Source organism: Bombina bombina, chromosome 5 (assembly GCF_027579735.1).
Source record: "Bombina bombina isolate aBomBom1 chromosome 5, aBomBom1.pri, whole genome shotgun sequence".
Classification (NCBI taxonomy): domain Eukaryota; kingdom Metazoa; phylum Chordata; class Amphibia; order Anura; family Bombinatoridae; genus Bombina; species Bombina bombina.
Genome location: NC_069503.1, coordinates 715474591 through 715618769, shown reverse-complemented (window position 1 = coordinate 715618769; position 144179 = coordinate 715474591). Strand labels below are relative to the sequence as shown.

Sequence of the window (144179 nt, the reverse complement as noted above, 5' to 3'; positions counted from 1 at the left end):
AGCAGACTGATGTTTCACAGTCCAAAAAGTTTTTTTTTTTTTTAAATGTACACTTACACTACTATTAAACAAGATATGAGTGGTGGCACTGGGCAAGTGGGCACAGTATACGCTGTGGGCCTGACACAAAAAAGCAGACTGATGTTTCACAGTCCAAAAATTATTATTTTTTTTAAATGTACAATTACACTACTATTAAACAAGATATGAGTGGTGGCACTGGGCAAGTGGGCACAGTATACGCTTTGAGCCTGACACAAAAAAGCAGACTGATGTTTCACAGTCCAAAAACTTTTTTTTTTTTTTCAATGTACACTTACACTACTATTAAAAAAGATATGAGTGGTGGCACTGGGCAAGTGGGCACAGTATACGCTGTGAGCCTGACACAAAAAAGCAGACTGATATTTCACAGTCCAAAAACTTTTTTTTTTTTAAATGTACACTTACACTACTATTAAACAAGATATGAGTGGTGGCACTGGGCAAGTGGGCACAGTATACGCTGTGAGCCTGACACAAAAAAGCAGACTGATATTTCACAGTCCAAAAACTTTTTTTTTTTAAATATACACTTACACTACTATTAAACAAGATATGAGTGGTGGCACTGGGCAAGTGGGCACAGTATACGCTGTGAGCCTGACACAAAAAAGCAGACTGATGTTTCACATTCCAAAAAGTTTTTATTTTTTTGAAATGTACACTTACACTACAATTAAACAAGATATGAGTGGGGGCACTGGGCAAGTGGGCACAGTATACGCTGTGAGCCTGACACAAAAAAGCAGACTGATGTTTCACAGTCCAAAAAGGTTTTTTTTTTTTAAATGTACACTTACACTACTATTAAACAAGATATGAGTGGTGGCACTGGGCAAGTGGGCACAGTATACACTGTAAACCTGACACAAAAAAGCAGACTGATGTTTCACAGTCCAAAAAGTTTTTATTTTTTTGAAATGTACACTTACACTACTATTAAACAAGATATGAGTGGTGGCACTGGGCAAGTGGGCACAGTATACGCTGTGAGCCTGACACAAAAAAGCAGACTGATGTTTCACAGTCCAAAAACTTTTTTTTTTTAAATGTACACTTACACTACTATTAAACAAGATATGAGTGGTGGCACTGGGCAAGTGGGCACAGTATACGCTGCGAGCCTGACACAAAAAAGCAGACTGATGTTTCACAGTCCAAAAACTTTTTTTTTTTTTTTAAATGTACACTTACACTACTATTAAACAAGATATGAGTGGTGGCACTGGGCAAGTGGGCACAGTATACGCTGTGAGCCTGACACAAAAAAGCAGACTGATATTTCACAGTCCAAAAACTTTTTTTTTTAAATGTACACTTACACTACTATTAAACAAGATATGAGTGGTGGCACTGGGCAAGTGGGCACAGTATACGCTGTGAGCCTGACACAAAAAAGCAGACTGATGTTTCACATTCCAAAAAGTTTTTATTTTTTTGAAATGTACACTTACACTACTATTAAACAAGATATGAGTGGTGGCACTGGGCAAGTGGGCACAGTATACGCTGTGAGTCTGACACAAAAAAGCAGACTGATGTTTCACAGTCCAAAAAGTTTTTTTTTTTTTTTAAATGTACACTTACACTACTATTAAACAAGATATGAGTGGTGGCAATGGGCAAGTGGGCACAGTATACACTGTGAGCCTGACACAAAAAAGCAGACTGATGTTTCACAGTCCAAAAAGTTTTTATTTTTTTTATGTACACTTACACTACTATTAAACAAGATATGAGTGGTGGCACTGTGCAAGTGGGCACAGTATACATTGTGAGCCTGACACAAAAAAGCAGACTGATGTTTCACAGTCCAAAATTATTTTTTTTTTTAAATGTACACTTACACTACTATTAAACAAGATATGAGTGGTGGCACTGGGCAAGTGGGCACAGTATACGCTGTGAGCCTGACACAAAAAAGCAGACTGATGTTTCACAGTCCAAAAAGTTTTTATTTTTTTGAAATGTACACTTACACTACTATTAAAAAAGATATGAGTGGTGGCACTGGGCAAGTGGGCACAGTATACGCTGTGAGTCTGACACAAAAAAGCAGACTGATGTTTCACAGTCCAAAAAGTTTTTTTTTTTTTACATGTACACTTACACTACTATTAAACAAGATATGAGTGGTGGCACTGGGCAAGTGGGCACAGTATACACTGTGAGCCTGACACAAAAAAGCAGACTGATGTTTCACAGTCCAAAATTTTTTTTTTTTTTAAATGTTCACTTACACTACTATTAAACAAGATATGAGTGGTACAACTGGGCAAGTGGGCACAGTATACACTGTGAGCCTGACACAAAAAAGCAGACTGATGTTTCACAGTCCAAAAAGTTATTTTTTTGTAAATGTACCCTTACACTACTATTAAACAAGATATGAGTGGTGGCACTGGGCAAGTGGGCACAGTATACTCTGTGAGCCTGACACAAAAAAGCAGACTGATGTTTCACAGTCCAAAAAGTTTTGTTTTTTTTAAATGTACACTTACACTACAATTAAACAAGATATGAGTGGTGGCACTGGGCAAGTGGGCACAGTATACGCTGTGAGCCTGACACAAAAAAGCAGACTGATGTTTCACAGTCCAAAAAGTTTTTTTTTTTTTAAATGTACACTTACACTACTATTAAACAAGATATGAGTGGTGGCACTGGGCAAGTGGGCACAGTATACGCTGTGAGCCTGACACAAAAAAGCAGACTGATGTTTCACAGTCCAAAAAGTTTTTTTTTTTTTAAATGTACACTTACACTACTATTAAACAAGATATGAGTGGTGGCACTGGGCAAGTGGGCACAGTATACGCTGTGAGTCTGACACAAAAAAGCAGACTGATGTTTCACAGTCCAAAAACTTTTTTTTTTTTAAATGTACACTTACACTACTATTAAACAAGATATGAGTGGAGGCACTGGGCAAGTGGGCACAGTATACGCTGTGAGCCTGACACAAAAAAGCAGACTGATGTTTCACAGTCCAAAAACTTTTTTTTTTTTTAAATGTACACTTACACTACTATTAAACAAGATATGAGTGGTGGCACTGGGCAAGTGGGCACAGTATACGCTGTGAGCCTGACACAAAAAAGCAGACTGATGTTTCACATTTCAAAAAGTTTTTATTTTTTTGAAATGTACACTTACACTACTATTAAACAAGATATGAGTGGTGGCACTGGGCAAGTGGGCACAGTATACGCTGTGAGTCTGACACAAAAAAGCAGACTGATGTTTCACAGTCCAAAAAGTTTTTTTTTTTTATTAAATGTACACTTACACTACTATTAAACAAGATATGAGTGGTGGCACTGGGCAAGTGGGCACAGTATACACTGTGAGCCTGACACAAAAAAGCAGACTGATGTTTCACAGTCCAAAAAGTTTTTATTTTTTTTATGTACACTTACACTACTATTAAACAAGATATGAGTGGTGGCACTGGGCAAGTGGGCACAGTATACATTGTGAGCCTGACACAAAAAAGCAGACTGATGTTTCACAGTCCAAACATTTTTTTTTTTTTAAATGTACACTTACACTACTATTAAACACGATATGAGTGGTGGCACTGGGCAAGTGGGCACAGTATACGCTGTGAGCCTGACACAAAAAAGCAGACTGATGTTTCACAGTCCAAAAAGTTTTTATTTTTTTGAAATGTACACTTACACTACTATTAAACAAGATATGAGTGGTGGCACTGGGCAAGTGGGCACAGTATACGCTGTGAGCCTGACACAAAAAAGCAGACTGATGTTTCACAGTCCAAAAAGTTTTTATTTTTTTGAAATGTACACTTACACTACTATTAAACAAGATATGAGTGGTGGCACTGGGCAAGTGGACACAGTATACGCTGTGAGTCTGACACAAAAAAGCAGACTGATGTTTCACAGTCCAAAAAGTTTTTTTTTTTTAAATGTACACTTACACTACTATTAAACAAGATATGAGTGGTACTGGGCAAGTGGACACAGTATACGCTGTGAGCCTGACACAAAAAAGCAGACTGATGTTTCACAGTCCAAAAAGTTTTTTTTTTTTTTAAATGTACACTTACACTACTATTAAACAAGATATGAGTGGTGGCACTGGGCAAGTGGGCACAGTATACGCTGTGGGCCTGACACAAAAAAGCAGACTGATGTTTCACAGTCCAAAAATTATTATTTTTTTTAAATGTACAATTACACTACTATTAAACAAGATATGAGTGGTGGCACTGGGCAAGTGGGCACAGTATACGCTTTGAGCCTGACACAAAAAAGCAGACTGATGTTTCACAGTCCAAAAACTTTTTTTTTTTTTTCAATGTACACTTACACTACTATTAAAAAAGATATGAGTGGTGGCACTGGGCAAGTGGGCACAGTATACGCTGTGAGCCTGACACAAAAAAGCAGACTGATATTTCACAGTCCAAAAACTTTTTTTTTTTTAAATGTACACTTACACTACTATTAAACAAGATATGAGTGGTGGCACTGGGCAAGTGGGCACAGTATACGCTGTGAGTCTCACACAAAAAAGCAGACTGATGTTTCACAGTCCAAAAACTTTTTTTTTTTTAAATGTACACTTACACTACTATTAAACAAGATATGAGTGGAGGCACTGGGCAAGTGGGCACAGAATACGCTGTGAGCCTGACACAAAAAAGCAGACTGATGTTTCACAGTCCAAAAACTTTTTTTTTTTTTTAAATGTACACTTACACTACTATTAAACAAGATATGAGTGGTGGCACTGGGCAAGTGGGCACAGTATACGCTGTGAGCCTGACACAAAAAAGCAGACTGATGTTTCACATTCCAAAAAGTTTTTATTTTTTTGAAATGTACACTTACACTACTATTAAACAAGATATGAGTGGTGGCACTGGGCAAGTGGGCACAGTATACGCTGTGAGTCTGACACAAAAAAGCAGACTGATGTTTCACAGTCCAAACAGTTTTTTTTTTTTTTAAATGTACACTTACACTACTATTAAACAAGATATGAGTGGTGGCACTGGGCAAGTGGGCACAGTATACACTGTGAGCCTGACACAAAAAAGCAGACTGATGTTTCACAGTCCAAAATTTTTTTTTTTTTTAAATGTACACTTACACTACTATTAAACAAGATATGAGTGGTGGCACTGGGCAAGTGGGCACAGTATACACTGTGAGCCTGACACAAAAAAGCAGACTGATGTTTCACAGTCCAAAAAGTTATTTTTTTGTAAATGTACCCTTACACTACTATTAAACAAGATATGAGTGGTGGCACTGGGCAAGTGGGCACAGTATACTCTGTGAGCCTGACACAAAAAAGCAGACTGATGTTTCACAGTCCAAAAAGTTTTTTTTTTTTTAAATGTACACTTACACTACAATTAAACAAGATATGAGTGGTGGCACTGGGCAAGTGGGCACAGTATACGCTGTGAGCCTGACACAAAAAAGCAGACTGATGTTTCACAGTCCAAAAAGTTTTTTTTTTTTTAAATGTACACTTACACTACTATTAAACAAGATATGAGTGGTGGCACTGGGCAAGTGGGCACAGTATACGCTGTGAGCCTGACACAAAAAAGCAGACTGATGTTTCACAGTCCAAAAAGTTTTTATTTTTTTAAATGTACACTTACACTACTATTAAACAAGATATGAGTGGTGGCACTGGGCAAGTGGGCACAGTATACGCTGTGAGTCTGACACAAAAAAGCAGACTGATGTTTCACAGTCCAAAAACTTTTTTTTTTTTAAATGTACACTTACACTACTATTAAACAAGATATGAGTGGAGGCACTGGGCAAGTGGGCACAGTATACGCTGTGAGCCTGACACAAAAAAGCAGACTGATGTTTCACAGTCCAAAAACTTTTTTTTTTTTTTAAATGTACACTTACACTACTATTAAACAAGATATGAGTGGTGGCACTGGGCAAGTGGGCACAGTATACGCTGTGAGCCTGACACAAAAAAGCAGACTGATGTTTCACAGTCCAAAAAGTTTTTATTTTTTTGAAATGTACACTTACACTACTATTAAACAAGATATGAGTGGTGGCACTGGGCAAGTGGGCACAGTATACGCTGTGAGTCTGACACAAAAAAGCAGACTGATGTTTCACAGTCCAAAAAGTTTTTTTTTTTTTTTAAATGTACACTTACACTACTATTAAACAAGATATGAGTGGTGGCACTGGGCAAGTGGGCACAGTATACACTGTGAGCCTGACACAAAAAAGCAGACTGATGTTTCACAGTCCAAAAAGTTTTTATTTTTTTTATGTACACTTACACTACTATTAAACAAGATATGAGTGGTGGCACTGGGCAAGTGGGCACAGTATACATTGTGAGCCTGACACAAAAAAGCAGACTGATGTTTCACAGTCCAAACATTTTTTTTTTTTAAATGTACACTTACACTACTATTAAACAAGATATGAGTGGTGGCACTGGGCAAGTGGGCACAGTATACGCTGTGAGCCTGACACAAAAAAGCAGACTGATGTTTCACAGTCCAAAAAGTTTTTATTTTTTTGAAATGTACACTTACACTACTATTAAACAAGATATGAGTGGTGGCACTGGGCAAGTGGGCACAGTATACGCTGTGAGCCTGACACAAAAAAGCAGACTGATGTTTCACAGTCCAAAAAGTTTTTATTTTTTTGAAATGTACACTTACACTACTATTAAACAAGATATGAGTGGTGGCACTGGGCAAGTGGACACAGTATACGCTGTGAGTCTGACACAAAAAAGCAGACTGATGTTTCACAGTCCAAAAAGTTTTTTTTTTTTAAATGTACACTTACACTACTATTAAACAAGATATGAGTGGTACTGGGCAAGTGGACACAGTATACGCTGTGAGCCTGACACAAAAAAGCAGACTGATGTTTCACAGTCCAAAAAGTTTTTTTTTTTTTTAAATGTACACTTACACTACTATTAAACAAGATATGAGTGGTGGCACTGGGCAAGTGGGCACAGTATACGCTGTGGGCCTGACACAAAAAAGCAGACTGATGTTTCACAGTCCAAAAATTATTATTTTTTTTAAATGTACAATTACACTACTATTAAACAAGATATGAGTGGTGGCACTGGGCAAGTGGGCACAGTATACGCTTTGAGCCTGACACAAAAAAGCAGACTGATGTTTCACAGTCCAAAAACTTTTTTTTTTTTTTCAATGTACACTTACACTACTATTAAAAAAGATATGAGTGGTGGCACTGGGCAAGTGGGCACAGTATACGCTGTGAGCCTGACACAAAAAAGCAGACTGATATTTCACAGTCCAAAAACTTTTTTTTTTTTTAAATGTACACTTACACTACTATTAAACAAGATATGAGTGGTGGCACTGGGCAAGTGGGCACAGTATACGCTGTGAGCCTGACACAAAAAAGCAGACTGATGTTTCACAGTCCAAAAAGTTTTTATTTTTTTGAAATGTACACTTACACTACTATTAAACAAGATATGAGTGGTGGCACTGGGCAAGTGGGCACAGTATACGCTGTGAGTCTCACACAAAAAAGCAGACTGATGTTTCACAGTCCAAAAACTTTTTTTTTTTTAAATGTACACTTACACTACTATTAAACAAGATATGAGTGGAGGCACTGGGCAAGTGGGCACAGTATACGCTGTGAGCCTGACACAAAAAAGCAGACTGATGTTTCACAGTCCAAAAACTTTTTTTTTTTTTTAAATGTACACTTACACTACTATTAAACAAGATATGAGTGGTGGCACTGGGCAAGTGGGCACAGTATACGCTGTGAGCCTGACACAAAAAAGCAGACTGATGTTTCACATTCCAAAAAGTTTTTATTTTTTTGAAATGTACACTTACACTACTATTAAACAAGATATGAGTGGTGGCACTGGGCAAGTGGGCACAGTATACGCTGTGAGTCTGACACAAAAAAGCAGACTGATGTTTCACAGTCCAAACAGTTTTTTTTTTTTTTAAATGTACACTTACACTACTATTAAACAAGATATGAGTGGTGGCACTGGGCAAGTGGGCACAGTATACACTGTGAGCCTGACACAAAAAAGCAGACTGATGTTTCACAGTCCAAAATTTTTTTTTTTTTTAAATGTACACTTACACTACTATTAAACAAGATATGAGTGGTGGCACTGGGCAAGTGGGCACAGTATACACTGTGAGCCTGACACAAAAAAGCAGACTGATGTTTCACAGTCCAAAAAGTTATTTTTTTGTAAATGTACCCTTACACTACTATTAAACAAGATATGAGTGGTGGCACTGGGCAAGTGGGCACAGTATACTCTGTGAGCCTGACACAAAAAAGCAGACTGATGTTTCACAGTCCAAAAAGTTTTTTTTTTTTTAAATGTACACTTACACTACTATTAAACAAGATATGAGTGGTGGCACTGGGCAAGTGGGCACAGTATACGCTGTGAGCCTGACACAAAAAAGCAGACTGATGTTTCACAGTCCAAAAAGTTTTTTTTTTTTTAAATGTACACTTACACTACTATTAAACAAGATATGAGTGGAGGCACTGGGCAAGTGGGCACAGTATACGCTGTAAGCCTGACACAAAAAAGCAGACTGATGTTTCACAGTCCAAAAACTTTTTTTTTTTTTTAAATGTACACTTACACTACTATTAAACAAGATATGAGTGGTGGCACTGGGCAAGTGGGCACAGTATACGCTGTGAGCCTGACACAAAAAAGCAGACTGATATTTCACAGTCCAAAAACTTTTTTTTTTTAAATATACACTTACACTACTATTAAACAAGATATGAGTGGTGGCACTGGGCAATTGGGCACAGTATACGCTGTGAGCCTGACACAAAAAAGCAGACTGATGTTTCACATTCCAAAAAGTTTTTATTTTTTTGAAATGTACACTTACACTACTATTAAACAAGATATGAGTGGTGGCACTGGGCAAGTGGGCACAGTATACGCTGTGAGCCTGACACAAAAAAGCAGACTGATGTTTCACAGTCCAAAAAGTTTTTTTTTTTTTTTAAATGTACACTTACACTACTATTAAACAAGATATGAGTGGTGGCACTGGGCAAGTGGGCACAGTATACACTGTGAGCCTGACACAAAAAAGCAGACTGATGTTTCACAGTCCAAAAAGTTTTTATTTTTTTTATGTACACTTACACTACTATTAAACAAGATATGAGTGGTGGCACTGGGCAAGTGGGCACAGTATACATTGTGAGCCTGACACAAAAAAGCAGACTGATGTTTCACAGTCCAAACATTTTTTTTTTTTAAATGTACACTTACACTACTATTAAACACGATATGAGTGGTGGCACTGGGCAAGTGGGCACAGTATACGCTGTGAGCCTGACACAAAAAAGCAGACTGATGTTTCACAGTCCAAAAAGTTTTTATTTTTTTGAAATGTACACTTACACTACTATTAAACAAGATATGAGTGGTGGCACTGGGCAAGTGGGCACAGTATACGCTGTGAGCCTGACACAAACAAGCAGACTGATGTTTCACAGTCCAAAAAGTTTTTATTTTTTTGAAATGTACACTTACACTACTATTAAACAAGATATGAGTGGTGGCACTGGGCAAGTGGACACAGTATACGCTGTGAGTCTGACACAAAAAAGCAGACTGATGTTTCACAGTCCAAAAAGTTTTTTTTTTTTAAATGTACACTTACACTACTATTAAACAAGATATGAGTGGTACTGGGCAAGTGGACACAGTATACGCTGTGAGCCTGACACAAAAAAAGCAGACTGATGTTTCACAGTCCAAAAAGTTTTTTTTTTTTTAAATGTACACTTACACTACTATTAAACAAGATATGAGGGGTGGCACTGGGCAAGTGGGCACAGTATACGCTGTGGGCCTGACACAAAAAAGCAGACTGATGTTTCACAGTCCAAAAATTATTTTTTTTTTTAAATGTACAATTACACTACTATTAAACAAGATATGAGTGGTGGCACTGGGCAAGTGGGCACAGTATACGCTTTGAGCCTGACACAAAAAAGCAGACTGATGTTTCACAGTCCAAAAACTTTTTTTTTTTTTTCAATGTACACTTACACTACTATTAAAAAAGATATGAGTGGTGGCACTGGGCAAGTGGGCACAGTATACGCTGTGAGCCTGACACAAAAAAGCAGACTGATATTTCACAGTCCAAAAACTTTTTTTTTTTTAAATGTACACTTACACTACTATTAAACAAGATATGAGTGGTGGCACTGGGCAAGTGGGCACAGTATACGCTGTGAGCCTGACACAAAAAAGCAGACTGATGTTTCACAGTCCAAAAAGTTTTTATTTTTTTGAAATGTACACTTACACTACTATTAAACAAGATATGAGTGGTGGCACTGGGCAAGTGGGCACAGTATACGCTGTGAGTCTGACACAAAAAAGCAGACTGATGTTTCACAGTCCAAAAACTTTTTTTTTTTTAAATGTACACTTACACTACTATTAAACAAGATATGAGTGGAGGCACTGGGCAAGTGGGCACAGTATACGCTGTGAGCCTGACACAAAAAAGCAGACTGATGTTTCACAGTCCAAAAACTTTTTTTTTAAATGTACACTTACACTACTATTAAACAAGATATGAGTGGTGGCACTGGGCAAGTGGGCACAGTATACGCTGTGAGCCTGACACAAAAAAGCAGACTGATATTTCACAGTCCAAAAACTTTTTTTTTTTAAATGTACACTTACACTACTATTAAACAAGATATGAGTGGTGGCACTGGGCAAGTGGGCACAGTATACGCTGTGAGCCTGACACAAAAAAGCAGACTGATGTTTCACATTCCAAAAAGTTTTTATTTTTTTGAAATGTACACTTACACTACTATTAAACAAGATATGAGTGGTGGCACTGGGCAAGTGGGCACAGTATACGCTGTGAGTCTGACACAAAAAAGCAGACTGATGTTTCACAGTCCAAACAGTTTTTTTTTTTTTTAAATGTACACTTACACTACTATTAAACAAGATATGAGTGGTGGCACTGGGCAAGTGGGCACAGTATACACTGTGAGCCTGACACAAAAAAGCAGACTGATGTTTCACAGTCCAAAAAGTTTTTATTTTTTTTATGTACACTTACACTACTATTAAACAAGATATGAGTGGTGGCACTGGGCAAGTGGGCACAGTATACGCTGTGAGCCTGACACAAAAAAGCAGACTGATGTTTCACAGTCCAAAAAGTTTTTATTTTTTTGAAATGTACACTTACACTACTATTAAACAAGATATGAGTGGTGGCACTGGGCAAGTGGGCACAGTATACGCTGTGAGTCTGACACAAAAAAGCAGACTGATGTTTCACAGTCCAAAAAGTTTTTTTTTTTTACATGTACACTTACACTACTATTAAACAAGATATGAGTGGTGGCACTGGGCAAGTGGGCACAGTATACACTGTGAGCCTGACACAAAAAAGCAGACTGATGTTTCACATTCCAAAAATTATTATTTTTTTTAAATGTACACTTACACTACTATTAAACAAGATATGAGTGGTACTGGGCAAGTGGACACAGTATACGCTGTGAGCCTGACACAAAAAAGCAGACTGATGTTTCACAGTCCAAAAAGTTTTTTTTTTTTTTAAATGTACACTTACACTACTATTAAACAAGATATGAGTGGTGGCACTGGGCAAGTGGGCACAGTATACGCTGTGGGCCTGACACAAAAAAGCAGACTGATGTTTCACAGTCCAAATATTATTATTTTTTTTAAATGTACAATTACACTACTATTAAACAAGATATGAGTGGTGGCACTGGGCAAGTGGGCACAGTATACGCTTTGAGCCTGACACAAAAAAGCAGACTGATGTTTCACAGTCCAAAAACTTTTTTTTTTTTTTTCAATGTACACTTACACTACTATTAAAAAAGATATGAGTGGTGGCAGTGGGCAAGTGGGCACAGTATACGCTGTGAGCCTGACACAAAAAAGCAGACTGATATTTCACAGTCTAAAAACTTTTTTTTTTTTAAATGTACACTTACACTACTATTAAACAAGATATGAGTGGTGGCACTGGGCAAGTGGGCACAGTATACGCTGTGAGCCTGACACAAAAAAGCAGACTGATGTTTCACAGTCCAAAAAGTTTTTTTTTTGTCAATGTACCCTTACACTACTATTAAACAAGATATGAGTGGTGGCACTGGGCAAGTGGGCACAGTATACTCTGTGAGCCTGACACAAAAAAGCAGACTGATGTTTCACAGTCCAAACAGTTTTTTTTTTTTAAATGTACACTTACACTACAATTAAACAAGATATGAGTGGTGGCACTGGGCAAGTGGGCACAGTATACGCTGTGAGCCTGACACAAAAAAGCAGACTGATGTTTCACAGTCCAAAAAGTTTTTTTTTTTTTTAAATGTACACTTACACTACTATTAAACAAGATATGAGTGGTGGCACTGGGCAAGTGGGCACAGTATACGCTGTGAGTCTGACACAAAAAAGCAGACTGATGTTTCACAGTCCAAAAAGTTTTTTTTTTTTACATGTACACTTACACTACTATTAAACAAGGTATGAGTGGTGGCACTGGGCAAGTGGGCACAGTATACACTGTGAGCCTGACACAAAAAAGCAGACTGATGTTTCACAGTCCAAAAATTATTTTTTTTTTTAAATGTACACTTACACTACTATTAAACAAGATATGAGTGGTACTGGGCAAGTGGACACAGTATACGCTGTGAGCCTGACACAAAAAAGCAGACTGATGTTTCACAGTCCAAAAAGTTTTTTTTTTTTTTTTAAATGTACACTTACACTACTATTAAACAAGATATGAGTGGTGGCACTGGGCAAGTGGGCACAGTATACGCTGTGGGCCTGACACAAAAAAGCAGACTGATGTTTCACAGTCCAAAAATTATTTTTTTTTTTAAATGTACAATTACACTACTATTAAACAAGATATGAGTGGTGGCACTGGGCAAGTGGGCACAGTATACGCTTTGAGCCTGACACAAAAAAGCAGACTGATGTTTCACAGTCCAAAAACTTTTTTTTTTTTTTCAATGTACACTTACACTACTATTAAAAAAGATATGAGTGGTGGCACTGGGCAAGTGGGCACAGTATACGCTGTGAGCCTGACACAAAAAAGCAGACTGATATTTCACAGTCCAAAAACTTTTTTTTTTTAAATGTACACTTACACTACTATTAAACAAGATATGAGTGGTGGCACTGGGCAAGTGGGCACAGTATACGCTGTGAGCCTGACACAAAAAAGCAGACTGATGTTTCACAGTCCAAAAAGTTTTTTTTTTGTCAATGTACCCTTACACTACAATTAAACAAGATATGAGTGGTGGCACTGGGCAAGTGGGCACAGTATACGCTGTGAGCCTGACACAAAAAAGCAGACTGATGTTTCACAGTCCAAAAAGTTTTTTTTTTTTAAATGTACACTTACACTACTATTAAACAAGTTATGAGTGGTGCCACTGGGCAAGTAGACACAGTATACGCTGTGAGCCTGGCACACACGCTGGCAGGCAGGCAACTGCAATTAGATTACACAAGCAGACTGATGTTTCACAGTCAAAAAAGTTTTTTTTTTAAATTTACACTACTGTTACACCAGATATGAGTGGTGGCACTGGGCAAGTGGGCACAGTATACGCTGTGAGCCTGGCACACACGCTGGCAGGCAGGCAACTGCAATTAGATTACACTAGCAGACTGATGTTTCACAGTCAAAAAAGGTTGTTTTTTTTAAATTTACACTACTGTTACACCAGATATGAGTGGTGGCACTGGGCAAGTGGGCACAGTATACGCTGTGAGTCTGGCACACATGCTGGCAGGCAGGCAACTGCAATTAGATTACACTAGCAGGCTGATGTTTCACAGTCCAAAAAGTTTATATTTTTTTGAAATGTACACTTACACTACTATTAAACAAGATATGAGTGGTGGCACTGGGCAAGTGGGCACAGTATACGCTGTGAGTCTGACACAAAAAAGCAGACTGATGTTTCACAGTCCAAAAAGTTTTTTTTTTTTTTTAAATGTACACTTACACTACTATTAAACAAGATATGAGTGGTGGCACTGGGCAAGTGGGCACAGTATACGCTGTGAGCCTGACACAAAAAAGCAGACTGATGTATTACAGTGCCAAAACCTCTTTTTTTTTTAAATGTACACTTACACTACTATTAAACAAGATATGAGTGGTGGCACTGGGCAAGTGGGCACAGTATACGCTGTGAGCCTGACACAAAAAAGCAGACTGATGTTTCACAGTCCAAAAATTATTATTTTTTTTAAATGTACACTTACACTACTATTAAACAAGATATGAGTGGTGGCACTGGGCAAGTGGGCACAGTATACGCTGTGAACCTGACACAAAAAAGCAGACTGATGTTTCACAGTCCAAAAACTTTTTTTTTTTAAATGTACACTTACACTACTATTAAACAAGATATGAGTGGTGGCACTGGGCAAGTGGGCACAGTATACGCTGTGAGCCTGACACAAAAAAGCAGACTGATGTTTCACAGTCCAAAAACTTGCTGTGAGCCTGACACAAAAAAGCAGACTGATGTTTCACAGTCCAAAAACTTTTTTTTTTTTTAAATGTACACTTACACTACTATTAAACAAGATATGAGTGGTGGCACTGGGCAAGTGGGCACAGTATACGCTGTGAGCCTGACACAAAAAAGTAGACTGATATTTCACAGTCCAAAAACTTTTTTTTTTTTTAAATGTACACTTACACTACTATTAAACAAGATATGAGTGGTGGCACTGGACAAGTGGGCACAGTATACGCTGTGAGCCTGACACAAAAAAGCAGACTGATGTTTCACAGTCCAAAAAGTTATTTTTTTGTAAATGTACCCTTACACTACTATTAAACAAGATATGAGTGGTGGCACTGGGCAAGTGGGCACAGTATACTCTGTGAGCCTGACACAAAAAAGCAGACTGATGTTTCACAGTCCAAAAAGTTTTTTTTTTTTTAAATGTACACTTAGACTACAATTAAACAAGATATGAGTGGTGGCACTGGGCAAGTGGGCACAGTATACGCTGTGAGCCTGACACAAAAAAGCAGACTGATGTTTCACAGTCCAAAAAGTTTTTTTTTTTTTTTAAATGTACACTTACACTACTATTAAACAAGATATGAGTGGTGGCACTGGGCAAGTGGGCACAGTATACACTGTAAACCTGACACAAAAAAGCAGACTGATGTTTCACAGTCCAAAAAGTTTTTGTTTTTTTAAATGTACACTTACACTACTATTAAACAAGATATGAGTGGTGGCACTGGGCAAGTGGGCACAGTATACGCTGTGAGCCTGACACAAAAAAGCAGACTGATGTTTCACAGTCCAAAAACTTTTTTTTTTTAAATGTACACTTACACTACTATTAAACAAGATATGAGTGGTGGCACTGGGCAAGTGGGCACAGTATACGCTGTGAGCCTGACACAAAAAAGCAGACTGATGTTTCACAGTCCAAAAACTTTTTTTTTTTTTTTTTTAAATTTACACTTACACTACTATTAAACAAGATATGAGTGGTGGCACTGGGCAAGTGGGCACAGTATACGCTGTGAGTCTGACACAAAAAAGCAGACTGATGTTTCACAGTCCAAAAAGTTTTTTTTTTTTAAAATGTACACTTACACTACTATTAAACAAGATATGAGTGGTGGCAATGGGCAAGTGGGCACAGTATACACTGTGAGCCTGACACAAAAAAGCAGACTGATGTTTCACAGTCCAAAAAGTTTTTATTTTTTTTATGTACACTTACACTACTATTAAACAAGATATGAGTGGTGGCACTGGGCAAGTGGGCACAGTATACGCTGTGAGCCTGACACAAAAAAGCAGACTGATGTTTCACAGTCCAAAAAGTTTTTATTTTTTTGAAATGTACACTTACACTACTATTAAACAAGATATGAGTGGTGGCACTGGGCAAGTGGGCACAGTATACGCTGTGAGTCTGACACAAAAAAGCAGACTGATGTTTCACAGTCCAAAAAGTTTTATTTTTTTTACATGTACACTTACACTACTATTAAACAAGATATGAGTGGTGGCACTGGGCAAGTGGGCACAGTATACACTGTGAGCCTGACACAAAAAAGCAGACTGATGTTTCATAGTCCAAAAATTATTATTTTTTTTAAATGTACACTTACACTACTATTAAACAAGATATGAGTGGTACTGGCAGTGGCGTAGCGTGGGGGGGGCAACAGGGGCGGTTGCCCCGGGCGCATAATTCTGAGGGGCGCTTCCAGCCTCAACTTAGCAAAGGGAAGAAGGGAGGCTAAAAATTCTGACAGGCCCCCAGCTCTGTTCTGCGACCCGTCAGGAATGTGGTGATGACGTGACTAAGGTAAGGTATCAGGACCAGACTTACTTATAGCCCTGTTTTTGCCTGATACTAGCAACACGCAAAATGCAGCTTAATTACGGTTCTATTATTACCCAACAAGTAAGTTCCCTTCCAACAAAGGACCCAGAGCCAGAATGCCATGCATTGCCTGGGGCACTTTTTAAGGATCTCTAAGCAGAGGTGGGGGGAGGAATCCTTAAAAAGTGCAATAAATCTCTTTCAAACCCGTGGCACTGGTGGCAGCATGGCTGGGCTCTGCCTTTCTGTTAACCCCAGTTACCTAGTTAGTGGGATGGTGGGGTGATCAGAGACCATACTTTCATGTTTGACCGGATTCTGATTACAACTTACGCCATCTTGTCCTTGCACAAAAAAAGTATATTTGTGACAGTTGACAAAAATTAGACCTTGTTTCCTGTATTTGATTTTTCCCCTCCATTATCTTCCCAGGGCAGAAGTAGATTTAGGGATTTGTGTGCTGTCTGGCACCAGGATTGTGCTGCTCACCAGGCATTTCACTGTGTTTGTCTATTATCAAAGAAGTCCTATGAATTCACTATCTTGAATCTATTTCTTGCTGGACTCCTGAGGTGTGGACTTTTACCGATTTTTAGGGTTTGGGTGCTCATTGCCTTTTTTATTTACATTAAACCCACCCTTACTGCATTTAAAGTAAAAAAAAAATAACTATAATTTGTGTTAGTAAATAAATTTAACAGCACCCCCCTAAATACCATACACCCTCCCCCCATATATGTATGTAATGCTGGGTTGTCTGTCCCATGCCCCTTTTATATTGATTACTTACAATTGTTATATTTATTAAGGTAGAATATATACCCCACTTTTATATGCCATTGGCACCCAAAAGACAGTCTGCCCAGCAGGGACAACCTTATGTAACAGCTGCCAACCTGTGTGTCCCCTTTTCCTCTTTTTAACGACTTACCAAAAACCTATTGCACGGTGCACCACATATACAATATGGGTTGCTGCAATGTGGGGGTGGGTGCACCCTGTGGTCTATAGTATTTGTACCATGAAGTTTTACAGATCAGGACATGTCAACACCAGATGGGGGTTAAGGGGGCCTTTCCCCATGTGTAAAATGAGAATAAATCTTAAAATTTAATATTGTATATATTTGCCCAGCTCTAGAGAGCTGCAGACAGGGTTTGATCACAGGGGGATAGCACATAATGCTTGCAGGCTTCACCCACTGCCTCTTGTATTGCCAATATATTATTTTCATGGCTTTGTTTGTAAGGCGCTACTGATTAGCAGCTGCTTATGACAAGGGACATATTTTGGGGATATGGGTATCATCAGCAATAACTGTTAGTTATCCAGTAAAGATGGTTAAGGGAGCATTTTGTGGGAGAGGAGACAGTGTCCCTTGCTTTATGTGATCTACCAGGCTTGGGTCTTTGCTTGGTTTCTCCCAAATGTAAGAAGAAGCAGAATATCTAAAATGGGGTTGGGGGGCGCAATACTTGCCTTGCCCTGGGCACTGACAACCCACGCTACGCCACTGGGTACTGGGCAAGTGGACACAGTATACGCTGTGAGCCTGACACAAAAAAGCAGACTGATGTTTCACAGTCCAAAAAGTTTTTTTTTTTGTAAATGTACACTTACACTACTATTAAACAAGATATGAGTGGTGGCACTGGGCAAGTGGGCACAGTATACGCTGTGAGTCTGACACAAAAAAGCAGACTGATGTTTCACAGTCCAAAAAGTTTTTTTTTTTTTTAAATGTACACTTACACTACTATTAAACAAGATATGAGTGGTGGCACTGGGCAAGTGGGCACAGTATACACTGTGAGCCTGACACAAAAAAGCAGACTGATGTTTCACAGTCCAAAAATTATTATTTTTTTTAAATGTACACTTACACTACTATTAAACAAGATATAAGTGGTACTGGGCAAGTGGAAACAGTATACGCTGTGAGCCTGACACAAAAAAGCAGACTGATGTTTCACAGTCCAAAAAGTTTTTTTTTTTTTTAAATGTACACTTACACTACTATTAAACAAGATATGAGTGGTGGCACTGGGCAAGTGGGCACAGTATACGCTGTGAGCCTGACACAAAAAAGCAGACTGATGTTTCACAGTCCAAAAATTATTATTTTTTTTAAATGTTCAATTACACTACTATTAAACAAGATATGAGTGGTGGCACTGGGCAAGTGGGCACAGTATACGCTGTGAGCCTGACACAAAAAAGCAGACTGATGTTTCACAGTCCAAAAACTTTTTTTTTTTTTTAAATGTACACTTACACTACTATTAAAAAAGATATGAGTGGTGGCACTGGGCAAGTGGGCACAGTATATGCTGTGAGCCTGACACAAAAAAGCAGACTGATGTTTCACAGTCCAAAAATTATTATTTTTTTTAAATGTACACTTACACTACTATTAAAAAAGATATGAGTGGTGGCACTGGGCAAGTGGGCACAGTATACGCTGTGAGCCTGACACAAAAAAGCAGACTGATATTTCACAGTCCAAAAACTTTTTTTTTTTAAATGTACACTTACACTACTATTAAACAAGATATGAGTGGTGGCACAGGGCAAGTGGGCACAGTATACGCTGTGAGCCTGACACAAAAAAGCAGACTGATGTTTCACAGTCCAAAAAGTTTTTTTTTTGTAAATGTACCCTTACACTACTATTAAACAAGATATGAGTGGTGGCACTGGGCAAGTGGGCACAGTATACTCTGTGAGCCTGACACAAAAAAGCAGACTGATGTTTCACAGTCCAAACAGTTTTTTTTTTTTAAATGTACACTTACACTACAATTAAACAAGATATGAGTGGTGGCACTGGGCAAGTGGGCACAGTATACGCTGTGAGCCTGACACAAAAAAGCAGACTGATGTTTCACAGTCCAAACAGTTTTTTTTTTTTAAATGTACACTTACACTACTATTAAACAAGATATGAGTGGTGGCACTGGGCAAGTGGGCACAGTATACGCTGTGAGCCTGACACAAAAAAGCAGACTGATGTTTCACAGTCCAAAAAGTTTTTTTTTTTTAAATGTACACTTACACTACTATTAAACAAGTTATGAGTGGTGCCACTGGGCAAGTAGGCACAGTATACGCTGTGAGCCTGGCACACACGCTGGCAGGCAGGCAACTGCAATTAGATTACACAAGCAGACTGATGTTTCACAGTCAAAAAAGTTTTTTTTTTTAAATTTACACTACTGTTACACCAGATATGAGTGGTGGCACTGGGCAAGTGGGCACAGTATACGCTGTGAGCCTGGCACACACGCTGGCAGGCAGGCAACTGCAATTAGATTACACTAGCAGACTGATGTTTCACAGTCAAAAAAGGTTGTTTTTTTTAAATTTACACTACTGTTACACCAGATATGAGTGGTGGCACTGGGCAAGTGGGCCTTGCACACACGCTGGCAGGCAGGCAACTGCAATTAGATTACACAAGCAGACTGATGTTTCACAGTCAAAAAAGTTTTTTTTTTTAAATTTACACTACTGTTACACCAGATATGAGTGGTGGCACTGGGCAAGTGGGCACAGTATACGCTGTGAGTCTGGCACACATGCTGGCAGGCAGGCAACTGCAATTAGATTACACTAGCAGGCTGATGTTTCACAGTCAAAAAAGTTTTTTTTTTTTTAAGTTTACACTACTGTTACACCAGATATGAGTGGTGGCACTGGGCAAGTGGGCCTGGCACACACGCTGGCAGGCAGGCAACTGCAATTAGATTACACAAGCAGACTGATGTTTCACAGTCAAAAAAGTTTTTTTTTTTAAATTTACACTACTGTTACACCAGATAAGAGTGGTGGCACTGGGCAAGTGGGCCTGGCACACACGCTGGCAGGCAGGCAACTGCAATTAGATTACACTAGCAGACTGATGTTTTACAGTCAAAAAAGTTTTTTTTTTTTAATTTACACTACTGTTACACCAGATATGAGTGGTGGCACTGGGCAAGTGGGCCTGGCACACACGCTTGCAGGCAGGCAACTGCAATTAGATTACACTAGCAGACTGATGTTTCCCAGTCCAAAAAGTTTTTTTTTTATAATTTACACTACTGTTATACCAGATATGAGTGGTGGCACTGGGCAAGTGGCTTGGCAGGCAAGCAACTGCAATTAGATTACACAGGAAAAAAAAAACAGACTGATGTTCTAGCCCTAAAAGGGCTTTTTGGGGTGCTGTCCTTACAGCAGAGATCAGATGAGTCCTTCAGGACTGTAGTGGACACTGAATACACTAGCCTAGCTATCAATTTCCCTATTAAATCAGCAGCAGCTACACTGTCCCTCCTCTCACTAAGAATGCAGCTTCCAAATGAATCTAAAATGGATGCTGTCCAGGAGATGGGAGGGTCTGGGAGGGAGTGTCTGCCGCTGATTGGCTGTAATGTGTCTGCTGACTGTGAGGTAGAGGGTCAAACTTTACTCAATGATGACGAATAGGGGGTTGATCGAACATCGCATATGTTCGCCCGCCGCGGCGAACGCGAACATGCTATGTTCGCCGGGAACTATTCGCCGTCAACTATTCGCGACATCACTACCTATAACCAGCCCTCCTCTGGCTATACCCATCAGCCAATATCACTACTGTGTCATTATATAGCGCTGGGTGTTATTATACTGATGCAGATACCACTGATCCTATAACCAGCCCTCCTCTGGCTATACCCATGTGTCAGTGTCACTACTGTGTCATTATTTAGTGCTGGGTGTTATTATACAGATGCAGATACACATCCAGTATTTCACTCAGGCTTTATTTATTCCATAACTTAGCACCCAATATCACTAGCAGTCTCTTGACAAGCCACTAACTTTATTCACACTACATATTCTCATTTTCCTATTATTTAATCAGAAAAAAAATATATACTAAGGTTGTGAATTATAACCTTAGTATATATATTATATTTCTAATTAAATACTACTTATAATAAACCTCAGATGCTGGTTAAAGGGCTTTACCTTTGCATATAAAGCTCCAGGGGACACAGTGGCAGCTTGCTTCTTGGATCTTGCCTCTCTCTCAGTCTCACTCACTCATTTTCCCGGTACTATGCGGCATCACATGGGAGGGGCCACAACCTTGAGAAACTTGGCGCCGCGTGTGTCAAGGAGGAGTCAGGACAAGCATTCTTCTGTCCTACTCCTCCCTCCCCACAGCAGAATGGGCGGCGGACACTGCAAGGGCCAGTCACGGACACCAGTGTCCGGGTACAGACACCTTGCCTATCCCTGAGTCACCGCTAGATGTCACTATTTAGCTGTAAAATTCAAAAGCCAGAATATATACAACATTTGAGCGCATGCGATAAAAACCTTTGTTGGATATATTCCAGCATAGGACCGCAAAGGGTTAAGGGGAATCAGTTTTAAAATAGAGCATACCTACAGTATTCCGTGTGGATGGTCAGATAAAAGACTATTCAATGCAATATCATTTAACAGGATTTAGGTTGGCCAATTCTGATTATATAATATTTAATTCTTAAAAGACATGGTAAATTTTGCATATGATACCAGTTACAGAGGATTAATTAAAGTAAATGGGTCACGGGGGGACCTGTTCTAGAGCTACACATTTGAAAAAGATTTGCAAAATTATGTTGAGAAGTTTAGGATCTCCTCACAGGTATGGCAACTGTCCATTAGACATGAAAAGAAGAAACATGTGATGTAGGGTTCTAGCTGTGTATGCATTTTTACTGACAATCTATCAAATGGTTTTGGGAATATTTTTGGATTCTTGAGCATATTTTTAGTGTGTTAAATATACTGCAGGGAGCCTTAAAGGGTGTAGTAAAAATTAAACTTTCATGATTCTGATAGGGCATGTAATTTAAAAAAAAAATCCCAATTTACTTTTATCATGAAATTTGCTTTGTTCTCTTGGTATTCTTAGTCGAAAGCTAAACCTAGGTAGGCTCATAAACTGATTTATAACCCTTGAAGGCTGCCTCCAATCTCAGTGCATTTTGACAACTTTCCACAGCTAGAGGGCGTTAGTTCATGTGTGCCATATAGATAACATTATGCTCATGCCGTGGAGTTACCTAGGATTCAGCACTGATTAGCTAAAATTAAAGTCTGTCGAAAGAACTGAAATAAGGGGGCTGTCTGCAGAGGCTTAGATACAAGGTAATTACAGAGGTAAAAAGTAAATTAATATAACAGTGTTGGTTATGCAAAACTGGGGAATGGGTAATAAAAGGACTGTCCCTTTAAATGATCATATTTAGACCAGCTCTACATATTTTCACATAATACAGACAGGCTGGAATCCTTGAAGTCAAATTTTGGGAGGCTACAACATGACTACTTAAGTAGGTTAAGAAAGAATTTTTTTTATGTTTAGTATAATAAAGACATTTTCTTTGTTGTAGGCGTATCAGTATTTTGATGAGATTGTTGCACACCAAGAGCCAGATATAACAAGTAGAGCTCAAAAATGCAAGTGGTATGGAGAGATGATACCAGCGTCACATGATCCATACTGCTGGAAATTACATCCCTAAGGGGGGTGAACTTTTTATGAGAATACCTATATCTCAAAAACCGACGATGTTACAAATGTGAAAACTGGTATTTAGATTCTCCTTTAAAAATAAAGAAACACGTGTTTTACCATTTCCCCAATATCCACTTAAGGGGGGTCAAACGAGGGGGGCTGATTTATGGGGCTACATATATCTCAAAAACCAACAATGTTACAGACGTGAAAATTGGTATTTAAATTCTTCTTGAAAAAAAACAAAACACGTGTTTTACCATTTCTCAAAAATCCACTTAAGGGGGGTCAAAAGGGGGGGGCTGATTTATGAGGATACCTATATCTCAAAAACCGACAATGTTACAGATGTGAAAATTGGTATTTAGATTCTTCTTGAAAAAAACCCCCCACGTGTTTTACTATTTCTCAAAAATCCACTTAAGGGGGGTCAAAAGGGGGGGCTGATTAATGAGGATTCCTATATCTCAAAAACCGACGATGTTACAGACATAAACATTGGTATTTAGATTCTCCTTGAAAAAAAAAACGAAAAAGGGTTTTACCATTTGCTCAAAATCCACTTAAGGGGGTCAAAAGAGGGGAGGCCGATTTATGAGGCTACCTATATCTCCAAAACCGATGATGTTACAGACGTGAAAATTTGTATTTAGATTCTCCTTTAAAAATAAAGAAACACATGTTTTACCATTTACCAAAATCCACTTAAGTGGGGTCAAAAGGGGGGGCTGATTACAGCACAAAGGACTGTAGAAAGTCCCTGTACTGACAATATCCATAGACAGCAATATGCAGTAGTATGATGAAAATACAGTCATTTACACTAATTACAGAAACAAGCCCCTGCACTGACGCTCATATGTGGCAATATGCAGAAAAATGAAGACTATTACAGTATCTGAATACAGTAAACTGTGAATTAGAAACATTAGTAGTAAGTCACTGTGCTGGCATTGTAGTTAACAATATATAGTTGCATGAAATGAAACATTACATCTCACTGAGACAGGAAAATGAGCAGTGCAAAGAAACAGTAAATCACTGGTATCCTATACAGTATATGTAAATGCACGAGCACCAAAAAGTAATTCTGGATGGCAGAGAGAATGGCAGTAATCCCAATCCCAAACGTAATCACCAGATATATGTAGATGTGATGGTACCAGTGCTGAACTTTACACTGGTTAAATGAAATGCATACATAGTATACAGAAAACAGACTATCAGCAACTGCACCCCGATGTATTAAAGCAAATTTTAATACACACTGATAAAAGCACAGTTATGCAATATGTGGTTGTGAAAATGATAACGCAGTGTCCTGGGCTAGAGCGGTGCTGAAAAAAATCTCCCTGCTTGACAAAAAAGCATTTTCATAAGCCTCTTAGCGCTCCTCTCATGACAAACTCAGTGAAGGGAACGCTAATACTGCCATCGCCGACACCTACATTATATTTATTAACCCCTAATCTGCCGCCCCCAACACCTAACTACAATTATTAACCCCTAATCTGCCGACCGGACATCGCCGCCACTATAATAAATGTTTTAACCCCTAAACCGCTGCACTCCCGCCTCGCAAACACTATAAAATTTGTTATTAACCCCTAATCTGCTGTCCCTAACATCGCCGCCACCTACCTATAATTATTAACCCCTAATCTGCCGCCCCCAACGTTGCTGCTACTATATTAAATGTATTAACCCCTAAACCTAAATCTAACCCTAATCCTAACACCCCCCTAATTTAAATCTATTTTTAATAAATCTAAATAAAATTACAATAATTAAATAAAGTATTCCTATTTAAAACTAAATACTTACCTATAAAATAAACCCTAATATAGCTACAATATAACTAATAGTTACATTGTAGCTATTTTAGGATTTATTTTTATTTTACAGGCAAGTTTGTATTTATTTTAACTAGGTACAATAGTTATTAAATAGTTATTAACTATTTAATAGCTAACTAGCTAAAATAAATACAAAATTACCTGTAAAATAAACCCTAACCTAAGTTACAATTACAGCTTAAATTAATTACCTAAACTACCTACAATTAAATACAATTAAATTAAATAAACAAAATTACGAAAAAAAAACCCCACTAAATTACAGAAAATAAAAAAGAAATTACAATATTTTAAACTAATTACACCTAATCTAATCCCCGTAATAAAATAAAAAAGCCCCCCAAAATAATAAAATTCCCTACCCTACACTAAATAATAAATAGCCCTTAAAAGGGCCTTTTGCGGGGCATTGCCCCAAAGTAATCAGCTCTTTTACCAGCCCTTAAAAGGGCTTTTTGCAGGGCATTGCCCCAAAGTAATCAGCTTTTACCTGTAAAAAAAAGAAATACAATACCCCCCAACATTACAACCCACCACCCACACACCCCTACTCTAAAACCCGGACGGCAGATTAGGCAGATTAGGGGTTAATAGGTATAATGTAGGTGGCAGCGGTGTTAGGGGCAGCAGATTAGGGATTCATAGGTATAATGTAGGTGGCGGCGGTGTCCGGAGCGGCAGATTAGGGGTTAATAATATAATGAAGGTGGCGAGGATGTCGGGGGCGGCAGATTTAAAGGTTAATAAGCGTAAGGTTAGGGGTGTGTAGACTCGGGGTTCATGTTAGGGTGTTAGGTGTAGACTTAGAAAGTATTTTCCCATAGGAAACAATGGGGCTGTGTTAGGAGCTGAACGCTGCTTCTTTGCAGGTGTAAGGTTTTTTTCAGCCGTCTCAGCCCCATTGTTTCCTATGGGGAGATTGTGCACGAGCACGTTTTAGCCAGCTTACCGCTACCGTAAGCAACGCTGGTATTACAGTGAGAAGTGGCGCTAAATTTGCTCAACGCTCACTTTTCTGAGGCTAACGCAGCCATTCAGAAAACTTGTAATACCAGCGTTGTTTAAAGTGAGCGCTGGAAAAAAAAGGCTCGTTAGCACCGCAAGTTTTTACCGACAAAACTCGTAATCTAGCCGTAAGTGTCTTTAATAAAGAACATAGGCAGAAATATTCCATAGCTGGTATTAAGCTTTACTCAGTGTTCCTATTGTGCTGTACATATACTATATATACCATTGACAGCCTGTGGGCTGTGTGAGGGAAAGGGTACTTACCAAATGAATGCCCACTCCACTGATCTTACCCAGACTTGACTCCTGAGAATGCAGTAGAGAGCCCATGTATTACTGTAACTAACAGTAGAGGATATACTGAGGGAGTCCATCTTCCAAGTCCAACAGGAGGAGGATAAGGTACTTCTCAGCGACACCCATGGCAGGCTTGTGACCACAACTCCAGAGAGAAGATTTAAATTGCACAGCCAGTACTCTCCTAAATCCCTCTCTTCCATGAACTATCTATTAAAGGAAACTTTTGACACACCTTTTTACTTTAAGTCTGCTTTTCAGCAGATTCCCTTTGCGCCAAAGCATCGCTGTTCACACAGCTTATAAGCTTAGCTAGGGTTAGTGTAGCAATTCATAACCATCCCAGTTACTCCATAGTGGAGGATTTTAAACTCACCTTTTACCTCCCCCTAATTTTAAATGTTGTTTTATATATATATATATATATATATATATATATATATATATATATATATATACAGGGAGTGCAGAATTATTAGGCAAATGAGTATTTTGACCACATCATCCTCTTTATGCATGTTGTCTTACTCCAAGCTGTATAGGCTCGAAAGCCTACTACCAATTAAGCATATTAGGTGATGTGCATCTCTGTAATGAGAAGGGGTGTGGTCTAATGACATCAACACCCTATATCAGGTGTGCATAATTATTAGGCAACTTCCTTTCCTTTGGCAAAATGGGTCAAAAGAAGGACTTGACAGGCTCAGAAAAGTAAAAAATAGTGAGATATCTTGCAGAGAGATGCAGCACTCTTAAAATTGCAAAGCTTCTGAAGCGTGATCATCGAACAATCAAGCGTTTCATTCAAAATAGTCAACAGGGTCGCAAGAAGCGTGTGGAAAAACCAAGGCGCAAAATAACTGCCCATGAACTGAGAAAAGTCAAGCGTGCAGCTGCCAAGATGCCACTTGCCACCAGTTTGGCCATATTTCAGAGCTGCAACATCACTGGAGTGCCCAAAAGCACAAGGTGTGCAATACTCAGAGTTATGGCCAAGGTAAGAAAGGCTGAAAGACGACCACCACTGAACAAGACACACAAGCTGAAACGTCAAGACTGGGCCAAGAAATATCTCAAGACTGATTTTTCTAAGGTTTTATGGACTGATGAAATGAGAGTGAGTCTTGATGGGCCAGATGGATGGGCCCGTGGCTGGATTGGTAAAGGGCAGAGAGCTCCAGTCCGACTCAGACGCCAGCAAGGTGGAGGTGGAGTACTGGTTTGGGCTGGTATCATCAAAGATGAGCTTGTGGGGCCTTTTCGGGTTGAGGATGGAGTCAAGCTCAACTCCCAGTCCTACTGCCAGTTTCTGGAAGACACCTTCTTCAAGCAGTGGTACAGGAAGAAGTCTGCATCCTTCAAGAAAAATATGATTTTCATGCAGGACAATGCTCCATCACACGCGTCCAAGTACTCCACAGCGTGGCTGGCAAGAAAGGGTATAAAAGAAGAAAATCTAATGACATGGCCTCCTTGTTCACCTGATCTGAACCCCATTGAGAACCTGTGGTCCATCATCAAATGTGAGATTTACAAGGAGGGAAAACAGTACACCTCTCTGAACAGTGTCTGGGAGGCTGTGGTTGCTGCTGCACGCAATGTTGATGGTGAACAGATCAAAACACTGACAGAATCCATGGATGGCAGGCTTTTGAGTGTCCTTGCAAAGAAAGGTGGCTATATTGGTCACTGATTTGTTTTTGAATGTCAGAAATGTATATTTGTGAATGTTGAGATGTTATATTGGTTTCACTGGTAAAAATAAATAATTGAAATGGGTATATATTTGTTTTTTGTTAAGTTGCCTAATATTTATGCACAGTAATAGTCACCTGCACACACAGATATCCCCCTAAAATAGCTATAACTAAAAACAAACTAAAAACTACTTCCAAAACTATTCAGCTTTGATATTAATGAGTTTTTTGGGTTCATTGAGAACATGGTTGTTGTTCAATAATAAAATTAATCCTCAAAAATACAACTTGCCTAATAATTCTGCACTCCCTGTATATATATATATATATAATAGATACGCACTCACTGGACTTTGAAGAAACAAAATGGAAGGGGACGGTTTGATCTCCGAAATGTCACAACAATAAACCATGTTTTGTTTCTTCAAAGTCCAGTGAGTACGAATCTATTTTATACTATAAATAACCACTGTTCCTGTCACCCTGGCCGTTTACTGGGGAGGTGAGAGTGCTTATCCCATAACTATTTATATATATATATATATATATATATATAATATATATATATATATATATATATATATACACACACATATACATGCACATATACATGCTTATTTATGTATTTATATATGTATATAAATACATTTATACACATATAAACACATGTATACACACACAGGTTTTTCATCAGCGTGCTCCATTAAAGTTAACACGGTCACGATATCCTAAGTCCCGAAGTTAGAGTGGGGAAAAAGTTTACTGCTGGAGGTGCTTGTGCTGAAGTGAAAGTGCTAAATAGTGCACCGCTTGTAATCTGGCCCATAGTGTTTGACAGAAAATATTGGAAAAATGACATGCTCTATCGAATTAGAACATTTAAATGTTCCACTGTCTCTTTAAACCCTTATTTACAAGAGAACCCATTGCATGACAGCACAAGGGGTTAACAATTATACATAGGGCACTTGTAATAGTGTATTTTATGGTAATGTGTGGGGTATAAATAAGGTTCCCAGAGAAATATACAGCTTCCTTGTTCTGTACAATGTGTATTGTCCATTTATATTGCAAACACAGATCATTACAATATATTGCTTTTTATAATGTTAATGTCACATATGAGGGTACAGTCATTACACTAATCATCATACACTATGCGCACTGAAAGGAATCAAGCAACACAATGCATAAATGTTTCAATGCAAAAGGAAGTTTTATTATTATGTACAGCTTAAATTTTGATCATCAATAGAGAAATAAAAAATTGGCTCTTACAAAAATTAAAAATCGATATTATACAATATCTACAACTTGTTAGATATTTTCTCAACGTAGCTTTGATCATTCATCAAAATAGAGCTAATAAGCTTTTTACAGTATATTGCATGCATTACTTGTCACAGACAAAATTATGATGGAAAGAATACATTAATACTATATTTCAATGTAATGCTAGTGCAAGGCCTTTGACTAATAGATGACAACCATGTGTTAGATTGGAACAGTTTTATCTAATTTATACAAAACAGTACTTCCTGTATCACACTTCCATAAGTAAAACATTTTTTTTTAACAAATGTTTGCTTTATACCCTTTTGCCTCCAGGAGGCGCTGTAACAAACTACAAAGATAAAGCTTTTTAAGACATTTTTTTTAATAAAATCATAATACATTTGCTTTATTTATACATTCAATATCCATAAGACATTATTAAAATAAAGTGACAGCTCTTGAAAAAAAATAGTACATACATTTAACTTTACAAACATTTGTTTCCATTCCACAAACAAACTTTGGGCAATACAATCAAAACACAATGGTTAGGCAAAAAGATACAAGATTTTAGCAACATAACACAAATCTGCAGTACATGCTCCCATCTATTATTTTAATCACACACACCACAACATACATCACTTCAGACACCTAAACTATATCGTTATTACTATTACATTTTCTTACATGTCTAAGCTATCAGGGGTGTCTTGTTTATGAATAGAAGTAATCAGCTCCCAAAGAATAATATATATATATATATATATATATATATATATATATATATATATATATATATATAGCTTAGTATGAGACAACATTAATAATACCATTAATATTTTTATTTTTATGTGAATTTTCTTGTTTTTGGTTTATCAAGAATAAACTATGTTTGCAAAGAAAAAAAAAAGAAAGAAAAGGGAGAGTTAAAAGCAAATATGTAAAAATGAAATTGTTATATATTAGCATTATAGATATTTTCAGGATGGTGTATTAAGGGTTTTTAATAAGGGCAAGAATGCAAAATGGCTTCTTCTCCAACTTGCCATATGCAACACGCACACAAGGAGTTTTGGTAATTTTGTGTATGTTTTTCCCCCTAAATTTCTACTGTTTAATAAATGCCAAAAAAAATCCAGGTTTAATGTGTGTAATACTTTTAACATTTTACATTAAAGGGACAGTGTACACCAATTTTAATAAAACTGCATGTAATAGACACTACTATAAAGAATAATATGCACAGATATTAATCCAAAAATTCAGTATAAAACTGTTTAAAAATGTACTTAGAAGCTTCCAGTTTAGCTCTGTTAAACAGGTAGCTGGAACACCCACTGCAAGTGGGAAAAAGCAGACACTCCTCCCTTCCTCTGCATATGAAAAGACCCTTTACACAAACAGAAGCAAGCTGGAGTAGTTATACGTTGGTTTTCTCCTAAAACTTTGGGGCTTGGTTAGGAGTCTGAAAATCAGAGCAATGTTATTAAAAAAATAAGCAAAACTATACTTTTTAAAAAAAAAGAAATACTGGATGGTCTATATAAATGGATCATCTGCAAAACATTTATGCAAAGAAAAATCTAGTGTATAATGTCCCTTTAATTATAAATGATTGTTATCCACATTTAAAGGGATACGAAAGTCAAACTTTTATGGTTCAAATAGAGATTCTATTGTCTCATACTGTAAAGTATACCTAGGTATGCTCTGACGCAGAAATACACTACTGGAAGCTAGCTGGTGATTGGTTATTTGTAGTTATACACATTTATCTCCTTTCATTGGCTTATCAGTTGTGTTTGCTAAGCCTCAGTAATGCATTGCTGCTCTGGAGGAATAATGTAAGCACTTTTATGTCCCTTTAATGAAGCAATACAACCATTTTATTTTTCCTTTCTACATTTATAGATCATAACAGGAATGTTCATACTCAGCTCATATCCATTGTCAATATGTTTGTTTTTTGCATCATTTAATCAATAATATAATAAAAGACAAATATTGTTAGGGATACACAATATACAGCAGTAGATATAGCAGTCAATGCAATGCTATGCAATATGGTTAAAAATGTTATGGAACCCTGTGCAGAAAAATACAGCTCTGGGTGCTGCTAACAATTAGAATAAAAAACACAATGTTCCTTCAGATGAAGAAAAAACCCCACAAACTAAATGTTGCACCTGCTTTTACAAAGGTATTGAAATGTGCTTTTTGTGTCTATAAATACACAGCTCTTGGTTGGCAATTTGGTCTCTACAAAGAATTTTTATAGAAACCTGCGTGAAATCAACAAAACTGAATGTGTAAGCACAATGAGGTTGGTTTATAAAGATAAAAACATGAATTCAAAAATTCCAAAGCATTTTAGTTCAATTATTTTACATATAGAAGTAAAACTGCACTCTAACTTAAAGGGACATGAAAACCAAAACTTTCCTTCATGATTCAGATGAAGCATGCTATTTTAAACAACTTTTCAGTTTATTTCTATTCTAAATTCTTGGTATCCTTTGCTGAAAGAGCAGCAATGTACTACTACTAGGAGCTAGCTGAACACATTGGGTGAGCCAGTGACAAAAGGCATATCTTTGCAGCCACCAGTTAGCAGCTAGCTCCAATACTGTATTACTGCTCCCTTGCCTAACTAGGTTTATTTTTCAGCATAGGATACAAAGAGAGTCAAGCCAATTAGACAGAATTTAACAGTTGTTTAAAATCATATCTGAATCTTGAAAGTTCCATTTAGACTTTACTGTCCCTTTAAGTTACCAATCCTATTCCTTATATACCATTCCTTTTATTATGCCAATAACTTTTAAAACATACTGTTACTGTAAGGGCAAAAATATCAGAATACAAAGTGATCCTTGTGTATTTCAGAATATACACGTGAATTGCTTCCTACTTGTGTTAGCTATTAGTTTAACACACTTACTCCCTCTCGTCTCCCCAATTGTAGCGCACGTACCTTGTTGTGGCTATCTAGCACTGAATAAAAGGTTTAGGTGTGTGTATACCACAATACAGTAAATCAGGTAGGTAAATGAAGAGCCTATCATTTGAAATCATCAACTTTGTTCTTAGGGGCCCATTTATCAAGTTCCCTATGGAGCTTGAAGGGCCGTGTTTCTGGCGAGCCTTTAGACTCACCAGAAACAGCAGTTATGAGGCAGCGGTCTAAAGACTACTGCTCCCTAACCTGTCCGTTTGCTCTGAGGAGACGAACAGAGATTGCGTGAAATCAACCCGATCGAATACAATCGGGTTGATTGACACCCGAATCTGCAGGGGGCGGCGTTGCACCAGCAGTTCACAAGAGCTGCTGGTGAAATGCTGAATGCGGAGAGCGTATTGCTCTACGGATTCACCAATGTCTGTCGGACATGATTCGCTGATCGGATCATGTCGGACAGACATTTCATAAATAGGCCCCATAAAGTCAATGGCAACAAAGCTGGGACATGGGAAACAAAACCCTAAATAATTCTATTATATTAGGTGTATAAATATTTAAAGGGACATGAAACACAATTTTTTTCTTTCATGATTTAGAAAGAGCAAGCAATTTTTAACAACTTTCCAAATATTTTCTATGATCTAATTTGCTTCATTCTCTTGATATACTTTGCTGAAAAGCATATCTAGATAGGCTCAGTAGCTGCTGATTGGTTGCTGCACATAGATGCCTTGTGTGATTGGCTCACAAATGTGCATTGTTATTTCTTCAACAAAGGATAGTTAAATAATGAAGAAAATTAGATAATAGAAGTAAATTGGAATGCTGTTTAAAATTGTATTCTCTACTTGAATCATGAAAGAAAAATTTTGGGTTTAGTGTCCCTTTAACCCCTTAATGACCAAGGACGTGCCAGGTACATCCTGCAAAAACTGTCAGCTAATGACAATGGACGTACCTGGTACATCCTTGGTCTAATTCGCTTCCAGCAGCTCTCAGGGTATTGCAGTGATGCCTCAATATTGAGGCATCCTACAATACCCTTTTTCAAGCATCCAATGCAGAGAGAGACACTCTGTGGCCCTCTCTGCACCGGTAGCGATGGTGCCGATCGTTGGTGGGTGGGAGCTTAGCAGGGAGGCGGGTGGTCGGCCCATCGCTACCTGGCATCCGGTTCCTGTAAGTGCAAAGTGCACGCCGGGTGCCGGGAGTGTGGGGGGGGGGGGGGCTGCGGGGGCGTGCGCGCGCAGCAACCACTGCCACCAATGATCAATAAATTGCAGCGTGAGAGGGACAGACAGCTGCCAGTACCCAAGATGGCGGCAAATAGGTATCGGGGGGAGGGTTAGAGAGCTGTTTGGGGGGGATCAGGGAGTTTGGGGGCTAAGAGGGGGTCCATCACAGCTAAATAAATAATAAACCCCCCCCCCCCAAAAAAAAAAAAAACATTTATTTTAGTACTTAAGATGGTGGGGACAATTGTGGGGTGGGGGAGGGAAGAGAGCTGTTTGGGAGGGATCAGGGGGTGGGATGTGTCAGGTGGGAGGCTGATCTCTACACTAAAGCTAAAATTAACCCTGCAAGCTCCCTAAAACCTACCTAATTAACCCCTTCACTGCTGGGCATAATACACGTGTGGTGCACAGCAGCATTTAGCAGCCTTCTAATTGCCAAAAATCGACCCCAAAGCCATATGTGTCTGCTATTTCTCAGCAAAGGGGATCCCAGAGAAGCATTTACAACCATTTGTGCCATAATTGCACAAGCTGTTTGTAAATAATTTCAGTGAGAAACCTAAAGTTTGTGACAAAATTTGTGAAAAAGTGATCAATTTTTTTTATTTGATCGCATTTGGCAGTGAAATGGTGGCATGAAATATACCAAAATGGGCCTAGATCAATACTCTGGGTTGTCTTCTATATATATATATATATATATATATATATATACACATACACATGTCAAGGGATATTCAGTGATTCCTGAAAGATATCAGTGTCCTAATGTAACTAACGCTAATTTTGAAAAAAAGGTTTGGAAATAACAAAGTGCTACTTGTATTTATTACCCTATAACTTGCAAAAAAAGCAAAGAACATGTAAACATTGGGTATTTCTAAACTCAGGACAAAATTTAGAAACTATTTAGCATGGGAGTTTTTTGGTGGTTGTAGATGTGTAACAGATTTTGGGGGTCAAGGTTAGAAAAAGTGTGTTTTTTTCCATTTTTTCCTGATATTTTATATTTTTTTTATAGTAAATTATAAGATATGATAAAAATAATGGTATCTTTAGAAAGTCAATTTAATGGTGAGAAAAACAGTATATAATATGTGTGGATACAGTAAATAAGTAAGAGGAGAATTACAGCTAAACACAAACACTGCAGGAATGTAAAAATAACCCTGGTCCTTAAAGGGACACTGTAGTCAAATATTCACTCGTGTTCTAACAATAGTATACCAATAAATAATTACTTTTTTAAAGTACATCCTATTTCAAATCTTTGTTGTTTGCAATATATCAGTTTAATAATTTTCACCTTTTTCCAAACCCACGTATTGATACTCCCTAACTGTATTCCAATCCTGGAGGACAACTCCAGTTGGAACATGGCGACTAACGGACACAATGCGCATGCGTGACTACACGCAACGTCATCGGCAACGTCACCGTCTTAGGGCTAAGAAGACACTCTCTGTTGATCCAGCTTCAGATGAGTATGCTGCGCAGTGTGCGCATGCGTTATTTTCTCTGCTGTCTGTGATGTCGGCTTCTATGCCGCAATATGCGCATGCGATACTAATAGAAAACGATTGCGCATGCGTTTAATGACGAAATTATATTTTAATTACATGTTAATACTGGGGATACGATTGGCCAGAATATTATTGCTTAGACGGCCCACATTTGAGGGCTGGTTAACGTGACGTCAGTGACATGAAATAAAAGTTTATTTTTCGGTTAAAGGGAGCTTCGTTTTTGAAAATGAAAAGGTAGATTTTATTTAATTTATAATTGCAATGTTTAATGTTGGGTGAGTTTTGCCTAAGAAAAGCTAAAGACAGTAATCCTTTAAGGGTAAGAAAATTGAAAAATGGTCTTGTTAAAAATAAAGTTTCATGATTCAAATGAAGCATGCAATTAAAAAACACTTTCCTATATACTTCCATTACAAAAACATGCTCATTATTTTTATATGTACACTTTCTGGGGCTCCAGCTCCTACTGAGCATGTGCAAACATGAACAGTATATATGTAAATGCATTTTGTTATTGGCTGATGGCTGTCACATGATACATGGGGAGGAAACATTTGATTAACTTTTTAAATTTGCCAGAAAATAGTCTACTGCTCATATCAAATTCAACGCAAGTGCTATTGCTTTGTCTTTTTATTATGTATTTAGAGGTTGTTTAAGAAATAAGTGTAAAGTTTTAGTTGCACTTTAGTAACAGGTTATAACATTTATCCTCAGTTAAAAAATAATTTTCTTCATATCTGATCTCTCCTGCTGAGGCTAATTATGGATGGTAATAAAATGGTAATAAATGAGCTGAAAAGCAATAATATCATATGGGTTACTGTCCATTTATACTGACATAGGCTGTGTGAGATGGTTGTAAAACTGGAATTTACAACTACAGGTGGCCCTCAGTCTACGCCGGTTCAACTTACGCCGTTTCAGAATAACAACCTTTTTTTTCAGTCATGTGACTGCTATTGAAAAGCATTGAAAAGCAGTGCACTAATTAAAATAGCCAGTAGGTGGCTTGTTGTCAGCTTGTTTTACAGCAAAGATATGCAAGCACACAAGCAGGCTGAAATTAATCCATGCACACAGAACAGACCTGAGCTATCGAGCAAAAAGATCTAGCAGCCACTTTCCTATTATCTTCCTGTCCAGCTGCTTGAGGTGAGGGTGCCTAACTGCCTATTAATGAGTCCAGATTGAAATTCATAGAATAGCTGCAGACCCAATATTATCTAACATGCTAACAATGCAGAGAACTGTTTGCAGAAAAATGCAAGTAAAAAAATGTTTTTGTTCATTAAACTTAGTTTGATGATACAGTCTGTTGTATGATTATTTAATTAGGTTTATAATGCTGTTTAGCATTTAAAGTCTTCATTTCAAAGCTTTAAAAATAATGTATTAGGTGTTACTTATGTAAATTTTGAGAGGGGCCTAGAACCTAACTCCCTCACTTACCTTTGACTTACATTATAAACTGGGTTTCAATTTACAACGGTTTCGATTTACAACCATTCCTTCTGGAACCTAACCCTGGCGTAAACTGAGGGCTACCTGTAATTGTAATAGCCAATTTGGAGATTTTTTTTTGTCTGCATTATCAAGCTAGGACAATGTTGCAGCATAATGAATATACTCCTAGGTGTAAATTTAATTAAATATTAAGTTTTTGAGTATTGTATGGTACTAGATTTATGTCTTCTTTTTAAATAATAAGGTAGTAAATATCCCTAAATGAGATGCAGAGCCTTCTGTGAAACATGTCGCTTATCTAAATTCCACAAAAGACCTCACGGATGTGCAGAATATTGCAGGTAAAAATAAGCTGTATACAATCTAGGCCATTGACTGGCATCTGTTGTAAAACTATTATGTGAAAGGTCCTAAATCACTTAGTGTTGCTTAATAAATATAGGCTTCAGTCCTTAAGCTGGAGATGCAGTATTTTTAATTCATTACAATGCATTTTAGAAGTAATTTTCCATCATAAAAGAACTAAAATCAATAAATAGTGCATATATGGTAAAGCATGATGTAAAGAAAAATAAGATCAATATTACAGTACTTTCCTAGCATGAATAGTGCATTAAATTAGATCCTTATCTGCAACGTTTGCCAAGTGATTTTGAGCTATGCTACAAATTGTGCTTTTGCTAGCTTGCTATATCATTACATTACAATACAAACAATGGCAAACAGCTTACCATATAAATGATACAATTATAAAACAAGCTAACTGGTACTGCAACATATATACAGTACATCTATTGGGTTATTATCTTAAAGCATACAGAGAGCTAAATAGTTGCAGGGTATCTGTAAATCACAGTGATTTCTTGTAGTCTATTAAACATACACACACATATATATATATATATATATATATATATATATATATATATATATATATATACACAGTATACTTATCCTACACATACTATTAGTACTTTCTAAATAAAAACTAGATTAAAAAAATGATAAAGAACACAAATATGTGCAAATTCTTTCCTAAGCTTTTTGATCGTCTATAGTAAAACTAATTTTTACATTCAGTGCTCTGTTAATAGTAAAATATTACAGCAGGATATTCCAGCCAGTTTTAAATAGAACCATTTTTTGTAAAAATACATGTAAATGCTTCTAATAAAAGCTATAGCTGGTTCAAAAGTGTATTTAAGTATGCACCGTACACCAGCATTTTAAACACAGCACTTGCTCAGAGAGCTGGTAGTGACTCAATTTGTTAATTGCTGACATAGTACAAGCCCCACTGGTGCTCTGAGCAGCTGCAGTATTTATAATGTTTGTACACTGAAAATATCTAGCTATGTGTCACATGCACTTGCAGAAAAAAATGTTAACACTAAAAAAGTTAGCATTTTTTCCAATACATGTATATAGCAAATATGTTTCTATTCAACAATCTAATTTATATATGTGCATTTCAATTTTGACTGGATTGTTCCATTAAGTACAAATTGTTTAAGAGATTTATGGAGTATCAGTGTGAGAAAATATTTTGAGGTTAAATGTTGCTTTAAATGGTATCAGCTATTTCAATTAAATGTTAATGTCTACATTTCTGTTAAAGCCTGTTATAATAATCAGATACCTGATTTTCATTGTAAGAATAGAATAATAAGAAACCTGTCAAACGTTTTATTTTTCACAGTATAATCATCTGTATTTGGTTATTCAAACAGGAACGTTTTGAAATGACAAAATATGTTGGAAATATTAACTATCACAAGCATTGTCTGTGCATTTCTTCAGAATAAAAGGAATTGTTTTAGTTTTAATTATATGCTTTGACATTTGCTGTATCACAAATAAAAACTGAAGTTGACAATTATTTTCTTAGAAACATTTCATGGACTAATAATTTCATTTTCAAGTGCAGTTATAGCATTTTAATGTACAGAAAACTGTCTGCAAACAAAACAAGTCATCGGAAGTCTTGAAAACACACATTGCATTTTTTACAAGTGTTCCATTTTAGCCTATCAGAACATACTTAGATTGATTCACTTATTACTGGATATACAGCAGTTTGTTATTTATTTATTTGAGTTAATAGAAGTCGGTCAAATTCTGCTGCTTTAAAAAAATTAAAGGGATACTGAACCCAAAATTCTTCTCTCTTCATGATTCAGATAGAACATGCAATTTTAAGCAACTTTCTTACTCCTATTAATATTTTTTCTTCGTTCTCTTGTTATCTTTATTTGAAAAAGCAATAATGTAAGCTTACAAGCACATCAGAACAGCTACTATCACCAAGCTATTGTTTTTACTACTGTGTGTGGTGCTTTCTTGATTGCAGTTCTCTTAGTATCAAAATGTGGAGCTGTAAGGGGTTAAAAATAAGAGAACAGCTTTGGAGAAAGTTGCAGGCACAGGAGGGCTAAAAAAACAGAGGCAAACTAATATAGGTCAAGATAAGGCAAACATACTAACACTACTGAGCACTTACTAGACATGTGCAGGGGAAAAAGTTTGTTTCCTCAAATATTCGTTCCCTGCAGTATTTGGTTTTCGTTAAAACAAATGTAAATGTTTCGAAGCTACAGGTGAAAAGTTTACCTGTAGCTACATACTTACCCTAACGCACTCTGAAGATTGCGCTAACCTGATCCTCTTCTTGCCAGAACCCTGGCCGCGCTAACAGAGGCTTAGCAGTTCAGCTCTCACGTCCTGCACTATGGTTAGTACAGGTCCTGGGTGCCAAGCGTACTAAGCCTCCTGTTAGCGCGTCCAGGGACCTGGCAAGAAGAGGATCAGGATAGTGCGCTCTCCAGTGTTCGTTAAGGTATGTATAAGGCTTAACAATCAATGTAAAGGAAATAAATAAATACTGATGAATTTTGTCCGAATTTTTCTGTTTTCTTTCCATTTCATTATATATAATATATATATATTTAAAAATAAGAACTTTTTTTTCTAACTGAAGAACACAGGTATTTCTATTAAAAAAACAACAACCACGTTACAACTAGATACATATATATATATATATATATATATATATATATATATATTGTGTATAAATGTATGTATGTGTGCACATACATACAAATACATAGAAAGAGAAATACTTTACTGTACACATGTATACACATACACGCATACAAATATATAGACATATTTATACACTTTTAAGCCCTTCACAGTCAAACACCTTGCCATATACCATATTCCTTTAAAACCTTGTCTATGCATTTATTTCAATATTTTACTTATATATTATATTATATATATATATATATATATATATATATATATATATATATATATATATATATATATAGATATTAATGTAATACTTTATTTTAATGTGCTTTACATGTGAAACATGTAAAAGTGTTGTGAAAAAGTTTTGTGAAACTTATATTGCAGCCCTAACACTTTTATTAAGGTCTCAAGTCGTGCTAACTTTGTTAGCGCTGTTATGTGTTGCGCTAGAGCACAGCACATAACTTTTTAACTTTTAGAGAGAGATATTTAGCACAGTCGCGATATCCATTAAAAGTGTAGGGTGCTCTAAGGCAGGGGTCGCCAACCTTTTGGACCTCAGGGACCACTAAACTCACAATTTTGAATCCCGTGGACTACTAAGATGATTTTTTTTTTTTTTAAAGGTACAATCCCCTATAGTGTGTGTATGTATGTGTGTGTGTATGTGTATATATGTGTGTGTATGTATGTATGTATATATATATATATATATATATATATATATATATATATATACACACACACATACTGTACATAACTAGTATAACCATAGCTAAGTTTACATTATGTATACATTTACACATTTTTAAGAATAATTTTTTGGAATTAACTAACTGAATGACAGAACTGAGAGAATACTTCCAAATGACAGATGAAGGGTGAGAGACAACTTTTGAGCTGGAAACAGAGAGGCAGAAAGTGGGGAGAAAAAAGAATTATGTTTAAAAGGACCGCAAGACTTCCAAGTTACCTCCCCATTTACGAATTATTCAAAACTACTTATGGTCATGGACAGACATTGGAGTCATAAATTAAGTTTATATCAGAAAGCTCTCAATATGGATGTGAGCCAACTGCGACTGATGTTACTGGCTTTGTGCACAGGAAAATTATTAGAATGAAAAATAATTAATATTTCATTTAAAAAAAAAAGAAGATGGAGGAGAGGAAAACTAATACAAAGAGACAGGTAAAGGAAAGATAATAAATGAAATATAAGAGAGAATTTTTGTTTTTAAGATTTTCTCTTTTTTTTATATACTTTAATTCCATTATTTCAAGCCAAGACTATATCAACCTCTGCTAGCTTTAGAATGGAAGCATCTTCCTCTGAGCAGCGAGCCAGGCGGGAGGAGTTAAAAATACAACCTAGTTAAGCAGTACTACGCATCCTGCGTAGGGAGATAGTACTTTAACTCCTCCGTCAGTTTTCACTGATGGCCAGCCAGGCACTGTAGTGAGTTGCGGAGCAACAGCGGGTGACACCATCAGAGGAGACCAATTCCTGCTTGATGGTGTCAAGAACCACCAACATCTTTTCGTGGACCACTGGTTGGCGACCGCTGCTCTAAGGGATATGAGCTGCGCTTTAGATTCTCTTGTAATTGCTCTTTACCATGGACTAAAATAAATGTGCACAATAATCCCAGCGTGGTCCAGCACCCTGCGCTGCCAATAAAGCTCCACTATCCATAGTTGTACCTAATATTATCACATGGCGACCTTAAGTCAGTGCAAATGAGTTATTTGTGGATAGCTGACTTGCTTTACTTTTAGTAGCAAGATGGCTTTATTTTTCCATAACCAACTTGAACCAAGTTAGTTTGTGTAAATCAGTTGTAAATAATGACATTACAATCAATTGGCATTTTCTCATGGTTTGCAATTTTCAAGTCACAGTTGGTGCAGTCGCACCATTATGAAAAAACCACCATTGTCTACAATTAAGTCAAATCAAAACCTGCACAGATACATTAATGCAAATTATTTTTAATCGTCTATAAGTATATTTTATGTAGAACAATCAAAATTCATTGCATTGCATTCTTTATAAACATACATAAAAATTGCTGTTTTAACTACAGTCTGACAAAATATATCAGACATTTATCCTATAAGGATGATACTTCAGGACATCTTTATTATAGGGATACTAGTAACAGGGATTTTTCATTATTATTCTCCATAATAGTTGTTAGATATGAAAAACTTTACTACTTTTTGTTATGCAGAGTTAAAGGGAAAGTGAACCCAAATTTTTTCTTTCATGATTCAGATTGAGCATGCAATTTTAAGCAACTTTATAACTTACTCATATTATCATTTTTCCTTCATTCTCTCTGTATCTTTATTTGAAAAAGCAGGAATGTATGCTTACCATTTTTGGTTCAGGACCCTAGATAGCACTTGCTGATTGGTGGACACATTAAGCCACCAATAAGCAAGCTGTACCAAGGTGCTGAACCAAAGATGGGCTGGCTCGTAATTTGTTTTCAAATAAAGCTACCAAGAGAACAAAGAAAAATGATAACAGGAGTAAATTAGAAAGTTGCTTAAAATTGTATGCTCTATCTTAATCATGAAAGAACAAAAATTGGGTTCAGTATCCCTTTGAGTACAAGGACGTTTTTTTTCTTTTCAACATGAACATTACTTATATATCTAATGGTCAATAACTCTACTGACTAATTTTGGAGGTTACATTAAAAAAGGTTGTCACTTTAAAGAGGCATTGTTAAAATGTAAATATACACCAGTTTTACTCAATACTCATGGATTGGCAAAATTGCTTATAGTAAAAGCTCTGTTTCAGTAATAACTTTTACTGTGCATAGAACATAAGATACACATGTCTCTATGTCCCTTGCAATGGCATCTAGTCACTCAGGACAATAAGTATCTGCCACTAATTCTGTGATCCATGTCCCGCCAATCTCTCTAAACAGGAACAGTCTCTGGATGCAGGTGTACAAGGCATAGATGCATGTTCACAGAGCAAGCTTGACAAGTCTAACCCTTCTACATATCTGTCCCTAATTAGCTTCAGCAAGATGATAAGAAGCTGAAAAACAATAGATACCTTGCTAATAAAATGGCAGTGGTTAGCTGTGTCTACTCCAGTAACAACAAGTTAATCCATTAAAAAAATCTTCACACTAATCTACAATGTTATTATATTGTAAGACGTCAGAGAAATCTTGTAGTTATACAAAGTGGTTACTGTCCCTTTTCATAGACTTAAACTGGTATAATTGAATTAAAAGCTATTGGTAAGTCCATTTTATCTCTTTAATTGGTTCAAGTTTAAAACTGATTGACCTCTTTTGTAGGTACAACTGAATTTGTAATAAACTATTTACCTATGATATCTCATGTTTTGTAACTTTGCAGAGAGAAGTACAGACAGAAGGAACTCTCAAAGCATCTGTGCTTACAAAAAGCGCGGCCTCCACTTTTTCACAAAACGAACTAAAAATAGGAGCGTACTAACAAGCTGTAAAGAGCTGCGTCATCACATTAGCTAGAAACAGAACTAACACGGGGGATGGATATGCTGCTGCTGTAGCACATGCAATGCTTTAAATAGAAAATGATTCCCTACAAACTATAAAACCACAACTTATTTGTGCTAAGAAGAGCAGTACATAAAAGGTCACTAGACCGGGCGTTCATTGACAAAACAATAACATAATCTTTTGTTAAATATGGACACCAAACCCGACATTTTTCTTTCATGATTCAGAATAGCATTTTAAACAACTTTCCAATTTAATTCTATTATATAAATTGCTTCATTCTCATGGTATCTTTTGTTGAAGCAATGCACAAGGATGAGTCAATAACATGAGGCATATATGTGCATCTACCAATCAGCAGATCCTGGGCCTACCTAGGTATGCCTTTCAACAAAGCATACCAAGAGTACGAAACAAATTAGATAATAGAAGCAAACTGGAAAGCTGTATAAATTGCATGCTGTATCTAAATTATGAAATAAAAAAACTTGGCTTTCATGTCCCTTTAAGATAATTTTATATGCTAATATATACTGTATATATATATATATATATATATATATATATATATATATATATATATATATCAGGAATTGAGCACTTGTTTGCAAATGATATGGGTACAGATACAGAATAAATATTAGCAAATGGACTATTTAAAAGCCATGTTTATGTAATTTCCTTGCTGTGGTCCATTAGGAAACTAAATAAATGACCAAGCAATCACTGTCCAGCATGTTGCAGTGTTAGAGAGCTGGGTTGCAGGATACACTCCATTCTCTTTGAACCCAGAATAAAAAAAGAACCACACACAATTTAGCCAGAGTCAAATTCCAGTAATAACAGACAAAATAAAATCATGAAAGTATATGACAAAGTTATCTTTTTACTTTGTATAAACATTTTATAGGAAACTAGCATCTAAATTTAAAATATTTTAATAATATATTGACATAACCATCTGAGCAAGATGATACAGTAAATGCATATATAAATTGTATTGTTCACATTTTCAGACAGCCACCAAGTGTTTTTAAAGGGATTTTACCTGCTGGAGTATATTAAATTGTTTACAAATAGCTTTTGTCATGTTGACTGACTGTTGTATCCTCAACTATATTAAAATGTTCAGTATTGCAATATTGTCTATAGAAAATCTGTGTAAACAAGAAGCAGCTGAAAAATTCACACTTGCAGTGAGGGTGGGGTACTACAATGTTAGATTTCAATTGCTCTCTTTAAGTATTGTTTTTGTGTTTACACCCAGAGAAAAGAGAAATAGGTATTTGTTTATAGAGATAAAGATGAAATAAGAATGTCTGGTTTCCCTGAAAGCTCAGCCCATTTAAATGAGTTGTGATTTCATATACAAAAATAAACCCAAAGAAGAAATTTGCCATACATTTTATAGTCTTCTGTTAGTATAATATGTAATTGGAAACAAATTAAACTTAGATTTGTTCATGAAAATCTTCCCAGGATGGCAGTTATGCTCTAATTTTTGTACTATTTAATTATTTATTTCAGGGACAAATAATAATTGAGAACATATAGCCCTGTATATGTATTCTCTTTTTAAAGGGACATTGAACTAAATATGTTTCTATTATGTGTATGAAAAAGTATCAATCAATATTTGATAGCTTAAAGTGAATGTAAATTTTGATGCTAAAGTGCCCGGTTTTTAAAACTTTGATTAAAAACAGGGGTATTTTAATCCATCAAAATTTACATTTCACTCCTGTTGTGAAAAAAACTTACCTTTTAAACTTCACAGCAGCTCCAGCTTCCTCCGGTCTCAGAAGCCATTTCTGATTCAGTGTCTGATTCACTGCTGTGATTGGAGGAAGCCGGATGCCTCATTTTAGACCCAGGAAGAGGCTTTGAAATGGGTGGAGGAAGCTGGAGCTGCTGTGAAGATTAAAAGGTAAGTTTTTTTTCACAACAGGAGTGAAATGAAAATTTTGATGAAGTGCCCCTGTATTTAATCGTTGTTATAAAAACCGGGCACTTTAGCATCAAAATTTACATTCACTTTAAAGATTTTATTAACTTGTTTTGTGGCTGTAGCAAAGGCAAAAATTGTATATAAATGCCCTTTACTATTACATAGTGCATGGTAATTTCAGACAACCATCAACAGTGTGATTAATTAGAATCGGGCTAATCAATCTATATATTTTTTAAAACAATTAACTTACTTAGACATAAAAACAGGATGGTTGCAATTTTTGTAAAACTTGTAGCAAAGTCGATGTTGAAATGAAAATTTCAAAATAGGTTTGGAAAGATGAAAACCTACAAAATCATTTACCAAGATAGTTTTTGTGTAAAATGCCTCATTCTGACAAAAAAAATTACACACTGCGCAGCAATAACATGTCACATATCAACTACAACATTTCATCTTCAAACATTGTCCAATGGAATTTAGGAATATAATTCCCAAAAATGGAAAAATATAGAGAAATATTTGGCACATAAAACACTGTCCCGATAAGTTTTTATGTATTTATTATTATTATTTTTGGTTTTAGAGCACTGGTCTTTCAATCTCTTCTTGAAAGTGAAATCCTAATTAGACTATATCATTCATACATAAAATAAGTGCATTTTAAGATTGTTAGATCACGATCAAGAGAGTATCAAATACCACTGCCCTAATGTCATGTAGACATCACTGAAGGATCGTGATGAGTGTTCTGCAAGGTGCTACTTCATACAGCATTATAGAAAAGTGATCTCACCTTGCCTTTGACTGAGGCACATAAGGTGCTATACAGTTCATCAGTGCAACAATCAGAAGCCTTCTATAGACAAGGCCCCAAAACTATTTAGTATTTCAAGGATCCTTCAAAACACTGCAATGCAATGTGCAAGAGGTTTTCTAGAATTAGATAAGTTACTGTGCATTTTTCTTTTCTTCAGGAACTCATATGGACATCACCATAAATGGCCCATCATTTTGCAAAATGACGATCTTCCTGCTTCGTCAAGACGTCTTGGAAAAGTCTTACAGTGTCGCAAGGACCCGTGAAAAGGATAATATCACTGTTAATACAGTCTGTCCAACTCCAAATACCAGAGCTTCAAGAGGGGCCATGTTTTTTCCTGCTACCCTGTAAATCCCAGCAACAGCTGCACCTGGAAAATGATAAAATAATAATGGTTTAGCAAATAATGTAAAAATGTCATGAGATATTAAAGGAACTTTCAAATAAAAGTATGTTGGTGCCCTAAAGCCCAAGCATAATTTTGTAAACAACTTTGCAGAACATATGGTCTTAGCCTCATTTACACTCCCACATTGCAGATCTGACAAGCATCATCACTGATGATCTCGGGAGCATGCACAGCAGCTTATTGGTGGGTTTACACTAGATTATTGATGATCTCGGGAGCATACACAGCAGCTGATTGGTGGGTTTACACTCCCTCACTGCTGATCTTGCAAGTATACACAGCTGCTTATTATTGGGTTTACACTACCTCACTTCTGTTCTCAGGAGCATAAACAAACAACTGCTGATTGGTGGGTTTACACTCCCCCTATTACTGATCTCAAAAACATACACAGCTGCTAATTTTTGGGTTTACACTCCCTAAATGCTGTTCTCGGGAGCATACACAGTTGCTGATTTGTGGGTTTACACTCCCTCACTACTGATCTGACAAACATACACAGCAGCTGATTGGTGGGTTTACGCTAGATCACTGATGATCTCGGGAGCATACACAGCTGCTTATTATTGGGTTTGCATTACCTCACTTCTGTTCTCAGGAGCATAAACAACTGCTGATTGGTAGGCTTACACTAGATCACTGATGATCTCGGGAGCATACACGGCTGCTGATTGGTGGGTTTACACTCCCCCATTACTGATCTTGAAAGCATACACAGCTGCTAATATTTGAGTTTACACTCCCTAACCGCTGTTCTCTGGAGCATACACAGCTGCTGATTGGTGGGTTTACTCACCCTCACTACTGATCTCAGGAGCATATGCAGCTGCTGATTGTCTCTCACTGTTGACCTCAGGCACATATGCTTGTTGAGTATGTTTTGTGTTGTGTGCATGAAAACAAGTGTTTATAATGCAAACTTGTTTAGGACTAGAGAGATTTTATCATACTAAAATGACCCTCTAATTGCATTCTACAATCTTTTGGTCACAATTAAATCTGATATATGTCTGCACCATTTTGTGTTCCAGATTGTTATGTTTTGCAAGTTTTTTTTGTCCAATAAAGCTCTTTAGAAAAAGCAAGAAAAAGGGAAGAAGGTCGCTGTTTTTTGTTTGTTTTTTAAATATTCTTATAAAATAATGAGTTGTTTAACTTCCTACTCATTTTTCCACTGCCATCATTTTATAAGTATGTTGTTGTTTAATTGGTGGGCTATATAAAACATAAAAACACTGCTTTTTATGCCTCTAAGATGTAATAAATTGTTTCTCTCCTAATACATTTTAACAAATATATTGCAGAAGAAGAATACCAACACCAGGGTGCATGAAGGGATTATAAAGATTAATAAAGAGATTGCATTTGCATTCAAATTTAAAACAGCCTGATAATGTTAATTAAAGGGACATGAAAGTCAACATTACGTTTCCATAGTTTAGTTAGAACATGCAATTTTAAGAGTTTTTTCAATTTGCTTCTTTTATGAAATTTACTTTCTTCTCTTCAAACCCTTTGTTGAAAAGCATGTCTAGGATGTCTGCGGAATGTTTTATACAAGGTATCATGTAAAACAGATAATTTAGATTATATGTAGGAGAGAAAAAAAAACATAATGAATATCTCACCTGATACATTCATTTATTTCATGGTGGCAAGAGTCCACGATCCTTTACATATGGGATATACCTTCCTGCCAGGAGGAGGCAGGCTCATGGACTCTCGTCACCATGAAAGAAATGAATTTATCAGGTGAGATATAAATGTTTTCTTTCATATTGGTGGTGAGAGTCCACGATCCATTACATAAAGGAACTAATAACCAAGTTGTGGAAGTCCATGAGTAACAAATAAAGGGAGGGATTGAAAAACAGCTTTTTTTTCACTGAGAAATTAAATCCACAACCCAAAAAAGAAAATATATCTCTTATGACGACTCAAAATATAGGCTCAATATCACACTGAGACAACTGCCTGAAGGATCTTTCTATCGAAGGCTGCTTCTGACAAGACAAAAACATCTACCACCTAACATTTACCAATTGTAAACTAGGGCCCTGTATGGAATGAACAAAGACTGGGATTTGACTATGTTTTTATAAATGTGTACTTTTACTTTAGTTGTTAAGAAATGTTCGGACAAGATGCAGTCAAACTGTGATGGCACAATGGGTGAAGTTATGTGAAGGGTACTTAAGTGAGCTGCATTTGTATAAATATATACATGATTGAGGACAACAGTGTCCGAAACGTTGCATTGTTTGTTGCACTTGAATACATTTTGAAACTACTCCACTGATGCTGCTGCATTTTTGAACTGCTAAGGCAAAAACATCAAAATGGTAAAATGTAGTAAAAGTATGCAGAGTAGACAAAGTGGCTGCATTCCAAATTTGTCCAAGATGTGGCAACTGATCAAGTAGAATGAGCTGTAATTCTCTGAGGCAGAGGCTGACCTGCCTCCAAAACATGTTAGACTAGTCTACCCTTGTCTGCGCTTTGTTTTTAAAGCTTGTTGCCATGTTTTAATATGAAGAAATAAAGCTCCAGTTTGTTTTACCTTATCCGGTTTATACTCGGTTTGAATATCAAAAGTTTTAACCAAGAGGCTAAAGAAATAGCAGAGGCTTCCTGGCCTTTCCTAGGGCCAGAAGAAAGAATAAACTGTCTAGAAGTTTGAAAACCTAAGTAGCATCAACATAATATTTTAATACTCTAACAACTTCCAAAAAATGTTAAGACCTTTTAAAAGTATTTTTTGGACTAGGACACAAGGAGGGAACAACAATCCCCCTACTAAGTTTTGGGAGGAAACAACTTTAGGTAAAAATGTGAATATAGTCCACAAAACCGACTTATCCTGATGGAATATCAAATAAGGAGACTCACAAGAGAGAGAGAGAGAAGATAATTCAGAACTTCTAGCAGAAGAGATTGCCAAAAGAAATAACACTTTCCAAGAAAAAAGAAATGTTAGGACTCCAAGAAGGATTAATGAGCCTAATGACAGGTTTAATTCGGATTAAGGCCTGAACGAAAAATGAACATCAGGATGATTAGCAATCTTCTTATGAAACAATACAGAAAGAGCAGAGATTTGTCCTTTCAAAGAACTGGCAGATACATCTTTATCTAAACCATCCTGCAAAAACTGAAGAATCCTAAGAATTCTAAAAGAATGCCAGGAATAATAACAGCCAATACACCATGGAATATATGTTTTCCAAACATTGTGATACATTTTCAGAGAGACATGCTTGCGAGCCTGAATCAGAGTGTTAATCACATAGTCATATAATCCTCTATGACTGAGAACTAAGAGTTCAAATTCCATGCCATCAAGTGTAGAGACTGTAAAAGGGACCTTGAGACAGAAGGTCTGGCCTTAGAGGAAGATGCCATGGTGGGCAACTGGATATTCGGACCAGGTCCGAACACTTATGGCATATGAATCACTGTAATTAAGTAAGAATTGGCTTCTGCCTAAGAGAGGATTATGAGATACTTCTGTCATAGCCATGGAACTGTGAGTTTCCCCTTGATGATTGACATATGCTACTGTAATATTTCAGTCTGAAACCATATACAAGGCTCCTTTTTCAATAGGGGCCAAGCCTGAAGGGCCATGTAAAGTGCACAGAGCTCCAAAATATTGATTGACAACCTTGTCTCCTGAGGATTCCAAACCCCTTGCGCTGTCAGGGACCCCCAAACAGCTCCTCAACCTGAAAGACTTGCATATGTGGTGATCACAGCGCAGGTAGGATGAGCAAAAGAAGCCCCCTGAGTAATAGATTGGTGATTCAGTCATAAAGATAGAGATAGGTGTGTGCTGGAGTCTAAGAATATTACTTGAGGCGGACTTCCGGTGGGGGCGGAGCTAGCAGAGGCACGCTAGCACGATGCTCTGAGGGAAAGAGCTAACTTCCACACATCCCACAGCGCACAGTTTCCTTGGCCCTATCGAACTTGGGGCCTGGAAGGCCTAGACAGCGCTAGGAAGTCCTATACAGACGCCTGTGGCCCTGTCGGCTAGGGCTCAGCGGAGGTGATTAAAATTTCTACTGGCTGCTCAAGAAGGCGCTGAAGAGGTAGACGCGGTAAGCTACAGGAGGGCAGTACTGGTAACTCCATTCTACCGGCCTCAAGGAAAGCCAAGGCGACCTGTGGATCCAGCTGCTCTGCCTACAAACTGGTTAAAAGCCAGAGGAAGAATTTGCAGCTACAGTACACACAGGAGCACAAAGGCAGCCGCCCACGGAGTGTAGCCGGGACTGCCCGGCATATAGCCGCACAACAACGGAGGAGAAGGGAAGAGGCCACACGCTGTCTCCCTGCCGCCAGAAAGCTGGAGTGGCTGATGAAGGCGGTAGATTAAGAGGATAAACGGCAAACAGCGTTAATCTACACAACTATCAGGCTCGGCACTCGTTTCAATCTTGAGGTACAGTCAAGATACCACTTCAGATATGTGAGTAACTCTATTGCTACTACTATATGTGCCTATGCGCTATTTTTTGCTGACATAAGTGGATTGACAGGCTGCAAGAGGGTTAAAGGAAGTGTGGGGACTGTGTTAGCAATTTCTCTTAACACGCTGCTTGCCTGCATTTAACAAGCTCTGCATGTGGCCTTACTACTAACACAATAATGCTTCAGACTGGTCTGTATCCTAATCCACTAAAGAGTCTCCCAATTTGCTTATTGAGATCCTGATCACAAAGTTAGAACTGGGATCTGCCGGGCTACAAGTTCTCTTCACCACTGTGTATAAGGAGCCTAACTACATTTAAAAAGCCACTTGTTGTTTTCAGGGCTATACAGTGCGCAAAGCGCCTCTTAAAAGACTGGCGGAAGCTATAGGGCCCCTGGACATACTGCAAGTGGGTAATTAGCCCGTTCAGGGCAAGAAGGGTCCTTTTCAGTTAGGTGGCCCTGTCATAAGCCCTGTATAGCCCACCTTATTTCTACAGCAGCGCCACGGCACCATCTAGAAAAATTCAGCTGTAAAGATTAACTCATATTTGGAAGTGTCAGACGGACATTTGGTTCTGGAGGTTCACGAGATACAAAGAGAATGTGAAAGCCCCTACTAAGGAACTGTTGTATATCTCTGGTTCCTGCTTGACTTAAATCTATACAAAGAACACAGATTCTGATATATAAAGGAAAACCTACAATTGACTGGGACAGTTTTTGGTTCTAAGGCACACGGGGTGACTTGGCTGATTGTCTAACCTGTGCCTCTTTTCTCCCCTTTTCTTTTTTTCTTTCTTTCTTTTTCTTGAAGTAACCTTAGTTGCTATCTCCCCCTAATTTGTTGCAGAGACTCTGTGAATATAACCATTGACTAACGCAATAGTAACGAAGCTACAAATGTGATTGGTGCATCCTAACTTTAATGGTTTCATGTGCTTTTTCTCTTTCTTTTCTTGTTTTCTTCTCTTGCTTCCTCCTTTTGTCTTGTGTTATTTGCTTGCTCTTTCTCACTCTTTTTGCTCTCCTTAAAAATTCAAAAAATATCTCCTGTATTTGCAACTACTACCATACCAGGGAGTAGCCATTGTGAGGTTCTGAATATAATTGGGTAAACTTCAGTGTTGAAAACTTTTTCTTATGTACTGCATAGAGGTATATTTGCTTGAATTCTCTTTCGAGCTTTGAAGTTTATCTGTCTGATTGCTGCTCCAACTGAAGTTGTATAGTGCGTCTAACCTCCTTAGCTAGGAGCAGGGAGGAAAAGGGGCAGGGTTGCTATTGTCTGTATCTTAAGGCTCTTTTCCAGGGGCACCTATGTTATAGAAATCTGGATATTAGATTCCTGGAACTATTGTGGGCAAGAGTACTTAGCCTCTGAATTTGTGAATTAACCTTGGTAATTGGTTATATCTTAAAGCAACACCTGTTTAGGGGTACAATTCTAGGAACAACAAATCCTTACACCTCTCAATTTAACCAGCTGTGCAAAGCAACCGCTTGGTGAGTTCATTTAGCCTAGAATATAGTTATAATAACTCTTAGGTGATATTGCGTACAACACCCCCTCTAACTTACACTCACTACCACTAACAGATCACTGTCCAGTCGGCTTATTCCTGACTGGCTTGTTTTTCCACCACCAATTCCCCACTTTGTACACCCACTATCTCACACTATTTTGGCCCAACAGGGCTTTAGTATTTAGCCCCTTTTTTCGTCACCAATCACGTGCACTTCACTATCGGGACAGAGATTTTCTGCCCTACTCTCTCATGGACAAATATATGTCACAATCTAAACCCAATTCTCCAGCGATGCCACCTAGGCAGAAAGACAAAAAGGCTAAATCCACTGAGCAGGAGGCCCATAATGACTCCAACATAAGTAACATTGACACAACAGCACTCCTACATCAAATATCTCTACTCTTTACACTGCAGTTTGAAGGGCTGAAACAAGAAATTTCCAATTTATCAACAGAGGTTAAACAGATTGCACCTAGACTTCTAGAATTAGAAACCAGAGTTTCAGATGCTGAAGACAAAATACACACGCTAGAACAGACTACCACCGCGCAAGAGAAAATCTTGCACACATTGCAGGCAAGATTAGAGGATTTAGAAGACAGATCACGCCGCAATAACCTAAGAGTTATTGGGCTACCTGAAACTGTAGAATTCTCAGACCTCCTGAAATTTGCTTCCTCTACACTCCCACAGTTAGTTGGTAGCTGTATAGAGAATTTGGTAATCCCAGTGGAAAGGGCCCATAGAATAGGATCACTACGTAAACAACTAGATGGGTCCCTAAAACCCAGACCTGTAATTATAAAGTTTTTAAACTTTCAAGACAAGTTTCATTTACTTAGGCTTTATCGCAAAAACAATGGAATTATGTTAGGCCAAATAAGGCTTCTTTTGTTTCAAGATTTTTCAGTGGAAACACAAGCTAAACGGAAGGTGATGGCACCATACTGCTCCAGACTTATTAAAGCCAATATTAAGGCGAGGCTTCTGTATCCAGCTAAGATTTTGCTGGAGAAGGATGGTGCCACACTCGCGTTTACCAAACCAGAGGAAATACAAGCTTTCTGCTTAGACAATGGGATCCTATAAAGTTATAAGGTTTTTGTTTTGTCTGGGTTCCACGGCCGGAGGGAAGGTTACTCCGCCGCAGCCTGGTTTTCTGATTTGGTATTATATTTCCCTTTTTTTTTTTTTTTTTTTTTCTCTTCTTCCCCTCTCCCTTTTTCTCGTTTCTTTCCTTTCCCTCCCCCCATCACCAGCTAAGTAATAAAGATGCATAAATTAAAGTTGTTATCTTGGAATATTGGGGGAATCTCCTCACCAATCAAACGAAAATTAATGATAAAACACCTCGGGGCTTATAAACCCGATATAGCTTTTATTCAAGAGACCCACCTCCCCCCGGTAGAAGCATTGAAACTTAAAAGCAAATGGGTTGGTGAGGTTCTATATACACCTTACAGCCAAAAGAAAAGAGGATTGGCCATCTTGTTAAATAAACAGCTAGAGTATCAGGTAGTCTCAGCAGAAAATGACCTAGAAGGAAGATACCAAATTGTTAAAATTCAGATTAATCAAAACCCATATGTATTTTGCAATTTATACAGACCTAATAAAACAGAAAGAGGATTTTGGGAATTTTTAAGTAATAAGCTACATAATTTTATTGGGGAGAATATAATTATTGTTGGTGACTATAATATGACATTCTCACACACTTTAGATAGATTTAATAGTAAATCCACTGACAAAAAGGTCAGGGAAGCAAAGTTACTCGCTAAGCTCTGTCAGAAGCTGTCCCTCAAGGATATTTGGCGAATCCAACATCCAGATCATAGGGAATATACATGCAAATCTAAATCCTTTAGATCCTTCTCGAGAATAGATTTCTTCCTAATCTCTAGTCAAATGTTGCGGTCAGATATTAAATCAGATATTAAAGAAATCAAATTATCTGATCACGCAATAATCTCATTAGAAATTCAGTATAGAATACCGCTCCGGGCTAGTAATGCGCGCTTGTTCTTTCCTCAATATCTTTCTCATAATATTAAATTCTCTACGTGGCTGCAACAGAGGTGGAAAGAGTTTTTTGATTTTAATAAGAACTATCTGAGTAAGCCTGAAATTCTTTGGGAAACGGCAAAGGCGGTTATGAGAGGCGAAATAAAAGCATATTTGATCAGGGAGAAGGCCAAAAGAAAGCAGCGAGAGGAACAGTTAGCTAACACGCTTAGGAATAAATACTCTCAATATATTCGGAATCCTTCTATAGGAAATTGGAACAAATATAAAAAGGCTAAATCGGAACGAGACCTCTTCTTTAAACAATTAATGACTGTAGATGATTTGAAGCAAAAAGCTTTTTTTGCAGGTAGTCAAGGTATATCGGCTAAAACATTAGCTAGAATGGTAAAGGCCAGACAACAAAAAAATTATATCTCAGCTATTAAATACCAAGGTAAAAGACTGATCAAGAGTTCAGAGATAAGAGAAGCCTTCCTAGATTACTTTCAAAAAGTATATTCCTCCACACCAATAGATGTAGCCAATAAAGATTATTTTTTGGAACAGATTAAGTTACCACAGGCTACAACTCAGGATATACAAATACTAAATGAACCCATCACGATCAAAGAGATAACGGATGCAATAAATAATTTAAAATCAGGCAAAGCGCCTGGTCCGGATGATCTTCCGGCCGAATACTATAAACTCCTACGCGAGCAAATTCTCCCTCTTCTCCAGTCTTTATTTAATGATTATTTTATTAATAATAAAGTACAGTCCTCCCTATTCTCTGCTTCACATGTGGTTTTGATCCTGAAAAAAGGAAAAGACCCTGAAGCACCAGCATCCTACAGACCTATTTCGCTCCTTAATCAGGATTATAAACTGCTGACAGCCATTATCGCGAATAGGCTTAAAAGCTGTCTAGACTATATAATACATTCTGATCAAATGGGGTTTATGAGAGGTCGCAATCCTGTCAAAAATATTCGGAAAGCACAATTAGTATTGGACTTTTTTGCAAATAAAACATTTCAGAAATCCCATGTCAGACCTGATCTAGCAATCTTAACGGTCGATGCCGAAAAGGCATTCGACTCAATCGGATGGGATCACCTCTTCAGGTCATTGGAAGGCTTTGGTCTGTCGGGCTGTTTTCATCAGTTTATACAGAGACTCTATAGCAACCCGCTGTCAGCAATTATTATCAATGGAGAAACATCGAACAGATTTCCATTGGGGAGAGGGACTCGGCAGGGTTGCCCGCTATCCCCTCTATTATTTAATCTATCCTTAGAGCCCCTGGCAATATATCTGAGACAGGAAGTAAAAGGAATTAGAATAGGTACCCAAAAAATTGTACTCTCGCTCTTTGCAGACGATCTGCTTTTGTTTCTTAGTAATACCGCGCAGGCTATACCTCAAGTTCTCCAGATATTCAGTTTGTTTGGATCCTTTTCTGGCTATAGGATTAATAATGAAAAATCAGAACTTTTATGGATATACAAACCAAGAATAGAAGTGATTCATCCCTTCCAGGAAACTACATGCCTACGCTACCTAGGAGTATTCCTGAGTAGTAACCCTAGGTTATGGTATGAAATGAATATTTCTAAATGCATTACTGACATACAAGATAAACTACAAAATTGGTCTAATTTATTATTAAGTATTTCTGCTAGAATCATGCTTATCAAAACTATTATGTTCCCTAAGCTTTTTTATTTTTTACAGACTTTTCCACTCCTACTATACAATAAAGATATCGCTCGAATTCAGAGGATCTTTAACAACTTTATCTGGCGCGGGAAGAAACCACGCATAGCTTTCTCGACACTAACTCTTCCTAAAGATCACGGGGCCTGGCGTGCTCAAATATTAGATTATATAACTATGTATCTGTGGGTAAGTTTGCGCTTGATTGGATCACCCAAAGAGAACAAGTTACTTGGTACGATTTGGAATCATTCCAAATAGCTCCTTTTGATTTAAAAGCGATACTTCACATTCCAGCGACAAAACTTCCATCTAACATTTCTCAATTTTTTACTTTGAAAGACGTTGTGATCGCTTGGCAGAAGATTAGTAAAGCACTTCAGAGTAACTTTTGTAAATCACAATTCCTTCCTATAATGGGTAACCCCAGTTTCTTACCAGGTCTGAAGCCATCTGTATTCTTAGAATGGGCCCTAAAAGGCCTGAAGTCACTCGGTCCATTATGTTTAGATAATAAGTTGGTAATAAGGTCCTTTGAGGAGCTGAAAACCAAATATAATTTAACAAACTTATCCTTTTTTGCTTATCTACAGATAAATCACTGGATAGGGAATTTGAGATTGGAAACAGGACCAGATCTGGAGGCTGGAGAATTAGGGAGAATAATAAAGTTATACCAGGAAGGGGGTAGTAGAACTACCCACTTATACAAAATGCTGATTAGCGCACAAGGGGATCAACATATTGATAGAATAACAGCGAAATGGAAGAAAGCATTCTCTCGGGTGGAAAGGGAGTGGGTCGCGGCTAGTCTGAGGTTAATATCCAAGGCCACAGTTACAGTTAGCTGGCAAGAATCTCATCTCAAGCTGATGAATATGGCATACTTGTCACCTGCTAGAATATCAAAGTGGTCTGGCTCCACAGAACGAGGCGAATGCCCTAAATGTAGACAGGCAATGGCAGACTTAATACACTGTGTTTGCAAATGCCCCAAGTTAGTTCAATTCTGGAACAAAGTGAATTTTTGGTGCAACAAACTCTTAGATAACCAGATACAGATTACACAAAAGGAGATATTTTTTCTCTTTAACTCTGATTCACCAACAATCAATTATAGATTCCTAAATGCAGTAATATTGACAGCTAGAAATGTAATATTCTCGAATTGGAAAAGTAAGGGAAGTTTAAGGTTTTCGGAATTCTTGAGTAAAGTACAGCATCAAATAATAATGGAACAATACAACATGAAAAGTCTTAGCAATAAACAACTATATCGATTTTTTGCCAAATGGAAACCTCTGATTCTGGCGTTACCCATAAACTCCCAATTACAATTAATAGCCGCTTTCAGGAAATCTGAGTGGTTTATACAACAGATAGACACTGGAATATTTCCAAGGTCATGGCTATCAGAATCAGCTAACTAGTGAGAGAGAAGGGCACTACTCTCTTTCAGATGTACCTTTTCTCTTATCCCCTTCCCCCCTTCCCTTCTTTCCCTTCCCCTTCCTCCCCTTCCCCCCTTTTTTTTTTTTTTCTCTCGCAAGCTGATTTGCAATATTGGACTCAACCGAATCTGGGATCCTAGGATTCATATAAATTGTAATTAGCTATACATTTAGGATTAGAACTTATATTTTCATCCATCCCAATAGAGTTGGATGTTGCTTAAAGACCTTGTCATAAGCTTAGTGGATACTGCAAGCCAGAACGTTTAACATATCCTTGATATAGAAGAGAATGGATATGAGAAAATTATTGTTCAATAACCCATTCTCAACTCTGTTAAGGGACAGTTAAGATGTGAGTGTTTCTTTTTGTTTTTCGATGTAATGAAAACAGAAAAAACCCAGCTCGGTGCACAAATATTGTCCTCATTGAGATGATTAATCAATTGTGAGAAAGTACATATGTTATGTTATTTTGTTATGTTTATGCTTTGTATCATGCTTTACCTTGCCCTGTGTGGCATAAAAGGTTTGTGTTATTTGATTGTACACTGTGCTGGATTTAAAATAAATATAAAAAAAAAAAAAAAAAAAAAGAATATCACTTGAGATAACTGTGTATTATCCATGCACCATTGACACAGCACAAAATGCTGAAAAGGTCTCATGTGAAAACGAGCAAGAGGGATTGCATCTGAAGCTGCAATTATTAGGCCTAATATTTCCATACAGAGAGCCACTGAGGGGAATTAGAGAGACTGAAGGTTCAGACAAGCTGATATCAATTTTATTCATCTCTGTTCTGTTAGGGAAATAGTAATGGACACTGAATCTATTTGGAAACCTTAAAAAGGTAACCTTTGTCTGAGGAATCAAGGAACTCTTTGGTAAATTGATCCCACAACCATGTCTTTGAAGAAACAACAATAGTTGCTTATGTAAAATTCTGCTAAATGAAAATATTGAGCTAGTACCAATATATTGTCCAGGCAAGGAAATACTGCGATAAACTGCGCTCTGATTACAGACAAAAGGACACCCAGAACCTTGGTAAATATTATTGGAGCTGTAGCTAGACCAAATGGAAGAGCAACAAACTGACAATGTTTTTCCGGAAAAACCAACTTCAGAAACTGGTGATGTTCTGAGTCAATTGGGATGTGAAGGTAATCATCCTTTAAAATTTATTATGGACATAAAGTGACCTTGTTGAAAAGTAGCAGAATAGTCCTGATAGTTTCCATTTTGAAATTCATCTTTGCTATTCTTATAAATTTGTTTAGAGTTTTCAGATCCAAAATTGGTCTGAAGGAGACTTCCTTCTTTGGTACAAAGAAGAGATTTTAATAAAATCCCAACCCTTGTTCTTGTATAGGAACTGGAACAATTACTCCCATATCTTCCAGATCTGAGACAGATTGAAGGAAAAGCATGAACTTTTATTGGATTTTTTTGAATATGGGTTAGAACAAAAACTTTCCTGTGGGAGGCCTTATTCTGAATTCAATTCAGACTAAATGATGCAGGGAGCTAGACCTCTCAGAATTCCTTTAATATTAAATAAATAATGTAGTGGTTAAATGAATATGCATCATCAAGTCTGAGTAATAAGTATAATTCTAAATAAATGTTTTGAATAAATGTTTTAGGTTGTGAATTTAACTGTTAACCACTAGGTGGTGGTGTTGCACATTAGAAAGGAAGCAGCAGAGTAAGGGCTAATATGAGAACCCTGCACATTAGAAAGGAAGCAGCAGAGTAAGGGTTAATATGAGAACCCTATATAAGGCTATTCACAGATATATTGTATGAGCATGATTAAGGGAGACTGTCTCAAAACTTTGCTTGACTTTTATACTGCTGTATTGTACAAGATGTTTCAATAAATAACAAGTGGACTTATTTATGGTGCTGAGCATTCTGCATGTTTATGGTGGAGGGGAAGCAGTCAACCCTGTTCCTTGTGCATCAGTCAAGAAAATGTACTGTATACAACTTTGTATCAGGGCCATATATACACATATACATATATAAATAAACTTTTAATATAAAAAGTGCCCTAAACATAGCTATGATTGTCTATATTTAAAAAAAATGTAAAACATACTTACTCAAAGACACTTGTCCACTGTCAATCAAGTAGCAGACAGCTAAACCAGTACTGAAACATATCAGCAGAGATAATGGAATAGGATTATAACGTTGATCTGTAAAGGGAGGCAAAAGATGAGTCTCTGTGACCGAATTTACAGAGAGCCCATGAGGCGAAACCATTGTATCATTATCCAATACTTCAAATGCATCCCTCTGACAAGCACTCTATGGGGAAATCGGGCTTCAATATGCTCTGAAAGCCCCTTTACTGAAGAAAGCAAGCACATCATCATCATGCTTCAACCACCTCCAACGGAGGCAAAGTAAAAAACTGAGGTATGTATGAGGTGAAAGGGGTTTTATAGGCTTTTGGGGTTTGAAAGACTTTGCCTCCTCCTGGCTGGAAGGTGTATCCAATATGTAACGGATCGTGGACTCTTGCCACCTATTCGAAAGAAAATTACAGTACAAATAATGTTTATTATATTACATTTAGTTTGAGTGTGCCCACAGTTAGTGGGAATTATTTTTGATATAATAAAAAAAGATGTTTAAAAGATTTTATGAATTGAACAAATAATTTAAACCCCAAAAGTGATCTTTCAGTATTTGATTCTGTACATATATAACACAAAGCAGGTGTGCACACAATTTACATGAACAGTGAAATATACCTCAGGCCCCATCCCACAAAATACAATCAGATTGTCTTAATGGTTGACTCACATTCCGCCTATAACCAAAGGCCGTACTTTCTTGTCAAAAACCCCCATAAGGTAATATTTTTGGCTAGGCCAAAGTAAATACATTCATCAGAATATACAGACACACATGCCTGGCATCATCAAAATATATTGTATATGTTTATTTAATGGTGCCATATTATAAGATGGGGAGGGGAGATGGGAAATAGAAAAGCTCAGTAGCTGTAATAGGGCCCCAAATATTTTGCAAGACAATGAAAGTGACAGGAGAGCAATTTTTACTTTGTTGCATCTGAAAGAAAAAAAAAGCATTTTTAAATTTTTGAACAGATGTTTACTTTTTATATTTGTTGTGCTTGCCACTGTCCTGCAACAGGGCTTTATGGGTTGTCCTTACCAACCAATCAATCTGTTCCTAGAAATGATTTGTGTATAAACATGCACTTCCTGTTTTATCTTTAAGAGGCATAAAACACTATCGGCTAGATTTAGAGTTTGGCGGCCAAAGGGGTGCGTTAGCTACGCGTGCTTTTGTTCTCCCGCACCTTTTAAATACCGCTGGTATTTAGAGTTCACAGAATGGCTGGGTTTTCACTGCGTTAGGCTCCAAAAAGGGAGCGTAGAGCATAATTTAACGCCACTGCAACTCTAGATACCAGCGGTGCTTACGGACGCGGTAATCCCCATAGAAAACAATGGGGCATTTTGAGCTGAAAAAAAACCTAACACCTGCAAAAAAGCAGCGTTCAGCTCTTAACGCAGCCCCATTGTTGTCTATGGGGAAACACTTCCTACGTCTGCACCTAACACTCTAACATGTACCCCGAGTCTAAACACCCCTAACCTTACACTTATTAACCCCTAATCTGCCGCCCCCGCTATCGCTGACACCTGCATATTTTTTTTAACCCCTAATCTGCCGCTCCGTAAACCGCCGCTACCTACATTATCTCTGCGTACCCCTAATCTGCTACCCCTAACACCGCTGACCCCTATATTATATTTATTAACCCCTAATCTGCCCACCACAACGTCGCCTCCACCTGCCTACACTTATTAACCCCTAATCTGCCGAGCGGACCGCACCGCTACTATAATAAAATTATTAACCCCTAATCCGCCTCAATAACCCTATAATAAATAGTATTAACCCCTAATCTGCCCTCCCTAACATCGCTGACACCTAACTTCAATTATTAACCCCTAATCTGCCGACCGAATCTCGCCGCTACTGTAATAAATGGATTAACCCCTAAAGCTAAGTCTAACCCTAACACCCCCCTAAGTTAAATATAATTTAAATCTAACAAAATAAATTAACTCTTATTAAATAAATTATTCCTATTTAAAGCTAAATACTTACCTGTAAAATAAACCCTAATATAGCTACAACATAAATTATAATTATATTATAGCTATTTTAGGATTTATATTTATTTTACAGGTAACTTTGTATTTATTTTAACCAGGTACAATAGCTATTAAATAGTTAAGAACTATTTAATAGCTAAAATAGTTAAAATAATTACAAAATTACCTGTAAAATAAATCCTAACCTAAGTTACAATTAAACTTAACACTACACTATCAATAAATTAATTAAATAAAATACCTACAATTATCTACAATTAAACCTAACACTACCCTATCAATAAATTAATTAAATACAATATCTACAAATAAATACAATTAAATAAACTAACTAAAGTACAAAAAATAAAAAAGAACTAAGTTACAAAAAATAGAAAAAATATTTACAAACATTAGAAAAATATTACAACAATTTTAAACTAATTACACCTACTCTAAGCCCCCTAATAAAATAACAAAGCCCCCCAAAATAAAAAAAATGCCCTACCCTATTCTAAATTACAAAAGTTCAAAGCTCTTTTACCTTACCAGCCCTTAAAAGGGCCCTTTGCAGGGCATGCCCCAAAGAATTCAGCTCTTTTGCCTGTAAAAAAAACATACAATACCCCCCCCAACATTACAACCCACCACCCACATACCCCTAATCTAACCCAAACCCCCCTTAAATAAACCTAACACTAAGCCCCTGAAGATCTTTCTACCTTGTCTTCACCATGCCAGGTATCACCGATCGTTCCAGGCTCCGAAATCTTCATCCAAGCCCAAGCGGGGGCTAGACATCCATCATCCGACGGCTGAAGAAGTCCAGAAGAGGCTCCAAAGTCTTCATCCTATCCGGGAAGAAGAGTAGATCCGGACTGGCAACCATCTTCTTCCAAGCGGCATTTTCTATCTTCATCCGATGAGGACCGGCTCCATCTTGAAGACCTCCACCGCGGACCCATCTTCTTCTTCCGACGACTTCCCGACGAATGACGGTTCCTTTAAGGGACGTCATCCAAGATGGCGTCCCTCGAATTCCGATTGGCTGATAGTATTCTATCAGCCAATCTGAATTAAGGTAGGAAAATTCTGATTGGCTGATGGAATCAGCCAATCAGAATCAAGTTCAATCCGATTGGCTGATTCAATCAGCCAATCAGATTGAGCTCGCATTCTATTGGCTGTTCTGATCAGCCAATAGAATGCAAGCTCAATCTGATTGGCTGATCCAATCAGCCAATCGGATTGAACTTGAATCTGATTGGCTGATTCCATCAGCCAATCAGAATATTCCTACCTTAATTCCGATTGGCTGATAGAATCTTATCAGCCAATCGGAATTCGAGGGACGCCATCTTGGATGACGTCATTTAAAGGAACCGTCATTCGGCGAGTAGGCGTCGGTTGAAGAGGATGTTCCGCGTCGGCTTGGAAGAAGATGGCTCCGCTCCGGAAGAAAAAAGATTGAAGATGCGGCTTGATAGAAGACTTCATCCCGATGATGGACTTCCAACTTCAGCCCGATGATGGAGTTCTTCAGCCGCCGCTTGGATCCAGACTTCAGCCCGAGGATGGACGTCACTCTTCAGCCCCCCGCTTGGGCTTGGATCAAGACTTTGGACCCTCTTCTGGACAGATCGGGACCCGGTGAGGTGAAGACAAGGTAGAGAGATCTTCAGGGGCTTAGTGTTAGGTTTATTTAAGGGGGGTTTGGGTTAGATTAGGGGTATGTGGGTGGTGGGTTGTAATGTTGGGGGGGGTATTGTATGTTTTTTTTTACAGGCAAAAGAGCTGAATTCTTTGGGGCATGCCCCACAAAGGGCCCTTTTCAGGGCTGGTAAGGTAAAAGAGCTTTGAACTTTTTTATTTTAGAATAGGGTAGGGCATTTTTTTATTTTGGGGGGCTTTGTTATTTTATTAGGGGGCTTAGAGTAGGTGTAATTAGTTTAAAATTGTTGTAATATTTTTCTAATGTTTGTAAATATTTTTTTATTTTTTGTAACTTAGTTCTTTTTTATTTTTTGTACTTTAGTTAGTTTATTTAATTGTATTTATTTGTAGGTATTGTATTTAATTAATTTATTGATAGTGTAGTGTTAGGTTTAATTGTAGATAATTGTAGGTATTTTATTTAATTAATTTATTGATAGTGTAGTGTTAGGTTTAATTATAGATAATTGTAGGTATTGTATTTAATTAATGTATTGATAGTGTAGTGTTAGGTTTAATTGTAGCTTAGGTTAGGATTTATTTTACAGGTAATTTTGTAATTATTTTAACTATTTTAGCTATTAAATAGTTATTAACTATTTAATAGCTATTGTACCTGGTTAAAATAAATACAAAGTTGCCTGTAAAATAAATATTAATCCTAAAATAGCTACAATATAATTATAATTTATATTGTAGCTATATTAGGTTTTATTTTACAGGTAAGTATTTAGCTTTAAATAGGAATAATTTATTTAATAAGAGTTAATAGAGTCTTATCATTGCTTTGAATATATCATTCTATTTGTAATGAACATTCCTCTGCCATTTTCACAGTGCTTTTTTATGTGCATAATAAAAGCTTTTGAGAACCCTGACATATGTATTTTTCATATGTGTCCCTTTTTAAAGCGTTAATATGGTCACCCTAGTTTAACGTCTCTTTAAAATAGTCTGTTGTGGTTTGAGAGGCTCTGCCAATAAAACCAAAACCAAAAACTCTGTAAAATGAGGAACCATAACAGTAAGGTTCAATGTATTCAAAATTGTTATCTATTATAGATTTAAATGGTTTAAAAAACAAAACACAAATCAAATCATATATAACAAATAAACATAGAAATTACTTTGTTGAAAAAATATCATACAGGCTGAATTATTTTGTTCAAAATAATAGGGGCGTTTGGTATTTATTCTGTGTGATGTATACTTTTGTCATTCTGAAATTAGTGTTTCTTTCATGTAATTGGCAAGAGTCCATGAGCTAGTGACGTATGGGATATACAATCCTACCAAGAGGGGCAAAGTTTCCCAACTCAAAATGCCTATAAATACACCCCTCACCACACCCACAATTCAGTTTTACGAACTTTGCCTCCTATGGAGGTGGTGAAGTAAGTTTGTTCTAAGATTTCTACGTTGACATGCGCTTCTCAGCATTTTGAAGCCCGATTCTTCTCAGAGTACAGCGAATGTCAGAGGGACGTAGAGAGTATTACCTATTGAATGCAATGATTTTCCTAACGGGGGTCTTTTTCATGGGTTCTCTGTTATCGGTCGTAGAGATTCATCTCATACCTCCCTTTTCAGATTGACGATATACTCTCATAGACCATTACCTCTACAGATAACTGTTTCAGTACTGGTTTGGCTATCTGCTATATGTGGATGGGTGTCTTTGGGTATGTTTTTATTTCTTAAGACACCTCAGCAATGGTTTGGCACTTTATGCATTAATATAAAGTTCTAAATAAATGTATTGTACATATATTTGCCATGAGTCAGATTTATGTATTTCCTTTTGCAGATTGTCAGTTTCATATTTGGGAAGGTTAATATTGAAAAATATTTTTCTTACCTGGGGTTTAGTCTTTTTTTCAATTGACTACTTGCTCAAATTGCGGGTTGTCTTAGGCTCGTGGGTGCGCTTAATGCTACACTTTATTGCGTCATTCTTGGCGCAAATTTTTTTTTGCTGCGAAGTGCACGTCCGTTGACGCAAGTTCGTCATTTCCGGCGTCATACTTGACGCAGGGGTTCACACAGGGTTGCGTCGCTAGTGACACGAGTGTGTCATTTCCGGACATAGTTGGCGGCAAAAAATATTTCAGTTACGTTGTGTGTCATACTTGGCGCCCAATTTTTTTTTTTTCATTATTTATTGCCCCATTGCTTTTGCCTCTTGCCTTTTGCTATGTCAGAGTACTATGCTATTTGCTTTTTTTCCCATTCCTGAAACTGTCATATAAGGAAATTGATAATTTTGCTTTATATGTTGTTTTTTCTTTTACATTTTGCAAGATGTCTCAATCTGATGCTGCCTCAGAAGTATCTGCTGGAATTTTGCTGCCTGACATCGGTTCTACCAAAGCTAAGTGCATTTGTTGTAAAATTGTGGAGATTATATCTCCAAATGTCATTTGCAATAGTTGTCATGATAAACTTTTACATGCAGATAGAGTTTCCATCTGTAATAGTACATTGCCGGTTGCAGTTCCCTCAACTTCTAATGTACATAATATACCTATGAATTTTAAAGAATTTGTTACTGATTCTATTCAGAAGGCTTTGTCTGCATTTCCACCTTCTAATAAGCGTAAGAGGTCTTTTAAAATGTCTGATAAAGTTGATGAAATTTCAAATGACCGACAGTATAATGAATTATCCACCTCTGATGAGGATCTATCTGATTCCGAAGATCCTTCCTCAGACATTGACACTGAGAAATCTACTTATTTATTTAAAATAGAATATATGCGTTCTTTGTTAAAAGAAGTGTTAATTACTTTGGATATTGAAGAAGCTAGTCCTCTTGATATTAAAACCAGTAAACATTTAAATGCTGTTTTTAAACCTACTGTGGTTACTCCAGAGGTTTTTCCTATTCCTGATGCTATTTCTGACATGATTTCTAAGGAATGGAATAAGCCAGGTACTCCTTTTAATCATTCTGCAAGGTTTAAAAAATTGTATCCTTTACCAGCAATTGCAATAGAGTTTTGGGAAAAGATCCCCAAAGTTGATGGGGCTATTTCTACTCTTGCTAAACGAACCACTATTCCTATGGAAGATAGTACTTCCTTTAAAGATCCTTTAGATAGGAAGACTGAATCTTATCTAAGGAAAGCCTATTTATATTCAGGTCATCTTCTTAGGCCTGCAATTACTTTGGCTGATGTTGCAGCTGCTTTAACTTTTTGGTTGGAGAATTTAGCGCAACAAGAATTGGATTCTAACATATCTAGCATTGTTCGCTTACTGCAACATGCTAATCATTTTATTTGTGATGCTATTTTTGATATTATCAAAATTGATGTTAGATCCATGTCTTTAGCTATTTTAGCTAGAAGAGCCTTGTGGCTTAAATCTTGGACTGCTGATATGACATATAAGTCTAGATTGCTTTCTCTTTCTTTCCAATGTAATAATTTATTTGGTTCTCAGTTGGATTCTATTATTTCAACTGTTACTGGGGGGAAAGGAGTTTTTTTGCTTCAGGATAAAAAACCTAAGGGTAAATCTAAGGCTTCTTATCGTTTTCGTTCCTTTCGTCAAAATAAGGAACAAAAACCTAATCCTTCCCCCAAGGAATCTGTTTCCAATTGGAAGCCTTCCTCAAATTGGAATAAATCCAAGCCTTTTAAGAAACCAAAGTCAGCCCCTAAGTCCGCATGAAGGTGCGGCCCTCATTCCAGCTCAGCTGGTAGGGGGCAGATTAAGGTTTTTCAAGGATGTTTGGATAAATTCTGTCCAAAATCAATGGATTCAGAGCATTGTCTCTCAGGGGTACCGAATTGGATTCAGAGTAAGACCTCCTGTGAGGAGATTTTTTCTCTCACGCATCCCAGTAAATCCAGTAAAAGCTCAGACTTTCCTGAAGTGTGTTTCAGATCTGGAGGTTTCAGGGGTAATCATGCCGGTTCCTTTTCAGGAACAAGGCCTGGGGTTTTATTCAAATCTATTCATTGTCCCAAAGAAAGAAAATTCATTCAGACAGTTCAGTTCTGGATCTGAAAATTTTGAATCGCTATGTAAGAGTACCAACTTTTAAGATGGTGACTATAAGGACTATTCTGCCTTTTGTTCAGCAAGGACATTATATGTCTACAATAGACTTGCAGGATGCTTACCTTTATATTCCGATTCATCCAGAACATTATTAGTTCCTGAGATTCTCTTTTCTAGACAAGCATTACCAATTTGTTGCTCTTCCATTTGGCCTAGCAACAGCTCCAAGAATCTTTTCAAAGGTTCTGGGTGCCCTACTCTCTGTAATCAGAGAACAGGGTATTGTGGTGTTTCCTTATTTGGACAATATCTTGGTACTAGCTCAGTCTTTACGTTCTGCAGAATTTCACACGAATCAACTTCTGTTGTTTCTTTGAAAACATGGTTGGTCAATTTACCAAAAAGTTTTTTGATTCCTCAGACAAGGGTCACCTTTTTAGTTTTCCAGATAGATTCAGTGTCCATGACTCTGTCTCTAACAGACAAGAGACGTTTGAAATTGGTTGCAGCATGTCGGCGCCTTCAGTCTCAGTCATTCCCTTCAGTGGCTATGTGCATGGAAGTTTTAGACCTCATGACTGCAGCATCGGACGCGATTCATTTTGCTCGTTTTCACATGAGACCTCTCCAGCTTTGCATGCTGAATCAATGGTGCCGGGATTATACAAAGATATCACAATTAATATCCTTAAATCCCAATATTCGACACTCTCTGATGTGGTGGTTAAATCACCAGTGTTTAGTTCTAGGGGCCTCTTTTGTTCGGCCAACCTGGACTGTGATCACAACAGATGCGAGTCTTTTAGGTTGGGGAGCTGTCTGGGGATCTCTGACAGCACAAGGAGTTTGGAAATTTCAAGAGGCGAGATTACCAATCAATATTTTAGAATTCTGTGCAATTCTCAAAGCTCTTCAGTTTTGGCCCTTGTTGAAGAGAGAACCGTTCATTTGTTTTCAGACAGACAATATCACAACGGTGGCATATGTCAATCATCAGGGTGAGACTCACAGTCCCATAGCTATGTAAGAAGTATCTTGGATACTTGTTTGGGCGGAATCCAGCTCTTGTCTAATTTCTGCGGTTCATATCCCAGGTGTAGACAATTGGGAGATGGATTATCTCAGCCGTCAGACTTTACATCCAGGGGAGTGGTCTCTCCATCCGGATGTGTTTTCTCAGATTGTTCAGATATGGGGTCTTCCAGAAATAGATCTGATGGCCTCTCATCTAAACAAAAAACTTCCCAGATACCTGTCGAGGTCCAGGGATTCTCAGGCTGGAAGCAGTGGATGCACTGACACTTCCTTTGTGTTATCAACCTGCTTATATCTTCCCGCCTCTAGTTCTTCTTTCGAGAGTGATCTCCAAGTTCATCATGGAACAATCGTTTGTGTTGCTGGTGGCTCCAGCATGGCCCCACAGGTTTTGGTATACGGATATTTGTTCGGATTTCCAGTTGCCAACCATGGCCACTTCCATTAAGGCCGGACCTACTGTCTCAAGGTCCGTTTTTCCATCAGGATCTCAAATCATTAAATTTGAAGGTATGGAAATTGAACGCTTTGTATTAAGTCATAGAAGTTTTTCTGATTCAGTAATAATACTATGTTACAAGCTCGTAAATCTGTCTCTAGAAAGATTTATTATCGAGTCTGGAAGATTTACATTTCATGGTGTTCTTCTCATAAATTCTCTTGGCATTCTTTTAGAATTCCTAGAATTTTACAGTTTCTCCAGGATGGTTTGGATAGGGGTTTGTCTGCAAGTTCCTTGAAGGGACAAATCTCTGCTCTTTCAGTTTTATTTCACAGAAAGATTGCTAAACTTCCTGATATTCACTCTTTTGTACAGGCTTTAGTTCGTATTAAGCCCGTCATTAAATCAATTTCTCCTCCTTGGAGTCTTAATTTGGTTTTGAAGGCGTTACAGGCTCCTCCATTTGAGCCTATGCATTCTTTGGACATTAAACTACTTTCTTGGAAAGTATTGTTCCTTTTGGCCATCTCTTCTGCTAGAAGAGTGTCTGAGCTATCTGCTCTTTCTTGTAAATGTCCTTTTCTGATTTTTCATCAGGATAAGGCGGTTTTGCGGACTTCATTTCAATTTTTACCTAAGGTTGTGAATTCTAACAACATTAGTAGAGAAATTGTTGTTCCTTCTTTGTGTCCTAATCCTAAGAATCCTTTGGAAAGATCCTTACATTCTTTGGATGTGGTAAGAGCTTTGAAATATTATGTTGAAGCTACTAAAGATTTCAGAAAGACTTCTAGCCTATTTGTTATATTTTCTAGTCCTAGGAAAGGTCAGAAAGCCTCTGCTATTTCCTTGGCCTCTTGGTTAAAGCTTTTGATTCTTTAAGCTTATTTGGAGTTGGGTCAAGCCCCGCCTCAGAGAATAACAGCTCATTCTACTAGATCAGTCTCCACTTCATGGGCTTTTAAGATTGAAGCTTCAGTTGATCAGATTTGCAAAGCAGCGACTTGGTCCTCTTTGCATACATTTACTAAATTCTACCGTTTTGATGTATTTGCTTCTTCTGAAGCAGTTTTAGTATAAAAGTTCTTCAGGCAGCTGTTTCAGTCTGATTCTTCTGCTGATGTTTTAAGTTTTTCTTTGCTTCATGAGAATAATTTATATTTTGGGTTGTGGATTATTTTTTCAGCATTTGGCTGTTGTTTATTTTTATCCCTCCCTCTCTAGTGACTCTTGCGTGGAGTTCCATATCTTGGGTATTTAATATCCCATACGTCACTAGCTCATGGACTCTTGCCAATTACATGAAAGAAAACATAATTTATGTAAGAACTTACCTGATAAATTCATTTCTTTCATATTGGCAAGAGTCCATGAGGCCCACCCTTTTTATGGTGGTTATGATTTTTTTGTATAAAGCACAATTATTCCAAATTTCTTTGTTGATGCTTTTAACTCCTTTCTTTATCACCCCACTACTTGGCTATTCATTAAACTGAATTGTGGGTGTGATGAGGGGTGTATTTATAGGCATTTTCAGGTTTGGGAAACTTTGCCCCTCCTGGTAGGATTGTATATCCCATACGTCACTAGCTCATGGACTCTTGTCAATATGAAAGAAATGAATTTATCAGGTAAGTTCTTACATAAATTATGTTTTTTACCTCTGAGTCGTAATTTTCTTTTTCATTACATTTGGTATAATATCTTTGATTTGATAATATGAAACCTAATATTTTTCAGCCTAAATTGCGCAGTCACAAAAGAATATTTATCCTTAAATGCTGTTTATTTTTAGAATGCCAGCAGGTGCTTAGATAATATTTTTCTAGCTAGGGATTTGTACATAGTATGAGTCACAGCATTATAGAATAAAATAATAACTTGCTGAAAGCTGTATAGAGGTAGAAATAAAAAAAAATAAAAATAAACCCAGGTTTTCTTGCCATCCTTTTCATGAGGATTTTCCTGAATTTGTTTATTACACTGAAACCTGAATATGATGCTGTGAAAACACAAATCTGTTTCATCAAATAAATTTGAATTTTCTATTTAAAGGGACTGTCTACTTGAAAATGTTTATTGTTTAAAAAAATAGATAATCCCTTTATTATTACCCATTCACCAGTTTTGCATAACCGACACTGTAATATTATACACTTATTAATTCTTTGATTACCTTGTATCTAATCCTCTGCAAACTGCCCCCATACCTCAAAGCTTTTGATAAACATGCATTTTATCCAATTGTTGTTGACTCCTAAATAACTCCACATGAGTGAGCACAATGTTATTTATATGATACACATGAACTAGCACTGACTAACTGAAAAACTGTCAAAATACACTGAGATAAGAGGTGGTTTTCGACATTTTAGAAATAAGTTTGAGCCTTCCTAGGTTTGATGATAAAAGTAAATTGGAAAGTTGTTTAAAATCGCATGCCCTTGCTGAATCCTGAAAGTTTAATTTTGACTAGACTGTCCCTTTAATTTTAGGATGCGAGAGACCAAAATTTCTAGTAGACTAGTCATATAAAACAAATAAAATCTGTACTCTGTGTTTTTTAAAGCTGAGACAATAAAGCTTGATTGTTCAACTGGGTCAGATTTTTAAAAAAATATTATGCTTAGTAATTTTCATTAAACATTAAAAGAAATACAAATTTAAAAAGTTTGTATTTAAATTCACACAAAATACAAAGTCTAAACTTAATAAAACTAATATTATTGAGAACTGTATAGTAATCAAAGAAACAAGATTTGTATTCACTTTAGAATTTGTGATTTGTATTTTATGTACAGTATTACGTTCAGCAGTAGAAGTTAGGAATATGAATTTAAATCTCTTTCCCTGTGTGAAATACGTCTTACGGTGCAAAGAGTGTTTAAAGAGAGGTGTCCCTTTGTCGCATTCAAATTATTCTAATTCATATTTCAAACTCAAAAGGACCTTTAATTCTGTAACATGTTTAAAGGGAAAGTCAACACCAGAATTGTTGATGTTTAAAAACATAGATAATCCCTTTATTACCAATTCCCCAGTTTTGCATAACCAAAAGTTATAATAATATACATTTTACCTCTGTGATTACCTTGTATCTAAGCCTCTGCAAACTGCCTCCTTATTTCAGTTCTTTTGACAGACTTGCATTTTAGTCAATCAGTGCTGACTCCTAGGTAATTTCATGTGCGTGAGCTCAATGTTATCTATATGAAACACATGAACTAACGCCCTCTAGTGCTGAAAAACTGTCAAAATGCATTCAGATTAGAGGCAGCCTTCAAGGTCTAAGAAATTAGCATATAAGCCTCCTAAATTTAGCTTTCAACTAAGAATACCAAAAGAACAAAGCAAAATTGGTGCTAAAAGTAAATTGGAAAGTTGTTAAAAATTACATGCCCTATTTAAATCATGAAAGTTTATTTTGGACTTGACTGTCCCTTTAACTGTGTCACACAAAGTCTGAAAGATCTCAAAAGTTATAAAGAAAGATATATATTTTTTTGTATACACAACAAGAAGTAAAACAACAGTAACTGCACTAACATTTTTATTTATATTGACTTCAAATTGAGATTTTTTAATGAATGCCCCAATTTTACAGCTCTCATTTCCTTGCAAGGAGATACATTCTGTTATTTCTTTTTATAAGAAGCACCTTGCAGCTCATTGTGAGCTCCTTTCTTATAAAAGATGTGTTAACCTATGGCTCATTTTCACAGATAGTTTTATTAAATCTAGGCCATTGTCTTGCAAAAAAAATGAAAGAAAACATGCAGGCCGCTGACCAATACTTGTGTGTTTTATAAATTTAAAAATGGTGTATTAAAAATATAATTTGATCTAAAAAAACTTTCAAGAAACATAAATTCAAAATCAGTTATTTTAAAACCTACTTTCCAATATTTTTCAGAGACTATACAGGATAGGGAGGCTGCTTGCTTAGTCAGGGAGATCAGGAAAGGAAGTAAATTGGGGGTAGAGATATATAAAATTGAGCGCAGAGCTGGTCAGGAAGTGAGTTGCTCTGGACAGAGTTTAGTGAGAGTGGATGAATATATACAATAATTGCTAGGCAGTACTCAGCAAACCAGGGCTTTTATAAGACCTTGGGGAGCTGCAGGAGATAATGCAGGCAGAGATACCATTTTGGGACAATCCCGCAATATGCAGAACAGTTAGGAGCTTTGTTAAAGTAATACTGATTTTTTGTTGGGAAGTATTTTTAATAAAATAAAAAAATGAAATTAGTTGTTTGCATAAGTTTTCAAACCCCGTGCCATGGAATCTCTCAGTTTACACAAATAAAATAAATTGCCTCTACCTGTGAGAGGAGAGAAGAGAGAGAGAGAGGAGAGAGAGAGAGGAGAGGAGAGAGAGAGGAGAGAAGAGAAAGAAGAGAGAAGAGAGGAGAGAGAGGATACTTATGTTTTACACTTACTAGTTATCATTGCTCCAGTGACAGAAGCCAGGAATCCAATGCTGACCAAAACCACAGATATCACCCTCCCCTGCTTGTGCCTCTGTAGCATGACAATCATTAGAACTCCCGCTGCTGCGTGAACAAAGAGAGACGAGAAGAGAGCCCATAGGAACACCCAGTACCACATCTCTGGAAGGCAAGCAGGTGGGAAAGAAGATATTTAACAATAGAATGTTTTCTTTTTCAATAAATAAAGCAGAGAAAATGTGACAGAGAGTGGGGGGTAAATATAGGAGGGAGATTTAATGGGAACTCCCAAAGGAGATATGTTATGTATAAAACCTTGTGAAGCAGCAGTAATTAGCTGTCAGGGTATTTACAGTTTAAGAGTAATAATTTAGAACATAATATGCTTTATCCTTGGCAAGTGACTCATCTTTAAAAGTGTTTTTGTAACAATTTGCTACGCATATAGACAATATTAGGAATGTACAGGTACAGTTTAAAGGTTTAGGTTTTGTTATAAATATGAGATTAAATTAAGCACAGTTTTAATTTAAACAAAGGGGTTAGAAAGCCAAGAAATAGTGATCTCTTCAAAGAACAGATATGCAGAGAGTCTCCCTATTTGTGCCCAGGTGAGCCAATTAGGTTCTGCCAAACTGATTAAAGGGACAGTGTATTGTAAAATTGCCTCCTCTTTAATGAGCTCCCAATGATCCATTTTACCTATTGGAGTATATTAAATTGTTTACAAATAGGTAATTTACTTTTATTTTGTAACTTTAAATAGCTGCCTTTACCTTCACATACAGCGATAATTTCAGTACAGCAGTGCTGGCTATAGAGAAGCTAAGTAAACAAGAACCTGAAGAAGAAATAACCGACTACCAGTGTGGGTTGCAGAGAAAGGAACTAACATTTTCAGGTCTTCACTTTAAGTAGTGGCATTTGTGCATAGAGACACAGATAAGATAAGCAACATATCTTTGTATTATAGAAAGTGATAAGATAAAGAGGCTGATCTCCCTGCAAGCTCAATCCTTTTTAATGGGTTGTGGTTTACAAGTGGAAAAATGGATATTTCATATAAAAATAAACCTCAAGGTGCAATTTCCAATACATTTATATTTTGTCTAACAAATCATTGGACAACACAAGGGGAAACCAATTTTACAGCACACTGTCCTTTTAATCCTCAAGAAGAGAGACATTTAAATCCTGGACTGTTTGTGGCCCTCGGGAACTGGAGTTGAAAAATGCCTGAGTTATATTATCAATATATCAATACAAGATATGCAGTAAACACATACTGCCTATAAAATGCTAATAAAAACTGTTATAAATAATAATAATGTGTCAGCCCAATAAAAGATATTATGCACATCTGGATCTTGTACGTGCCTCAAAAATTGAGCTGCTATAAACAAAACAAAAAACTTTGCATATCGGCTCCATTTTACAGCTGTTTCACAGACCCAAGAGAATGTGCCACGTGTGGTCATGAAATAATGGTCCTCTTTACAACTGGTCACCATAGACATGTAGGCTTATCGCTCCAGGTGTTATAACCACAATAATAATATAATAATAAGGTGTCAATTAACAGTGTAAGACACACAATTACCAACCCCCCCACACACACATCTTTCTGCAACCTTCACCATTAAAGTCTATGGGGATAAATAATAAGATAAATATTGTATTGTTGTAGTCGGCTCTTATGAAAGTGATCTACAAACAGCTGGGCTCATAGGCTTACATGCTAAGGGGTTCAAGGGGATAGCAATGGAGTTAGGAAGGTTAGTGTAGGTTGTTTGCATCCCTGAATAGTAAAATCTTTAGGGAGTGCTTGAAGCTTTCCAAACTAGGGGAGAGTCTTGTGGAGTGAATTCCACAAGATGGGAGCCAGTATGGTGAAGTCCTATAAACGGGAATGTGAGGGAGGAGGTAACAAGAGTGGAGGAGAGTAGGAGATCATTCAGTGTTTAATTTCCGTTTAAAGAAGCCAAAGCAGTCAGAGAATTGTATGATGTTGGATTTACAAGGCAGACATCACAGAAGTCAGCGGCACTTTGAGTGTACTATTTGTAACACCACTGATTAGCGCTCTCTTACATATTATCGAGAAGTTGTTTTATTTACATGATTTGGAATGACCTATGTGACTGTGTATCTGCCGATATTCCATACTTCTATGTTCCTTTCAAACTGTTTTAATAAACTGTTTCATTAACTGGAGTCGTCTGAGATATATTTGAATTTTCAGAAAGCCACAGGTGGATTTATTTTACCCTTTTGTATTAAGAGCTTGGTTACAACTCTGAAGAGTGTACTATTTCACTAGAAAATGATTACTGGTCTTTATTTTTGAGGAAGATCTGTTAGTGAACTTTTGTTGAAGAGTATTATTATTGGTACCACGTATACAGCAAGATCCTCTGTGTTTTAGACATTTTCTGCTTTTTTTTATTTAACGAGGCACTTCCATAGGCTCCAATGGAGCCTCGTTCTGATGCCATTAGACATTGCAAAGAACCTAGCACACTGCTGGGGGTAAGTCACGCGGCGTAGGGCAGCAAACGTAAAATATATACAATTATGTACATGAATATATATATTTACTTTTAACAGTGTTTGCGTGTGAGCGAAAAAAATATTTAGCGTGCAATTAGCTTGCGGTAGCAATAAGCGCTTATAAAATTAACCAGAGATCAGATCTCTGGCTATTTTTATAAATATGCCCCAAATGCCCCTAAAATACAGTGTAGTATATTTTAATACAAAATAAAAATTGTAGCATTTTTATTTTTTAATAAAATATCAGCACTGGGCAGTATTTTGGGGGTAAAAGTAAACAGAACTGAAAAGTGCCTTTACATTGCCATCTATGGGAACTGTGTTTTCCCTGTAAATATATATGTATATGCTTATATATATATATATATATATATATATATATATATATATATGTGTGTGTGTATGCACATATTAACACATAAATATATATGTATATATTCATATACATATATATTTATATTTGCTGCTATTGCTGCGCTACTTACCCCCTTCGCTGCGCTTAGGTTCTGATGCCGTCTCTGACGGCATCATGTCAAGGCTCCCATAGGAGCCTATTGAAGCGCACTCTCGTGCAAGCAATGCTCCCAAGCAATGAGAATGTGAGCTCACATTCGTATTGCATTTAACTTGTAATAGCAGCGCACTTTCGCATGCACTGGTATTACTCAGTGGAGCGCTAATATCGCTTGAGCGCAAGTAATATTTAGCGCTCCACTTGTAATCTAGCCCAAAACGTTCTCAAGAGCTCTCAAACTAGAACTTGCAGGTACAGAGTTTGTTACTTGTGATAACTTAATAATATCTACAACTCATTAATGTGCCACTTACTGTATATACATCTAAATACTAACTTCCATACTCTTTCCAGCCGATGCCAGTCAGAGAGCACCTACCTATAGCACACCTGTTAATAATAATAATAATTATTATAATTTATTTGTATAGCGCCGCCAAATTCCATAGCGCTGGGTACAATGATAGGGGTATACAATGACAATAATAATAATAAGTGGGAACTTCTTTTATTGTATTATTATATTTTCTCCTTTTGGATTTTTACTTTGACCTTATAGGGATTAGTTGGTCCCCCAATAAAGGAAACAAGAGCAACAACATAATATGCAGTAATGGATTTATCTCTTATGTAAACTAATAATATCATTGTCAAGTTTTATTTGACTATAATTAACAGACAGTGGCTTACATTTTAATTCTGATGATTAACTTTTTAGATCCTGCAATTTTAAACAGATTTCAAATTTACTTCTATTATCACATTTTCTTCATTCTATTGGTATCATTTGTTGAAAAACAGGGAAGTAGGCTCAAGATCATGCACGTTCTGGAGCACTATATGGCAGCAGTTTTGCAAAAATGTTATCCATTTGCAAGAACACTAGATGGCAGGGCAATTTACTACCATGTGGTGCTCCAGATGCCAACCTAGTTATCTCTTCAACAAAGAATACCATAGGAACAAAGCAAAGGTGATAATGATGTAAATTGGAAACACAAAACACATTTTTTGTTGGGTTTCATATCCCTTTAAGCAATTTTCCAACTTGTTTCTATTAGCAAATTTGCTTTATTTTGTTGGTATTCCTTGTTAAGATAGCAGTAATGCACTGCTGGAAGCTAGCTGAACACATCTGGTGAGCCAATCAGAGGCATATATCTCTGACATTACCTCCCACCATATTGGATGACATTAAGAAGCAATATCACCAAACAGATACAAGCGCTACCCGCTCAACCAATTAACGTTTAAAATGTTTCAATAAACAATTTTACTGCAATAAAAATTAAACAAATCCATACTCCAACAAGCAAACATTCCCACTTTACAGGTAATGTCCTTCTTTAAATCCCCTAGATACACATACACATATATCTGTACGATTTTGGAGCACAACAACAGGTTAATTGCACACATGTCAACAATTAATATCGCTAACCACTATTAAAGGGGAACAATTAACATACAGATCCTTCAACCTGTGATGAAATGGCTTAACCACAAAATCTCCATTTTGTTTGTCATTAATCGTGCACATTTGATTTCTGGATTACAAATTCAGGATAATAACAAAGCACATAAATATTTTGCAACAGTTTCGAGCTTCAGGGCTACCAAGAGCAGAAGAGGATTGTGATCACTGGAAAAACACTGACAAAATGAGACAATCTTCAGAAACCATTGTCTGATTAAGATAAATCATACAATTTGAAGTCAACGATTAATTAAAATCAGTGATAGCAGCTTTGGTTTTAGAAATATGCTACATATTTAGTTATGCTATTTTATTTTAATAGGCAGAGCATCATTTTTCAAGTAAGAACCCAAAAATAATCTGAAGCCATCTGGAAAATAGTTTGTGCATGTGTTCACACAAATATTTACTATTACACCTTTGAAATATTATTATTAAATGTGTAATTGATCAAAATAAAAGCATAGGGGAGGAAATGTGAGCTATAGGTAGCTAAAATGTGCTAATTGTTTATTGTATTATTCTATTTTCAAAATTAATTTATGCTCATAACATGTTTACTTGATTATACCCAGTAAGGATGTGCAGGCCAGAAAATTTTGTTTCACATGAAATTTTCGTTTTGGATATTTGAGGAAATTTTTTTTCCCCTGAATATTCACTGCCTGCACTATTTGATTTTCATTAAGTTTAACAAAAATTATGATTTTGTTTCATTTTAAAAATGTACCTAAGTTTTCATTAAACAAATGTAAAGGGTTTCAAAGCTACAAATACTTACCTTAACACCTGGCTTAACGGTTTTGGTTCCCAGGTCCTGCACTAACTTTCTGAAAAGATACAAAGACAGCGCATCTCTGACTAAAGTGTTTAATAAGGACTGCGGTATCGCTTCTCACATAGCACAAAGAATAAAACTCACATAAGAGATAAAATAAGAACATGATTCACAAGTTTTGTGCTTTAAGGAAATACCCAGTTTCCCGGTAAGTCTTTCAATCGCTGTGCAGTCAATTCCAGTAACGATATCCCGGAGGTCCCAGGCGTCCTGCGATGTATCTGAAATCTGATCACGTGGCTATACCTGACAAATGACATCTTACGTTTCTGAGCTTATACACATTTCATCTGCTTGTAGGCAGACTTTCTCAAGAAGACATTTTCGTATGCTCCATTAATGTATTTTTGTTGTATTCTGTTTGATAAGTTTGTTTTTACAGTCTCTGCATTTGGTTCACTTTAGTGCAGGTCCTGGGAGACGAGCACGCTAAGCCTCCTGTTAGCGCGGCCAGGGATCTGGCAAGAAGAGTATTAGGTCTCCAGCGCGTTATGGTAAGAATTTAACCCTTAAACAAATTAAAGGAAATGAAAAAATACTGAAAAATTTCAACAGTATTTTTCGTTATCTTTCATTTTAGTTGGTGTATTCATTCGGATTTTCGTTTACAAAAACAAAAATAAAATTTTTGTGACGAATGTGCATTTGTTCAAAACCAAATGCAAATGTCTTAATACCCAGTATTGATGACTAAATACAGTGGCCATCCACAAGGACATGTATAAGTTTAATAAAGACACAAAAAAACTCACTACTTTACTAATTATTTGGAGGGACAATAAACATCTTGTAATAACATGTGATGTGGTTGTCTTGCAAGAGAATAACATATCAGCCAAGTCTAAACACTGATATTCTCACATAAGTTTAGAGGGAAGAAGCAGAAAAGCCAACAGAACCACTTTGGAACGTATGTGCAAGGTTATTTTAAAATGAACTTTGGTTAACACTACATATTGTTTTAAGAGGTTTTGCTAATAATTTTTTTAACTCAATATGATTAATTTCTTCATTTTGTTGGATAGTTATTGCTCTTTCCCTTGATGTTGTGATTAATTACAATAACATGTATATGCTGTGGGGATAGCTTCAGGCATACTGAGCAGATACCTATTCTGTCAGGGGTTAGTCACATGGCTAAGCCCATAGCCCAGATATGATGCTGTTGATATGGTTCATCCACTTTTGGATGAAGCATTTTCTCTTAGGAAATGATGACTTATATCCTCCTTGCAGTGTCAAGGACAACTGTGCCCTGAATAAATGAATTCCCTGTGGATCCCATATTCATATGTTGCTGCTTTCCCCTTCAGCTAGGTAATAACGTTCTCAAATGATTCTTCATTTGTATATGCAGCAGCCAAATACATATCTTTGATATACTGGTTTTTTGTTTTTTTTTGCTTTAAAAGAAACTCTGAGCGCATGTAATATAGCTACAACATCCTCATGTTGCATGTTGTTAGATTAAAGGGAAAGTCTGCTTAAAATGTTATTGTTTAAAAAGATGGATAATCCCTCTATTACCCATTTCCCAGTTTTAACCAACACTGTGATATTAATATACTTTTTATCTCTATGATTACCTTTTATTAAAGCCTCTGCAGACTGCCCACTTACCTAAAAGCTTTTACAAACTTGCATTTTAGCCAATAAGTGCTGGTTCCTGCATAACTCTGCAGTTAGAGTTCAATATGGCACACACGAACCAGAACAGAATGGCTGTGAAAAGCTAATAAAATGCACTGAGATAAGAGGCGACCTGCAATGGCTTAGAAAGAGGCAGAGATTTAGAGGTTGGGGAATGGGTAGAAAAAGGTTTAATGTATCTTTTTAACCCTTTGAGTGCTAAGCACTTTCCCACCTGGGTGCTAAGATTTTTTATTGTTTTTTTTTTTTTAACAGTTTTTTTTTTAAACTTTTTTTTTTATTTTCTTCAGACCCCCAAGACTTACACTGTTGGAAAGTTTAGGCAATTACCTTTCCAATGGTGTTTCTTGGGGGTCTGTAGCTGCTTAGATGCCTGAGATACAGGCTTCTAAGCAGCATGCCCCCTTCTCCTATACTTAACATTGTTAAGTTTAAATAAACTTGCGCGGTGACGTCATCGCGTTATTGCACGTGACGTCACCATGCAAAATGGGAAGCCCCGGCGATGCCTGTCACTTTACAGGCACGATTGCCGGGATAGGAGTGGGTGGGAGCCCTCAGATCTCCCTCAAGGTGGGAGAGTGCTAGTGACGGCTCTGAGCCGTCATTAGCACCAGAGTGGGAAACTCTGTGACGGCTCAGAGCCGTCATTAGCACTCAAAGGGGGACAAAATGAAGTAGACTGTCTGTTTAAGATTGTGTTTTAAGACATCTACATTCAAGATTCATGATTTCTTTTAACGGACATGTCAAAAATTATTATTTTTCTATTGTCTTGAAAAAACATATCAGCCAAATGTGAATGTTTTAGAATAAAGTAACAATTTGTTTACTGCAATTGTTTTTCATTGGCCAAATTCCCACCAACACTTCATTTTGAGGAGCCAATCCAGACTTGCTATTGCAGTAGTTTGACACTGTCTGTCTGTTACTAAAACTGCATTATATATGCATTATATATAAAACACAGGTGAAATTACAGAAAAACTGTAGAGAAACGCATCACTCATCACCTGACTTGCCATACACAGTGTGGTGCCATCTAGTGGCCAGCAAGACAATTACAGGCAAACTTTAGGTTCTGAAGATGGATTTACAGTATTATTATTAGTATTATCGGTTATTTGTAGCGCACCAACAGATTCCGCACAGTACACAGAAAGATCCACAAAAAACTGAAAAACTGCAAATATTAACTTCAATAGAAACATTTCAGTGCATCTTTCAGCAAAAAGGAGAAACAAATTTAATTGAATTAGAAATATATGTAAAGATCCAATAAAGTTATTTTAATTTGCAATAGGTTGTTTTTTTTATTGAGAGATAGAAAATAGAAGAAAAAACACCTCACAGTACTAAAGCATAGGCTTTTAATAGGCTATAAAAATAGTTGTAGTAGTTGAAAATGTAGAACTTAGGTGCCTAAGTCCCACACACATCTCACAGAAGTATATGACAGACTAATGGGGAATGTGCAATACCTTATAGAAATATCCACAGCTGTATTTGGTGAACAGAAATAAACCTCCTCAAGTCAGCTCAAAGCTCTAATAAAGCTACAAAGCCACAGCCTTTGCAAAGATGTTCAAGAGCAATATAGACATTTCTAAGCCTTATATTTAAAGGGGAGCAAAAGTGCATAACAAAAATAATATATTGTGTTATGATATTTTATTATTACACTATTGTTTGCATATAACTGTGAGGTTGGTCACAAGCCTTTAAAAAAAATGTATTTTTTCCATAGATTGAAATGGTGATGTACTGTCGAAATGCGTAAGATATATTTGTTAAAGTCTACTTAGTTGTGTTGGATTCAATATTTCCTTCCACCCCCTTCCATCTCCTTTTCTGCAGTGTAGCGGTGTATAGAGTGGTTGTACCTGCTCTATAGGTAGTAGCTACTGCAAAGAGCTAGAGATCATGCGCATGTGCAGACTGACTGGGAAGTTTAATTTGTTGCCTAACACAAGAAGCATTTAAGAATTGAGGCACGTCCACACATTAGAAGTAACGAGCCATGCGGTAATTACAATTATGATTGGTTACTAGACATGTGCATTCATGTATTTGGCAGTAAACGAATGCCCAAGATGGCCGACGCAAACCTCATTTAGCAAATTTTCAGATCCGGATTATTCTTGTGAAAGTGCAACACGCTAAAAATTTCGGCTGACATCTTCGGGCATTTGTTTTCTGCCAAATACACCGAATGCACATGTCTGCCGTACTAATACATCATGGAAGGAAACAATAGACTACCAAGAGGGCAGCAGGAGGAATGGGAACTATGTAAGAAGTTACCTATATATTATACAATTGTAAAAACTGTCCATTATGAAAATGTGCTCACTCTAACTTCACTTTAATCCTAGAACCCTTAAAAAAATATATTTCAAATAAATATAAAACTTAATATTATATAATTTTATAAATAATAAAATGTATTGAGACATTATTTGTGGTTATGCGCAATATGATGCTTCCAATAAACACTGTAACTTTTAGGCATTGTATTTAGCTTTGTACAATGCATAATAAATCATTTCCTTCAGTCGTTTATCTTTGTATTACTTTACAATGTATTTCAATAAGTATTATTTTTTAGTGAGTCAGAGCTGTCATGCTAACATTACCAGCTGTAACTGCTGTTAATAACAGTGATTTCCCCCTTGTGTGTGTTTCATAAGGAACCACTAGAAAAGAGTGGCTCCTGCTCTGCTATTTGCCAGGTACACTAAGAAAAATTATACTAAATCCAGTCTCGGTGGTGCAATCTTCTGAAAGTACATTTACAGTGAGTAAAGAAATACATAACAATAGAGTGTAAGTAGCTAAAAACAGCATCAGCAGATAGTGTATATATGAGCGTAAAACTTTATTTTAATGTATTTTTGTTATGTTTGGTGCACATTTTTTTTCCCTTTTACATTTTACACTAGGGGCCCGATTTGTCAAGCCACGAAAGGAGCTTGATGCAGCTGTTTCTGTGCGAGCCTTTAGGCTCGCCGGAAACAGGAGTTAAGAAGCAGCGCTCTGAGGCTGCGGACATCAATCCGCCTGATCACATACGATCCGGTTGATTGACACCCCCTGCTAGTGGCCGATTGGCCGCGAATCTGCAGGGGGCCGCATTGCACAAGCAGTTCACCAGAACTGCTTGTGCAATAATAAATTCTGACAGAGTACGCTTTCTGCATTTATCGATGTGCGGCGGACATGATTGCTACAGCGGATCATGTCCGTCCGCACCATGATAAATCTACCCCTAGGAATAACTTGCACAAACCCGCTGCACGTTAATTTAGTTTGTGCTTGAGCGAACACGTTTACTTTCAACTTCTAATACACGCATTGCTTGATTTCTTTATTCCATAAACAGGCTATTACATAGTTACCAACACTTGAAAAGATTTCCATGGGCAATTTTGCAGCAAAAGCAATCAAGGAAGCAGGGAATGAGTTTATTGGTCACATTGTTCTCATGTGCATTAATATTTCAAATTCCAATGTTCTGCACATAGCAGAATATGTTCTATTTATTTATAAATACATATTTATATATATATATATATATGATGTTTTTTTGTACTATATATCTATACATATATATATATATATATATATATATATATATATATATATATATATATATACACAGATGATTATATATAGGTATAGATAGATAGATACAGAATATTTCATAAACATGTTTTTATCTACTTAACTGCAAAGGGCTCCAATGCACTTCTATGTATGTCAATATATGTGTACATATGTAGATAGCGTATATCTGTCTGTAAATACATATAAATACATATGTATCCATATATACTTATATAGACATATAAATATACATACATATACATCTTTAGACATGTATATGTATGTATCTCAATGTTAAAGTTATTTGCCTGCCTGAGACACCTATCTTTGAGTTCTTATAACTTTTGTGTTCAATATTTTTTTTAAATAATTTATCGCTCGCGCGCAAACATTTGTGCTCCACTTATAATATGGCCCAATATGCATGAAATATTAAAGTGATTGTAAAGTTTAATGAATTAAAGTCCAGTATCTAAAAATAATCTTAAAAACAGGGGCACTTTAATTCATTAAACTTTACAAACACTTTTTTTTTTTTTAAATACTTTCCTTTATGTTAGGGTAAACAGACTGCCGATCCTCCGCCTGCTTCTCTGACTGTATTTAGCAATTCAATGGCGAATAAGGCTTCCTCCAATCGTCGCGTGCCCCATGGGCTGGGCGCCAATGGGGAAACGCAATGATTGGAAGAAGCCAGATTCGTCATTGATCTGCAAAATACAGGAGAAAGTCAGTCTGTTTACCCTAACAAAAAGGTATTTAAAAAAAGCGTGTTTGTTAAGTTTAATGAACTAAAGTGCCCCTGTTTTTAAGAGTATTTTTAAATACTGGGCTTTATAATATTGTATTATTTGCTCTAATATGTAGAATGTACATAACCAAAGTATACATTTTTTATTTATGTGCTGTTCTTATGAAACAGTCAGGAGAATTAGATGCCATAATATGCAGAACTTAGGACCAACAAACATTTCATATCTGATTCCCACAGACACAAACATCCATGTAAAAAGGAGTAATACATTTTACTAGAATCCTTTTTGCTAATGGAGGTATAATGCGAAAATGCTTCTATTCAAAATTGGTTTAAGAACCATTGTTTAACACTTTAATTGGTGCTATCACTGAATTCTGGGACATCAGTTTCTATTTTGTGACTGTAAGGCAAACATGAGAACTTAAGTTAATATTAATGAAAAGAAAATAAACCTATACCCTCTCATTGCTTTTCTCTCCCTGTGTGCCATTTTTATACTTACTCTAGCTGCAAAAAATTATAAGAATATCAACAAGTTTCCAGTCTGGTTTTCACTGTATTTCATGTCTACAAAGTAATCATTTTCAGCTATTCTAATATCAAACTAATGTATTTTAATAAAGGAGTTTAATAGATGTATTTATTTTTTCACTAGCATTGTTTTACAGATATGCACAATATGACTGGATACATATTCAAACATTGCATCAATAGAATATAGGAATTATACAGAATAAAAACAATGATGAATAGCAGCAAGGACATCAAGAACACATGCTCTACAACGCAAAGGAAATGTACATTTACACCCTGCTTTATAAAGTAAAGGCTATTGCGTATTTTGTTGTCACTGTAGTAAGACTCTGTTTCAGTATACAAAAATAAATTAATAAGACACGGAAGTGGCTATATCATATTAAACTGACTGAAAATATATTAATATATTTCTGATAAGTAAAAAGTTTCACTGTAAAATATGTCTCTGAGCATTCTAAGGTGATACACTAAAAAAATTATGTCTTCCCAGGTCCTTGTTCTATAGACGATTTAGGTGTCTTATTTTATGTATTGTCTAAGCACAAAAGGCTCCCTTTATTAAAGGGACACTGAACCCAAATTTTTCTTTCATGGATCAGATAGAGCATTCGATTTTCAGCAACTTTCTAATTTACTCCTATAATCAAATTTTCTTCATTCTCTTGGTATTTTTATTTGAAAAGCAAGAATGTAAGTTTAGATGCCGGCCCATTTTTGGTGCACAACCTGGGTTGTTCTTGCTGATTGGTGGATAAATTCACCCACCAATAAACAAGTGCTGTTCAGAGTCTGAACCAAAAAATTGGCTGACTCCTTAGCTTAGATTCCTTCTTTCAAATAAAGATAGCAAGAGAATGAAGAAAAATTGATAATATGAGTAAATTAGGTAGTTGCTCAAAATTGCATGCTCTATCTGAATCACCAAAGAAAAAAATTAGGTTCAGTGTCTCTTTAAGCTGCACATGCAGCCGTAAGCCCACTGCTTCCTAACCCAGGGTTGCCAACCCTCCCCTATTTCCAGGGATGTCCCTCATTTGCCCAAACTTTTTTACAGTCTCCCAGACTCCCTCATTTATCTGCAATTAGAACATTTTCTTCCCTTATGTTTTACAAGATGTAAAATCTTTTTTTATCAAACATTTAATATTGTACTCTTGTTCTCTTATTTAGTTAATCATTTTGATCTATCTGTTTAAGTTATTTATTCCCATTGTGCCTTAAATGAGAAATAGGCCTCCATTTATGAAATGGTGGGAGGACAAGGTTCCTTGTCATGAAGCTCGTCTTACAGCCACTACTTGTGCAATGCCGTCCACCTGCTTGCGTGTCAGTAGGGTCTATAATCATCCTTGTTGATTGTATATCAGAAAGCGCCTAATTAAAGGCTATGGGAATTAGGTTTGGGAAATACTGTATATATCTGTTATTCCTTATATGGTTAATTCTCATATGTGTAGGAATGTATGCCTGAATGCTGTATAGAAATATATACAATTTATTTCTTCATACAATTAATAAACATATAATAGAAACATACATTTAAAACATGGATCCATGTGACAGTATACAAATATAATAGATTGCGATCTATATTCATAAAAAACAATAAATTGACATAATAATTCCTAAATTAGTGTCTTAAAAATCTCCAAATCAGTTCCTAAATTAGTTTCTTAAAATCTCTAAAAATCTCTAAAAAATCTTTATAAAGACCTTACAAAATTAATTAAAACATATAATCCGTTGTAGTCCCTAACCGGTTAGGGTGATTTGATATTCTCAAAAAAAAAAAAAAAAAAAAAACAGTATTAGTCTCTTATTTGGTGTAACTTCATTAAAAAATGTGAAGCAAAAAAGAGTGTGAAACACAAAATTTCTTGGCGTGTTGTAATAGTGATAAAAAATATATATATATTGAAAAAATATTTTAAAATAGATTCCAAAAAAACTTTTAAAACGTGAAGTCCAATATTCAAAAATCAAAAAGTAAAGCTAATATAAAAGACATAAAGTTCTTCCGTGTTTTTAAATCCAAAATGGTGGTTGAGGTGGTTGTGAAATGTCAAATGTGTTAAAAAATGGAGAAAAAATAATGAATTAAATCCAAATCCTTATCAAATAATAAGTCTGTGCTTTCTATGGGTGTAGAAAATTAAAATTGGTGTGAATCTTCCTTCTTCTTAACAAATGGTTTGTTGTTGATATATTGATTATAGGGTATTCGGTCTGTGATGAAAGACTCTATCCTTATAAAACCTGTAAACAACAAAATAACATAGTGCAATAATGCTACAAATGTGATAGAAATAATGAAAAACTGCTCACCAATGACTGTCAACGCGTTTCGGCCTCTCAGTAAGGCCTTTCTCAAGACTATAGTTTCTGGTCAGTTATGGTGGCTATTTATGGTGCTTTGTGCCAATCAAAGAGTAGTGATTTTGGCGCCAAAAAACGCTATTCAAGCGTAACCCGGAAGTGGTATTCATACTTCTTTTCCTGTTTTGTTCTGGGGCTCTTTTTCTTATATATTTGCCTATTTTCCCCTTTAATTTTGATGTTATATCAGTTTATTATTGTTGTCGATGTACTTAGTATTGTTGTCTTTATAAGACTCTACCTTTATTCTTACCCTTAGCTAACCGGATGTTTACGCTTGTACGGAAAACCGGAAGTGACGTCATTGCATATTGCGTCACTTCCGGTATGTTCGTTGTTTACAAACATACTCGTTTCCATGCCGATACTTCCGGTGTTTGTGAAATATTGCGGATTTCACTCAGCAATTAAGATTACAATTTCTGGTATTAGTGCGGTTTGAGATAAATTGTTATCATAAAAATATATGATAAAGGGATAAAATCTAATGATAAAAGTCGATAAAAAACGAGAAATTTTTTTTTTTATAATATAATAAATTAAATTCTATTAGGTTCTGGCATGAATAACATTTTGGTCCTTACAAATATCTAGCAATATAATGATCGCTAAAAAACTAGATCTGAACGATAAAATTACTAATTGGGGTGTCTTGGACTAATGCTATAAAAAACGGTTTCGGATGAGAAATATAATACAAGATGTATAATATAATAAAAGGAATAAATTTTGCTAGGTAAAATAAGTAAAATTAATAAAATGCATATTAATTTTATAAATACTGGCTTGAATAACAAACTCCCTACAGATAGATGACAATATGATGATCGCTAAAGGAGACTTAATCTTAATATTGGTAGTCTAACTTTAAGTGTTTCTATGTTAGGACAATATGGATATATTCTGTCTATGATGACGGCCCCTAGGTGTACTGATCCACTAATGGTATTGTTTAAAACTACATAGAGAGGAATATCTTTAATTGTCTATTATTCTATTATTTTGGGATATCTCTCATGTAATTTGAGAATTCCCCGATAATATTATGGATCTCGGACACCTACCCTTGTGTCTTGGTTAAAGTTAAGTCACCACCCAAAGATGGTGGGGGAAACTACTTCATTTGGTTATCTACTAGTACTGTATGTATAATAAAGTTTCCGGTGACATGTAGCTTTAGGAGCTAGTATGAGAATACATGCTAAGTGGCTATGTGTCATCCTACACAGGATTATATAGGTTGTTATTTCAGGTTTAGTAGATGTGAGAGGTCTTCTCTGTTGTTTAAGCCCCTAGGGTATAAACTATCGATGTCGAAAATCCATCTTGATTCGGCAGTGAGTAAACTTTTTTCGTAGTCCCCTCCTCTCCAATTTGGTTTTACTATTTGTATCCCTGTGTAATGGAAATCTTTTTTGTTTCCCTGATGGTGATTTGTAAAATGTTTGTAAAGTGCAGTCTCTGTGCTTTTGTGTTTGACCTTCAATAGATGTTCCCTGATTCTATCTTTCAGGATTCTGGATGTTTGTCCTATATATTGAAGTCCACAACTGCACCATATCAAATAAATGACTCCTTTGCTGGTACACCTTATCAGGTCATTGATCTTATATTTGACCTTTGTATTAGTTGAGATAACTTCTTTTGTTTTGATACCTCTTTTGCAGGCTTTGCAAGTCAAGCAGGGATAGAAACCTTTGATTTCTTTACCAAACATATCTTTGGTCTTATTTATTATATTTCTAGGTACGCTGGGTGATAGTTTACTCTTCAGATTCTCTGTTTTCTTGTATATAAAAACAGGTCTAGTTGTTAATTTCTCTCCTATCACCTCATCATTTCTTAAAAGTGGCCAGTGCTTTTCTATGATTCTTTCTACAGTTCGTCTGTTCTCACTAAACTCTGTAATGAAGGGAATAGTGAGTCGATCTTCTTCAAGGTTGATGTTTATTTTCTTTGATTTATAGATTAGGAGATCTTTCCTATCTTTTTGTCTTACTTCTTCAATATTCTGATTAAGAGTCTCTTCGTCATAGCCTCTTTCCAAAAATTTTTCTTTCATGGTAGTTGCTTGTTCTTCCCATTTACTTGGGTCTGAGCAGTTCTTTTTCAGCCTTAGGAATTGTCCTTTCGGTATATTCGTTTTCCATCTTTCGAGATGGCAGCTTTCCTTGTGTATATAATTATTGCAGTCCACTTTCTTAAAGAAAGTGGACGTCTCGAGCTTGCCATTTGTTATCTCTATTTTAAGGTCCAAAAAGGTAATTCCTTTTCTGCTCATTTCATATGTAAATTTGAGATTCTTAGTATTGTTATTCATGACATTTATTGTGTGTTTCAGATCATCCATGGAACCTTTCCATATCATAATAATATCGTCAATGTACCTTTTGTAGAGGACCAGGTCCGCGCTAGCTGGGCATGATTCCCAAAAGATGAGTTCCCAGTGGCCCATATACAAATTGGCATAGCTGGGCGCGAACCTGGTCCCCATAGCTGTGCTGCATATTTGCTTATAGAATATGCCATCATTCGAAAAGTAATTGTGCGTTAAAATATATTGTATCCCATCCAGAATGAATTGTCTCTGTAGATCAGGTAAATCACAATCTTTTTCCAGGAAGAAATTCACCGCTTCTATTCCACCTTCGTGGGGTATACTGGTGTATAGGGACGTAACGTTGCATGTTACCAGTATATAATTTTCTTCCCATTCTATATTTTCAAGTGTATTTAGTATCTGGGTAGAGTCCCTCAAATATGATGGTAGCTCAGTTACATATTTTTGTAACTTCCTATCCACATATTCAGACAGGTTACTTGAGAGACTCCCTATCCCCGAAATTATCGGACGGCCTGGGGGTCTATAATCATCCTTATCGGATTGTAATGCTCTAGGGGGTGCCAGAATACAATATTACTTAAAGGACCAGTCAACACAGTAGATTTGCATAATCAACAAATGCAAGATAACAAGACAATGCAATAGCACTTAGTCTGAACTTCACGAGTAGTAGATTTTTTTTCTGACAATTTTAAAAGTTATGTCTTTTTCCACTCCCCCTGTACCATGTGACAGCCATCAGCCAATCACTTATGCATACACGTACCATGTGACAGCCATCAGCCATTCACAAATGCATACACACTAATTCTTGCAAACACATACAAAGAAGTGTACAATATGGGTTGATACTTTCCTTTTAAAATCTGAACCTCAGCCGTCTCACAGTCTCTCCTGAACACTGTGTAAGTAGATATGGATGTGCTAGATAGAGGCGCTGGTTCTTTTTAAATCGCTGTCTGTTTTTTTTTTTCTTTCTCCTCAGTTTCTAGGTACAAGGAACAGTGCTCAGATATCAAACTGAAGCACCTAAAATAAGGTGTATATATACTCACAGTACATATTCCAAACAACCGGCTCTCTCCTATTGCAAATAAATGATTCCACAGATTTTCCAATAAAAAACTGTACTTTATTTTATCCCAACGCGTTTCTACGGACCCAGCTGTCTTTATCAAGAGCAATAAAAATGCATAAAGTGCTTTACAAACCAAAACATTTATTAACACCTAATCTGCCACCCCCAACGTCGCCGCCACTATACTAAAGTTATAAACCCCTAAACCTAAGTCTAACCCTAACACCACCTAACTCAATCCTATTGGCTGATTGCATCAGCCAATAGGATTTTTTCACCTTTAATTCCAATTGGCTGATAGAATTCTATCAGCCAATCGGAATTCAAGGGACACCATCTTGGATGACATCACTTAAAGGAACCTTCATTCGGGAAGAAGACTTCGATTGAAGAGGATGCTCCGCGCCGGATGTCTTGAAAATGGACCCGCTCTGCGCCGGATGGATGAAGATAGAAGATGCCGTCTGGATGAAGACTTCTACCCATCTGGAGGACCACTTCTCCCGGCTTGGATGAAGACTTCTCCCGGCTTCGTTGAGGACTTCTTGCCGCTTCGCTGAGGACTTCTCCCGGCTTCGTTTAGGATGGATGTCTGGTCTTCAAAACTGTAAGTGGATCTTCGGGGATTAGTGTTAGGTTTTTTTAAGGGTTTATTGGGTGGGTTTTAGTTTTAGATTAGGGTTTGGGCAATTGAAAAAGAGCTAAATGCCCTTTTAAGGGCAATGCCCATCCAAATGCCCTTTTCAGGACATTGGGGAGCTTAGGATTTTTTAGTTAGGATTTTATTTGGGGGGTTGGTTGTGTGGGTGGTGGGTTCTACTGTTGGGGGGGGGGTGTTTGTATTTTTTTACAGGTAAAAGAGCTGATTTCTTTGGGGCAATGCCCTGCAAAAGGCCCTTTTAAGGACTATTGGTAGTTTATTGTAGGCTAGGGGTTTTTTTTATTTTGGGGGGGCTTTTTTATTTTGATAGGGCTATTAGATTAGTTGTAATTAGTTTAAAAATTTGATAATTTCTTTTTTTATTTTGTGTAATTTAGTATTTTGTTTTTTTTGTAATTTAGGTAATTGTATTTAATAAATGCAATTTATTTAATTGTAGTGTAAGGTTAGGTGTTAGTGTCAGACAGGTTAGGTTTTATTTTACAGGTAAATTTGTATTTATTTTGACTAGGCAGCTTGTAAATAATTAATAACTATTTAGTAACTATTCTACCGAGTTAAAATAAATAAAAATTTAGCTGTAAAATAAAAATAAACCCTAAGCTAGATACAATGTAACTATTAGTTATATTGTAGCTAGCTTAGGGTTTATTTTACAGGTAAGTATTTAGTTTTAAATAGGAATTATTTAGGCAATGATAGTCATTTTTATTTAGATTTCATTTAATTATATTTAAGTTAGGGGGTGTTAGGGTTAGACTTAGGTTTAGGGGTTTATAACTTTAGTATAGTGGCAGCGACGTTGAGGGAAGCAAATTAGGGGTTAATAAATGTAGGTAGGTTGGCGGCGATGTTAGGGGCGGCAGATTAGCGGTTAATAATATTTTACTAGTGTTTGCGATGCGGGAGTGCGGTGGTTTAGGGGTTAATATGTTTATTATAGTGGCGGTGATGTCTGGAGCTGCAGATTAGGGTTTAATACCATTATGTAGGTGTCAGCGATGTCGGGGGCGGCAGATTAGGAGTTTATAAGTGTAAGATTAGGGGTGTTTAGACTCGGGTTTATGTTAGGGTGTTAGGTGTAAACATAACATTTGTTTCCCCATAGGAATCAATGGGGCTGCATCACGGAGCTTTACGCTGCTTTTTTGCAGGTGTTAGGCTTTTTTTCAGCCGGCTCTCCCCATTGATGTCTATGGGGAAATCGTGCACGAGCCCGTAAAACCAGCTCATCGCTGCCTTAAGCAGCTCTGGTATTGGAGTGCGGTATTAAGCAGCTCTGGTATTGGAGTGCTCAATTTTGTTTTACGCTCACTTCTTGCCTGTTAAAGCTGGGTTTATGAAAACCTGTAATACCAGCGCTGTAGGTAAGTGAGCAGTGACAATAACTTGCAAGTTAGTACCGCACCGCTCTTACCGCAAAACTCGTAATCTAGCCGATACTTTTTTATATAAAAAAAAGTAGCACTTTTTTTAATAATAAAAAAAGGCAAAAAGCAGTTATGAGGGGTGGTGCTGGGTGTTAGAAAAAAACGGCACTCAAACGTTACTTTACATAGCGGTTTATGTAGATTGTGTGTGCTTATATATATATATATATATATATATATATATATATATATATTTATGTTTTAATATGTGTTTATATCATGAAAGTTTAATTTTGTCTCTACTGTCCCTTTAACAGAGTTCAATAAATAACTCTAAATATTGTTAACCTTCTATTGAGAGACACAATATTTGCCAACCAATCTCAACACATTTGCTACCTCCTTCAGACAGAGATGTTTTGCAATCTGTTTGAAATACTCTATGTGTAGAACAATATATAGTACAATCATACGATAAGAATCAGTCCAAATACTACTGTAGCATAGTCCCAATATCAAAGTCCATCCGTATGATATGATTTGGCATTGCAATAGGTGTAATGGTAACCGTTTATATATGGGCTGACTTAACATGCTCCAATAGTTACATGAGAAGAATACATTTCTTTAAGATCCTATTGGTTAACAGGTTACATGACAACAAAACGCTAATTGGTGAAAAGGTTTTTTTAAAAATGAATTACGGACGGTAGATTACCATATGCCTGAAGAAACGGAGTTCAATCGCTGAGAAACGCGTAGCATTGGGAGTAAATGTGTCGAATCATTTTTATTGTTTGTTTTTTTAAATTGTATTAAAATAATTTTAAGCACATTGGCCTGTAATCCACAAATACTTTGCCAGCTGAAAATCTGAGACCTGGTAAGGAAAGCGGAGACCTGGAAGAAGTGAGACTACCAAAGACGCTCCAACTGTTCCTGCCTGGAGACTAAGATCTGAAAGCCAAGCGGAGAGCTGGGAGAAGTGAGACAAGCGTTGCTGCCCAAAAACGCTCCAAGTGTTCCTGCCAGGAGACTGAGATCTGAAAGTCAAGCAGAGAGCTGGGAGAAGTGAGACAAGTGTTGCTGCCCAAAGACGCTCCAAATGTTCCTGTCTGGAGACTGAGATCTGAAAGCCAAGCAGAGAGCTGGGAGTAGTGAGCTGGAACACTATGATCATCCAGCAAGCCTGATTGGGCACTTAATAGTGCTGCTACATTTGTGAGTATATATCGATAAATGTGGCTATTGATACATAATTCCTAGTAATATCCTTCACCAGGAGGCGCCCTATTGTTTGTGTTTATGCATCTGATTGAAATCCGCCACACTTTAGATGAGAGGTTAGATGAAAGGTTAAATAGCAGTGGTCTTAAGACCGGTGCTATTTAACTAGCATTTCTGGTTTGCTCAAGCAACCCTGAAACGCTTTGGCTCTGAAACTGCTATCACAGCTTGATAAATGGAACTCATTCACAGATTTGCATAAAGTTGTTGAATGTATATAGCAAAACTATGTGAATGAAGATGATTTGTATGAATAAATTTATTGTACCTACTGTATCAATTTGTAAAAGGTTGTTTTTCTCCAGTAACTACTGTTTCATTTGTCAATTTCCTACATGAAAGTAGCTGATTTCTTATTCTCCCTTATTTTCTTCAAAGAAAGTTGGCAATGCTATCCTAACCTCTCTGCCACTTCAGAGTTGGTGGAGTTAAACCAATCAGAACTAATCAGACCAAGGCAATTGGCACTCTCTGCTCTCTTGCACAAGGCCAGGGGCATGATTGCAGCCCAAAGTGTTCAATTCATTAATGGGACACTAAAGTCAAAATAAAATTTCCTGATTCAGAAAGAGCAAGCAGTTTTAAGGCATTTTCCAGTTTACTTCCATTATCAAATTTGTACAGTGTTTTTATATGCACACTGTATGAGGCACCAGCTCCTACTGTGCATGTGCACAAGCTTACAAGGTGTGCCTATACTAGTCTCTGACTGACTGATGTCTGTCACATAATACAGGGGCCAGAAAATGAAAGAAAAAATAAATTAGCCAGAAAAAAAATCTACTGCCTATTTGGAATTTAAGTGTTATTGCATTGTCTTTTTATTATGCACTTGTTATTTATGCAATTCTGCTGTATTTAATGGTCTTTTAAGGATGAAAGTAAAATGTTAAGTATGAACTATCATGTTTACTATCATGTTTACTCATATTTCAATACTCTGTATGCTAATATCTTTGAAAAGTTTTAAGTATTCATACTATACTTATACACAATCCTGAGGCAGCGATATTAGATTTTTATTTGTTAATCAATTTCTTGATTTGTAATGATTTCACATTGCTATTGAGTATTCTAGCTGACCTTGTAGAAAGAATGTACAAAAAAGGCATAACTGATCTTGTAGGGTTTTTTTTTTTTTTTTTGGGGGGGGGGGAGGGCGGAATTAGGAATATTTATGAATGATATCTGCTTAAGGTCCTAATTGCTTAAATTACTTTAGTAGTAGCAATACTGGCATGCTAATATAATAAATGAACATTTAACTAAACAAATTTCAACCATGGAAATGAAACATAACTATTTAAACGTGTTAAAAATATTTGATTAAAGCTGTAACTAACACAGATTTACTAACTGTCCCAGATATTGGAGAATTGTCATTGGTTTAGAGCTCTGCCCAATGTCTCTCCAGCATCTAACCCATTTAGAGCATGTCCTGATTTCCAGATCTCAGCACCCAGCCTGCCTAGCCTCTGAGCAACTCTACCTTCAACACGCCTAATGCACTGCCCCTCTAGTTATGGTTTTACCCACAGAACACTCAACTCAGACCAACCCTGCCTATGACATGCCTAACTTAGCCTACAACACACCCTCAGCCCTAGACCTCTCATAACAGCTCCGCCCAACAAACAGGTGTCATCTCCCTGCCCCAGAAATCTTCTGTGAAATGTTGGGAGGTAGGCTACCAGGAACTGCATGTATTTTTGTCATTATCAGTTTCCATACTGTCATCTTTTTAAACGAGATTTCAATCAGCTATTGCATCTTCATAATAAGGATGTAACCCTTTGCCATTTTAAATTATTTTAGCTTTTTAAATATTGCAAAATATGTGTAGAATAATAAATGTATTTAAAGCAATGGGTACCATCATGTTGTAACCTAGGTTTCCTTCTATGCTGAGGCCAGTTAGGGCCAGTTATAAATGGGTCACAACCAAATACTGTTTGGAATATAGCATCCAGCACTACAGAATTGAGTGGCACTAATAAATAATAATAATAATGATAACAAGTCTGTACTTCCACTTCTAACTGGAATTGGAATTGGAAAATGGACAAAATAAATAGTGAAAGCTGTTTTACTACATATAACTAAATTGCTTAATGTCCCTTTTAAAACAAAATTGATGCTTACCTAATAAATTATTTTCTTTCAGAATGATGATGGTCAACAGTCCTCCATAACATATGGGATATATTTCCCATCACCAGGAGGAGGTCAAGAACCCATATAAGAGCTATAAACCCCTCCAACCTCTCATCTCTCTCTCTTAGTTTAACACATAGCCGAGTAGAGAATAGGAAACATATAGGTAGGAAAGACAAAGCAGGGTCTATAGAGGTGTCATTAGAACAGTCGCCCAAAAATATAAATGGGCGGGCCTGTGGACCATCATCATTCCGAAAGAAAATAATTTATCAGGTAAGCATCAATTTTGTTTTCTTTCGTAAAATGATGATGTCCCACAGTCCTCCATAACATATGGGATTAATACCCAAGCTAATGGTCTATGTTGTATTCAAAAATATAATTTGCTCAGGTCTTATAATACTATAGGACCTTAGATATACAATAATATCGGTGCTGAGATATAATAATACAAATATAATATAAAAAAGAGAGAAAATAAAGATATCTCACACCAGCACTCTTGATCCAATATGTTTACTTAGTAACACATGTATATAAACTATCTACTGTGCACAGTTTACACAAATCCTAATCTGGCGTTATAATATATAACAGGTATAACATAACTGAACCTGTTTAAATAGCATAGAAACAGTAGGTTTGCAAACAGTAGAAACGAAAAATAAGGAGAAAGCTCATTGAAAAGACTGCAAACAAGGAAAAATTTGAATGTTCAGATAAAGCAATACAGCACAGATATACTTATTGTTGGCCAACGTTAGTGCTGTTAACTTGCTGTCTCTTATACATCCATATAACCCATGATCTGGTAAATAACGATCTGTCCTCGTTATTATAATCCGAAGAAAACAAATCCTCAAGGGGAAATACAGGACCTCTTGTTTGAAGTAACAATTCGGTGATCCTGGAGGGGAAACCTTTGAGCCACTTCACAGCCGAAGGCCGGTAAGTCCCAGCACACACAAGCCGTGGCGCGAAATGATGTGATAGCGTTCATACCTCCCTCTACACCTGGTTCACTTGCTGTTAGTAACAGGAATCCTTACGCAAACACATCTTACTCCGCTCAATAGCTCAAACAGCTTCACAAGCTTTCTCCTTACTTTAGCTCAGGTCAAACTGAGCCAAAATTGAGCCGACATATGTTTCACCAATACTTTGGCTTCATCCGGGCTATTGTATAAAAGAAATTAGTACAATCCTTATTTAAAGGTATACTCAGTGCCACCATCTCCGGAAATGGTTTATGTTGCGGAAAGGGTTGGACAAATTTTCTGTCAGTTCTTATTTATGCGATACTGCAGCCTGAAGGACTTTCCTGCCAAAAACTGTTTGCAAAAAACAAAACCTCAAAGTGTAAAACTCAGTATGCAGAGAAGACATGATACAGCTTTGCAAATCTGCTCCAAAGAAGCATATTTTTTTTAAAAAACCCACAAATTTGCAATTGCTCTTATAGAAAGAGCTGTGTCCCATCTGCAAGAAAGTATTAAATCCCTTTTTACGAGTCAAGAGGCCAACGCTACCCTAGTAGCTTTCTGTCCCTAGACTCAGTAGTGAAAAAAACAAACTCAAAATTTGCCTGAAATCTTTTAGTTGCTTTGAGATAGAACTTCAAAGCATTTACTACATTCAAATGATGTAATATCCGCTACCTAGATTTAGCAGGATATGAACACAATGAAGGTACAACCATCTCTTGATTGGTATTTTCCTTAGGAAGAAAATTATATTTAGTACAAAGTATAGCCTTCACTCTGTGAATAGTGAAAAATGTAGAATCACAAGACAAGGTTGACAATTCAGAAACTCTTTTTTGCTGAAGAGATTGTTAAAAGTAAAAGTACTTTAAAAAATAATAGTCAGTATCAATGGAATGCAGTGGTTTAAGAGAAGAATAGTGATACAGAGTATACAATACAATACAATAGTAATACAAAGAAGAGTAATACAGAGAAACGAAAGTACAGACTCCAGGATGGACAAATCGGTTCCATCAGTAGATTTATGTAGCCCACTGCCAAGATGTTTTCTGACTGGAAATGGATAAACTTTTCCTCCTTCAATAGGGGCCAGGGCTGAAGAGCCCGGAGAGCGCTCAAAGTTCCAGAAAAGTGATTGGTAAACTTGCCTCTAGAGGATACCAAACTCCTTGCACTCCAGACCGCCCCCACCCTTATAGACTAGCATCCATGGGCACAATAGACCAAGACTGATGAAGGAGGGATGTCCCAAGGGACAAAGATAGACTTTGCATCCTCAAGAAAAATATTGACTGACTGAGAGATGCAAAGCAATCTGTGTGCCAAATGTAGACAATTTTTTGACCACTAAAGTAGCAAAGCAATTAAAAGGGTCTTAACTGAAGAGGGGGCAAAAGAAACTGCAGCTGAAGCATCTATAATAAGACCCACTGCCTCCATGTACTGAGCTACCCATGGAATGTATCTTGCTGTAGGAAGAGGCACACCCTCTGAATCTTTATATTGCAAAGTTCTGACAGGAAACCAGATGCATAAGGATTAAGTCTATTATGACTCCTGTAAATTCTACCCTTATGGGAGGATATAAGGAGCTTTAGGTACATTGATACTCCAACTATTGTCTTAAAAGAAGATACTTGTAAATCCATATCCAGAATAAGCAGAGATTGTGTATACTCACAAATAAAATATACAATGTGCATAATTAATGAAAATATTCATAATTAATGCTTACTGCATGATAAATGTATGAGCATACAAATAAATCACTCATACAACGGTATAAAAGAGATACCAATAGATCTTGTCTCTTAAGAATCTCTACTGATAGTGAAGATATTCATGACTAATCTTCAGTATCTGCATGAAAGAACCTTTGTGCATTTAAATTTTACATTAATTAGGTATAAAATAGATACCAATAGATCTTATCTATAAAGGATATTCACTGTATACAAAATACAGATACATTCTGCAGGCCTAAATTTGGAAATAAACATGCAGAGTGCAAATCATGAAAGGTACCTAGAGGGGCATATACTATAGACTTATGTGTACTAATAGCATAGGACATGTAATGTATTGTATATCTACAGAGACAGAAGTTCTGCCTATGTAAAAATTATTATTTGTGCTGCTGAACATGTAGTGAACATAAACAGCTATTAGTGATTTGTATATCATAATAGTGTATAGAACCTGCATGAGGTACATTACTGCAAATAATATTTCAAATAGCATAACATGTGCAACAGTATATAAAATGCAGACTGGCATAAAAAAATCTATCTGTTTACATCACCTGACAATGGTGGGCATACAATGCTTATTGACTTATAAATAAGTATTAATAGCGCAGATAGCTATAATAAATGATAATGGCACCATATGTCATTATGTTCAGTACAATATATAATTGAACATATTATAATAAACTGGGTACACTGTAGATCACATAAGAATGTGCTGTGATGTACAGCTGCCTAAAGGTTCTTCTAATAAAAACTCCTGTCTAGAGAAAGGTTGTCTAGGTTGTCAATAGAAGAAATATTTTGCACAGAAGACTGAGTTAAATCCCCAGATTTACGCTTACGCTTATATATAGTTAGTTTGGGGACAACAAACTGTCACTGTTTTGTACATGTTATTTTTAGTTTCAGGGGTAAAACAGTAGTTTCCCTCTGAGAGACAAATACAGGGCAAATTTTCTCTGGAAAGTGGATGTTGCAGCTGATATGTATGCAAAATGTGAGTTATTCAATTTTCATAAATTTGAGTGACCTGGCATACTGGAACATATTTGCAAAATAAACATGTATATGTAGACAGGGGGATATCAAACACGACTCCTCTTATAGAAAAATTAGTGGGTAAAGAGACATTTTGTTCCAGTTTTCACTTATAATAAAGTATGCAATGTATATATGTAAAGATAATACCTGGTAAAGAGCCCTCTACACTTAGATTACAGTCATCTCTCAGTGTAGTAACCACTACAGCCCTTATTAGCCCTTAAGTACCCCCTGGCGGCTCCTGTATGGGTACTTACCCTCTTCCTGGGACGGACAGGCACTGATATTAAATATGGATCTGGCCCACACTGCAATTAAACACAATTTCTAGCTATAGAGACTCTATACTGAGGAGAAGAAGCAAGGAAACAGTAAAAGGACGGAGCTACCGCCGGGAGAAAATGCGGTGCTTCAAGAAAGCAAACAAATATCACTTTGTATCTTTTAATAAATATTAGTGCACCAAGCATAAAACATCTCCTGACTAAATAAAAAACTATTTTCCTGCCTAACCAGAGCCTCCTCTACTGAACCACTGCACTAAGTGTCCAAAAGATATTTCCAGAGGTGCCAGAAGGCTGAAAAGGGTGTCAGGCTTCCCAGACTATGTCCCTGAGCATGATAGGACAGATAGGGACCTGAAAAAGATAAAACAATTGTGTCATGAGGAGAGCAAATTAAGGCTATGCTGCACCTTTGTCAGAGTACCGACAAATAGCGTCTGGGCTGTGTGTGTGCTGTGTAAAGTCACTTACATTATGCAGCACCCCCTCCACTGGTTTATCACGCATGTCATCTATGTCAATGCATCTGCAGCACAATCCCATAGAGAACCCATCCAGTGTAGGTATTGAGTACCGCATTGGATTGCCATAAGGAATACCTGAGTCCCTCAGGGGGAAGCTAGGGACGAGTCCCCGCAATGCCTGAGGGTAGTTATGGCTGAAGTCCCGTTAAGGAAATGCTGTACACATAACAGGGTATTTCATTGTCCCTGTAATTTTTCTGCTTCTGTGAAGAGGCTTTTCTGTCTTCTTTGTAAATGATACTCCCCAGGGAATCTGGGTCTCACATAGGTCTGAGCTCCCAATTTGTAATACATAAGCAAGTTGCTGGAACAGCCTCTATCCTCAACCATCTCCTACGAGGCCAAGAAGAAAACTAAGAGATAGAACCGAGGTGGGAGGGATTTTAAGCTCTGGTATGGGTTCTTGACCTCAGCCTGGAGGCAGGAAATATATCCCATATGTTAAGGAGCACAGTGGACCATCATCATTTTACGAAACAAAAGAAGTAATTTGTAGGCCGACCAGAAATTTGATTTTAAACATTGCTACTACATACACTTGACACCATAGGATATATATTATAGAAAAATGCATTATTATACAGTATCAGTATATGTGTTTGTTGGGTGCACAGAAACCATGGAAGAGCTGAGATTTCCAAAAGAATGTCAAATGCATTAATTTAACCTTTACGTTAAGATAGAACCTATTGAAACATGGTTTGCTTCTAGCATACAGAAATGCTTAGAAAGATGTTTGAAATGTGATACCTAATTGAACAATATTATATAAGACTTAACATGTGAAAAACATTTCTTATATTGTTAAATGATTCACTTCTTTATTCTTGAATTGACCATATTTAAAAGCACAATATGTGACCTTTCTTCAAATGTGGCTGAGCATTTTTAAATTAGCAACCATTAAAGCTTTGTATAAAACAGCCTCAAGCCATTAATTTAGCAGTTGTTATGGAAGCTCCAACCAGAGATTTACATTATAAGACTCTGTATGACCCCAGAATCCCAAAGGTCTAGCATGGTTCTACCCTACAATATAAAAGCTTTGCTCTTGCATGGCTTTCATATGCATTATTTCCTATTTCATACTGACATGATGAAAGACTATTAAAATGTGTTTAGCAAAAAAATAAATAAATAAACTGGCTACAGCCACCAAAACAGTTGTTCTATTGCCATATCAGCTCAATGCATGTTACATGAACCTACAGAAGCCACCCTTGGCTTGTTTGAATATTCTCTCTGTGTTCTGTGTTCCATGCTATAATTTGTTTAACACTATCAATGTTGCACATCTAAGTATTTATGTATGTATATCCTGTAATGTCCCTTTAAATGATAGCTAAGGTATAATTCACTAAGTTGCTGCTTAGTATCTCATATATAACAATGCTCTACAGGGAGGCATATGAAGCTGAAAAAACACAAAGGTCTCAATAGCAATCAATCTGCCAATTTTTTGTATTAACAGGTTATCTGCTTTTTTATATCACAATTGAGAGATTTTGAGCATTTCTCTAAAAAATTGTTATTGGCCTGTTAAAAAAAAAACTATTTTTAACAGCGTATGCAAACCATTTTCTTGATACTTTTCAGGTGTTCAAGTACATTTTTCACTTAGCAAATTCAACCCCTAAAGGCACTTGATTAAGTCCCAAACTGGCCTTTTTTTTTTTACATATATGGAAGTATTTCAAGATGCTATCATATTATATATTAAGCTTATTATGTTGAGCATGTGCAATACATTCAGAAATAACCACAGAAGTTATTTTAGAGCTGTATTTGTATATATGGTCTAGATCAGAGGTCAGGACAGGTGAAATAATCAGCTGATTAGTAAACATGGTTGTAAACGTGTTCTCACCAAAGGTAATCCTGAACATCTGGCCTGTTAGGGAGGTCTGAGAACAGGTTTGAAAGCCCCTGCTCTAAATGAATTAAAACTTAATTATTTTCTATTGCATGGTCCATCAGCTAATGAGATCTGCAGGAAAAGTGAGAAAATGCAAATCACAACTGTAAAATCTAGAAATTGTATGTAGCAATGTTGCATTTTCGTTACTGTCAGTTACAGTACTGTAGTCTTTTTAAGCAGGATTTCAAATGTCAATCACGTGTTTGATTGGTATTTAACCCTTTGCTTTTCTATCTTTTCTATCTGGCAGTTCATTCGGTGTTGCATGGACGATAATCCTTTAATCTCCGATGTTGTCCCAATTACGAGGAATCCCTGCTTTACTCCGGGTCTAAATAATAAATTGTTTAACAGATGGGCTGCACAGGGCCTCTCTCATTTAATTCAGTTGCGAGACCCTGATAATATTTCTATATTTCCTTTCTCAGTTCTTAAAAATCGTTATCAACTTAAAAATGTAGATTTTTACGCGTATTTACAACTTCGGCATTGGTATAACGCTACCACTCAAAACCATACTAGAGAATGGACCAACTCCGCTATAAGAATGGGTCTCACTCTCTATAAGTTAGGAAAACATTCCAGTAGTTACTAGTACAGAATGGTGTTAGCACCAATGGGAGAACGAAACCTTGCGGATATATGTGCTAAGTGGTCTCATGTTAATTTAGCTATGGATACAGGCAAGGTGAAATAATAATAATTGCGGCTGAACGGGCCACTCTTTCCGCGTCATGGCGCAGATCACACTTTAAAATGTTAAATCGTGTATATACGCTGCCAGCAAGCTTGAACAGTTGGTTCGGTAACTCATTAAATTTATGTCCACGATGTTGTTCTGATAGCGCCGACCTGGTCCACATGTTTTGGAGTTGCCCGAAAATATTGCAGTTCTGGCGCCGTGTGCAATTCTGGTTGAATAAGATACTAAGCTCGCAATTAATACTCCACCCACAGGAAATATTTTTCTTGGCTGAGGCGTCAGATTATATACATAATGTCACCTTTGTTAACACCGCAATTCTGGGAGCTAGATAACTAATTCTGAAAAATTGGAAGGCTAAACGAGCACTTACGATTAATAATTTATCATATTTATTACACTCACAATATATCATAGAACAATTGGACAATGCTAATAGTGGTCTTAACCAACATGAAAGATTTGCTAGTAAGTGGTTAGAGTTTATTAAAAGGTACTGAAACACTACATAAAAATGCAGGAAAATTAAAAAAAAATGTCCTTTTTACGCGCGGCCACCCTTCTCCCACCTACACCCCCTGGGCCAGCGGCCCGTTTCTCCTCAAAGTGAATGGATTTATTATTTTAGACTTAAAAATAATGTATGCTTAAGTTTAGCATATATCATATTATTAATCCATTATACTTAATTCTCGCTCTCTTACTCCTTCTTATTTTGATATTTTGAAAAACTGATTTTGATTGTCATGTACATGAAATTGTATAGGTATACTTTGATAAAATGAGGTTAACAAGGTCATTTGTATTGTATTAGAACAGACGCCACATGTTCATCGTTTGTTAGAGAACTGTTATGATGATTTTTCGTTTTTTGGCTTCTTGTTTTTCTGTTATGATATAATAACCTCAATAAAATATATTTATAAGTAACTTTGCTTTTCTATCTTGTTTGCTGGCGACTGAGATCTTTTGCACAAGTTTTTAAAAAAATTAGAAGTCCAAAAAATCGTGTTTTGAGTAATTGCAATTGTATAAAATTTTCTATTACTTTTTACAGTAATAGAAATTGAGTAAAGATAAACCTTGACTCTACAGTGAGGTTTTTATGTGTTGGTGCCATTTTTGCAGCAATATTGCTGCAATGGAATAATACTCATAATTTAGTGTTTTTAAAGTGTGAGATTTGTTAAAATCCTGTTCTAGAAAATATCAGTTGCGGCCACCTTCTTCTAATGGTCACTAATTTCATACAGTTTTCGTTCTGATTTCTGATGTAAATCTCGCCAAACCAGAAAATTGTGTTTTCTTAATCAATGGAAAAAATTTAAAATAATAAATATAAACACTGAACAAACATGCCCAGTATACCCATCATGCCTATATACTAACGACATTCATATTGTTTACCAGTTATAAGGATGGATTCAGATTATAGTAGATTGATCTCACACATGTAAATGATGCTTTCCCTCACACACTATACAAATGGATTATTCAAAACATCTGTTATCTATACTTTAAAGGGCACAAAACCTAAAAAGGAGGTATATATATATAAATATATATATAAACATCCATCAATCAGCAGCTAGCTCCAAGCTCCTGAGCCTATTTAGGTATGTCAGTTTAAGGTAAATTCCAAATTTCGACCCCGATAACAACTACTTAACAACTAAAAACATGTTTGAGAAGTTTTCAAGTGAATAGACATTTGCGGCTGTGTACTTTTAGGGAGCTTATCCATTTTGTATTGTGATCATTCAAAACAACATGCTCCCCATGTTGACTGAAAATTAAACCTCTTTATCAGAGACTATATTAGAAAGATTTTAATCAACCCCATAGTTTGCATGGCAGTGTTTATATTGAGTGTAATAGTGTGGATTAATAAAATAAGGTTTTTTTTTTTTGGTTTTTTTTAAATCAACCCTATATATGATGTTCATTTCAATAATTTGCACATTTTTAATTTAACCTTTAAAATGTAAAATTACCCATATGCACTGTACAGATTTCAGACTTGTATTTTCAATAATAAATTGTAAGACTGCACAAATTATCTCAAAATATGTAGAAATAAAGAGTAACAAAATCTATTATTGCTTAGATATATATTTTTTTCATGGGAAACAAAATCTGAAATGTGTTTACTTTGTGGACTAAGATTAAAAATATGTCTTTATCAACAATTATTCATTTTTTATCATGTAACAATAAAATAATGCCTTCATATTTTAGTTATGCGCTTTATTTAGTGTGATGCTTCATGATTCACAGCTGCTCCCTATTTTGTGGGAATGTCTGTTTATTTGTAATGCAAAGAATAGTTTGTTTTGTCATTTGTGTTAACTCCTTACCGCCTGAGCTTATTTGTCTACATCGGAACAAAGTTCTGATGTAAACAAATAAGTAAAAATTTAAATCACACAATCTTTCATGCAATCACGTGATTTCAATGATGAGATCGGGTCAGGAGTGAGCGTTTATGATGCTCGGCACGCCCTGCAGCCCACAATCCCATTTAAAAAGCTGCACAGGCTTCAGGACAGCCAAACGGCATGCCGTCCTAAGGGCGCTATAGCCCAACGCAATTAGGATGGCATGAAATGTCCTAACGGGGGGAGGGTTAAATAAAGAAGGAACAGGTAGTATGAATAACAAATTTAATTAAGAAAAAGTATTTAATTTGTTAAGAATTAATTATAATCTATATAAATATATTTAACATTACATAAAAATGATCTATCCTAACATTTAAAAAAAGATAATTAACTCCTAAAGGGGCATGAAAATCAAAATTAAACTTTAATGATTCAGTTAGAGCATCCAATTTAAATGGACAGTTTACTCCAGAATTATTATTGTTTAAAAAGATAGATAATCCCTTTATTAACAATTCCCCAGTTTTGCCTAACCAACACTGTTATATTACTTTTTATCTCTGTGATTACCTTGGATCTAAGAATCTGCAGACTGCTCTATTATTTCAGTTCTTTTGACAGACTTGCATTTTAGCCAATCAGTGCTGACTCATAAGTAACTCCACAGGAATGAGCAGAATGCTATCTACATGGTCCACTAGCCCTGTCAAGCTGTGAAAACTGTGAAAATGCACTGAGATAAGAGACAGCCTTTAAGGGCTTAGACAGCATATGAGCCTACCTAGGTTTAGCTTTCAACAAAGAATACCAAGAGAACCAAGCAAATTTGATTATAAAAGAATATTGGAAAGTTGTTTAAAATTGCATACCCTAGCTGAATCATGAAAGTTTAATTTTGTCTACGCTGTCCCTTTAAGACAGTTTTCAATTTACTTCTATTATCAAATTTACTTTGTTCTCTTTCTCCACCCCCCCCCCCCCGCCAATCCAAATTTAATATAAATCACATTTACCTACTAATTTGTAGAAAAACTTCCAAAAACATTCAGACAGAGCATGTAATTTAAAGAGACTTTTCAATGTACTTATATTAATAAATTGACTTTGATCTCTGGTGACATTTGTTTAAAAGCATACCTAGGTAAAAATAGGTAGGAACCGGAGCAGCAACTAATGTGAGCTAGCTGGTGATTGGGGGGGGGGGGGGGCTACACACATGCTTCTTGTCTTCAGATCACCAGATGTGTTCAGCTAGGTCCTGTAGTGTAATGCTTTTCTGGAGCTGACTTTACCCTCTGCGGTTGTTAAACACATAATTATATACAAATAATAGTGCAATAATTAAATGCTCCTACACAGGGTTTTATTTTTATATGTGTTTAAGCATACAAAGGGAAACAAAAATGAAGAGCTTAGAGAGCTGAAATGGTAATATAAAATGTTTAATTATTTGCAGTAAAATAAAACAATAAAATAAAATTTGAAAGTGTTGAGTTTTCCAGTCCTGAGACTTGGAACTGCACACTGATAACTTCACAAGTCTATACTAATGGCCAGATTACAAGTGGAGCGCCAAATATCGCTTTGAGATCTGATCTCTGGTTAATTTTATAAGTGCTAATTGCTACTGCGAACTCGCGGTAGCAATAACTAGCCACTTGCAATGCATGGTTTATTATCTCACTCCCACAAACTGCAAATTTGCCTTTTTTGCGGCAGCATAATAATTTAGCGCTCCACTTATAATCTAGCCCTAAATATCTATCCCTAACAAAATGACAGTGGCAAGTATTGTCTACACCAGTAACAAGGCCAAATGAGCTACTCCAAATAAGTGATAGGTATAATTTGGCCATTCAAAAAAAAAAAAAAAAATGCTGCAAATAAGGTGTTAATCCCTTTGGAAAGCGTTCACACTGGGCTTGTATGTTAATTTATTGCAACACTGCACACAATATTGTTATTAAAAGGTATTTTTATTGTTCAATTGTATTGCTTTTTTTAGCTCTTCTTAATTAGCAAATATACATTTATGTCCCTTCAACCAACCCTGTCAATATTTCATTTTTTGTTTATGTTTGCTATGTCATGTTCTTTTCCTCTTTTTAAATAAATGTTTAGCAACAAAATATTGAATGGGGCTTATGAATTTCATTTATAAAACATATTCACAATGGGCACATCACATTGCATTGCTGTATTTAAAGTGACTATTGATTAGAAAATTAACAACATTTCCAGTTATCTTCTTTCTATAAGATCTAACAGCATTAAAGGGATACTAAACCCACATTTATTTCATGATTCAGATAGAGCATACAATTTTAAGCAACTTTCTAATTTACTAATATTATCAATTTGTCTTCGTTCTCTTTGTATCTTTATTTGAAAAGCAGTAATGAAAGCTTAGCAGCTAGCCCATTTTTTGGTTCAGTCCCTGGTTAGCGCTTGCTGATTAGTGGCTAAATGAAGTCACCAATCAGCAAGCACTAGCCCGGGTGCTCAACCACAAATAGGCAAGCTGCTAGGCTTACATTAATGGGTTTTTTTACCACGAGAACGAAGAAAAAACATAATTTATGCTTACCTGATAAATTCCTTTCTTCTGTAGTGTGATCAGTCCACGGGTCATCATTACTTGTGGGATATTAACTGCTCCCCTACAGGAAGTGCAAGAGGATTCACCCAGCAGAGTTGCTATATAGCTCCTCCCCTCTACGTCACCTCCAGTCATTCGACCAAGGACCAACGAGAAAGGAGAAGCCAAGGGTGTAGTGGTGACTGGAGTATAATTTAAAAAATATTTACCTGCCTTAAAAAACAGGGCGGGCCGTGGACTGATCACACTACAGAAGAAAGGAATTTATCAGGTAAGCATAAATTATGTTTTCTTCTGTTAAGTGTGATCAGTCCACGGGTCATCATTACTTGTGGGATACCAATACCAAAGCAAAAGTACACGGATGACGGGAGGGATAGGCAGGCTCTTTATACAGAAGGAACCACTGCCTGAAGAACCTTTCTCCCAAAAATAGCCTCCGAGGAAGCAAAAGTGTCAAATTTGTAAAATTTGGAAAAAGTATGAAGCGAAGACCAAGTTGCAGCCTTGCAAATCTGTTCAACAGAGGCCTCATTCTTAAAGGCCCAAGTGGAAGCCACAGCTCTAGTGGAATGAGCTGTAATTCTTTCAGGAGGCTGCTGTCCAGCAGTCTCATAAGCTAAACGAATTATGCTACGAAGCCAAAAAGAGAGAGAGGTAGCAGAAGCTTTTTGACCTCTCCTCTGACCAGAGTAAACGACAAACAGGGAAGACGTTTGTCGAAAATCTTTAGTTGCCTGTAAATAAAATTTAAGGGCACGAACTACATCCAGATTGTGCAAAAGACGTTCCTTCCTCGAAGAAGGATTTGGGCACAAGGATGGAACAACAATCTCCTGATTGATATTCCTGTTAGTGACTACCTTAGGTAAGAACCCAGGCTTAGTACGCAGAACTACCTTATCCGAGTGAAAAATCAAATAAGGAGAATCACAATGTAAGGCTGATAACTCAGAGACTCTTCGAGCCGAGGAAATAGCCATTAAAAATAGAACTTTCCAAGATAACAACTTTATATCAATGGAATGAAGGGGTTCAAATGGAACACCCTGTAAAACGTTAAGAACAAGGTTTAAACTCCATGGTGGAGCCACAGCTTTAAACACAGGTTTAATCCTGGCCAAAGCCTGACAAAAAGCCTGAACGTCTGGAACTTCTGACAGACGCTTGTGTAACAGAATGGACAGAGCTGAGATCTGTCCCTTTAAGGAACTAGCGGATAACCCCTTTTCTAAACCTTCTTGTAGAAAAGACAATATCCTAGGAATCCTAACCTTACTCCAAGAGTAACCTTTGGATTCGCACCAATATAGGTATTTACGCCATATTTTATGGTAAATCTTTCTGGTGACAGGCTTCCTAGCCTGTATTAAGGTATCAATAACTGACTCAGAAAAACCACGCTTTGATAAGATCAAGCGTTCAATTTCCAAGCAGTCAGCTTCAGAGAAGTTAGATTTTGATGTTTGAAAGGACCCTGAATCAGAAGGTCCTGTTTCAGAGGTAACGACCAAGGTGGACAGAATGACATGTCCACCAGATCTGTATACCAAGTCCTGCGTGGCCATGCAGGCGCTATTAGAATCACTGATGCTTTCTCCTGTTTGATTCTGGCAATCAATCGAGGAAGCATCGGGAAAGGTGGAAACACATAAGCCATCCTGAAGGTCCATGGTGCTGTCAAGGCATCTATCAGGACCGCTCCCGGATCCCTGGATCTGGACCCGTAGCGCGGAAGCTTGGCGTTCTGTCGAGACGCCATGAGATCTATCTCTGGTTTGCCCCAACGTGGAAGTATTTGGGCAAAGACCTCTGGATGAAGTTCCCACTCCCCCGGATGAAAAGTCTGACGACTTAAGAAATCCGCCTCCCAGTTCTCCACTCCCGGGATGTGGATTGCAGACAGGTGGCAAGAGTGAGACTCTGCCCAGCGAATTATCTTCGATACTTCCATCATTGCTAGGGAGCTTCTTGTCCCTCCCTGATGGTTGATATAAGCTACAGTCGTGATGTTGTCCGACTGGAACCTGATGAACCCCCGAGTTGCTAACTGGGGCCAAGCCAGAAGAGCATTGAGGACTGCTCTCAATTCCAGAATGTTTATTGGAAGAAGACTCTCCTCCTGATTCCATAGTCCCTGAGCCTTCAGAGAATTCCAGACAGCGCCCCAACCTAGTAGGCTGGCGTCTGTTGTTACAATTGACCAGTCTGGCCTGCTGAATGGCATTCCCCTGGACAGATGTGGCCGATAAAGCCACCATAGAAGAGAATTTCTGGTCTCTTGAATGGAATGAAGGACACGGCATGCATTTTGAAGTTTTGTTAACCTGTCCTCTGTCAGGTAAATCTTCATTTCTACAGAATCTATCAGAGTCCCCAGGAAGGGAACTCTTGTGAGTGGAAAGAGAGAACTTTTCTCTTCGTTCACTTTCCATCCATGCGACCTTAGAAATGCCAGTACTATCTCTGTATGAGATTTGGCAGTTTGAAAGCTTGAAGCTTGTATCAGTATGTCGTCTAAGTACGGAGCTACTGAAATTCCTCGCGGTCTTAGTACCGCCAGAAGAGTGCCCAGAACCTTTGTGAAGATTCTTGGAGCCGTAGCCAGTCCGAATGGAAGAGCTACAAACTGGTAATGCCTGTCTAAAAAGGCAAACCTTAGATACCGGTAATGACTTCTGTGAATCGGTATGTGAAGGTAAGCATCCTTTAAATCCACTGTGGTCAAGTACTGACCCTCTTGGATCATGGGCAAAATTGTTCGAATAGTTTCCATCTTGAACGATGGAACTCTTAGGAATTTGTTTAGGATCTTTAAATCCAAGATTGGCCTGAAGGTTCCCTCTTTTTGGGAACTACAAACAGATTTGAGTAAAACCCTTGTCCTTGTTCCAACCGCGGAACTGGATGGATCACTCCCATTAATAAAAGATCTTGTACGCAGCGTAGAAACGCTTCCTTCTTTGTTAGGTTTGTTGACAACCTTGACAGATGAAATCTCCCTCTTGGGGGAGAGGATTTGAAGTCCAGAAGGTATCCCTGAGATATGATCTCTAACGCCCAGGGATCCTGAACATCTCTTGCCCAAGCCTGGGCGAAGAGGGAAAGTCTGCCCCCCACTAGATCCGGTCCCGGATCGGGGGCCCTCAATTCATGCTGTCTTAGGGGCAGCAGCAGGTTTTCTGGCCTGTTTGCCCCTGTTCCAGGACTGGTTAGGTTTCCAGCCTTGTCTGTAGCGAGCAACAGCTCCTTCCTGTTTTGGTGCAGAGGAAGTTGATGCTGCTCCTGCTTTGAAATTACGAAAGGAACGAAAATTGGACTGTCTAGCCTTGGCTTTGGCCTTGTCCTGAGGCAGGGCATGACCTTTACCTCCTGTAATGTCATCAATAATCTCTTTCAAGCCGGGCCCGAATAAGGTCTGCCCTTTGAAAGGAATATTAAGCAATTTAGATTTAGACGTAACATCAGCTGACCAGGATTTTAGCCACAGAGCTCTGCGTGCCTGAATGGCGAATCCTGAATTTTTAGCCGCAAGTTTAGTTAAATGTACTACGGCATCTGAAATAAATGAATTAGCTAACTTAAGGAATTTAAGTTTGTGTGTGATGTCATCTAGTGTGGATGATTGAAGTGTCTCTTCCAGAGACTCAAACCAAAATGCTGCTGCAGCCGTGACAGGCGCAATACATGCAAGAGGTTGCAATATAAACCCTTGTTGAACAAACATTTTCTTAAGGTAACCCTCTAATTTTTTATCCATTGGATCTGAAAAAGCACAGCTATCCTCCACTGGGATAGTGGTACGCTTAGCTAAAGTAGAAACTGCTCCCTCCACCTTAGGGACCATTTGCCATAAGTCCCGTGTGGCGGCGTCTATTGGAAACATTTTTCTGAATATAGGAGGGGGTGAGAAAGGCACACCGGGTCTATCCCACTCCTTAGTAACAATGTCAGTAAGTCTCTTAGGTATAGGAAAAACGTCAGTACTCGTCGGTACCGCAAAATATTTATCCAACCTACACATTTTTTCTGGGATTGCAACTGTGTTACAATCATTCAGAGCCGCTAATACCTCCCCTAGTAACACACGGAGGTTCTCAAGCTTAAATTTAAAATTTGAAATGTCTGAGTCCAGTTTATTTGGATCAGAACCGTCACCCACAGAATGAAGCTCTCCGTCTTCACGTTCTGCAAACTGTGACGCAGTATCAGACATGGCCCTTGCATTATCAGCGCACTCTGTTCTCATCCCAGAGTGATCACGTTTACCTCTTAGTTCTGGTAGTTTAGCCAAAACTTCAGTCATAACAGTAGCCATATCTTATAATGTGATTTGTAATGGCCGCCCAGATGCACTCGGCGCTACAATATCACGCACCTCCTGAGCGGGAGATGCAGGTACTGACACGTGAGGCGAGTTAGTCGGCATAACTCTCCCCTCGTTGTTTGGTGAAATATGTTCAATTTGTACAGATTGACTATTTTTTAAAGTAGCATCAATACATTTAGTACATAAATTTCTATTGGGCTCCACTTTGGCATTAACACATATAGCACAGAGATATTCCTCTGAATCAGACATGTTTAACACACTAGCAAATAAACAGCAACTTGGAAATACTTTTCAAAGTAATTTACAAATAATATGAAAACGAACTAATATGCTCAGTACCTACTGATCATATTTAGATATGCTTTTCAACAAAGGATATCAAAAGAATGAAGGAAATCAGATATCCTTTGTTGAAATTCATATCTAAATATGCTCAATAGCTACTGAGCATATTTAGATATGCTTTTCAACAAAGGATATCAAAAGAATGAAGAAAATCAGATACCCCTTGTTGAAATTCATATCTAAATATGCTCAGTAGCTACAGAGCATATTTAGATATGCTTTTCAAAGGATATGTGTGTGTGTGTGTAGTGTATATCTGCATGTGTATGTATATGTGTGTGTAATTCTTTTGCATCTATATTTTTATTTAGCTCTACCTTTTTTTACTCAGTATTTTTTAACATTAAACTTCATAATGTATGAGGTGTATTGCCATAAAATATACTAAATGTGGGGTGTGTTATTGAAACTATTCCACTGTGGAATAGTTTCAATAACACACCCCACATTTAGTATATTTATGGCAATTACACCTCATACATTATGAAGTTTAATGTTAAAAAATACTGAGTAAAAAAAGGTAGAGCTAAATAAAAATATAGATGCAAAAGAATTGTTCCACTGGAAAATGAAATATGTAAAACATTTATTAATTTTGAATGAAGATCTTTGCAACTCAGAGATTAATTAATTTATGATTCACATTCAGCAAAAATATATCACCTCCACGTCCCTTTAACAATTCTTTTGCATCTATATTTTTATTTAGCTCTACCTTTTTTTACTCAGTATTTTTTAACATTAAACTTCATAATGTATGAGGTGTATTGCCATAAAATATACTAAATGTGGGGTGTGTTATTGAAACTATTCCACTGTGGAATAGTTTCAATAACACACCCCACATTTAGTATATTTATGGCAATACACCTCATACATTATGAAGTTTAATGTTAAAAAATACTGAGTAAAAAAAGGTAGAGCTAAATAAAAATATAGATGCAAAAGAATTGTTCCACTGGAAAATGAAATATGTAAAACATTTATTAATTTTGAATGAAGATCTTTGCAACTCAGAGATTAATTAATTTATGATTCACATTCAGCAAAAATATATAACAATTCTTTTGCATCTATATTTTTATTTAGCTCTACCTTTTTTTACTCAGTATTTTTTATACATTAAACTTCATAATGTATGAGGTGTATTGCCATAAAATATACTAAATGTGGGGTGTGTTATTGAAACTATTCCACTGTGGAATAGTTTCAATAACACACCCCACATTTAGTATATTTATGGCAATACACCTCATACATTATGAAGTTTAATGTAAAAAAATACTGAGTAAAAAAAGGTAGAGCTAAATAAAAATATAGATGCAAAAGAATTGTTCCACTGGAAAATGAAATATGTAAAACATTTATTAATTTTGAATGAAGATCTTTGCAACTCAGAGATTAATTAATTTATGATTCACATCCAGCAAAAATATATCACCTCCACGTCCCTTTAACAATTCTTGTGCATCTATATTTTTATTTAGCTCTACCTTTTTTTACTCAGTATTTTTTAACATTAAACTTCATAATGTATGAGGTGTATTGCCATAAAATATACTAAATGTGGGGTGTGTTATTGAAACTATTCCACTGTGGAATAGTTTCAATAACACACCCCACATTTAGAATATTTATGGCAATACACCTCATACATTATGAAGTTTAATGTTAAAAAATACTGAGTAAAAAAAGGTAGAGCTAAATAAAAATATAGATGCAAAAGAATTGTTAAAGGGACGTGGAGGTTATATATTTTTGCTGAATTGTTAAAGGGACGTGGAGGTTATATATTTTTGCTGAATGTGAATTTCACATTCAGCAAAAATATATAACCTCCACGTCCCTTTAACAATTCTTTTGCATCTATATTTTTATTTAGCTCTACCTTTTTTTACTCAGTATTTTTTAACATTAAACTTCATAATGTATGAGGTGTATTGCCATAAAATATACTAAATGTGGGGTGTGTTATTGAAACTATTCCACTGTGGAATAGTTTCAATAACACACCCCACATTTAGTATATTTATGGCAATACACCTCATACATTATGAAGTTTAATGTTAAAAAATACTGAGTAAAAAAAGGTAGAGCTAAATAAAAATATAGATGCAAAAGAATTGTTCCACTGGAAAATGAAATATGTAAAACATTTATTAATTTTGAATGAAGATCTTTGCAACTCAGAGATTAATTAATTTATGATTCACATTGTGAATCATAAATTAATTAATCTCTGAGTTGCAAAGATCTTCATTCAAAATTAATAAATGTTTTACATATTTCATTTTCCAGTGGAAAATGAAATATGTAAAACATTTATTAATTTTGAATTTTGCACTAGTACCTACTACGGTCGGTTACCTACCTAAGAGATGATCAAATCCGTCGTCTAAGACTGTAGATTTTTTACTACGTAGCTAGCTGTTAGTAAAAGAATCAATACTGATACTCAGTGCTGCTGCTCGATGTCCGACTCTCCGTCTGTAGTCTGAGGCTGAGACGACGCCGGGCACGTGACAGACGCTGACGACGCGCGCCTCAATTCCGGCAGCCCGCCCAGAGACTCAGACACAGTTGCGGGCAAGGGAGATCCTGATTGGCTGAGACGGCCAACTTGCTCCCGAGGCGAGCCTCCGGTGTGGGAGCATGGGCCGCATTGAGAGCACTGCTGCATTGCACTGATTATCCTCTTGATGGCAGCAGCAGTCTCTCAGCGGCCCATAGTACTATACATTTCATATTGCGCAATACAAGGATAGCTAGCCTCCAGTTTATTATTGCGCAATATGAATGTATGTATTGTACATGACATAATGTATTATAAACTTTAAAGTTTTGCACAATGCATGCACATAACAAAATAAATTTGGTGGAGGGGTGGGGGGGTAGGGGGGGTCACCTGTTTATTAAAAAAATATAGATTTGAAAAAAAAAAAGATTATTTTTTTTTTTTTTTAAATTTTTACAAAAAGGGTGTAATACATAGATTGGCCAGGGGGAGGCACTGCCTCACCTGCCTCTTATGAGTGCACGTCACTGCCTGATATCAGCTACATCTACTGCATTCAAGGCTGAGTTTACATTATAACGGTATGGCAGGATTTTCTCATCAATTCCATGTCAGAAAATAATAAACTGCTACATACCTCTTTGCAGATTAATCTGCCTGCTGTCCCCTGATCTGAAGTTTACCTCTCCTCAGATGGCCGAGAAACAGCAATATGATCTTAACTACTCCGGCTAAAATCATAGAAAAACTCAGGTAGATTCTTCTTCAAATTCTACCAGAGAAGGAATAACACACTCCGGTGCTATTATAAAATAACAAACTTTTGATTGAAGATATAAAAACTAAATATATCACCATAGTCCTCTCACACATCCTATCTAGTCGTTGGGTGCAAGAGAATGACTGGGGGTGACGTAGAGGGGAGGAGCTATATAGCAACTCTGCTGGGTGAATCCTCTTGCACTTCCTGTAGGGGAGCAGTTAATATCCCACAAGTAATGATGACCCGTGGACTGATCACACTTAACAGAAGAAATTGATAATAGGAGTAAATTAGAAAGTTGCTTAAAATTGCATGCTCTATCTGAATTAAGAATAGGAAAGCAAATCATATAATCATATATATTTATAATAATATGTGTATTTTTAACAAATTAACACCCCAAGCAATTCATTTCTGCTATAGTCATGTCAAGATGCATTATATTGTAATGATGAAACTGTATAATGCTGGCTTATTGCAATATTTAAAAAAGGTAAAACATCTGACTTTTTAAAATTCTATAATATAATATATGCAATAGAAGAGAGAAATAGATAGATAGATAGATAGATAGATAGATAGATAGATAGATAGATCATTTTTACCGGTGTGTGGAATACACAATTTATGTATTTTTCAGCAGACCAAACACTTTTAGAAAATAACCTTAGTTAGCAAAAATACCCACATTTAGTAAAACGCCTCCATACGGAATAGTAAAAAATGTGATTTATTTTTCCCTATACATTTTCTGTAGCGTACATTGTAAACAACTTCTATACAAATGTTTATATATAAAAATATCTCTTCTCGTGCGCATGTGTCTGGTTGCTGACTCATTGACTTGTGTCTAAATGATGAGATTCTCAACCCTTGTCCTATTTGATACTCTAATAGATGACTGACAACTATATTTGAGAATCACTCTAAAAACAACCTATATTTGTGATGCACTGAGATGCATAACAGTGTTTCATATTACATGAGTAATCAACATTTAAGCTTACAAAATAGTTATAAAAATGAAAATATTTTAATCAAAACAGGAAAAGGGTTTATATCTTTATTGGAATTAGAACTTATTAAAATGATTAAATGATGCTACAGAGCAATGGCTGAACAAAATCACTTTCCAAAGGAGCATGAAAGTCCAAATCAGACTTTAATGATTCAGATAGAGCATACTATTTTAACACGTACAATCTTAACAAAAAATAATAATCAATTTAAGCTGTTAATAAATGTACCTCTTTCTCTTTATCCTTTGTTAAAACGTAGCTTCTTTCTGTGAGAGCATACTAAAGAGCACTACAGAAAGAAACTGAAGGTACAGAGAGGGATGGGAACTTTCTACACTACGGATAAGGGGAATTTGAAGTGGGGGGCATCCTCACTAATGATCGAAGGGAGAGGGGAGGAAGGTGGCACCACTACACTACAGAAAAATTATACATAAATAAAATTAAAAAAATAAAAACATATAAACTGGGTAATTTCAGACAGCTGTCAGTACCTAAGATGGCCAGCACTAGTAGGAGGCACGGTTAAAGAGCTGTTTGGGGGGAGATCAGGAAGGTGAGTAGGCATCATTACAATGACAACAAAAGACTAAAAAAATAATTCCCTAAACTGCATACTGGCAGACCTTCTGCCAGTACCTAAGATAGTCGTGACCAGTGGGATGTGAGGGAGGGAAGAGAGCTGTTTGGAAGGGATCAGGGAGTGGGAGGTGTCAGGTGAGAGGGTAATCGCTACTCTGCTTTAAAAACTAACCTTACAAGCTAATTGATTAACCCCTTCACTGCCAGTAATTTCATGTAAGGTGCAAAGCTGCAATTTGCAGCATTCTAATTGCCAAAAATAAATGGCAAAGCCATGCATGCCTGCTATTTTGTAACAAAGGGGACCCCAGAGAAGCTTTTATAACCATTTGTCATATGACTGTAGTAGTTGCTCGTAAATAATTTCAGTGAGAAACCAGAAGTTTGCGAAAAAGTTACCAATTTATTTTTTTTAAATGATCGTATCTGATGGCCAAATAGTGGCATCAAATATACCAAAATGGCCCTAGATCAATACATTGGGTTGTCTACTTTAAATATATATAGCATTTATAGGTAAATCGAAAGCTATATTTCTGTTTAATCAGAGTCATAGCAAATTGCTTAGAATTCTCAAGTATTTTGCGCAAGTTTTACTCTGAAACTCCCGCTAGCAAAGGGGTTAAATATTGACAAAATAAGTGTAAAGTTTTAGTGTCTATAAAGCATTGGGTGCTGTCATGTTGTAACTTAGGTTTCTTTCTCTGCTGAGGCCAATTAGGGAAAGTTATAAATAGGTCACTAGAGTGTGCAGCCAATTACTGTGTGAAATATAACAGTGTTCTGCACTTTCACTTCTTAAAGGAACTGAAAAGCTCACAATTGTCAGAATGAAAATACAGGAAAGGGGGACAAAATAAATAAAATATATTGCAATTTTTTATATATATATATATATATATATATATATATATATTGATTGTGATGAGTAGAAAAACATTACTTTATTTTCATATATTATACGTTTTGTTATTCATTTAATCAAGCATTAACACTTTAATTCACTTCTAAAAAAGAACTACATTTTCCAGCGCTATTTTGTTGGGCGCTCAAACCCAACACTTAACCCACCTCTTGTAAAATGAGCGATATTAGTGAACTGTGTATTATACATTCAAAGTATAAGGCACATTAACAAATGTTGACTGCATTAAGATTCTCTGGTAAACAATTTTTTACCATTTGGAATACCAGTATAAACACATTTTATCTGTGCTTAAAACAATGGCGTGGAGCAATCTCATTCTGTTAATGCTTATTTCTAAGTCCCGCTTGCACTGTTTTGATGACATCTTAATAACCGGCCATTAAATAGGACTGCACAATCGCAAGTTCAAGAGGAACCTATTGCAATCCAACTCCATCCTCACCACTGCTAAACTATCTATGAATGACAATTGAACGTAGCTATGATGGGCACACTGATTTCTATTAGAAGTTCTTGCGTCATCTTCTTATACTGGATATAAAAAACTACTGAAACTGTAAAACCGATTCATTACAATAATGCACCTTCAGGAACTTGTTTTTATAGGAAACACACATTAATTTCAGGCCTAAAGTATATTAAAAGGGGGCAAAATAAATAAAGTATGTTGAAAAGTTGTTTTACTATGCAAAACTAATCCCTTTTATAGTAAAAAGTGCTTATTGTCCCTTTAATACAAATTTTAACGCATACTTTTATTTTTACATTGTGCTGACAATATGTTTTTTTTTATTCAACCTCTATTTATTATAATAAATGTCAGTTATGCCCCTTAGCGAGTTACACAGCTCTCAAGGTATAGTTTACCTATTGAGAGTACCGTGAAAGACCTTGCGGCACTGACAGATCTTTGCCTGAGCGGATAGCTTTAGAAAATGGGCCATAGTATCTTTTACAATCTTTGTAAATATGTTTTTTTTAAATTTTACCCTGAAAATGAAGCGTACAAAGTCAAATACTGTCAGTTTGCTTTTTTTTAATTGATTAATAATACGATGACTTAGCTGTCTTTGTATTAGTGGCGTATTTCAGTGAACAGTCAAATAGATACATTTGAAGCAATTAAAATAAATGCACATCCAAAACCTTTAAATCGACAAAAAGTGATAATACAACATTTCCTATCAAAATACATTATAAATATAAATAAATCATATATTTTTAATAGAATCTAAACATATCCCTATAGATGTAGGAAAGATGTCACCTGTAGAGAACACTTAGGTAGGTAGCATGGACATGTCTTGAAAACTTTAAGGTAGGATAGAATCCTGCCAAATAGTGCTCCAGACATGTGCACGCTCCTGAAGCTTCCTACCTGTTTTTCTAAAAAAGGATACCAAGAGCATTAAAGAAACAGTAAGAACGTTGTAATTACAAGACATTTCTGTTGTGCTCCTATAGAATAACATATTAACCAAGTCTTAATGTATTTTAAAACAAACTAACATCCTTTTTACTGCAATTATTTTTTAATAGCCAAATCCGCCTGCCGTTTGCCTTATTTGGTGGTGCCAATCTGGGCTTTAGACTGCAAAGCAAAAGTCTAACTTCTGTTGTGAAGTTAGAATGAATGGAATTGTTTTGTGGTTATTATCTGATACAGCCAATTAGTAACATGTATGTAGCAGGGTTAGCCTTGAGAAGTCAGAAATTGCTCAATTTTCAGGGATAAATTACATGCAAAGGGGGCAAATAAATAACCAGTGTTGTTTTATTTTGTATATCTAAAAATGTTATATAAAAATCTCAAGGTGTTTACTGTTCCTTTTCCCTTAATGTATTTTCAATGATTTGTTATACCAGCAGCAGAGCATTTCTTCGGGGTAGTAATAATAACTAAAAAAAGCCCTTTGGAGAGCAGAACAGCAGACAGAGGATACCCTGCACCCTTACCCAAATCTGTACCACTGAATATATTATTTGTTTGCTCAATAGCCATATACGTATATGTGGCCCTTAAAGATTTTAAAAATGTGATCCAATGTGTTAGTAAGTTGGCCATCACTGATTTAAAATACAAGCTAGCTGGTTTATATAGAGCAAACTGAATAGTTATGTCATAAATGTTATAAAGAAATGTACAAACAAAATATACGTTAAAATATATCTGACGGAAAAAAAGTATGTTAGACCAATTTAATTTTAAGCAACTTTCTAATTTACTCCCATTATCAATTTTTCTTCGTTCTCTTTCTTTCTTTCTTTGAATGTAAGCTTAGGAGCCGGCCCATTTTTGATTCAGCACCTGGGTAGCGCTTGCTGATTGTTGGCAACATTTAGAAACCAATCAGAAAGCGCTATCCAAGTGCTGAACCTAAAAGTGAGCCAGCTCCTAAGCTTACATTCTTGCTTTTTCAAATAAAGATACCAAGAGAACGAAGAAAAATTGATAATATGAGTAAATTAGAAAGTTGCCTAAAATTCCCTGCTCTATCTAAATCATAAATGTTTCATTTTGATTATACCTTTAAGATAATCTAAGATTACAGCTAAGGAAAATTATGATTTGATTGATTGATTGATTAATAGATTCGGATGACAAAATTGCTTTCAGTGCTTTGATTTAGAAAATAAAGTAAAAGCTAACAGTTTTTAAATAAAGTGCCTATGTTATGCTATAATGAAAGAATGCCATTAAAATATATTTAAACATTTGCTGCATACTTTAAAAAATTTTATACCCATACCCATCTTTATACCCATTATACCTGCTCAACATATCCTAAAATGTATAACAATGTAACTTAACTACACAATAACACAATTAAGGAATTCAAAACAAGAAGTCTGAATTACTATCAATTAAGAATAGAACTTGATAGATGTTTCTTTTTTCAAAGCAAAGATCTTACTTTGTATGCAGGGAATGTGTTCTGAACAGGAACAAGCATATAAAAAAAATCCCCTTTACTTTAACACAGTAACCAGGCACCAGATGAAAAAGTAGTGGTGCTATTGCCTTGGACACCAAAAATCTAAGTGTTTTGCTCTTCATTCAAAAGCCCTAGAGCCACAATTAGCTATTACATTCCAATTACATCTGCATCCTTGCTCGCCTTTGTTCTGAGGTTCTAATTCATAGTTCCTATTCAGATAAGATGCATGGAAGAAATGCCAATAGGTGAATAGGACAGAAACAAATGTAGGCTTCAATTAGAGAAACCCTATAAACTGTCGCGCTTCATTGAACACTACAAGTTCTATGCATAGATAGGGGAAGTACTTTGTAGAAACAACCAATGTCATCATTTCTGTACATCCCAAATATTCCTACAGCTGCATCGAGCCACACACTAGCAATATGACAATTCAATTCAGAAAGGTTAGCACAATTGTTATGTGTTGTTTGATAGGTTACAGGGGCTGCGTCCAGTATACTACAGGTGTAAGGTTTTCAAGTGGCCACTTACCTGTCAGGCTCCTCAGTACAGTCCCGTGAGCCCAGAGGCTCAGCACTTGCTGTACGGACAGGTTGATCATGGAGTGGTCGCCCCCCTGTGCTTTCATTGTCTTGCCCCAACTGGCCCTCGGCAGGGAGGGTGCTGGAGGAGGAGGGAGAGGTTTGACTCTCGGGGCTCCCAGGCAGCTGCTGCTCCTCCTCCTCCAGCAGCAGCACAAGGAGCTCCAGCAACAAGAGGCCAAGCAAGGATGGCCTGGGGATGAGTGGAGGGCGCAGCTGGACTGGGGAAGAAAAGCAGCCTCGCAAGGGAGACATTGATGTAGGAAGATGCCGCTGCAGCCTTGTCTGGCTTACACCCAGTGAGCTGCTACCGCTTCATGCAAGTACCAGCCACAGACCTGCTGCTGCTGCTTCTGTTCGGTGTGCAGCGCTCAGAGATGAGCAGCAAAGCTACTGCTGCTACCACTATCATCATGAGCACGCAGCCCCCTCCTTCCTCTGATCATCATCACCCGAGTCACCATCATCACCCAGGAGGAGGAGACTGGCAAAGCCACTGGATGGAACGGCAGCAGCAGGAGAGACTGCACTGGCTGGGGACTGATAAAGAGGTGGAGTTTATTATTCTTGCCAGACACCTTTGCGATTCAGTATATCTCTGTTTTATTATTAAGCTCTTCATCTTTTGTTTTAAATTGCATTTATCTTCTTAATTAGCCAATCTTACATTAGAATTGTAATTGTCACTGTTAATTTAACATAGTACATTTAATTAAGAATTTGGTTAGAATGCTATTCAGAATTTCAGTATTTCCCTTATGTGGTAATAATACCTTCCGTGTCCATTTTAGTGTGTGTATTCCTGGTTGTCATACACCAATACAGTCCTGCCCACTCATATATTTCGTCTTTTAACACAATTTTTGGGGTTGTCACAAAATTTGATTTGCCAGGTGACAACAGCTACACACTATTTACTGCTTTAATAGGTGCATTTGTCTTCTCGCCCAGTCTCAGTGACTGAGTATATTTGATTGCTTCCTAACTTGCCTACAGCCTCTGCTATGTGTATCCGAAAGAAAGGGGGGGGGGTCAAGTGGGGGGTGCTGCACCCCCCTAGAATTTTGCTGCAGGTAAACAGTCAATCAAATTTTTGCAAGCACGCAGTTAGGTTAAAACTTACTAGGTCATTTAGCTGCTGTGTGTGCAAGAGAGTCACACAGTTTGGTTTATTACACCTTAGGGCTAGATTACAAGTGGATCGGAAACCTTTGCACATGAGTGATAAGGGGTAAATCGCGCTCATCGAGCTTACCCCTCCTATTACGAGTTGAAAGTAAATACGATCGTGTGAGCATAATTGCGATTTACACTAGAATGATTACTGTGACTTAAGAGCTCTGTTTAAACGTTTAGAGAAAACAGAAAAGTTGCATAAAACACATAAAAAATACACTACAAAGTACAGTTACACTTAGAGGCGTAACTAGAAATCTCAGGGCCCACGGTGCAAGAATCCGTGAAGCCCCCACACCATTAAAAATATTTTGATACATTTAATTTTTTATTATCTAAAATGATATATAAAATGCAGAAGAACATGAATGCAGGGTCGGCTCTAAGGGGGGGCTTTGGGGGGCAATGCCCCCCCAAATGGAATGCTGTGCCCCCCAGGGCAAAAGAAGTGATTTAAAAAAAAAAATTTTTTTTTTTTTTTTTTTTTTACATTTTAAAAGAGATCCTCCACTGGAGGGCCCAGCTAATCTCTTTACTCTCCTCTATTTACAACCAGATAAGAAATAAAGTTGCATTTCCCTGCTGGTGCTCTCACAGTTAACCTAGGGATTGCAATGCCCCTCCTCCTGCTAGCCCACTTACTACGGAGCTGAAGTGAGATGATGACATCATCAGACCTCTGCAGGAAGTGCTGGGAGAAGCTAACAGTCAGTGAGAGGGAAGGCAGAAGTAATTTTGTGAAAACACAGCCGTATAACCAATGTGTGTGTGAGAGTAGTATCCCTTCCCTATTGTGCTTTATATCCTGGCAGCCACAGATAAAGAAGCAAATTGGGAATTCCTTGGTTTCCCCACTGCAGGTCACACAAAACAAGTGTGCATTGTGCCTGCTTTATCTGCAGTGATCAGTGTAAAATGTGTGTCAGATTATAGGTGCTCAAATACACACACTTCAAATGTAGCTGTTGGACAATGAGTGAAATAGCCTTATGTTTATTATTTACATGTTTCAAAACATCTATTTGTCCCCAATGTTGTTTTATTATATATATATATATATATATATATATATACACACACACACACACATACATACATACATACATACATACACACAATACACACACTGTGTGTATATATATATATATATATATTGTTTGTGTGTGTGTATATATATATATATATATATATATATATATATATATGTGTATATACATATATACCATGTGTGTGTGTGTGTATGTGTGTCCACTGGCTGTGTCATATGTGGGAGACATTCCTGAGATATGACAAATGTAACCCCTGCACTGCCATAAATCTGGTAAATGTAACTGCTGCGGCACTGCCAGACATCTTATAAATGTAACCCCTATACTCCTTGAGATATGACACATGTAACCGCTGCACTTCCAGAAATATAAACAAATTTAACTCCTGCACAGCCAGAGATCTGATAAATGTAACCCCTGGACTGCCACAGTAGGTCTGCTCTTATTTTGACTCTCATACATGCTTTTTAAATGCGTGCCCCCTCGTGAAAAAAAAATGCCCCCCCATTTCATTCATTCTGGAGCCGACCCTGCATGAATGCATTGGAAGCTTCAATTTCAGTGGAAGAGAGAGAGAAAAGGAGAGAGAGAAAGGGAGAGAGAGAAATGGAGAGAGAGAGAGAGAGAGAGAGAGAGAGAGAGAGAAAAGGAATGGAGAGAGAGAGAGAGAAAGGGGAGAGAGAGAAAGGGGCAGAGAGAAAGGGAGAGAGAGAGGAAGGAAGGGAGAGAGAGAGAGAGAGAGAGAGAGGAAAGGGGAGAGAGAAAGGGAGAGTGAGAGAAAGAGAGAGCGAGAGAGAGAGAAAAAAAGAGAGACAGAGAGAGAAAGGGATAGAGAGAGAAAGGGGGAGATTGAGAAAGGGAGTGAGAGCGAGAGAGAGAGAGAGAAAGAAAGAGAGAGACAGAGAGAGAAAGGGAGAGATAGAGAGATAAAGGGCGAGAGAGAGAGAAAGGGAGAGAGTGAAAGAGAGAAGGTGAGAGAGAGAGAGAAAGAAAGAGAAAAAGAGACAGAGAGAAAAAGGGAGAGAGAGAGAGAAAGGGAGAGAGAGACAGAGAGAGAAAGAGAAATATAGAAAAAGAAAGGGTGAGAGGAAGAGTGAGAGAGAGAGAGAGAGAGAGGGGGAAAGAGAGACAGAGAGAGGAAAGGAGAGAGAGAGAGAGAAAGAAAGAGAGGGAGAGAGAAAGGAGAGAGAGAAAGGGGAGAGGGAGAGAGAGAGAGAGAGAGAGAGAGAGAGAGAGAAAGGGAGAGAGAGATATAGTGAGAGAAAGGAAGGGAGAAAGGGAGAGAGAGGAAAGGGGGAGAGAGGAAGGGAGAAAGAGACAGAAAGAGAAAGGGAGAGGGAGACAGAGAGAGGAAAGGAGAGAGAGAGAGAAAGAAAGAGAGGGAGAGAGAAAGGAGAGAGAAAAAGGGGAGAGAGAGAGAGAGGGAGAGAGAGAGAGAGAGAGAGAGAGAGAAAGTTGCATAAAACACATAAAAAATACACTACAAAGTACAGTTACACTTAGAGGCGTAACTAGAAATCTCAGGGCCCACGGTGCAAGAATCCGTGAAGCCCCCACACCATTAAAAATATTTTGATACATTTAATTTTTTATCTAAAATGTTATATAAAATGCAGAAGAACATGAATGCATTGGAAGCTTCATTTTTCAGTGGAAGAGAGAGAGAAAAGGAGAGAGAGAAAGGGAGAGAGAGAAAGGGAGAGAGAGAGAGAGAGAGAGAGAGAAAAGGAATGGAGAGAGAGAAAGGGGAGAGAGAAAGGGGCAGAGAGAAAGGGAGAGAGAGAGAGAGAAAGGTAGAGAGAGATAAAGGGAGAGAGAGAGGAAGGAAGGGAGAGAGAGAGAGAGAGGAAAGGGGGAGAGAGAAAGGGAGAGTGAGAGAAAGAGAGAGCGAGAGAGAGAGAAAAAAAGAGAGACAGAGAGAGAAAGGGATAGAGAGAGAAAGGGGGAGATTGAGAAAGGGAGTGAGAGCGAGAGAGAGAGAGAGAGAGAGAGAGAGAAAGAAAGAGAGAGACAGAGAGAGAAAGGGAGAGATAGAGAGATAAAGGGCGAGAGAGAGAAAGGGAGAGAGTGAAAGAGAGAAGGTGAGAGAGAGAGAAAGAAAGAGAAAAAGAGACAGAGAGAAAAAGGGAGAGAGAGAGAGAAAGGGAGAGAGAGACAGAGAGAGAAAGAGAAATATAGAAAAAGAAAGGGTGAGAGGAAGAGTGAGAGAGAGAGAGAGAGAGAGAGAGAGGGGGAAAGAGAGACAGAGAGAGGAAAGGAGAGAGAGAGAGAGAGAGAGAGAGAGAGAGAGAGAAAGAAAGAGAGGGAGAGAGAAAGGAGAGAGAGAAAGGGGAGAGGGAGAGAGAGAGAGAGAGAGAGAGAGAAAGGGAGAGAGAGATATAGTGAGAGAAAGGAAGGGAGAAAGGGAGAGAGAGGAAAGGGGGAGAGAGGAAGGGAGAAAGAGACAGAAAGAGAAAGGGAGAGGGAGACAGAGAGAGGAAAGGAGAGAGAGAGAGAAAGAAAGAGAGGGAGAGAGAAAGGAGAGAGAAAAAGGGGAGAGAGAGAGAGAGGGAGAGAGAGAGAGAGAGAGAGAGAGAAAGGAATGGAGAAAGGGAGAGAGAGGAAAGGGGGAGAGAGGAAGGGAGAAAGAGACAGAAAGAGAAAGGGAGAGGGAGACAGAGAAAAGGGTAGAGGGAGATAGAGCAAGAGAGAGAAAGAAGGCAGGAGAGAGATAGAGAGAAAGGGAAAGAGAGAGAGAGAGAGAGAGAGAGAAAGGGAGAGACAGAGAGAGAAAGTTGGGAGAGAGAGGGGGAGAGAGAGGGAGGGAGAGAGTGAGGGAGGGAGAGAAATAGGGAAGGAGAGAGGGAGGGGTAGAGAGAGAGAGAGAAAGGGAGAGAGTGAAAGAGACAGAGAAAGAAAAAAAGAAGAGACAGAGAGAAAGGGAGAGAGAGAAAAAGAGAGACAGAGAGAAAGGGAAATACAGAGAGAGAAAGGGAGAGAGAAAGACAGAGAGAGTGAGAGAGAGACATAGAGAGAAAGGGAGAGAGAGAGAAAGAGAGAGAGAGAGAGAAAGAGAGACAGGGAGAGAAAGGGAAAGAGAAAGGAGAGAGAGAAAGGGAAGAGAGAGAGAGGAAGAGAGAGAGACAGAGAAGGGTATAGAGAGAAAAAAAGAGAGAGGGAGAGAGGGAAAGAGAGAGGGGGAGAGAGAGAGAGAGAGAGAGAGAGGGGAGAAAGAGATGAGAGAGAGAAAGGATGAGAGACAGATAGAGATAAATGGAGAGAGAGAGAGAAAGAGAGAAAGAGAGAAAAAGACATAGAGGGAAAGGAAGGGAGAGAGAGAAAGAGAGAGAAAGAAATCAGGAGAGAGAGAAAGGAAGAGAGGGAGAGAAAGGGAGAGACAGAGAGAGAAATTTGGGAGAGAGAGGGGGATAGAGAGAGGGAGGGAGAGAGTGAGGGAGGGAGAGAGGGAGGGGGAGAGAGAGAGAGAGAAAGGGAGAGAGTGAAAGAGAGAAGTTGAGCGAGAGAAAGAAAGAGAAAAAGAGACAGAGAAAGAAAAAAAGAAGAGACAGAGAGAAAGGGAGTGAGAGAAAAAGAGAGACAGAGAGAAAGGGAAATACAGAGAGAGAAAGGGAGAGAGAAAGACAGAGAGAGCGAGAGAGAGAGAGACATAGAGAGAAAAGGAGAGAGAGAGAGACAGGGAGAGAAAGGGAAAGAGAATGGGGAGAGAGAAAGGGAAGAGAGAGAGAGGAAGAGAGAGAGACAGAGAAGGGTATAGAGAGAAAAAAGAGAGAGAGAGAGAGAGAGAGAAAGGGGGAGAGAGAGAGGGAGAGAGAGAGGAGAAAGAGATGAGAGAGAGAGAAAGGATGAGAGACAGATAGAGATAAAGGGAGAGAGAGAGAGAGAGAGAGAGAGAAAGGGAGAAAGAGACATAGAGGGAAAGGGAGGGAGAGAGAGAAAGAGAGAGAAAGAAATCAGGAGAGAGAGAAAGGAAGAGAGGGAGAGAAAGAAAGGAAGAGAGGGAGAGAAAGGGAAAGAGAGAGAAAAGGGGAGAGAGAGAGAGGGAGAGAGAGAAAGGGAGATAGCGAGAGTAAAAGAGAAAAGTGAGACAGAGGGAGAAAGGGAGAGACAGAGAGAGAAAGTTGGGAGAGAGAGGGGGAGAGAGGGAATGAGAGAGAGAGGTGGAGAGAGAGAGAAAGAAAGGGTGAGAGAGATAAAGGACGAGAGAGAGAGAGAAAGGGAGGGAGAGAGAGAAAGAAAGCAGGAGAGAGAGAGAAAGGAAGAGAGAGAGAGAAAGGGAAAGAGAGAGGGAGGGAGAGAGAGAGAGACAGGGAGAGAGTGAGAGAGAAAGAGAAAATGAGAGACAGAGAGAGAAAGGGAGAAGGTGAGAGAGAGAAAGAAAGAGAAAAAGAGACAGAGAGAGAAAGGGAGAGACAGAGAGAGAGAAAGGGAGAGAGAGAGACAGAGAGAGTAAGGGAAAGACAGAGAGCGAAAGGGAGAGAGAGAGAGAGAGACAGAGAGAGAAAGGGATATATATATATATATATATATATATATATATATATATATAGAGAGAGAGAGAGAGAGAGAGAGAGAGAGAGAAAGAGAGACAGAGAGAGAAAGGGAGAGAGAGAGAAAAAGAGAGAAAGAGAGAGAAAGGGAGAGAGAGAGAGAGAGAGAGAGAAAGAATGAGAGACAGAGAGAGAAAGGGAGAGAGAAAGAAAGAGAGAGACAGGGAGAGAGAAAGAAAGAGAGAGAGAGAGAGAAAGGTAGAGAGAGAGAGATAGAAAGGGAGAGAGAGAGAGATAGAAAGGGAGAGAGATAGAGAGAGAAAGGAAGGAAGAGAGACAGAGAGAGAAAGAGAGAGAGAAAGGGGGAGACAGAGAGAGAGAGGAAGGGGAGAGAGAGAGAAAGGGAGAGAGCGAGAGACAGAGCGAGAAAGAGAGAGACAGAGAGAAAGAGTGAGACAGAGAGAGAGAAAATGAGAGACAGAGAGATAAAGGGAAAGAGTGAAAGAGAGAAGGTGAGAGAGAGAAATAAAGAGAAAAAGAGAAAGGGAGAGAAAGGGAAAGACAGAGAAAGGAAGGGAGAGAGAGAGAGAGAGAGAGAGAGAGAGAGACAGGGAGAGAGAGAAAGAAAAAAGAGAGAGAGAAAGGGGAGAGATAGAGGGAAAGAGAGAGAGGGAAAGAGAGAGAAAGGAGGAGAGACATAGAGATATAAATGGAGAAAGAGACAGAGAGAGAAAGGGAGACGGAGAGAGAGAATAGGGGAGAGGGAGAGAGAGGGAAAGGGAGTGAGAGAGAGAAAGAAAGAAAGAAAGAGAGAGAGAGAGAGAGAGAGAGAGAAAGGTAGAGAGAGAGAGAAAGGGAGGGAGAGAGAGGGAGAGAAAGGAAGGAAGGAAGGAAGGAAGAGAGACAGAGAGAGAAAGGGAGAGAGAGAGAGAGAGAGAGAAAGAGAGAGAGATAGAGAAAGACAGAGAAAGAGAGAGACAGAGAGAGAGAAAAGGAGAGACAGAGAGATAAAGGGCGAGAGAGATAGAAAGGGAGAGAGTGAAAGAGAGAAGGTGAGAGAGAGAAAGAAAGAGAAAAAGAGACAGAGAGAGAAAGGGAGAGAGAGAAAGAGAGACAAAGAGAGAAAGGGAAAGACAGAGAAAGGAAGAGAGAGAGAAAGAGAGAGAGGAAGAGGGAGAGAGAGAGAGGGGAAGAGGGAGAGAGAGAGAGAAAGAGAGACAGAGAGAGAAAGGGAGAGATAGAAAGAAAAAGAGAGAGAGAGAGAAAGGGGAGAGAGAGAGGGAAAGAGAGAGAGAGAGGGAAAGGATGAGAGACAGAGAGATAAAGGGAGAAATAGACAGAGAGAGAAAGGGAGAGAGAGAATAGGGGAGAGGGAGAGAGAGGGAAAGGGAGTGAGAGAGAGAAAGAAAGCAGGAGAGAGAGAAAGGAAGAGAGAGAGAGAAGGGGAAAGAGAGAGAGAGAGAAAGAGAGAGGGAGAGAGAGAGAGAGAGAAAGGGAGAGAGCGAGAGTAAGAGAGAAAAAGAGAGAAAGGGAGAGACAGAGAGAGAAAGTTGGGAGACAGAGGGGGAGAGAGGGAGAGAGAGAGAGGGAGAGCTAGAGGGAAGGAGAGAGATAGGGTGGGAGAGAGAGAGAGAAAGAAAGGGAGATAGAGAAAGGGGGAGAGAGAAAGGGAGAGAGAGAGAGAGAGAGGGGGAGAGAGAAAGGGAGAGAGAGAGAGAGAGAGAGAGAGAGAGAAAGAGAGAGAGAGAGAGAGAGAGAAAGAGAGAAACAGAGAGACTGGGAGAGAGAGAGAGAGAGAGAGAGAAAGAGAGAGAGAGCAGCTCCAAGAGGCTCTCACAAAACTGTTTAATATCATCTTACAATCAGGACACTTCCCAGAAACATGGGCAGAAGGTCTGATTACCCCAATCTACAAACATAGGTATCTAACTGACCCAAATAATTACAGGGGAGTCTGTGTAAACAGCAATGTGAGCAAACTTTTCTGCGCAATCCCGAATCAGAGAATATAAAAATTTCTAATAGACAGCAAAACCCTGCACATGAGCCAGATAGGTTTTCTCCCTAAACAAAGAAACACAGACCACATCTTCACATTACAAGCTATCACTAACAAGTATGTGAAAAACTCACCATCAGGGAAGGTGTCTGCATGTTTTGTGGACTTCAAAAAAGCACTTGACTCAATCTGGCACCCTGGCCTATACATGAAACTGATGCAAAGTGGAATTGGTGGGAAGACATATGACATAATAAAGACCATGTATTCATCCCTCAAATGTAAAGTAAAAATAAGCAAACTACAAACAAAGAGCTTTGAACAAAAGAGAGGTGTCATACAAGGATGCAGCCTCAGTCCCACATTATTCAACCTGTACATTAATGATCTGCCCACAGTACTGGAGAAATACACAGCACCAGGTATATCCCTGAATAGGAAGGAAATCCATTGTCTCTTGTATGCAGATGACCTGCTCATCCTGCCCCCCACAGCAGTGGGTTTGCAAGAAAAACTAGACATACTGCAGACATACTGTAAGTCATGGGCAATGGAAATGAATATGGAAAAAAATAAAGTCATGATTTTCCAGAAAAAGCCCAAACATCTCCAGCAAAAACTCAAATTCCTATTGTTCTCTAAAGGGGTAGAGCACACATTAAATGATATCTAGCTTGGGCTTACACTGATTGCATCAGGACGCTTTAAACTGGCCATCAAAACACTGGAAGAAAAAGCCCTTAGAGCTTTCCATGCAATCAAGAAGCCACTAGCCAGTCTAAACCCTCCTACAGAACTGTTACTTAAAGGGGTAGTATACTATAAAATAGTTTTTCCCTTAAAGGGACAGTCTACACCAGAATTTTTATTGTTTTAAAAGATAGATAATCCCTTTATTACCCATTTCCCAGTTTTGCATAACCAACACAGTTATAATAATATACTTTTAACCTCTGTGATTATCTTGTATCTAAGCCTCTGCAAACTGCCCCTTTTTCAGTTCTTTTGACAGACTTGCAGTCTAGCCAATCAGTGCCTTCTCCCAGATTACTTCACGTGCACGATCACAGTGTTATCTATATGAAATATGTGAACTAACACCCTCCAGTGGTGAAAAACTGTTAAAATGCAATCTGAAAGAGGTGGGCTTCAAGGTCTAAGAAATTAGCATATGAACCTCCTAGGGCTTTCAACTAAGAATACCAAGAGAACAAAGCAAAATTGGTGATAAAAGTAAATTGGAAAATTGTTTAAAATTACATGCTCTATCTGAATCATGAATATATGAAACCACAACCTAATAAAAAGGGTTGAGCTTGTAGGTATAATCAGATCTCATTACTATATCACATTGTGTACATATACCTGCTTCTTTATCTTATATCTGTCCATAAACCAATCACCAATACTTGGAGAGAAGAATGGAAAATTAACATTTTATTGCCTTAACCCACTGGGAGTGTAATTTCTTCTACTAGCTGTGTTAACACAGCTTGGTCTCGAGGCCAAAAACTTTCAGGATGGGTGGGGATACCACAGGCTAAATAAACTATTTTAAATGCTAATATAAGGCTAATGGAAATACTTGTAAACAATTTAATACACTCCAGCAGGTAAAGTGGATCATTGGAAACAAATTAAAGTGGAGACATTTTTTGAGTAAACTGTCCCTTTAAGGTATTTGAAAGCACCATTGTACCAATCCTGCTGTATGGCTGTAAGGTCTGGGGCCCCAACACTGACCCAGAACTACGGAGAATGGGACACAACTCTCACAGAAATTGCACATCTCCAATTCTGTAAATATGCACTGTGGGTACATAAAAGTGCCCCTAACAATGGGTACAGAGCAGAGCTGGGAATATTCCCATTGGAGCTACCATTGAAAAAAAGGGTGTACAAATTCTGGTGTCACCTCACAAATAGGGACACAAGTACACTTTACCACCCAGCACTCTGTGACCCAGCATCAAAAGCATTTAGAGAATATATTTCAGACCTGCAAAACCACATCAGTGAAAGCACAGCCCATGAGAGAGAGTCACCAAACACCTTATAAACAGCTCTGAAGGAGAGGTACACTGGGCACTGGGAGGAACAGATAGGGCAACAGAACAAGCTGGAGTGTTACAGGTCTCTACAAAGAGAGTACTAACTAGCTGAGTATCTCACAAGTGTCACCAACCAAAAGCACAGACAGATATTTACTAAATACAGAATCTCTGACCACCAGCTGGAAATAGAGACTGGCAGATATCAGACAAAATGGAGACCCAGGGCAGCCAGACAGTGCGCAGTGTGACAGTGGGGACATAGAGACTGAAGCACACTTCCTCTTATACTGTACAAGATACAAACTCTTGAGGGATAGATACTTCCCAAAAATAATGAAAGAAATAACAGACTTCCCACAGATGCCTGAACAAGAAAGACTATGTGTACTCTTAGGAGAAAAAAACAAAGCTACAAGGATAGTAACAAAGTATGTAACAGACTGTCGCATGACCAGAACCCCAATCAGATTAAATGAACTTACCCACTATAATCCTACTTTATAAATAAATTGTTATTTATCTGTTTTATTGTAACATATCACTTTGGCAACACATGTAATAATGTCATGCTAATAAAGTATTCTTGATTTGACTTGAGGGAAAGGGGGAGAAAGAGAGAGCGAGAGAGAGGGAGAGAGAGAAAGGGCGAGAGAGAGAGAGAGAGAGAGAGAGAAAGGGAGAGCTCTTGCCTTAAAGGGACAGTAAAGTCAAAATTAAACTTTTATGATTCAGATAGAGCATGCAATTTTAAACAACTTTCCAATTTACTTCTGTTATCAAATTTGCTTTGTTCTCTTGGTATCTTTTATTGAAGAGTAAAACTAGGTAGGCTCATAAGAGCTTAGTGTTTACGTGTCTTTAATACTCTATGGCCGCAGTGTTTTGCAACATTGTATAAGAAAGCTACAAATATTGTTGAAAAACACTGAGGCCATAGACTACTACAGACATGTGCACACTCCTGCGCTCTTATGAGCCCACCTAGTTTTACTCTTCAATAAAAGATACCAAGAGAAAGCAGCAAATTTGATAACAGAAGTAAAGAGTGGCAAACCAACCAAAACTGTTGGGAGTAGATGCAATCAGCCTCAGTCTAAAATATTTTACAATTAAAATATCATGTCTAACTTTATATGACAGAACCTTCACTGCCTTGCAGTAGTGTGTTGCCAAAATAAGACAGCATTGCAAATACTTGTGTTATTATCCAGGCCTTGAATTTGCAAAATGTAAAAATATAAACATACCGACTATGATACTATAAAACATGCTGTTCTCTTTGTGTAATCCCTCATTTGTAACATACCCTCCCTACATTCACACACACTTACCCACAGCAGGTTCTATTTAAAATGTTACAAAATACAAGTGTGTATGCAAATATCCTGTGCACTCCACAATCCAAGTATAGGACCATCACCAATCTGTTCAAACCTGATGACATTTTAGATGAATGCAATAACAAAGGCAATAACAAGCACACATGTACAGAATGTGTAACATTGAAGCCTATTTATCACACATAAACTGGTTTATATTATATGTGTGATTCTAATAATTGTGGGTCTTTCCCTGGTTTAGGTATAATAATTATTATGGATTCATTGAAGTCTTGGGAAGGTATCAATTGTCCTGTCCAAAGTTTATTAAGAAGAAGTGTTATTGTGGGTGTAATTTCATTTATTAATATTTTAAATAATTCTGGGGGGAGTCCATCAGGACCAGCAGCCTTATTATTAGCTAAACTTTTAATTGATTGCATTACTTCCTCCTCCGAGATATTTTCATTAAGCTTGTTTAACTGAATTGTGTCAATTTTTGGGACTTCTATTGTTTCCCAAAATTGATTTTTCCTTACCTCATCTATGTGGAATGGCTCATATAGTTTAGTAAAATACTCCTGAAATGTTTTTTGAATCTCTTCCAAATTGGTTACATCCTTGCCCCCTATCTTTAATTTGGAAATAAATGGAGTGACTTCCGGGGCGGAGCTTAGAGAGTTAGGCAGTTTGGAGGCCGACTCGCCAACTAAGCGTGTTCATCTAACCGCAGTGCCGCAATCCTAGCCGGTAAGACGGACCTATTACCGAGCGGATATTGAGCTGAATCTGGCTCCCTGGCATGGAAGTCCTTGAATGGCGTAAGGTCGAGTCGCCACGGCTACAGCTTGTGTGTCGGAAACCTTCGGGTCCATCGGAGACACGCCGACGAAGGCCCCCGATGCGTCTGGACAACATCAGACAGACGCCACACTGAAGCGAGTCCAACTGCTAAAAAGACCGCAAGAGAGGCGCTACCTACTGAGAGGAAACTGCAGCTTTAATTCTGCGCGGCAGAGTAGAAACAGTCACAGGATTACTAGATCTGCAGGTGCTGTTCATCCTGACCGTGACGCCTGGTGCGTTGAAGACTCATTGCCTGCAAGTACAGCGTGGAAAGATACCTTGTTGTACGGCTTCACTGGGAAGGAGAAGAAAAGCAGAGTAACTGCTCAAGGCATACCCTAATGAGTTGCAGCTTCAGACTACTCATTAAAGAAATCTCTTATGCCTGCAACCTCATCTTTAAATCTGCCAAGCTTTTCCTGAAGAGAGTAGTTGACGGATCAAAGAAGATACTGAGCGGGTAGATATCCTTCAAAGGAAAATTTGTAACCTGTTGGCTCAGTCCGGTCCTTTCCACTTTATTATGAAGCAGTGGTAATTTTGTTTTTTACTAATCAGCTACCTGGGGAGAAGAGCAAGATATCCAGCTCTTTTCTATTTTGTGTTTTCAGCAAATGGACATATCTCACCCTCATCACAAGGAAAGAAGTGTTCCTGTGCCTATCCTGGGATATGCAAGTATATGAGCTAATCTGACCTTCATGTTTTCTGTTCTTGCTGGGTCCTAGCCATAAAATCCTCAATATTAACTGAACTGGCTATAATCTATATCTCTTCTGTGCATGGTTACAATAACCTATGAGACTTCTACAAATGAGATTTATGTTGCTAGATACTTGAGTTAAAGTATGCTTTTGAAATCATGTAATTAAATTACTTTGTTCTCATAGGAACTGATGCGGCATTATAATAGAACCTATTTACGGATCGCAAGTAATTTGTGCTGACTTTGTTTTAGGTTTATAGTAATATTGGAGAGAAAATTTAGGAGGTATTAAAAGTCAATGCTTAAGATACATAGTAATGTTGGAGAGAAAACTTAGGAGGCATTAACAGTCTAATTGAAAGTACTAGATTTCAGCAGCCTCTAAACATGAAAAGAAAACCAGCGAGCCTCAGGTAGAGTTTGAATAAACTTTAATTCCTTTTGTCACAGGAAACTACATGTCAAGTAGTAAAAACTGCACAGAGGCAGTGCTGTTCAGTGTAGCATCTGACGCGTTTCGGCAAGTATGCCTTAATCGTAGATGCTTACTGATGGCCAATCAACTCTTAAATAGCCATCCTAATCTAGTTAATACAAAAACACTGTGGCAGAATTTCTAAAACACAATCAGACCTTGAATGGATACAGGGAATATGTATTGGGGTAAATGGATATACTGAGAATGTGGTTTCATTGTGATCAGTATAGAATACAATATGCAAATATGCAAATATAAACAGAAACGTAAATATTTTATATTATAAACTACCAACATTTTCTTGTTTATTTGAGCTTTGACGAATTAGCCAAAAATAAAACATTAAGTATATGTTAAATGTATTTAATAAATATAAATTCTCTTGACTAATGTATGTCTTATTTAGAGGGACTCTATTCTACTCTATGAGACACCCTACTAAGGCTCATTGATGTGTGGAAACATGTTTCTTGTCTTTAGAAAATTTACAAGTTGCACTTTTATTTATACTTTTTGCCAAAAATTGATTATGTCACCACTAATGTTGAACCCTTGAGGTTTTCTAGTTCTCAATAAAAATATCCAAAAGGCTTCTCTATAAAACATTTTTACTGTTTTATCACCTCCCCTAGGACCTACTTTAATACGTTCAATTACACACCAGTTAAAGGTGGCAACCTTCTTGTTGTGTTCTTGTATGAAATGTCGCACAAGATCTGAACAATCTATTTCTTGCTCAATATTATTAAGATGCTCCCTTATCCGTGAGCGCACCTCCCTCGAGGTGCACCCCACGTACTGTAATTTACACTGGGAGCATTCTGCAAGATAGATCACAAATCTTGTGAGACAATTCGTGCACTCACTTAGATCAAATACTTTTTGGGTTACATAAGATTGGAAATGTTGAGTGGGTCTCATATGATTACAAGCTATGCATTGTGAAAAATGACATTTATAGTGACCTTTGGAAGTAAGCCAGCTGCTAGTTCTCTTATGCTTACTTGGTAACATGGATGGAGATAATATGTTGCCTAATGTTATTCCCCTCTTAGGGATGAAGCTGCATCCTTTTGACACATAGTCCTTTAGACTATCCTCTCCTGTCACTATTGATAGATGTCTTTTCACAATATTGCATATTTCTTCAAACTGTGGACTATAAGTTGTAACAAAACAGGGTCTATCTTCCTGAAATCTATAATTACTTTTGGTTTTGGAGCCCTGTAATAGTGAATCCCTGTCTAGTCTCTTAACTTCAAGCAAAGCCCTGTTCGTAGTCTTTTTTGAGTACCCTCTCTCCAGTAATTGATCCCTCAGTTTATCCGCCTCAACTAAAAAATCTGACTCAAGAGTACAATTACGCTTGAGTCTGATGAACTGGCCTTTAGCTACACCAAAACCAGTATGTTTTGGATGTGAGGACTTTGCATGGAGGATAGTGTCAGAGTATATAAATATTATGATGAATATTACATATGTGTATATATATATATATATATGTATATTTTATACACTGTATATGTTAGATGAGACCTCAGGATTAATTGAACATGAGTTTGTTGAACACAGCTTCTAATACACGTCTATCAGGATTGACGATCAGTAGAGCCTTTTTGAAGCATGACCCCTGTAGTGTAAAACACACAAACATTTCTTTTCTAAAGGAAATAGCTCAGTGACCCTATTCATTTGACTATATATGCAGATTTTTATAACTTCAGAACATTTGGTGAGGTGAGAAAAGAATGTGTTCAAGGACCCCTTTGGAATTTGACACGTGTGATACAACAGTTCTATCTCACTGAATCTCTATTTGAAGAAGTACTACAAAACCCCCTCATGGGGGAAGGTGACACAAATAAAATTAAATACATTTTGCAAGGGTAACAATGCCAGTTTTCCATGTATGTTTGGAATGATTCATGATATATATATATTAAAATTAAGCACATTGTATTAGGTGGATGATTGCTGCAGGGGATATTTATATAGGAAATAAATTCAGATATACATAGAAATGATATATATGTTTTGAAAACACAAAAGATCTTACTTAGCCTCTGTGTGTTTAAGAACATGAATAGATGTTTATGGACCTGAAGAGAAGTGATTATTAACATTTATTTTTATTTCAGATCGACATAAACAGGATTTATGTATTCAGGAAGAAATACACAGAAATGTCACATACTATATCTGGGTGGATGCAAATATCAGGAGTTTTAAATACTACCAATCTGGAGATATAAAAATAAGCTGTTATTTGCAAAGAAATGCCAGAATACTGATAAAATTATAATGCATTTTAAGCTAATAATTAGCAGTGTTAAATTACCTTAATATAATAAAATGTTAATAATATAACATATTTGGTATCAGAATAATCAGAAAAAATAACCTAATATTAACCATCTGTAATTGGGGTTATATATGATTAATGCAGAGAGTGTGATCTGATTAAATAACCATTTTATAAAAAAAAAATTAACTTGCTTAAAAATGTCAGAAATGCTGTATTGTATTGCTATGTTGTACTGTATGCTGCCACCTGGTGTTATGTTGCGAGAACTACAGCCAGAAGGTTCTTTCTGGCTGTTAAAAATGAAATTTCCAAGGGCCAATCCGATTTAGACTTCCCAGATAACCAATGGGAAGGTCAGCTCCCGTCGTGCCACCCACATGATGTCATCAATGATTATATAATGGGAGTGTTGAATGCACAAGGGAGAGTTGTCTGTAACTTGTTGAAAATTAGTGATCTGATTTTGGCTGCGATATACCTGAAAAAAAAAAGTTCACTTCAGCAAGGAGCTTAAAACTTATCCTTGATTTGTGCAAAAACCTTCTTTCAAATGAGATGACCTAAAGACCGCTACGAATTGGTTCAAAATTGGTGAAGTATATTGTATTTTAAATTGGTAGTTATAAGCCTAGGTATTGTTCAAATCTGTGTCTGAATTGGCTAAGTAACTCATCTATACAAGTTCTGATATTGTCGGTTAATTTTGTATTAGGATAAATTGCAGTTAAATAGCAGAATATATATTTTATCCTATTGTTTTATAAACACTGTTTAGAATTGTATTGCTTGGATGTTAAAGGTTTTTAGTCCCATTGTGTTAAATAAATAAGGCTGAATTGTGAAGGTATATTTTTCTGGGTTTTGTAAGAAGGATAGCATATCTTAAGAGTTGGTTTTAACGCAGATAAACTTTTATTTAATTTCCTTTTACTGCAAATATAGTTCAATATGTTTATGGATATTAACTAAATAAAAGAATTCAGATATTTATATTAATTGTATGGTCTAGTAGGTGCATGGTTGATAAGGGTTTCTATTTCTTTGTATTGTGTTTATAACCCTGCCATAAACTTATATATATTATTTGGATAGCACTACTAAGATTTTCATAAATATACTGACATAATAATTGGAGGCATTGCATGAGATTTAATAATATCCATCATAATTGATATAATATATTTGTAAATAAACAGAAATTATTATAAAAGAAAAAAAAAAAAAATTCATATTTCGATATTAATATTTTGAAGATATATTTTTTTTTTGAAAAGTTGAAATATTAATTTTCATATTTCGAGATTGACATTAATATCTTGAAATATTATTAAAGATTAATTTTGAAAAATTAATAAAAATATTAATTTTTCATATTTCAAAATTAGTCAAAAATATTGGTTTTTCATATTTTCAAAGTTAATCAAAAATATTAATTTTTCATATTTCGGAATATTAATTTTTCATATTTCAAAATTAATAATATTTTTTTTTTTTTTTTGAAATATAAAAATTTTCCTTCTCTCTTTTTATTGGCAAAAATTGTATTAGCGTTTTAGTTTAACTAAGTACTAAACCAATATAATAATGTCTGTAGCCAGAAGTGACTCATTTAATTCTATACATAGCAATGAAATTGGTCCCATAACCATACCCATTACTAAAGGTCAGGTCCTTAAGAAAGATATCTTAAGTTACATTAAAGGGAAGTTAAATATTGCTGGTGAATTAAATGATTTTGTGGATATGCTTGAAACTAGGGCTAAAAATATTACCGTTAATAATAATATGTGGAATGAGGAGAATGAATTCTTCCAGGAATTATTAATGATTAATCAATGCAAAGATCCCAAAAAGCGAGAAGAACTAATACTAAAATCCTGGCCCCTTTTAATATGCATAATTGACGAAATGTCGTTTTGTGTCACAGACAAACGATTGCAAATACAGGAGCTAGAAAATAGTATTCGTTCCTCGCGCAGACGCGAAGAGGGTTTAAAAATAGCCAAAAATAAAATGGATGAATTTGCCCAAAACCTAACAGCCTTAGATAAGCATAATACAGACTTAATCGCACAGATACAAGATTTAAATAAACAGCTTGCACAAAGCCAGAGAGAATTAAGCGATTTAAAAAGGTCATATCGCCATAATGAAAACCCCTATATTAGCAATGAGAATAATACAGATAATGCTAACTCCTTTAGCGAACGCGTGAGGGACGAGGTACGAAAATATATAGAACAACATAGACAAATGACCCCTAACGGGTCAGAAGTAGATTTCCCAAATAGACAATCCCCTCAGGATGTAAATCCAGAGGACAGCTGTAGCGCAGCTGATGCGGGGGAGGGAAACTCTAACAGAGAATCCCAAAATAAGTCTGATAAAGTCTATGATTCCCATAAAATAATCACCTTCGTACAACGCGCAGTACCTATATTCTCCAATAAGGGAACAACATCTGTAATTGATCATTTACAGGCTTTTGAAAATGCGTTAGCTATAATGAATGTTACAAGTGAGAAATTGAAAATTGAATTTCTGCCTTGGGTATTTGACAGTAGGCATCACAAATTCTTTGTTTCACTAAAGGATATGAATATTCATTCCTGGAATGGGGTAAAACAACAATGCAGAAAAGAATTCGGGCAATATCGCACTAAAACTGCCGCGAAAATAGCGGTATATGGTTTAAAGTGTCGTGCAAATCAGAGTCCAGTCGAATTCCTTTCTGTATTGAAAAATGCGTACAGTATGGCTGAAGATAATCCCAGATTTGATGGCTCAGAATTTGTAAATTTATTTTTTGAAGCATTGCCTACACCCATCAAAATCAACTTAGCTAGAGATTTTGATGAGGACTGCTCATTGGAATGGCTGATCAAAGAGAGTACGAAGTTATACTCTATTCAGCAGTCCAGTGAGCAGGGGGTTAAAAAGGAGTCAAAACCCAAAATTGTGGCAGAAACTAGGGTGTCACCTAGCCCACTCAATTTGGAGTCTAACAAGAGGACTTATGCAGAGGTGGCCAGTCAAAACAGGCCATCTCCACAGAGGTTTAATTCTGCCCCTCCCCCTACACAGGTTGAGGCGCAGGGAGACTATAACCAAAGTGGGGGACATAATCAGGTGAATAATTACTCACAAAGAGAATACTCACCAAATAATTGGTATCCGCGCAAGGGTAGATACAATAGACGGCGAAGATATTCTCAGGGTAATCAGACACCACAGGTATATAATGCTCCCCAAAGTACTAATGCTGAACAAGCTGAACCCCAGGGGCAACCACGCCAGAATAGAAATAATGGCCCTGATTCTGAGGGAACCCAATGGTCCAGGAATCAGTACAATGGGGCACCAAGAGATAGGCCCAGGGGTAGAGGTAACTTGTACAATCAGGTAGATATGCTGTTTACCCAATTAAATCGGTTGAGCGAACAAATTGCTAATATGAGTCAAAAATCTACGGCTCAGCAACCGAACAATACTTTTTTAGGGGTACAGCCAGTGGTCAGCAGTGGACCACAGGCACAGTCATAAATACTGCAGTATCACCTGAAGGGGAGGGGAGAGATATACAAAATGTAGTAATAAATATTAATGATACTAATCATGTTATCTCCCCACAGACCGGAAACGGACAAATTAGCTGTGACAATGAGCGACATCAGCCGGGAAAAATTAACCAAACTTTTCCTCTGCAGTGTTCTCTTAACATTATTTCCACAGATGCAGTACACAAGAACCCAGCTGACCTTGTCATAGGGGAAACAGGTAGGTATGAAATTTCCTCTGCATCGAATGACACAGCGGATCCAGGTAAAACGTGGCGAAGCCCACAGATGTACAAGAATGCAAATTTTATGTGTGAAATGATAGAAACTGCAGGAAGATATTATGTACTAGTTGAGCTGCAAGATTCAGTCTCCAACCCTATCAGGGGATTAATTGACACTGGGTCACAGGCAACTATCTTATCCCACAGGTACTACACACAGCTAAATGAGCTAACACCCCACAAACCCAAAATAAGAGAATTTGACGGTTCTCTAATAGGTGTTGGGGGTGACTCCCTAAAAGTCTACGGTACTGCCTGGTTAAAATTTAAATTGGGGAACAGGGTCATAAGACACCCTGTCATTATAGTGGATCTGCCAACTGATCGTTTAATTATTGGTAGTGATCTCCTGAAGCGATTAAGCACCATAATTGATTGCATAAATAATGTAATTTGGTCACAAGTTAAACGGCCTATCAATTATGAAAAATCTGGTATATCTCGCACCCGACATAGCTGTCACGTGGTGGAAGAGAAACCAGATGCTGTGGAGATTCATTTCAGGAATAACTCTGTACCTGAAATCACTATCCTACAAATAGATGATCAGACTCCTTTTAGTGGCTCTGATGGTAATACTTTTAAAATTTCGCCTGGAAAGATAGCGAATATTTCCCTAGATGGCGATGTATTAACCATATCACTCCACAAGGGGGATCATAAAATCCCTAAGGGGGGAGGCCACACTCAATACCTCACAGGGATTGAGAGAGTTAAAGAGGATCTATTTATCCCTATACAAGTGCATGACCTTGGTAAAACCGAGTATGCTAAAATAAACTTAAAACAGGAAGCTAGCTATATAAGCGAAGGTTTATTAGCGCAGATAGCTGAACCTAAAGTGATTAAATATCTTTCTCCCCAAGACCACAGTGTCAGCAACCTGGATGACAGGTCTGAAAGCTATAACATCACAGCTAAGTGCTTATTATCTATCTCTATAGGAAATAAGTCAGTGAAGCACCTGTTTTTAGTTTTAAATACTCCCCATAATCAAATATACATTGGCAATGATATCTTACATAGATATGCCATACAAATAGATTTGATTAATTCTTGCCTCTGGAGCAGGTTAAAGGGGGACCCTGAAGTATTTCAGGATGAAAATGCAGCCCTGAAATCAAACCAGCAATTGCCATATGCTGTGAATATGCAGGTATCTAGCGATGTTATAATTCCTGCTGGGGCTGATAAATTTCTTTTACCCTTACAGGTAAAGAGAGGGCAGAAATTAAAAACTTCTGAAACACTGATTTGCCTCTCCCATAGAATACAAAATCTGGGTGTCACAGTGACTTACACTCCTATGGTGAATATTGGAACTGTTCCAATACATATTATTGTGCATAACATGACCCCACAGGATATAACATTATCCAAGGGAACTACCATAGGATATGCACTGGAATCAAGTTATTACACTTT

General features: G+C 37.2%; 1 protein-coding gene across 1 annotated transcript; it reads right to left on the bottom strand.

Annotated features, from left to right (window-relative positions):
• Positions 1-45007: 45007 nt before the first annotated feature.
• On the bottom strand, positions 45008-122541 carry TMEM170B (transmembrane protein 170B). The gene is made up of 3 exons (XM_053713104.1): positions 122445-122541; positions 73086-73256; positions 45008-46077 (listed from the first exon to the last, which is right to left on the bottom strand). The coding sequence occupies exons 1-3, from the start codon at positions 122539-122541 to the stop codon at positions 45947-45949; spliced, it is 399 nt and encodes a 132-aa protein (XP_053569079.1). The 3' UTR covers positions 45008-45946.
• Between the last annotated feature and the right edge of the window lie 21638 nt (positions 122542-144179).

What these genes read in the sequence shown, in the direction of transcription:
- TMEM170B (XM_053713104.1), bottom strand. Translation starts at nt 122,541, where the DNA reads ATGAAAGCACAGGGGGGCGACCACTCCATGATCAACCTGTCCGTACAG. An exon ending in TGTACTGAGGAGCCTGACAG is followed by an intron (nt 73,257 to 122,444) that starts GTAAGTGGCCAC and finishes CTTGCCTTCCAG; the next exon opens with AGATGTGGTACTGGGTGTTC. An exon ending in CACTGGAGCAATGATAACTA is followed by an intron (nt 46,078 to 73,085) that starts GTAAGTGTAAAA and finishes ATCATTTTCCAG; the next exon opens with GTGCAGCTGTTGCTGGGATT.